Source organism: Mustelus asterias, chromosome 2 (genome assembly GCF_964213995.1).
Source record: "Mustelus asterias chromosome 2, sMusAst1.hap1.1, whole genome shotgun sequence".
Taxonomy (NCBI): domain Eukaryota; kingdom Metazoa; phylum Chordata; class Chondrichthyes; order Carcharhiniformes; family Triakidae; genus Mustelus; species Mustelus asterias.
Window position 1 is genome coordinate 158,391,856 of NC_135802.1, and position 144,179 is coordinate 158,536,034.

Genomic DNA, 144,179 nt, shown 5'->3' on the forward strand with positions numbered 1-144,179 from the left:
CTCAGTTAGTGATGCATTACTCCTTTGGTTAAGCCCCTGTCGTGAACTGAGGGCAGGGAGCCAATTTAAAGTTTATTTATTAGTCACAAATAAGGCTTATATTAACACTGCAATGAAGTTACTGTGAAATTCCCCTAGTCACCACATTCCGGGTACACTGAGGTAGAATTTACCATGGCCAATGCCCCTAACCAGCACGTCTTTCAGACTGTGGGAGGAAACCGGAGCACCCAGAGGAAACCCACGCAGACACAGGGAGAATGTACTGACTCCAAACAGACAATGACCCAAGCCGGGAATTGAACCCGGGTCCCTGACACTGTACATCTTTGGTCGCCCCTCAACCTCTGTCGTTCCAGTGGGAACAAACCAAGTTTCTCCAATGTCTCCTCATAGCTGATGCCCTCCATACCAGGCAACATCCTGGTAAATCTTTTCTGTACCCTCTCCAAAGCCTCCACATCCTTCTGGTAGTGTGGCGACCAGAATTGAACACTATATTCCAAGTTTGGCCTAAGGTTCTAATCATTCCAGAACCTGCAGAAATTTGGAAGATTATCATCAATGCATCCACTATCGCCATAGCAACCTCTTCCAATGTCAAAGGAATCGTCGTTTTGAAGAGTGACCAAGTGTGGGATGGAGATTGGAAAGTATAGATAGTGGCAGCGAGTGCAAACCCTGGAATTACTTCAACTCCAGTTGAATACTGCTACGGTGGGACTAGGGCTTAGGGGTGAACTAAAATCCTAACAACACCTGCTGCATTTCATCTTTCGAAAAATAACATTATGTTAACAAATGAGTCATGGAATCATCTCTTCCCTGGTGGAAAGGCCCCCGCCCATTTCAGTAGATTTGGCGTGTGTTTAAGATGTGTGCAATCTCTGTTGGATTCATGTATGTGATCTGAGGCAGGAGCCAGTTTGTTGTACACACTCAGAAACTTTATTGGGAAGGCACAGTGAGATATTTACAGGTTCAACGCCATCTTACTACCCAGTTCTCCCCGTGTCTGCGTGGGTTTCCTCCGGGTGCTCTGGTTTCCTCCCACAGTCCGAAAGACATGCTGGTTTGGTGCAGTGGCTATGCTAAATTCTCCCTCAGTGTACCCGAACAGGCACTGCAGTGTGGCGACTCGGGGATTTTCACAGTAACTTCATTGCAGTGTTAATGAAAGCCTACTTGTGACATTAATGAATAAATGAAGAATCTCAGGAAAGGTCATTATCGTGAATGCGAGCACCGACTTGCAAAATGTTTGTTCTTGAACACTTGCCTGAACAAATGCACTGTGACCCAACACTTTAACAAAAAAAAGAATGCTGTTTAATCTATACAAGGTGCAGACATACTTCTGGGTTACACAAAACATACAGCTGCATAAGGTCCACTTTATTATACTGTTAGAAGCATTTGCATTGGTTCCAGGATAAATGTCAACTTAAGATACAGAATAATGTAAAAAAATTGGGATTTTCAGTTGATACCAGGAGCAGAAAGCGGGAACATTTTTGCTCAGTTGTTCAAAGTATAAGTTGCTTACAAAAGGAAGATCATGTTGAAGTGTTCTGTCTTTGGTCATTGATAACAGTAAATGTTCCTTTAAAATGTGACACCTTGATGTGTCGTCCTTGCAGCTAATAACTGGATGTTTGGACTTCTCTTTAAATGGTCTCTATGGAGATTGTAATGGCAGAGCCACTTCTGAGGTTCACCACCAGAATCATGGTGCTGTCAACGCATCTGACAAAGGAGAAACTGCCAAATCCCGCAGAGCACAAATCCACTAGCTACTGGGAATGAACACTGCAAAAGAAGAGGTGCAAAACAAAAAGAACTCCTCTGGAAGATGGCATCCAGGACTAACTAAGCGGCCCTTGACTGTAGCACTGGATGCAGTTTTAGTCACTGCGCCCTTAATAATTCAGCAAAGGTGGCTGCACTCAGCCTGGTTTGCACAGCGACCGTGGAGATCTCGGAGCTCAATTGCTGCTTTCTGTCCAATCCAAACTTAGTACAATAGCAGGAGGGAATGCAGATTAAATAATATTGAAAAGAAAATCCACACAAATAATTCTGGAAACATTTTACAAGCCAACAGTTTCCAATGTTACTTTTCACCCTCCCAACCCCTCCTCAAGTACATCTGTTTTATTTGCAAAACAAAGGCATTTGATTAACACTGAGTAATACCAAAAGATGACGCCCTGAGCGTATTTCTCACCAGTTCGTGACACTGGTCTCGTGAGCGATTTCCTTCTTAAAAATATGTCCAGCGAATTGGCAAAGTTTTTCATCCTGTTCTCGAGGGCAGGTGTGGTATTTAAATAGCGACTCAGTGTTGCTGCTCAGTCAATGCTTGCGTGACACCTTCCTTTGTCATTTCTAAGTCATTTGTGTTAACTGCCTGGGCCAACTTCCCGCACTGGAGGCCAGAAAATGGGTTGAACCATCCCAAGGAGAAGTTCCCGTCAAAAGCCGTCTTCATTCCTTCCCATCCCATTTTCTTCTCCCAGGTGGGCGTTTCATTTTTGAGGCGCTCAATGCCCTGGAGAATAATGTCAACGACACAATGTAAGGGTTGCAGTGAAATCAGTTCAGTTGTCAATAATATCCACCACAACATGAGGACAAATGCAAGAATACCAAATTTCAAAGGAAACAACAATTTATACTGCATCTGAGAAGGATGCTGTTTAGATCTCATGCAATATAAATTGTCGCTCCCTTTGAAATTTGGTATTCTTGCATCTGGCCCGATAAGTATGTGTCTCTCTTTTCAGCCATACTCAAGTTCTACACCACTAAGTAAGTATTATTTATGGTAAAATTCCTTCACTAAGTTATTCACCGGGCACGAAGTTTTGGTAAAATCAGGCACATAGAATGGTTACAGCTCAGAAGTTTGGTCTATCCCCACCTCATGCTGGCTCACCCCACTCACTGGCCCTTTCCCTGTCACCCTGCTCATTCTCTCCCAATTTCCTTAAAGCCATGACTGAAGCTGAAGCGTTAGTGCCCTCTCGCAACACTTTGTACCTCCACTTCATAACCTGCATCCACTTTTAGGTCAAAACTGATAAAATGACCAATTTACCACGGAATTCTCCTCCTGGACTGGGATTTCCATAAAATGGGAATGGAACACTGGAATGTACACTTAAGACGAGGTTATTCCTCATTTGATAGCCGTGGGGCACTTCTCCAGTCTACTGAATAAGTGTTCCTTCCTCCAAACAGCTGAGATGTGGACACATCTGTTTTTTTGCAGCATCTGGACCTTAAAAACTGAGAGTCAGGAAGCCACAACCCCCGCAATTCCCTTTGCGATTATTATGTCAAGGATAAGGTGAACAAACCAGCTCCAGAGGACAAGGAACATGCAATTCAGTGATTCAGATGGACATTTCACAAATGTAGGACATATACCTCAAATATCAGTAAAGGTTTTGTGCAGATACCATCGCTATTCCCGTGATAGGCTGCATTGTTAAAAGACAAGAGAAAAAGTCAGAGTTAGTTGAAGAGGGAAAAGCACAGAACAGGTGAAAAACAGACAAAAGTTTTTATTCTGGCTAGACTGAGGCTGTCAAAGTGATGGTTAGATTATGCATCATTAATGGTCAGTGAAAGTGAGACATAAATACATTAGACTGAAAAAGATCTTTCCTCCTCATAGAACCAAAGAATCCCTACAGTGCAGAAGGAGGCCATTTGGTCCATCGAGTCAGCACTGACTCTCCAACAGAGTACACCCCATTCCCTTACCTCGCTAGTCCCCTTAACCTAAACATCTTGGGAGACCAAGGGGCAATTTAGCATGGCCAATCCACTTAACCTGCACATCTCTGGAGGAAACCGGAGCACCCAGAGGAAACCCATGCAGACACGGGGAGAATGTGTTACCATACTCTTTATGTTAAGAATTCGGGAAAATTAAGATAAAAAACAGTCAAAGAAGGGAGTTGATTAGAGCTGGAGAAATGATGAGATGCGTTACCACTTCTATAACATCACTGTTCTCTCCAGTCACATATGTAAAATACTTATTTCCCACTGATAGGCTAATTTGCATTTCATCACTTCTTCAGCCGTCAGCCTCTAAATAACTCCCTGCTTTTGATTTGATTTGATTTATTATTGTCACATGTATTAACACACAGTGAAAAGTATTGTTTCTTGCGTGCTATACATACAAAGCATACCGTTCATAGAGAAGGAATCATAGAAATCATAGAAACCCTACAGTGCAGAAGGAGGCCATTCGGCCCATCGAGTCTGCACCGACCACAATCCCACCCAGGCCCTACCCCCACATATTTACCCGCTAACCCACACATCTCAGAACTCTAAGGGGCAATTTTTAACCTGGCCAATCAACCTAAAGGAAACGAGAGAGTGCAGAACGTAGTGTTACAGTCATAGCTAGGGTGTAGAGAAACATCAACTTAATGCGAGGTAGATCTATTCAAAAGGCAGCAGGGAAGAAGCTGTTCTTGAGTCAGTTGGTACGTGACCTCAGACTTGTATCTTTTTCCTGACGGAAAAAGGTGGAAGAGAGAATGTCCGAGGTGCGTGGGGTCCTTAATTATGCTTCGACTTTTGTTTTTGTAAATCTTAATTATCCCCAATTTTTAATATTTATCAGTGCGGCTAACACTTTACCTAAAGTGGTTTCCTTCACTCTCTGCTCCTGTAGTTATCTTCAATGATTCCCTCACCTCACCTAAAAATCACACAGGAGGCCATTCAGCCCATTGTGCCTATTGCATCTCTTTGAAAGAGCTGTGCAAATCTCAGTCCCCTGCTGTTGCTCCATGGCCCTGCAGATTTCTCATTTTTAACTACGTACATCCAATTCCCCTTTGAAAGTTAGCGCTGAAACTCGCAGTGTGACACAAGCAAATCGTCCTCATCTCCCCTCTAAATATCTCGCCAATTAGCTTCAACTTTCCTTAGAGGCCTTCCATTGGAAACAGTTTCTTACATCTACCCAGTGAAAGCACCTTTGAACTGCGGCATCAAATTCACCCTTAACCTGAAAAGTTTTATAATAATAAATGTCATCTCTTTCAACAGAAATGTGCCGGGGTGGGCCACCCTGAGTGGCAAATGGGACAAGGACACCTTCAGCAAATTGGACAAAGAGTGCAATACTAAGATTTCCATTGAATTATTTTCTCGAATATAAATGATTAAAGTTGTCATCTTTTCTCTGCTCCACCAAGTCTTAGAATCGTACAATCCGTACAGTGCAATGGAGGTCATTCGGCCCATCGAGTCTGCACCAACACCAATCCCACCAAGGCCCTATCCCCGTAACTGCACACATTTACCCCACTAATTCCTCTAACTTACGAATCCCAGCTCACTGAGGGAGAATTTAGCATGGCCAATCAACCTAACCCGCACATCTTTGGACTGTGGGGGGAAACTGGAGCACCCGGAGGAAACCCATGCAGACACGGGGAGAACGTGTAAACTCCACACAGACAGTGACCCCAGCCGGGAATTGAACCCTGGTCCCTGGCGCTGTGAGGCAGCAGTGCTAACCACTGGGCCACCCATGCTACCCAAGGAGTACAAAAGATTTAGTGAACAACTGCTTCAGCCATCCATCGCCAAATCAGGCTGGACCATTTGAAACACTATTGGGTCTTGCTCTTTTCTGCCGAAACTGTTCACCAGTCCAGGATCATCCTCAAATGCGAAGAAAACTCCTGGCTTCTTTTCCCTACTGCAAACCATCTTCCTAAACAAGGCTGTTGCCTTGTGGATCCAGAACTGGCTTGCCTGCAGAAGGCAGAGAGTGGCTGTGGAGGGGTCTTTCTCTGCATGGAGGTCAGTGACCAGTGGAGTGCCCCAGGGATCTGTTCTGGGACCCTTGCTGTTTGTCATTTTCATAAATGACCTGGATGAGGAAGTGGAGGGATGGGTTGGTAAGTTTGCTGACGACACCAAGGTAGGTGGTGTTGTGGATAGTTTGGAGGGATGTCAGAAGTTGCAGCGAGACATAGATAGAATGCAAGACTGGGCGGAGAAGTGGCAGATGGACTTCAACCCGGATAAGTGTGTAGTGATCCATTTTGGCAGATCCAATGGGATGGAGCAGCAGTATAAAATGAAGGGTACCATTCTTAGCAGTGTAGAGGATCAGAAGGACCTTGGGGTCCGGGTCCATAGGACTCTTAAATCGGCCTCGCAGGTGGAGGATGCGGTCAAGAAGGCGTATGGCGTACTAGCCTTCATTAATCGAGGGATTGAGTTTAGGAGTCGGGAGATAATGCTGCAGCTTTATAGGACCCTGGTTAGACCCCACTTGGAGTACTGCGCGCAGTTCTGGTCACCTCATTACAGGAAAGATGTTGAAGCCATTGAAAGGGTGCAGAGGAGATTTACAAGGATGTTGCCTGGATTGGGGGGCATGCCTTATGAGGATAGGTTGAGGGAGCTTGGTCTCTTCTCCCTGGAGAGACGAAGGATGAGAGGTGACCTGATAGAGGTTTACAAGATGTTGAGGGGTCTGGATAGGGTGGACTCTCAGAGGCTATTTCCAAGGGCTGAAATGGTTGCTACGAGAGGACACAGGTTTAAGGTGCTGGGGGGTAGGTACAGGGGGGATGTCAGGGGTAAGTTTTTCACTCAGAGGGTGGTGGGTGAGTGGAATCGGCTGACGTCGGTGGTGGTGGAGGCAAACTCGTTGGGGTCTTTTAAGAGACTTCTGGATGAGTACATGGGATTTAATGGGATTGAGGGCTATAGATAGGCCTAGAGGTGGGGATGTGATCGGCGCAACTTGTGGGCCGAAGGGCCTGTTTGTGCTGTGACTTTCTATGTTCTAAACCCATCTCTTCCCCATCCTTACCTCCAACAACAGAGGGCGAGGAGCTCGCGGACCTCTTTGTTCTTGATACTGACACAATCCGATTGGTTGTCCTGCCACATCCCACTCTCCCTTGCAGGAAGGAGGCTGAAAAAGTCTCCATGAATCTGGTTGGTGTGCCTGTCTCAGGAATATTCCAAGGCACATCCTATGCACAGCTGATAAACTTTTCACCAGGTAATTATCCAACTCTCTTCCATTTGCTGACGCTTGCAACACTATACCTCAGTGTGTAGCACTCTCGCCTTTGAGTCAAATGGTCGTGGGTGTTAGGAAAGGGTTAGCAGACCTTCCAATTAAGTCCTAATTTGATGTCAATTATCAAGTCAAATTGAAAGAAGCCACTGATATATAAAGGGGTCACAGGTGGCACTATTTGTTGGTGGAGAATTGTGTGTGGAGTTGGATTAAAGAAATAAAGGTATTTTATAAAGAAGCAGAACTCCATGTAGGGGAAAGAGCTTCTCAGCATCTTAATGAGTGGCACCGGGTGGCACAGTGGTTAGCACTGCTGCCCCTCAGCACCAGGGTCCCAGGTTCAATTTTGGCCTCGGATCACTGTCTGCATGGAATCTGTACGTTCTCCCCATGTCTGCGTGGGTTTCCTCTGGGTGCTCCGGTTTCCTCCCACAATCCAAAGATGTGCGGGTTAGGTTGATTGTCTATGCTAAATTGACCCTAGTGTCAGGGGGATTAGCAGGGTAATTGCGTAGGGTTACAGGAATAGGGCCTGGGTGGGATTGTGGTCGGTGCAGGTTCGATGGGCTGAATGACCTCCTTCTGTACTGTAGGGAGTCTATGAATTTTATAAGATCACCTTTCATTCTCCTAAACTCCAGAGAATATTGGCACAGTCTATTCTTTCCTCACGGGATTGCCCTCTCCTCCGAGGAGTCGATTGACCTTTGTTACAAATCCTTTCAGGCAAATATATCCTTCCTTAGGTTAAACTGTACACAGAACTCTAGCTGTGGTCTCACCAAAGCCCCATATAATTGTAGCAAGTCTTCTTAACTGCTATACTCCAATCCTCTTGTAATAAATACTAACATTCCATTCATCTTCCTAATTGCATTCCACACTTGCGTCTTAACTTGGAATGGACATAAAAATCCCTTTGAATACCAACTCACCTCTCACCTTTTTAAAAAAAAATTCTGCTTATCCATTCTTACAACCAAAATGTGGGGAATACGAGGAAATTGTTTTTCCCCCAGAGGATGGTGACGGTCTGGAATGCGCTGCCTGGGAGGGTGGTGGAGGCGAGTTGTCTCTCATCCTTTAAAAGTACCTGGATGAGCACTTGGCATGTCATAGAATAGAATCTCTACAGTACAGAAGGAGACCATTCGGCCCATCTGGTCTGTACCAACCACAATCCCACCCATATTCCCATAACCCCTCATATTTTCCCTGCTAACAACCCTGACATTAGGGGCAATTTACCATGGTCAATCAACCCAGCCCAACATCTTTGGTCTGTGGGAGGAAATCGGAGCACCCGGAGGAAACCGACGCAGACATGGGGAGAACGTGCAAACTCCACACAGAGAGTGACCCGAGGCCAGAATTGAACCCGGGTCCCTGGCGCTGTGAGGCAGTAGTGCTAACCACTGCACCACCCTGATTAGGTGGGAGGTCAGGTGTTTCTTGTGTATCGATGCAGACTTGATGGGCTGAAGGGCCTCTTCTGCATTCTGTGATTCTATGAAAATGGATAATTTGAGACTTTCACAACTTGAACTCCATTTGCTCCCTGTGTCCATTAACTTAACGGGACGGTATCCCTTTGCAACCTCTCTGCGTGCTTCTCACAGTTCACTTTCCCGCCTACCATTACATTGCCAGTAAATTTGGACAAGTTACGCATAGGAGCCTAAGCACATTTGGCCTGCTGCTTCTGCCACTACCCTGCTCAGTTAGAGAGAGATAACAGAAGAAAATCTAGTGTATGCGGCCTTCTGGAACATAGCTGTCCATGTATTGACCTGACGTAACACAAAGGAGCCAAATGCTACTTTCATTCCTGTTGTTATTAATCACGAAACACATGAAAAACCTGCTCCTAGATATCATGATCAAATGGTCGATTAGCAAACTGTGTTACAAAATCAAACCTTACTGCCAATTATGAAATTAAGCCTACGCAAGTTGCAAAACCATCTCCATTGGTTGGGAAATTGAATACAATAGTTAGGATGTCATATTGCAGCTTTATCAAACTTTGGTTAGGCACTTAAGAATATTGCGTTCAATTCTGGTCGTTACATTACAGGAAGGATGTGGGGGCTTCAGAGAGGGTGCAGCAGAGTTTTACCAGGACGCTGCCTGGGTTAGAGGGTATGAGCTATAAGGAGAGGCAGGACAAACTAGGGTTATTTTCTCTGGAGTGGCGGAGGCTGAGGGGAGACCTGATAGAAGTCTATAAAACTGAGGCGCACAGATAGGGTTGACAGTCAGAATCTTTTTTCCCCAGAGTTGAAATGTCTAATATTAGGGGGCATGCATTTAAGGCGAGGGGGGGAAAGTTCAAAGGAGATGTGAGGGGCAAGTTTGTTTACTCAGAGTGGTAGGAGACTGGAATGCGCTGTCGGGGATGGTGGTGCAGGCAGATACAATAAGGGCGTTAAAGGAGCTTTTAGATAAGCGCAGGAATATGCAGGGAATAGAGATATGGACCAAGGGCAGGCAGAAGGGATTAATTTAATTTGGTGTCATGTTCAGCACCAGATCATGGTCGGAAGGGCCTGTTCCTGTGCTGTATTGTCCTATGCTCTGTGAGAAGCTCCTTTTGCATCATGTTTAGTATCCAGCGCCTATCTCGCTGTGACATTTCGAATGTCTTTTTAGAAATCCAACCTTGTTCAGTCGTTCAGAAACTGGAATAGCAGCGTACACCACTGGAAGACAAACGATTTTCAAAAGAGCTTAACGTCAACCTACCTGTAGGAGATGCGCTCACGGTGTAGGTTGCAGAGAAATATTTAGCAGGCATTGAGTGGAGAGCAGGGCTAAAGTCCTGCTGCAATCCTGTGTTTTATACTCACACAGCAGGAACAGAGGAAAACAGACAGGAGTTCTTCTTTTAAGATATCCAGGCACAGCCGGAGCCAAAAATAATTCAGCATCGCAGTGAGAACGAAAGCATTTGTTTGAAGCGAACTCTACAGCTTCAGTTTTGTTTGCAAGATTGTACCACAGTGAAATTGGCTTGATGTCTTGCTTCTTACTGCCTGCCCTGAAGCTCTGATGTAGAGTGCTATTTTGGAGCAGGCAGAGAGAGGTGGGCTTGTCACAGAGGAATGTCTGCATAATGTCTAACGTATCATAAGCATTGCAAACATCATAAGATGGGAAGAAATGGATAGGACAATTGGCATTAGAATGGCATTGTGAGAAAGCTAGTCGAGGCAGAGGGGTGGGTGGGTGAATCATGTTAAGGAAGTGTTGTGGCTCCATGGCCAGACAAGTTATATAGTAACTTAAGGAGTACTTAAATCACCAAGGAATAGTAGGCTATAGACCAACTACTGGTAAATGGGATAAGTATAGATTGCTATTTGATGGTCAGCATATACAAGCTGCGCTGAAGGGCCTGTTTCTGTGCTGCATGACTCGAGGACTCCATGACTTTAGGAAGGTCTAATACAGAGAGGAAATATACAGTAAATGGCAGAACCCTCAAGAGAATTGATAGGCAGAGGGATCTGGATGTACAGGTACACAGGTCATTGAAAGTAGCAACGTAGGTGGAGAAGGTAGTCAAGAAGGCATATGGCATGCTTGCCTTCATCGGCCGGGGCATTGAGTTTAAAAATTGGCAAGCCATGTTGCAGCTTTATAGAACCTTAGGGCGGCACGGTAGCACAGTGGTTAGCACTGCTGCTTCACAGCTCCAGGGTCCCGGGTTCAATTCCCGGCTCGGGTCACTGTCTGTGTGGAGTTTGCACATTCTCCTCGTGTCTGCGTGGGTTTCCTCCGGGTGCTCCGGTTTCCTCCCACAGTCCAAAGATGTGCGGGTTAGGTTGATTGGCCAGGTTAAAAAAAAAATTGCCCCTTAGAATCCTAAGATGCGTAAGTGAGAGGGATTAGCGGGTAAATATGTGAGGGTAGGGCCTGGGTGGGATTGTGGTCGGTGCAGACTCGATGGGCCGAATGGCCTCCTTCTGCACTGTAGGGTTTCTATGATTTCTAACCTTAGTTAGGCCGCACTTGGAATTGTGTTCAATTCTAGTCGCCACACTACCAGAAGGATGTGGAGGCTTTGGAGAGGGTACAGAAAGGATTTACCAGGATGTTGCTTGGTATGGAGGGCATTAGCTATGAGGAGAGGTTGGAGAAACTTGGTTTGTTCTCACTGGAACGACAGAGGTTGAGGGGAGACCTGATAGAAGTCTACAAGATTATGAGGGGCATGGACAGAGTGGATAGTCAGAAGCTTTTTCCCAGGGTGGAAGAGTCAATTACTCGGGGGCATAGATTTAAGGTGCGAAGGGCAAGGTTTAAAGGAGATGTACGAGGCAAGTTTTTTTTTTACACAGAGGGTGGTGGGTGCCTGGAACTCGCTGCTGGGGGAGGTAGTGGAAGCAGATACGATAGTGAGTTTTAAGGAGCGTCTTGACAAATGCATAGATAGGACGGGAATGGAGGGATATGGTCCCCAGAAGGGGAGGGGGTTTTAGTTCAGTCAGGCAGCATGGTCGGTGCAGGCTTGGAGGGCCGAAGGGGCCTGTTCCTGTGCTGTAATTTTCTTTGTTCTTTGACTCAGTAACTGGTTGCTTGAGAGCTGCTTCAGAATACACAGTAAAACCTTCAGTTTTAGTTATGCTTTGACAACAGGTTGCATCCTTTACAGAAAGCAATTAATTATATTAAGCTGCATAAAATGCTGGCTAAGGTTCAGTGTTCAGTAGTTTTGCCTCGGAGTCAGGGGTTGTGGGTCCTAGGACCGCTCCAAGACATGGGCACAAAAACCCAGGTTTTTGGGTTAAACTGCGGCACTGAGGGATTGACTTTCAGGTGATAAGTTAAATTCCAGTCCCCACCAGCCCTCTCAGGTGGATAAGATCTCAGTGGTACTATTGCCAGTTAGCCCTGACCGATATTTACCCACATCAATATGACGGTTGTGAAGCTGTACGTTATACCAAAAATGACTTGTGTATTTACTGAATGAAACACCCTTGTTGGATTTTAAATAGACTGAGTGACTTGAAACTGCAGTTTTAGAATGGTTGAACATTCGCATCACTGTACATGACAATTCCAAAGCTATTAAGTGGGGCCAGTCTGTTTGGGAAAACTATATCAGAAACAATTACCCTGAAGTATGAATGATTGACAGAAGCCATGTCATGTGGAGGAGAGGAGCTAAGCTTACAAAAGAAAAACAGGCAGCATCTGCTAGGAGCTGGAGGTTGGTCTCTTTCTTTCTCTGGAGTCTCCAGTCTGGGACCTGCTAGGAGAAATAGGTCTCTCTCTCACCAGTGCGTTCTGGCAGCCCACATCAGCCTATGATGTATGCTAACTGATTCTGAAGGGGAGTTTACGTCTATGAGGAATACTGCTTAAATTGTAATTGAGAGAGATAGGTTAGCAGTTCAGAATTGTGTTTAAGTAGTTCAATTAGTAAAACTTAATTAATTTGTTACATTTAAACTGTATTGTTAAATAAAATGTTTTGATCAAAGCTTCCTAATGCATCAATAGAATCACACCTGGAGTAAAACACCTTATCTGCACACTAATGCCTAAATATAGTTGGGCTCTAGTCTAACTTCATAATATATCTTGGGGCTTCTGGTCTGGTCCCTAACAATCCAAACACTGCACAAACTCTTTGTAAAATGTTTTATTTAATTATTTAATAATAGCACCCAAATCACACACAGTATTCAGATTGTATCTGAAGCAAACGTTTAGACAAACACATATTTCCCAAGTTCCATGTTAAATGTAGTTTCTTCCCCTCCCACCATATAGAGGACACAAGATTATGAGAAATAATGATCTAACTGCGCTTTTTTTTGGCAATGCTGTAATATAACACAAAACTTTAAACCAGTTTGATATTATTTCTACAAAGCAAATTTAATTGGCAGCTTTAATGCAAGATTAAAAGTCTCTGATGAGTTTTGTTAACGTGATTTTAGACAATGCCATACTACCAAGAGCTACACATATATTCCTTTTTCCATATTCCAGCATTGCAGGGGACATCTTTTGAGAACAATTTTAAACATTTTCTTCCTTAAAAACAAACCTAACTGCTCATTTGAGCTCAGTTTGCCCATTCAGGTCATACTTCATCATAACCCATTTCTAGAATTGCTAAACTCCTAAAACAACTAATGTTTTGGGTCTTGAGTCTTTAAGAGCTAGAATTCACACATTTAAAAACTCAAGTGTCTGTTACATACAAATCTTCCTGCATTTAGACAGAAAGAGAAGATTGAATTTCCCAAAAACCCCATTGATACACAAAGACAATAGTGATGACACCTACAGAGCTATTCTTTTTAATTCCTGACCAGTTTTAAAACAAAAACACTTCACAATATCACCCCCCACCCCCAAATTAGCATTTTCTACCTCTCTTCGAAATGTGTACTTATGCTGGGGTACAGCTCCACAACAATCCAACAATGACAGGGGCTATATCGCAACAAACAAAAGTGATGTGAATTCAGAATAATTTTCCTCTTTCCTATCCCGGGGAGTTCCGGAGACCACTTTGGCTGAGACTGACTAACTTACCACAGATTTATTTTATGTCACAAGCAGGCTTACATTAACACTGCAATGAAGGTACTGTGAAAATCCCCCAGTCACCACACTCCGGTGCCTGTCCGGGTACACCGAGGGAGAATTTAGCATGGCCAATGAATCTAATCAGCGCGTCTTTCGGACTGTGGGACGGAACCGGAGCACCCGGAGGAAACGCAGACACAGGGAGAACGTGCAGACTCTGCGCCGACAGTGACCCAAGCTGGGAATCGAAGCTCGGTCCCTGGCACTGACAGGCAGCAGTGCTAACCACTGTGCTACCCCAGGTCTTGAGTTAGGACTAGTCTTCACCAGTCTGGTGCAATGCATTTAGACACAGCTATCGGAAAGTTCTATATATCTTTTGAATTTGCAAGGTTGCGGCCATCACAGTTTTACCCGTGCATAATGTCCACAAACTGAATAAATGCATTAACTTTCAACCCAATTAAAAATAAAAACTCTGGGGGACGTGAATAATGAAACAATCTGTCATTGAAAGAGAAGCCTCTTAACAAAAGAATGTTTGATCTGGTCCCAAGATCAGCCTGCCTGGAATTAAACCCTCATTAATTTCTGTGTACCAGGAACCACCAGGTTGTGAACATGGTAACATTGCCACGGGATGGCTATAAAGGATTGCAGTTGGCAGGGTCCATCCAGAAGCAAGGTAAACACCGTTTCCCAAGATTCAATTTTAGAAACGATTTCACCAATCCCAATTCATCTAACTAGACACCGGGCTTGTCAGAGTCATGTTTGCGGACAGATGTGACAAGAGACAAGGTTTTAGTGACATGAACTCTTCACAAACATTGTGGACATTGGGTCAATTGAAATTACCAAGAGAGAGGTCGATAAGTTTTTGTTGGATAAAGGAGTTTGGGAAAGAGATGGGCAAATTGGATACGATACGAGATACAGATCTGTCATGACCTTCCTGAATGGCGGGAACAGGCTGGAGGGCTGAATGGCTACTCGCGTTCCACATTAAGGGAGGTAAACACAAGACAGCTCGGAAAAAACAACACCGAAAAAGTATGCAAAATGCTTTAAAAAGGTCAAATGAGAGGTAGCGGAAAAGATTAAAAAAATAAGTCATGCTTTTAATGTAGTTCCTGCACATCTACAAAAATCCATTTTGCTTGTGCTGTTTGGAAGACTGAATTTACCTGCTGAAAATTGTAAACAGAAGAGTAAATTTGTACAGGCCTGAACAGCATCCAGCAATAAGTAGTCTTTATCATTACGGAGAGCATGCTAACAGCTAAAGTTCTGAACGCATTCACTCACTCAAGTTATGTTGTCTTAACATGGTCAAGAGGAGGAAAATGGAGATAGGGCAGACGGAAGGAGTATAAAAATTAACACCCAATAAAAATTAGTAATATTAAAAGACACAAAAGAAATGCATTAATGTTGGCAACCCATTAATGGTGTGTTTGGCGCTTCACAAACATGGATGGCCATGTAAATAAGAAGTTCCTTACATGATTAATCCACATCAGCAAATGTATATGCTTATAGGACATGATGCAGAGTCAATTTAAGTGGGGGAAGAGCAACTCCAAACAGCATGTACCAATATCAGTGGGTACAGCCTTGCATCAAAGCCTCTTTATACAACTTTAATTAATGATCTTCGTTTTACAGGCTTTGCCGACTTAACTGTCCTTTTAAAAGGCCAAGTGATTTCCCTTTTAATATGGAGCGTCTGTTTCTTTGGTATAATGTGGATCACCCTGGAAGCCCAAGGTTGGGAGGGCAAATCTAGGAGGGCACACCACTCTCCAACTATGGATTGAGTGAACCAGAATGCAAAAGAGTATCACGGGCGCAAAAACACAGAAAAGAAGAACAGGAAGTCAAGCTCTTGAAGGCTATGGGGTAGTGGGCAGTAAAATATAAGCAAGCAAGGTTTCATCTTGATCTGTGGTCAGCATCTTAGCAGTACCCCATAGTACTCAATAATTACTGTAATGACACCAATTTAATAAAGGCATCAGCTTATACTTTAGTAATTGTTACAGAATATCAAGGTATAAATCAATAAAGGCAAATCAAGAAAACAAGTCTTGGAAAGAGAATTAATCCAGCCCCTATTATGAATCTTGAAGCTTCAGAAGGATGCCCGATCCTTAACAGTACTTTCAGTTGCTTGATTTTCTTCAATTTCCTTTATTTTAATTTTACAGCTACATCTGCAGTCTTTAGAAGCCTGCTTATATCATACAATATCCCAGTATAGCAGTGTAGAGGAGAAAGAAATTCGGCATTTTACAGTCCTTTTATTTTGCGGAACAGGAATAAAGGCTGGAATAAAGTTGAACAATGGAGTGCATCTTTTCATCATCCATGCTTTTTAAAAAAAAAAGACCAGGTGGATCAGGAAGGACACCATCTTGTGAATAACTTATAGAGCAAGTTACGACTGGTATTTGTAAAAGTAGTTGCTATTAAGTAACCAGTTTGGATTGGATTGCTGGCCTAGGATAACTCAGACCACATACTGGTACGGGTCTACCTTCCCTTGATCTGGAGTTGCGAATGGGCTTAGCCATTCTATTGAAAATGGATGACCGAACACAGCTTTCATATTCATCCATTTTGTTTTTTTAGCCCATCTTCTCTCTTCCTTTTTCAACTGCTCTATTCCCTGGAAACAGAAATAGAACAGCTTAAAATCATGTAGGTAAGATTGGGCGAAGGAGGACTTTCTTCTACCCACTACAAACAGAACACCAGAACATACATCAAATCAGCAAGAGTCACTGATATTTCAATTTAACATCCAAACGATATTTTCAATTAATTAAAACCCAAATAGCTGTAGTTGACGGTATAATTTTCAACACTCCCCCGACCCCCACCCCGCTTGTTTGCCGGCATTGCTCTTTTCCATTGCCTTCTCTCGAGGGGGAAAGCCGGCCGCCTGTCCCCCCAGGCGGCAGCCAACCCTCCTTCAGAAACCGGAAAGAGCAATGCAGGCAGATTTCAAATGCCCCCACCATTCAGAGGGAATATCTCTCCAGGTGGCTGGTTTGAGGTTTAGCCACTTACTGGACAAAGGGGAAAACAATAAGGCAAACCCCTCCCCAACCCCCCTTAATTTTTGACAGTAACACAGTACAGCTGGGCACTGAGATGCTATGCCATCAATCCAAGTGTTGACCACATTTTTAAGTGCACGTCTTTAGTAGAAATGGTGGATGAAATGTAGGAGGAAAAAAACCAAGTCGGTATAACCAGCAAGTATCACAGAAAGGTGGCATTTACAGCACTATATAGAAAACTACAGAGCAATGGGCTCCTGTATTTTAGCAATAAACTGGGACAGCACAGCGAGTGCATGAAGCACAAAAATTTGGCAAAATAACCCTGGAACATCAAATAGCCAACTGATGCACACTGCACTGGTTGAGTGCCTTTAACAAAGGAAACCATCCCTAAGGGACTCCAGAGGAGCATAACAAGGCAAATATTGGTGCCAAGCCAACGTATGAAGCCAAGTGGCTAAAAGCTTGGTAAAGGTGACTTCTAAAGGAGGAGAAGAGCAGAGAGGGTGGAGACTCATTGATTCAGGCCTAGGCAGACAAAGGCATGGCTGCCAATGGTGGGGCAGCAAAGAGAGTGCTGTAGCAGACTAGGGCTGGATGATGCTATAAGAAACAGAAAGGGACAAGGCCACACACAGATCTGAACACAGGGATGATAACTTTTAAAACTGAGGCATTGGTGGACCAGGAGCAATCACTGGTCAGTGAGCACGGGGGTGATATTGAACACAACAGGAAAGAAGTTGGCTGCAGAACGGGGCATTAGTTTGCAAGCAGAGGGGGTTCAGTGGTGTTTGTTTTTTAGGAAGGGGAGTATCGACAGCAGATTTGAAAAGGAGACAGACATTATCTGGAGAGAGGGAGAGGTTTACAATATCAGTTAGAGTGGTGGCCAGAAATCTAGTGGGAAAAGGGTAAAGTGGACGCAATAGGGTGTCACAATGGTTAGCACTGCTGCCTCACAGCTCCAGGGACCAGAGTTCGATTCCCGGCTTGGGTCACTGTCCGTGCGGGGTCTGCATATTCTCCCCGTGTCGGCTTGGGTTTCCTCCGGATGCTCCAATTTCCTCCCACAGTCTGAAAGACATGCTGGTTAGGTACATTGGCCATGCTAAATTCTCCCTCAGTGTACCCAAACAGGCGCTGGAGTAGCTTTATTGCACTGTTAATGCAAGCCTACTTGTGACACTAATAAATAAACTTTTTTAAAAACTTTAAAAACTTAAACTTAAAGTGAGAAGGGAGTGGGTTTCATGGGTATGAACAGCTCAAAGGGTGCACGACATGGGGTGGGACCTTAGCAAGGTGGATGAACATAGAAAACGTGGGGCAAAGCAGAAGGTCACTTGACCCATCTTGCTTAAGCCAACTGAAAAGGAAGCATTCCACTTAATCTTACTTTTCAGGCCCTTGGACTGTAGCTCTGTAGGTTACTGCAGACCAAGTCTGTATCCAAGCATTTTATTCAAATGCAATGTGGGATTTTGCCTCTACCACATTTTCAGGAAGTGAATTCCAAGACCGCACTATCCTCTGGGTAAAAACAATTTCTCCTCAACCATCCCCTCGAATCCTTCTACCGATTACTTTAAATCTACGCCCCCTGGTTATTGGCTTCTCTGTGAAAGGAATGGGTCCTTACTATTGACTCTCAGTAGGCCTCTCAATTAAATCATTAGCAGGAAGGGATGGCAGAAGGGACTGCTGGAAAGATGGTCTAATCTCAACAAAAAAGTCCCTGAACTTCTCCATTGGTTGGCCATGAGGGTGTAAAGGTAGGGGTGAGTTAAAGGAGGTAACTGCAGCACAAGCGAGTCAGAGAGATAGAGAGAGAGATGGGATAGGACCTTTTTAAAAATTCATTTGTGGGACATGGGCGTCGCTGGCTGGCCAGCATTTATTGTCCGTTCCTAGTTGCCCGAGGGCAGTTGAGAGTCAACTACATTGCTGTGGCTCTGGAGTCACATGTAGGCCAGACCGGGTAAGGACGCAGATTTCCTTCCCTAAAGGACATTAGTGAACATTCGGTCTGGGGCGGGTGATAGAGAATGCAAATTTGAACAGGTACGCTGAGGGGTGGAAATAGGGAAGGTGTTTCAAACAGTCACTGCAACTTATAAATTCACTGACTGATGCCATTTGAAATGCTGAATAAAACTAATACCTTACTGGAAGCTTATAAACTCTCCCTCAAACTCTCATGTTGTGAGAAAAAACCGGCCCAAGTTCTGAGGAGATGTCAGTATTATAGAGGAAGTCAAAACAAAAATAACAAATGATAGCGCGATGTCAGCATCGGAAGCAAACCAGCAAGGTGGAAATAACTGGTAACCATTAAACAATCATCTCACACACAAATGTGCACAGTGAAATTCATCAAAAAAACTCCACCTCACCTTCCAAAAAAAAGGGGCCACTTGTCTAAATGGTGACTCTCAGTGGAGTTCGAGAACCAAGGGAGTGGGGGTTTACAAACTGGTTTGACTAAACTATCGTCGTTATCCATTTACTTCCTTCATTGTCCACTCCATTCATCTCCCTAGAGGAGCTGCACATTAATGACATATCTTCCAGCAAGACATGGGACCATGTGGTCCAGAGATATTTCAGTGGTCAACACTGTCATAAAATTATAGAGATTTACTGCATGAAAACAGGCCCTTCGGCCCAACTTGTCCATGCCGCCCAGTTTGTACCACTAAGCTCGTCCCAATTGCCCATATTTGGCCCATATCCCCCTATACCAATCTTACCCATGTAACTGTCCAAATGCTTTTCAAAAGACAAAGTTGTACCCGCCTCTACTACTACTTCTGGCAGCTCGTTCCAGACACTCACCACCCTGTGTGTGAAAGAATTGCCCCTCTGGACCCTTTTGTATCTCTCCCCTCTCACCTTAAACCTATGCCTTTTAGTTTTAGACTCCCCTACCTTTGGGAAAAGATGTTGACTATCTACCGTATCTATTTCCCTCATTATTTTATAGACCTCTATAAGATCACCCCTCAGCCTCCTCCGCTCCAGGGATAAAAGTCCCAGTCTATTCAGTCTCTTCTTACGACTCAAACCATCAAGTCCCAGTAGCATCCAAGTAAATCTTTTCTGCACTCTTTCTAGTTTAATAATATCCTTTCTATAATAGAGTAACCAGAACTGTACACAGTATTCCAAGTGTGGCCTTACCAATGTCTTGTACAACTTCAACTAGACATCCCAACTCCTGTATCCAATGTTCTGACCAATGAGACCAAGCATGCTGAATGCCTTCTGCACCACTCTGTCCACCTGTGACTCCACGTTCAAGGAGTTATGGACCTGTACCCCTCGATCTCTTTGTTCTGTAACTCTCCCCAACGTTCTACCATTAACTGAGTAAGTCCTGTCCTGGTTCAACCTACCAAAATGCATCATCTCGTATTTAAACTCCATCTGCCATTCATCAGCCCACTGGCCCAATTGATCAGGATCCCGTTACAATCCTCGATTACCTTATTCAGTGTCCACTATGCCACTAATCTTGGTGGCATCTGCAAACTTACTAACCGTACCTCCTAAATTCCCATCCAAATCATTAATGTAATTACTGCTGCAAGTTAGGTTGGAAGGAGAGGCATTTTCAGCTAGGCGCCTGTCTGTTCCTTCATCACATCCTAGCATGTACTTGCTAGCAGCTCTAGTGTCTAGGACCAATTCAAAGACAAACTAACTGGTATGACAACTAATTCCCAGGCATCAACATAATTCCCAAAACAAATGACATTCTCCTGCTTGCACTGCGGGGCTATCTGCCCTTTTTGTCGAGTGTGAAATATGCTGTCCAAAGGAAACATTTTAAAAGAGATGTGTTTTTTATTGCTATGGTTCCAACATGATGACTGAGCCTTTATCTTCAGAAGTATAAGCTGGAATCATACGTGAACATACTGGACAGGAAGAGAGCAGCTGGTCGATCTCACCTGCCCTGTACACGGGCAAGATGCCTTACACATTCTGATTCACTTCCTGTCTAACAGAAGTCATGTAATCTCCTGGGAGGGGAAAAAAAATCCCACGTTGATAAAAGAAGCCACAGCTAATTAGGGGAAAAAATCTGGCAATTGCCTCCCCCTTTCTCTTCCAGTGATCCATTACTAGGAAGTTGCTAAAACTCCATTAACCTAAATTAATTGGATAATCTTGAGATTAAACTGGTGATTATATTTTAACAGATATAACAGTTTAGAATTCTTATAATGGAATATAATCCAAATTTAACATTTTTTACAAATGCCACTGGGTTGTGCAGTGGGTTAGATTCAAACCCATCTGCAACCTGGATTCAAACCCAGGTCATATTGATGGGATCAAAGAACCCTGTGTCTGTTGAATATTGAGGAGTCTGAAACAAGACTGGAAATGAATTTACAGCAGAAAACTCCCCTTATTTCAGCATGAATTGATAATGCTTCTCAGATAGGCCCTGTCGGGGGTGAAGTGGAAAGCACATTTAAAACTATAGCGTGGGTGCTCCTCAGAAGTTTGGGATCAAGCACATTGTTGGGGCAGAATGAATGGCTGTGCTTTGTGCTATCTGGGAATTCTTGTAATGCAAAGCACACCCCTCTGCTGGACGAACACAATGTCCCCATTTTTAGACAAATTTAATGATGCAATCTTTCACCCACCTCAGTGTGGTTTTGGAGTGTGTCCTTATCCATGACACTGATTATAAAAACAGTTGGGATTTTAACATTCATTTCAAGCAAAACAATTGGTAAGATATTACCTGACCAATCACTTTCTTGCAAGTCAGTTGTGAGCCAATGAATTTAGGTAGGCCATTACAACTAGTATTTAAGCAGTTTGATAGTGAGGTCACCTGTAGCCCTGAAGATACAAGCAGCATTTTCCCTGAAAGCTTGACCATTATGCTGGGAGCACAACATTAAGAGAAAACCTGTCTAACATTTACTTCTAAACCTGTCTAGTATTCACTCATGGCAGCATCTGTAAGGAGAGAAAAGATATGATGATTTGAGTCCAGATGACCCTTTGTTAAAGCTTTGACAAAGGGCCATCTGGACTCGAAACGTCAGCTCTTTTCTCTCCTTACAGATGCTGCCAGACCTGCTGAGATTTTCCAGCATTTTCTCTTTTGCTTTACAGATTCCAGCATCCACAGTAATTTGCTTTTATCGAGTATTCACTAGTGCTTTTGTTGAACACAAACACTCGTCATGTAGAACTACACAAAACAACTAAAGGTGACATTCAACTGTAATTCTAATCTAATCCTATAATAATTTTACAATGTATAAACAGGATCTCGTGCCAGGGTGGCACGGTAGCACAGCGGTTAGCACTGCTGCTTCACAGTGGTTAGCACTGCTGCTTCACAGTGGTTAGCACTGCTGCTTCACAGCTCCAGGGACTTGGATTCGATTCCCGGCTTGGGTCACTGTGTGGAGTTTGCACTTTCTCCTCGTGTCTGCATGGGTTTCCTCCGGGTGCTCCGGTTTCCTCCCACAGTCCAAAGATGTGCGGGTCAGGTTGATTGGCCATGCTAAAATTGCCCCTTAGTATCCTGGGATGCGTAGGTTAGAGGGATTAGTGGGTAAATATGTAGGGATGTGGAGGTAGGGCCTGGGTGGGATTGTGGTCAGCGCAGACTCGATGGGCCGAATGGCCTCTTTCTGTGCTGTAGGGATTCTAAGAAGTTTTGGCAGTCTATTAATCTACCTGGAATTGTCAATAAGTAACGGGAGTAGGACTGGTGGTGTGTCACAGTACACACTCGGAGTCAGTGTTGCTGAGGCAACAGGCATGACAGTCTGCAGCTGTGGGTAGTGACGCTGGAGGCTCCAATATCTTTCCATCACACAGTTGACCAAGAATCTCTCCCGCTCTTACTGTCTGCCACTGGTGTGTGTTGGAAGGGTTTACAAGTTGATAATGCAAACTCCATGGCCACATTATGAACACACCTTCCCTTGCTATCAAGTCATGAGGTGAAACTCAAACCCTGACTTTCTGGCTCAGAGTAAGGAACGCTACCCACTGCGCCACAAGACCTCCTGACAATTAACAGTACACAGCACCAATGTTACCTTTGAGTTGTTGGTGTGTGTGGCTGTGCAGATTCTGAAATGAGCCACACAGGGAATAAACACATCTCGTACCACCAATATTACTCAACTTGTGCATAGCAAGGAGGAACTAGAAGGAATACTGCAAGGCACTAAGCATCAAGTCGGTTTTAATGCTTAGCTTCTATTGTGATTAGTGTAGTTAGATTAGATTAGTGTATTCTATTGTTTTAGTGTAGTTTCCTTATCAATTTAATAAAATCCAGGAAGATTCTCCCCCAATTGTTTAATGAGCAAATACAGCTCATGATACGGTCCTAAGCCACATACAAAGTAGAAGGATATTGTTTTATCACCTGAAGTTGTGACCTCAGGTACGGTTCGAGTGGAAAGTGAAGGTTTGGGTTGGAGTGGGGAAGGAAAGAGAGAGAAAGGAGTATTAGCGAAGGATATAACCCCTGGTTGTTTTCTAGTGATTCATGCCATAAAAAGGTCATATTCAGCTGAAAGGCTGTTTTCTCAGAACATGGAAGGGCATCACAACGCCCCATAATTGGCAAGCTGGAAAGCTTATACGGCACAATTTGAAGAGGAGCAGGGGTGTACTCGCAGTGTATAGGCTAAAATAATCTCCCAAAATCACCACCATCAAAACAAATGAACTGATCTTTGATGTTTGTGGGGCCTTGCTGTGATGGCCAAGATAGCAGTAAATGCTATGAATCGCTCTGAGATAACCAAAGGAGATAAAAGGCATTAGATAAACACAAGTTTGTTCCTTCCTTCCCACATTATCAGCTCACACGCGAGCAGTGACTTTCCTCCAGGCCTCTGGAAATGCTGCTCTATAACTCACTCGAAGGAGTACCTTCAAACTAGGCGAAGTGGAAACTTTCTGCTGAGCTAATATTGCTAATCAGCCCACAGCCAACTGCATAACATAGAAAATAGGAGTAGGCCATTTGGCCCTTCGAGCCTGCTCCATCATTCAATATCATGGCTGATCCGCTATCTCAACAATACTCTCCCTACACCCCCTGACACCGAGTCTGGAAATTTATCAATTTCTTTCTTAAAGACATTCAGTAACTTGACCACCCTCTGAGTGAAAAAGTTTCCCCTCAACTCAGTCCTGAATGGCCTACCCAATATCCTGAGACTGTGACTCCTTGTTCAAGACTCCCCGAGACAGAGAAAACAGCATCCCTGTATCCAGTCTGTCCAGCCCCGTCAGCATTTTATGTATTTCAATGATATAGCTGCATAACTCACAGTTCATTTGTTTTTGGGGGTATGTTGGTGGGATGTGTATATGTGATGAATGTTCTTGAAAAGGACATTAAAAGATAGGTATGGGGTGAAAAGGTTAAGTACTCACCGTTTCATCTGAGCAGATTGAATGTACTTGGGTGCCAAACATCACAGCAGTGAAAATAAGGAAGAGAAGACCCTCAAAGCACAGGAGAATGAGTAATATCACGGTGGATGGTGGTGAGAATGAACTGCATTCTAGGAAAGCAAAGGACAAAAACTAGTATCAAACATAAATGCATCGCATCGATTCAGCAGTAATTCACAGGCCTGCTTGAACAAAATTAAATAGCTATTATATATGACACTACATCTATCAAAGCTCCAGAGATTCAGGGGAAAAAGGTTAATTTCTGTTTGAACAGGCAAAATGCAACACTACTTCGCACAAGGACACAGTCATTCAACTCAGAGTGCAGGCATTCCTCATCTTGTTTGCCATTATAATATCAATCTTTAAATCTTCTTTGCCTAGTTGCAAATGCCATACAGTTAGACGTAACAAATTGTCACAATAGTTTGTGTCCTACCTATTAGGTTTTCCACTAAAATGACCCTTGGTGGATATCCTGACACTCGAAGTTAGATTCCAGTTAAAAATAAACTAAATTAAGGATTCTGTATTTTTACTTACTTGTCCACTCCTCTTCAAAGCAGTACAGAAAGTGGAAGCAAACCATGATAAGGGCATGTAGTGATATCAGAGCTATATACATCTGAAACATAGAACAATACTTTATTTAGTAACTTAGTTAAATGTGAATTAAAATTTAGATGTCAATGCGATGCAAGTTGTCAACAATGCACATGGGCTGAGAGAGCAGAGTTTAATGGATTTGTATATTGTGTTTCTTTTATATTTTGAGATGTATTTTATTTTGCAAGTTATTTTAGCTAGGAATTCAAAGTGCGGCACATGTATGGCACAGTATTTCAACTTGTATATTTCTCCGGGCAGGAAGTGTCGGAAAGAACGTAGCTCTGGCTTCAAGTTGATTCCTAACCTATGATTCACTGAAGCAAGAGTTTTCAGGAATGCAACCACACCTTGAAGTGAGGAGTCACTGCAAAGGCACAAGTCCACAGAACAAAACTAAACATCTCAAGTAATGCCACAAAACAATGTTAATGACAGGTAACAAAATGAAATGAAATAATTTTAGTGCAAAAGAATTTGATATTGAAAGAGAAATATTCAATAGTCTGTAACACAAGGGCGGCACAGTGGTTAGCATGGCTGCCTCACGGCACCAGGGACCCGGGTTCGATTCCTGGCTTGGGTCACCGTCCGTGCGGAGTCTGCACGTTCTCCCCATGTCTGCGTGGGTTTCCTCCGGGTGCTCCGGCTTCCTCCTACAGTCCGAAAGACGTGCTGGTTAGGTGCATGGGCCATGCTAAATTCTCCCTCAGTGTAGCCGAACAGGCACTGGAGTGTGGCGACTCGGGGATTTTCACAGTAACTTCATTGCAGTGTCAATGTAAACTTACTTGTGACAACAAATAATAAAGAGAGAGCGATTGTTTATAGAATTTGAATATTGCTGACAAAAGGATGGGCCAAAGCTTTTTGTCCTGCACTCATCAGAATAAGCTTCCCTAAGTTTTTGTTTAGTTGAAAAGGGCACAAAGTGTTAACTCCCTTCCTGAGAAAGCAGTGGCCTCTTTTAAGGAATATTTTTAAGGCAGAGATGGATAGATCCTTGGAAAGCAAGGTGGTGACAGGTTATCGCGGGTAGGCGGGATGCAGATTTAAGTTACGATCAGATCAACCATGATCTTATTAAATGGCTCAGGGGGCCGAATGGCCTATTTCTGCTCCTTGTTTGTATGACACGTTCCTTCTGTTGACAGAGGACTGGGTCGTGACTGTGAACATATGTCGTTTCTAGCATGCGGATGTGAGCAACACTTACTGTAAACAACACAAAGTACTTCTGGTTATTTTCTCCCACACAGTTGTTAACCCAGGGACAGTGGTGATCCATCTTCCGAATACATCTCTTGCAAACACTGGAAGGTAATTTTGAATATTTGAAAAGAACACCAGCCATTTAACCAGAAATTCTTACAACTCCTCAATAACTAACGTCTCATTTCATTATTCAGGGATCCTGAACAATAAAAGTCAGTTTTTAAAATTAATTTTAAACACTAGTGTATTCCGCCCCTAACCAAATACATTTTTTTTAGCTCTCTTCACCACATTATAAATGGTGTTAAGGTCAATCTTCCAGATGATGTACCAATTTATTGTTGGATTCTCCTCATTATTTTACCTAGGTGTTCAGCTGGTGTTGACCAGAGTGTCTCCAGGTTGGTAGCCACTAATCAAAACTGTTGTATCTTAAACCACTGGGATGGCTTACTGGTAGGAGGGAGAATTCTAAAGTAATAAATTGTTGTTTTGAGGGGCTGGGGAAGAAAAATCTAAGTTTCGATGTGCACTCAGGTACAACTAAATTTTGCATCCTCTCCAATTATCCAGACTACTTTTACTTTGGAAGACCTCACTGACATGTGGTCCGGATAGCTCAGTTGGCTAGATTTCTGATGCATTCTTCAGAGTAATGCCAACAGTATGGGTTTGGGCAGAGGTAGACTGGGACTTGTCTTCTGGCTCTGACCCAGAGTGTGAAAGGGAATGGCAAATCACCACTGACGACAGAAACGGCTGCCAACAAAAGAGTTCAGGATGAAGCATCAGTAGACAATGAGCCAAGAATCTACTTTCAGGCAGAGTACACAAGAATGAATGAATTAATCTAACATGGTCACTCCCTTCTCCGTTATTACATTTGATACAATAACGTGGACAATATTCAAACCTCTATTTCCAAATTCTTTGCACTGATAATAACATTTCTACCAAGTCAAGCATATAAAAAAATGAATTAACTTAGAAATCGAGCCAAATGGAAATAAGGATAAAAGATTTTCCTGAGTGCTACCACTTACAAAAAGACCAGCAATACTTATTGCTATGCTAATAAAACCACATGTGGCATGGCTTCAACAAGTTATTTTGTACGGAGCAAATGCTCTCTACCCTTATCCGACATCTTAAAAATATTGGTAATTTTCACGAGGTTAAAAAAATCTGTCCCTAGTATCTTTTGTTGCATGAATTAAACAAAAAGAAACACAATTTTATCATTGCTGTGTAATAAAATCTTATGAAATTTGTTCCTCTGAAGCACTGACCTGAAACTGACTTTAGCAATCTTACTCTACCCATTTCAAAACGTTAAACATGCATAGAGTTTTTTACTTGAACGAACATTTTAGAAGAATAACAATTGCTTGGAGTTCAGCATTTTCCTGTTTCCAGATTAAGGAGTGTCCAATATATTGTTCATTATCATGCAAAAAGGAAAATAACCCTGTGCAATATGGTGACTGACCCACAATGAGATTTTTGTTATTTAAGCGCTGTGACTGAAGTTCATAGCATTAACGAGTGGCCTATTTCCTGGCTGCCTACAATGGAATTGCAAAACTACTCAAACAGAAAAACAGAGGTCCAAGCGTTCTAAATAATTACAAAAAGAGGGAGAACAAACTCTTCCTTAGGGTGGCACAGTGGTTAGCACTGCTGCCTCACAGCTCTAAGGACCTGGGTTCGATTCCTGGCTGTTTGCACATTCTCCCCATGTCTGCGTGGGTTTCCTCCGGGTGCTCCGGTTTCCTCCCACAGTCCAAAGGTGTGGGTTAGGTTGATTGACCAACCATGCTAAATTGCCTCTTAATGTCCTGGGATGCGTAGGTTAGAGGGATTAGTGGGGTAAATATGTGGGGTTAGGGGAATAGGGCCTGGGTGGGGTTGTTGTCAGTGCAGATTTGATGGGCTGAATGGCCTCCTTCTGCACTGTAGGGATTCTATGAAACCAAAATTACTTGAACTTGCGGTAGCTTATGTCAAGCCTGAGGACTTCTAAAGCTGCATCTAAAGTCGTGCGCGCGCACCAGGTACATCAAATAAAGGTGAATTTTCTGAGCCTTTTTGTTCACTCTCAACCCGAGCAGAATATGTTGGACGGATAGGTTAGCGGCCTACAGAGAGTCTCGGCCACTAAAATGGGTAACTTTAAACCAAGGATTTCTGCTCAAAGGGACTTTTTTTTCTGCAACTGCTCTGTTTGCATACAAAAATGTAATCCTGAAAGGGGATTTAGAGGAGATTCAGTTTCGTACCAGTTCTGGTGTTGTTACCTGCAATGATGTGCTCTCTCTGGCTTGATGCTGCAGCACTTGGGGCATTTGTACACGACTTGACCTGGTTTCAACTGTAAACTTTCAATGAACTCTTTAGTGGCATTCCCTTTTGGTACTGCGCCCTGCCAAACCGAGAGTAAAACAACAACAGGTGAGAACAAGCAAACTGGTATCTGGCTGTATTTCAACTCTGAACTTTAGTTATTCTCTGTACAGTAACGAATAACACTGCAAGTGCTACACAGCGCAACGAAAATGCAGTGGGTTAATAAAACTCTGTGACTGAAAACAGATTAAAACCACTTACAAAATGAGCATATCTCTACACAAACAAATCTAGGACATCATTTTGTTCCTCAACTGGAAAATTATTGTTCAGAAGAGTAGCACGTCGCCTTCATAAAACTATATTAAGCTTCAAATTCCACAAGGCCGATGATGTATAAGCCATAGTTGAGGATCATCCTTTGAATGCATGGGCTGGTGAGTGAAAAGTTAGGACAAGGGGGAATATTCTGAACTGCCTTCCTCAGATTTAAAGTGGATAATCTCACACTTCATAACATTAAACTCTACTGGCTTTGGTTTCGTCCCCTCACCCATTTGGTCTACAGCCTTTGTAACTTGCGGCTCCCACCACACAACTTCCCATCCTTTCTAATTTAATGTCATCTGCAAGATTGGATTTTTAACTCTTCATTCTCTCACCAAAGTCATTGATATATTGCTTAGCGGGGTTTCGCCAAGTGTTTTTGACCTAAGCAGTCAATGAAAATGCATCATACCCAGGATTACTGAACTCTACGATAATGACAGCCTGCATCTACATGCATGTCACACAAGTACTGGGCAACATCTATCTACAACACAAGTCTCTGCATCTCTCCTTGATGTATCAATGGCAATACCACCCCTGAATCCACACCATCAATATCTTGAAGGCGACCATCGATCAGAAACTGGATCAACCACATAAACACTGTCAGAGAGACTAGATAACTCAAGTCCCCAGAGCTTCAAGTCAGGAGTGTAATAGAGTAGTCCACTTGCTTGGGTGAACACAGCTGCAACAACACTCCAGAAACCCGACACCAGCCAGGATAAAGAAACCCATTTGACAGGCACTGCATCCATCACTTTAAACATTCATCCTCTCCACATTGCACCGTAGCTGCAATTTGTACCATATACAAGTTGCACTGCAGCAACTCCCCAAAAACTCTGACGGCATGTCCCAACAACAACTTTTATTGCCTAAAAGGGGAAAAGCAGCAGCCCCATGGAACTAAGCACAGAGCAAATAATTGACAAAAGCAGCAAAAATATGAAAAAAAAAGCTTTTCACGCAGCGAGTGTTAAGATCTGGAATGTACTGCCTGACTGCAGCTGTTGGAGGCAGGTTCAACATTCAATGGGAATGAGACCATTGTCTGGAAAGGAAGAATATGCAAGGCTATGGGGAGAAGGGCACTAAGTGAATCGCTCATTTGGAGAGCCGAATAGTTACTCTGGCGCCGTCACAATTCTATGAACAGTCACCAGCTGCAAGTTTCCCTCCAAATCACATACATCCTGTCTTGGAAATATATCTCCGGTCCTTCACTCACTGGGGGAAAAATCCTGGAACAACTCCCCAACAGCACTGAGTGTTCCAACACCACATGGACCACACCAGCAGTTCAAGAAAATGGCTCACCTTCTCGAGGGTAATTCTGGAGGGGCAGTAATTGCTGGCCTTGCTACATCCCATCAGTGAACAAATAAAAAATTCAAGAAGGTTTCAGGTACAATTTCTGGTCGGGTGTTAAGTTGGTATGCATTATTGAACAGCAATTAAGTTATTGGAAAGCACACGTGGACCCAAGGTGACAAGAGGATTAGGTTCAGCTACGCTGTATTACTGCCTGTATAGCTCAGGGGATAAGGTGAAGAACAGTCACCTTGACAGCTGATAACCACCAAGAATGTGGCCCTGCATAAAACATTGTTGACAAGAAAGGAAAATGAATGGCAGAGCAGAAAGTGGAGGGGGTTGGTCAGATATTGCTCACAAAAAATAAAACGGTCTTAAAAGAGTTCGAGGGCATTGTGACCTAGCATGGATAGAAATTTTAAAAAGTGTATTATGTAGCTTTTAAAAACACTCCGATTTATACCCAGTAACTTTAAGTAAACTAGCAGAGGTGGCCTCCTTTGCTCAAAAACTCCAGAAAGCAATTGCTTTCTTGTGTGGTGTCTGGTTTAATGCAAATGTTGAACATAAAGCCTGCTTGCTATGAATGCTGTGACCTTTCTTACAAAACGGATAGAACAGCTAAATGTCACAACGTCAGTATCCTACATTCAGACTTCCAAAAACAATATCCTGCTGGCCTAGATACTGCAGCTACACTCTGCTTGAATAATAATCTCTCAGATACAAACCCTGTGCACTGCAATATTCAGTAGCTCCATAAGAGCCATTAATTATTATTTAACTGAGTTCCAATATTCCAAATGTTTTTTTTTAAACACAAAGTCTTGAGTTTATCCGGTTATCAGATTGTTGGAATGCCATGGCCTGATAAACTATGAGTGGTCAAAGGGAAATGAGATGATTCTCCTGCAACAGTTGGATTACGTGCAAGACTCAAGCAGCACTGCAAGATGGAGATACAACAGACTCCAGCACAAGTAATTCTGGTCATTCTTAAGCTTTGCCTCTTCCAGACCCTGCTACTATCTTTACCTCAGGTTTTTAACTGCTGGGCTCTCACTTATCACAGAATCATAGAATCCTACAGTGCAGAAGGAGGCCATTCAGCCCATCGAGTCTGCACCGGCCACAATCCCACCCAGGCCCGATCCCCATCACTCCATGCATTTACCCTAGCTAGTCCCCTGACACTGAGGGGCAATTTAGCATGGCCAATCCACCTAGCCTGCACATTTTTGGACTCTGTGGGAGGAAACCAGAGCACCCGGAGGAAACCCACGCAGACACGAGGAGAATGTGCAAACTCCACACAGACAGTGACCCAAGCCAGGAATTGAACCCGGGTCCCTGGCACTGTGAGGCCACAGTGCTAACCACTGTGCCACCACACCTAACTTTATTGAAAGCTGCACCGGCACAGCAACAGCAAATGTGCTGTTTAAAATAAGCATGGATACGATCCAATGATCCTTCAGATCCTCTTATGACCTACTTTGAAAATGAATGCTTTCTAACATCCTTAATCAATCAGCTTGGTCTGGGTCTAAAAGCAATTTCCATAACCCTCAAGATTATCCAATTTGAATTTATTCCCTTTCCAAACATTTTTCAGCCTTAAATAGCCTACACTTCCCAAATTTATCACATTGAGCCAATTTTGTTCCATATTAATCAGAGATACATTTACCATGTTGCTAGCTGCATCTGCAAGTTTATGCTATTGCATGATACATTGTTATTTATAACTTATAAACTTGCATATTATACTTGCATATCTGCTATAATTATAATCATCCTTGTCCACTCCAAACACCCAAACACAAGACCACAAGTAGGGGCACAGACTTGGATAACAATCGACAACCACTTAGAATTAAGTAACTGCCGTATGAGGGACACAAATTTCTTCATATCACATCCACCGGTGGTAGAATGCCATTTATGTGAAATTACTGAAGTGGCAACGTGGTGTTCTTAAATTATCTGCAAATGACTCGCATTAAACATGGAACTCACGATCAAAGCTACCCTTAGGGGATGGGGGTTAACCCCTGGAATTGTTGATAATTTCTCAGGGACTGTAAAGACAGATGTGCTGGAAGGAGAACAACATTGTGATGGTGCATTACACCGGTCAGCATCAATAATTGCGGACGGTGCGTGTGTGCGGAGAGAGAGAGAAAGTTTGGCAATGGCATTGGGGGCCCGGGAGAAGGGTTGCTCTACTTTTGAATGGTAGCTGGGAAGAGGGAAAGTTGCCATTAGGAAAGGATACAGAATTTTGAAACCAGCAAGAAACAAGATTTCCTGCTATTTTGGCGCACAAACAAACAAACATAAATAAAGTGAATCAACAGCATAAAAATGTTGCCCAGACTCTACTCAACTCCCAGGAGATCCTTTAAAAACCTTTCTTCTTAGCTGTTTCTTAATAATCACACGGCCAACTGACAGCATTCTTTCACTCGATAAATCCCCAATGTTATGCACACCATACACAAGTAGCCATTTACAGATCGAATACAATTCCTTTCTATCAACCAAAGAAGCACTATCACTTCCACAGGAGCTGAGCATTCCCTGGTATGAGGTTGTAATAGGCAAGTGACCACACATTTCCACAGCACCTTTAACAATGAGTACATGCAAGCCACTTAGCCAAACAGAATGGGGGTAAAGGAAGAAATATAAGCCAGGTCCACTGGCGACACAGCATTCAAAAATCGGTACAGATCACAGGTTAGCATTGAGAAGTAGGAACAATCGCTAGTTTTCCTCCAACTTAACCCGGTGATCCTGTGGCCCAACTGCAACACCCTCATCTCTGCTCCATTCGGGATTAGCTAACTTGGAGATTATGAAAGGAACTGGAGACTTCCCTACACAGCTCAGCTGAGACTCACGAGCCCCTGGAGAAGATGTCCTATCACCCAAGTTACAGTAGTACAGAACCGCAATAGAAATAAAGATTGCCAATTTGCTTTCTCTGTGACACATCTTTCATAGTCCAATTTAGCTGGACATTGCACCGTGCTGCACTTTATCATCCCTACAGTTGGAATACATCTTTTTAATTTCTAGTTACCAGGGGCGGCACAATAAATAAAATTCACGTCACACAGATGACTTATCCCTCAGTCAAATGGAAAAAAACCTGCTAATTTAAAGGGACATTTTGGCTTTAGTCAGTCTAAAATGTATAACAGATGCATTCCTTAATTAAAGAAAAAAATCAATAGTTGAATTTCATACGCATGTAATTAATAGGCACTGTAATCTTCAGAGGGACACAGTTTCTCAGATAAGATAAACACAAACCGAGCAGCAATTATACCACAAATTTCTAACCAGCTAAGATTATAATCTTGCATCTTATGAAAGAATGAAATATTTCTAGAAATTGAGGCTTCTTATTTCTGACACTGTTCTCACCACAAATCCCCTTACCACTGATTCCATCCTCCACTCACCTGCACCCACAGCACCCTATTCAACTCCAAGATCAACATTCAGCTCCATCCCCATCACAAAGACTTTGAACTCCCTGTCTCAGCCCATCTGCTGTCAAAACCCTCGTCCATGCCCTCATCCACAGGCTCGACTGCTCCAACACTAATTCCTCCAGTCTCCAGAAACTGCAGCTCATCCAGTCTGCTGCCTGTCTCCTAACTCACACCAAGGATCAATCATCACCTCTCAGTTTGTTGACCTACATTGAGGCTGCCGCTCCGGCAACATCTCCAGCTTAAAACTTCCATCCTTATGCTTAATTCCTTTTGTGACCCTGTACCTTCCCACCTCTCAAACATTCTTCAGCCTAAATATCTTTACAAATACACTTTGCTCCTCTGGTTTCGGCCTCAAGTGCATGTCATCCATCACATTTAGCACTCAGTACAATTCCCACCGTATACCACTCTACCTTTTCACCTCATCTCCCCCTCTTAAGTTCCCACCCCACCTAATACCTCCTGGCTTGGCTCAGCATCCATCTTAGTCTGATTGCATGTCTACAAGATATCTTGGGGGGGCATTTTTATACACTAAAGGTATAATTGAATTTAACCTGGTTACGGAAAGGCATAAAAAAAACAATCAATGGATGATCAGAGGACTGACATCAGTGAGGTGAAAAGGGATACAGCCCAGGTGGATTGCAAACTAACACCACTAAGTAAACCAGTAAAGGAGAATAGGGGGCCTTCAAGATAGCTCAAGTACAGAGAAACAAAGTAGCTAGGTTGAAGTTTCACTTAGGCCTTAGCTGGAGTATTGTGTCCAATTCTAGACTCTACTTCAGATTGTCAATGCCTTTGTGAAAGGTGCAGAGGTGATGAATTAGAATGGTATGAGGGATGAAAGACTTCAGTTATGTGGAAGAATGGTGACTGCTCTCCTTAACACAGAGAAGATTCAATGGGAAGTTTACGAGAAGAATTCAAAATGATGAAACGCAAAATGATTAGATAATGGGAAACTATTCCCACTAGGGTCAAGAACCAGAGGACACAGAGGTAAAGAGATTGGTCAAAGGTCCAGAGGGGACGGCGGGAGGGCGATTTTGTTTTTATGCAGCAAGTTATGATCTGGGATATGCTGCTTGAAAGGATAGTGGAAGCCAATCCAACTCTCTCAAAAGAGAATGGAAGGCTATTTGCTAAAAAAAAATGCAGGGCAGGGGGAACTAATTCGATAACTCTTGCACAGGGCTGACATTGATATAATGGGCTGAATGGTCTCCTCCTCTGCTGTGCGATTCTGTCACCATGTAAGAGGTATGTTTGATTGCCATGTCAGGCACTTAGTTAAGAGGTTTCTCTATATATTTTCTTCTCTCTCTTGTTGAAGGCACCAGCTATTGCTGCCATACTCTTTCTAGATCTACAGACAGTCCCTTGCCCAAGTGGACACGCACACAGGAAGTACAGCAACCTACTTGATAACGGATCATATCACGGATGTATAATGGAGTCAGAGTCAGGTCACCCAAAATGCATTTCCAAGCAGCCATCTTGTACAGAGATCAGGATTGGCCGCCGGAACTAGCAGACTTTCCTCCCCTCTTCTTTCAAGGATGCGAAGTTAAACGTAGTGAACCATGGCCCAAAATAGCTAACAGCACAGACTAGAAATTGTGCCTGTGGATTCGCAGTCTGTACATTTTAGCACCGCACTATGTGGAATTTAACTAAAAAGCCAGAAGCAGTTAGTTCAGGTTTGCTGTTCAATTTAATCAGCTGACTTCCCACGTACTCTTAAATGGTCTGGAGTCAAACCGACATCAGTCAGAGATTAACAAGGCACTGGATATACGCAATTATTTTCTTGACATTAAATGAAGGTAATTAAATGAGTGACTTACAGGATCTGTCAGCATTGCTCTAGAGTGAGAAGCCAAAGCAAGGAAAGCTAGTGTGTTGAAGATAATCCCATTAATGATACTGTACACCAAGTCTTTTGCTGGGACGAGCATTACAAAAATAACCACAAACTCTGCGTAGAAAATCAGCATCCAGGTTACAATGGCGCAGGCCAAACCACAGCCATCTTTGATGAACCAGATCCTATCCATGGAGTTGTCACTGGAAGGTGGCAGACACTGGTCAGCTCGCAGGTATTCAGCACGCCGCTCAATATCCCTGTTTCGACTAGACGATAACATGATCCAATTTGCAGTCCATAATTAAACCTGTACAAGCAGAAAAGAAGAAAACTCCTTCAATCTTTTTTTGCCACAGCTTTTAAAGACATGCAACTCAAAAAAGAAAATTCACACTAGATCCTAATACGATCTTGATTATATCTTTAGTGCAAACATCAATGGTTGCCAAACTGCGCTGAGTAAATGTCACCCTTTGTTCTAAAATTTTTTAAAGAGGAACACCGTGCAAAACCCAATTTCAGATAGGATGCACGTTCAGTTACCCAATAGGTACACTGTAACTGTCAGTTCTCCATCAGAAAGATTAACTGCAGCAATAAAATTAATTCACCTTGGAGGAGGGACGTTGATTAGGTGGATTGGCTCGAGAAGCTGAGATGGTTCTCCCTTGAGCAGAAAAGGACTGTTGGGAATGTAACAGAGGCCATGAGGGGATTTGATATTAAATAAGGAAAAAGTGTTTCCAGGGGCAGCAGGGTCAGTAACTGGTTAAAAAAAAATAGCGGATAGAGGGAGTGTTTTTTTCATAACAAGCTGCTATGAACTGGAATGTACTGCCTCGAAGGGTGGGACAAGCAGAATCAACAATAACTTAACCACACAGATTTTTGAAAAGGAGAAATGTGCAGAGCTACGAGGGGACTGGGATTAATGGAATTGTTCCTTCAAAGCCAACACAGACACAATGGGCTGAATGGCCTTTTTCTGTGCTGTATAATTGTGATCAAGGGAACTGAAGTTCTCCAAACTGACCACTGCCATTACGTCATGGTTCGAGATCAAAGTGGAGTTTCTATTTTTGTTCCTCAGACCATGCATTACTCTTTAATTAAAGAACATGAAATGATGATAAAGAATCGTTAGACTTATCAGAGTTCAAAAAATAACAATTGTGCTAATGCTTGAAAATAGAGTATTTCACTCTACGCTAAATGAAGTTTCCCTTCTTACTACAGGATATTTTACTTTTCTGAATTAACCAGTCCTTTTTTCCCCAAAGTATTGCTTCTCTCAGTTTCAAAACTTGAACTGATTAAAAACAGTTTGTCCAAGGCAGAACACAAGCTCAATAATTACACTTAAACACTATCTACAGTTTGCCACCAAGCTGTCAAACAAAGGCCAAGGAAACATACAGCAGATGTTAGTTTGTGAGCACAATGTAAAAATCTTTTTCTGCATGTTTTTCGTAACCATGTTAAAAGCAGCACCGTTCCTTGTTCAGTTTACAGTTACCTTTTCCAAGAAAAAATATTCCATCCACACAAAGAGAACTTCATTTAGTCCGCACTTTCCCTCAAATATCAGCTGGTGGCTGAATGCACGCAGAATTCCAAGCATAAAATGCAAACTCCTAACAGGACTGTTGAAACTTCAAACATCAATGTTGCTCCTCAAAATATCTCACATGCTTTGTGGGCGGGGGATGGATGGGGTGTTAAAAATATACCAACACGGTGGTTTCAAATCTTTACTTGTTTGGTAAGGATGGCTCAATCCAAGATTACCAAATTGTTAGTCATACATGTTCAATCACCCAAGAGAATATTTAAAGGTGAAACATTAAAACGGAAATTGTGACATATCACTAATTTACAGGTAAGTGTTTTACGGAGGCCTGCATAAACCATTATGAAAGCCAGCTGTCTGACAAAGGTGGTGAAAATGCAGAGAACAGATGGAACTCAACAATGTGAACCATATATGCTGCAATATAAAATATCAGCACTGGTTCCAACTGTGCGAAGCAATATGGGGTGACCAGGTTAAATGCTTGACATCAACAGACAGATTTTGCTGGGTCATGATAGAGGGGGACAAGTACATCTATTGTGTGTTCATACACAATGGGGAGATCGCTAGTAATCCAGCTACCCAGGCTAATGCTCTGGGGACTTGGATTCAAATCCCACCATGGCAGCTGGTGCAATTGAAAGTTAGTCTCAGTAACCGTGACCGTTTGATTGCAAGAAAAACAATGCCCTTTAGGGAAGGAAATCTGCCATTCTTACCTGTCTGGCTGACATGACTCAAAACCCACAGTAAACTGTTTGACTATTAGCTACACTGAAATGGCCTATGAAGCCAATAAGTTCAAGGGATGGGCAACAAATGCTGACCTAGCCCACATCCAATGAAAGAATAAAAACATCACTGCATTGGAAGTTGCCAGACCAGTTTTTCCTTCAGATTTCAATTCATCAATCAAAATGAGGCATGCAAGCTGTCTAACTACATCAAAACAATTTACTTGCTCCAATCTTTTCTAAGGCAAATATACAAGTACAATCATTAGGTTGCATCACAACGGTACGCTAATTTATGATAGATTTTGGGAGGAAGTTGTTCCTCCAGTGTAAGTTTTAAAAGCAGGAAACCGAAGTTACACCTCCCCCTCAGATTGCAATCCGTATGACTTTTAACATGAAAGTAAAAAAACAAAATCCAATTGTTAGATTTAGCAATCCAAAAGTTAAATTAACTGCTACTGGGATAACACAGTATTCACATAATCATAGAATCCCAACAGTGCAAGAGGCCATTCAGCCCATCGAGTCTGCACGGACTCTCCAACAGAGCAGGCCCATCCCCGTAACCCCCCCCAACCTACACGTCTTTGGACACCAAGGGAAATTTAGCATGGTCAATCCACCTAACCTGCACACCTTTGGACAGTGGGAGGAAACTGGGGCACCTGGAGGAAACCCATGCAGACATGCGGAGAATGTGCAGACTCCACACAGACAGTGACCCGAGGCCGTAATTGAACCCGGGTCCTTGGCGATGAGACAGCAGTGCTAACCACTGTGCCACCCCCTCACAATGCAGTTCATCAGTTAATGAGCACTTTCACAATATTGGCATACAACTTGACAAAGATTATCAAAATTTAAATTCCTTAAAACAAACAAGTAACAGTGTTATTAAATTCCTCAACAACCTCATAGTAACAGTGGAAGATTGGGAGAGAGAGCCTGAGAGAGAGCACAGTGCTGCATTTACCATTTTAAAAAAAACAAACTCCTATAAATTGACCTCAAAATTTGTGAATCAAATATTAAAGTTGTACAAGAAATGTTTGGGATGTGCAACATGCAAAAAAAAAGCTTTAATCATATCCCATTGCAAACATCCAATTAGAAAGGCTTTACAAATGACTTCCAAACACACTACTTCAAAGAGGAAATATACAGGAGAAATCAGGAACTGACTTCTACCCAATCCTAATAATAGTTTAAACACTCTAAGACACCAGCTGCAGCAACTGTTACCATGGTTTTGCCAGTGCTTTATGACAGTTCCAGATTTTTTTTTCCAGGTTATTGGCTAAACTATATGGGCGGCACGGTAGCACAGTGGTTAGCACTGCTGCTTCACAGCTCCAGCGTCCCAGGTTCGATTCCCGGCTCGGGTCACTGTCTGTGTGGAGTTTGCACATTCTCCTCGTGTCTGCGTGGGTTTCCTCCGGGTGCTCCGGTTTCCTCCCACAGTCCAAAGATGTGCGGGTTAGGTTGATTGGCCAGGTTAAAAATTGCCCCTTAGTGTCCTGGGATGCGTAGGTTAGAGGGATTAGTGGGTAAAATATGTGGGGTGGAATTGTGGTCGGTGCAGACTCGATGGGCCGAATGGCCTCCTTCTGCACTGTAGGGTTTCTATGATTTCTATAGTCACTTTGCTTTCCCCATCAGATTGTTTATCTTAACGGCCTTCTAATGCAAAGAACAAAGAAAAGTACAGCACAGCAACAGGCCCTTCGGCCCTCCAAGCCTGTACCAAATATGATGTCCTAACTAAAATTTTTAAAAACCTTCTGCCCTTACTCAGACGTGTACCCATCCAGATGCCTCTTAAATGTTGCTAATGTGTCTGCTTCCACCACCTCCTCTGGCAGCTCGTTCTAGGCACCCACCACTCTCCGTGAGAAAAACATTGTGCCTGCTTCCACCACCTCCTCTGGCAGCTCGTTCTAGGCACCCACCACTCTCCGTGAGAAAAACATTGTGCCTGCTTCCACCACCTCCTCTGGCAGCTCGTTTCAGGCACCCACCACTCTCTGTATGAAAAACGTCCCCTGCACATCTGCCTTAAACTTTCCCCCTCTCACCTTGAATCTGCACCCCCGTGTAATTGACACTTCCACCCTGGGAAAAAGCCTTTGACTATCCACCCCGTCTATGCCTCTCATTAGTAAAATTAAACACCTTAAATGCACTTAAGTTCACGTTTAAATGTCACATTTTGTGTCCATCTTGGACTAGAGTGTAATTGAATGAAAAGCAAAAACATTAACACAAAAACAAAATACTGTGGATGCTGGAAATGTGAAATAAAAACAAAAAGTGCGAGAATTACTCAGCAGGTCAGGCAGCGTCTGTAGAAAGACAAACACAAGTTAATAATGAAGGGTCACCGCCCTGTAGCATTAATATTATTCCTCTCCACAGATACTGTCTGACCTGCTGAGGGATTTTGCTGTCAAAGGGAGAACCCCCCCTCCCATCAAAGGGGGCAACCCCCCCTCGACCCTGCTGTCAAAGGGGGCAACCCCCCCATCCACCCTGCTGTCAAAGGGGGCAACCCCCCCATCCACCCTACTGTCAAAGGGGGCAACCCCCCCATCCACCCTGCTGTCAAAGGGGGCAACCCCCCCATCCACCCTGCTGTCAAAGGGGGCAACCCCCCCCCGCCATCCACCCTGCTGTCAAAGGGGGCAACCCCCCCCGCCATCCACCCTGCTGTCAAAGGGGGCAACCCCCCCTGCCATCCACCCTGCTGTCAAAGGGGGCAACCCCCCCTGCCATCCACCCTGCTGTCAAAGGGGGCAACCCCCCCACCATCCACCCTGCTGTCAAAGGGGGAAACCCCCCCCATCCACCCTGCTGTCAAAAGGAATATTACTTTGAGAACAATGTTATCTCCATTATGTTTTTTGTCAAATTATAACACAACTTCAACGTTCTTTACTTTAACATTCAGACTGGGGCCATTTTAAACTTGAGCAGTAGAATCTGCCCAGTGTATTGAAATAATATATAATATACACTACAATATTTATGGTTCATTCCAGGAAGTTATCTCCAACAGCAGAATACAAAACCAGCAAACAACAATAAAACAGGTTGTGGAAAGCTCCACTCAGTAAAGTTGAATGAAACTCGGTTAGTCCGAGATGTTTGAGGGTTTTGAATGAGCTCCTTGGCGACACTGAAGAGGAGCGAGGACACTCACCAGTTAAACCTTTGCTTCTTTTCGGCCCTATCCCATCCTATCCCATTCAGAACAAGGGCAACGTGAAGCCGGGATCCCTCAGGCTGGCACAGCGGAGCCGCCACCGCTCCTCAGGCGGCTCGGAGCCTCAGGCTGCATGAAGGCCGAGGCCCGCCCTGCCCTCGGGTGGGGGGGGGGGGGGGGAGATGGGCAGCAGACCCCGGGCCCGGGAAGACACCCGCACCGCCTCTCGCTATACCTTCCCCCCCTCTCCTCCCCTAGATTGCCTCGGGGAGCCGGGCAGCTGGAGCGGGAACCAAAGTCGCCGCGGCGCCGCCCGTTACCCTGGACACTGTGAGAAGGGGCACCGGAAGCGGAAATGGAGGGTGGGACCGGAACTGACGCACACTTCCGGTCCCCTCACGTCAGAAACGATCGCCAACAACAACAAAAACAGCTGTTCATGCGGGCGGCATTACAATTCATTTTCAGCACATTCGCTGACCATCCAGGCGACTGGCGGTCGCAGAACCGGACGCTGATTTAAAATCTTCCCCGCTGGGAAGAATGACGGTTGGCCGACGCGTGAGGTCAGGCGCGGGCGGCAGGGGTCTGCGCATGCAGACGGAGAGACGGTGACGTCACGGGCACGTCGTAGGGAGATGACGTCACGGGCGGGTCGCGGGGTGATGACATATTTGGGAACATGGCCACCGTGGTGCTGAGCGAGGCGGAGAAAGTCTATGTGATGCACGGGGTGCAGGTAGGAGCTGGGGCGCCTCACCCCCAACCCTCACTCAGTAAAGCTGCCGCATTCAACAACTCCCCATCCCACACCACCTTCCCATTACAATGGGCAGAAGGTGTAACACCTTCACCTCACTGTCTGATGCCCCAAACACACCTCACAGGTTACGCAGCATTTCACTGGCACCTCCTTCAATTTGGCCCACTGTATTCGCCGCTCCCAATGCGGTCTCCTCTGCATAGTGGAGACTAAACGCCAACTGGATGGAACACCTTTGCTCGGTCCGCAAACCCCTGTGTCTCTACTTTCTCAGGAAATTTGGCATGTCATCTATGACTCTCATCAACTTTTACAGATGCACTGTAGAAAGCATTCTTCCTGGTTGTGTCACAGCTTGGTATGGCTCCTGCTCTGACTAAGACTGCAAGGAACTACTAAAGGTTGCGAATGTAGCCCAATCCATCACGCAACCAACTTCCTATCCATTGACTCTGTCTACACTTCCCGCTGCCTCAGCAAAGCAGCCAGCACAATCAAGGACCCCACACACCCCGGACATTCTCTCTTCCACCTTCTTCCGTCGGGAAAAAGATACAAAAGTCTGAGGTCAGGTACCAACCGACTCAAGAACAGCTTCTTCCCTGCAGCTGTCAGACTTTTGAATGGACTTGCCTTGCATTAAGTTGATCTTTCTCTACACCCTAGCTATGACTGTAAAAGTATTGTTTCTTGCGTGCTATACATTCTCTTGTTTCTTTCTCCATGAACGGTATGCTTTGTATAGTATGTAAGGAACAATGCTTTTCACTATATGCTAATACATGTGACAATAATAAATCAAATCAAAAAACCTGACTCCAACCTTCCCGTTGCTTTCCATTTTAACTCAGCACTTTGCTCCCATGTCTGCCCTTGGCCTGCTGCAATGCTCCATTGAAGCCCAACACAAACTGGAGGAGCAGCACCTCATCTTCTGATTTGACATGTTACAGCCCTCAAGACGCAACATTGAGTTGAACTTTAGATTGTGACCTTTCTCCTCCATCTCAAACACTTTTAAAAATACATCCCACATATGCCCACACCTCTGTCTTTTTTTTTAAAGTTGCTGCACCTTGTTGGAATCTCTCACAGCTGCAGTTTAATATTCAACAAATTCTTCCTCTCTTTAGTCCTCATGAAGAGCCAAATTGACACAACATTAACTCTGCTTTCTCTCCCTACAGATGCTGTCAGACTGGCTGGGTTTTTTCAGCATCCTGTGTTCTTATTTCAAATTCCACCATCTGCAGTATTTTGTTTATATTATTGTATTTGTAAAGTACTTGTCATACAATAAAATATCCCAGAGTGTTATTGGTATGTTGGCTGGTAGTTAGTAATTAGGCTGGTCCATGGAGGACCACATAGACATCCCTTTCCGTTTGAGGGACAATTGGTTATACAGCCTGAGTGGCACTACTCCACATCAATTTTGGGGCAGGGTGAGGAAGCAGATTTTACTTTAAAGTTTACTTCAGTTGGGAGGAGAATTGAAGCCACCCTGTTGGCATCCTGAACCAATTGATCTAACCAGCCCCCAAGCATTGTTATGTTATCTCAACAAGATTTGTGATCTTTAGATTGATTTGTTATTGTCACATGTATTATATACAGTGAAAAGTATTGTTTCTTGCACGCTATATAGACAAAGCATACTGTTCATAGAGAAGGAGAGGGTGCAGAATGTAGTGTTACAGTCATAGCTAGGGTGTAGAGAAAGATCAACTTAATGCAAGGTAGGTCCATTCAAAAGTCTGATGGCAGCAGGGAAGAAGCTGTTCTTGTGTCGGTTGGTACATGACCTCAGACTTTTGTATCTTTTTCCCAACGGAGGAAAGTGGAAGAGAGAATGTCCATGGTGCGTGGGGTCCTTAATTATGCTGGCCGAGGCAGTGGGAAGTGTAGACAGAGTCAATGGATGGGAGGCTGGTTTGCGTGATGGATTGGGCTACATTCACAACATTTTGTAGTTTCTTGCAGTCTTGGGCAGAGCAGGAGCCATACCAAGCTGTGATACAACCAGAAAGAATGCTTTCTATGGTGCATCTGTAAAGGTTGGTGAGAGTCGTAGCTGACATGCCAAATTTCCTTAGTCTTCTGAGAAAGCAGAGGCGTTGGTGGGCTTTCTTAACTATAGTTTCAGCATGGGGGGGACAAGGACGGGTTGTTGGTGATCTGGACACCTAAAGACTTGAAGCTCTTGACTATTTCTACTTCGGCTGTCCCCATTGATGTATGATGTGGAGATGCCGGCGTTGGACTGGGGTAAGCACAGTAAGAAGTTTCACAACTCTAGGTTAAAGTCCAACAGGTTTATTTGATAGCACAAGCTTTCGGAGTGTTGCTCCTCGAGTCTCACTCACTTGAAGAAGGAGCGACACTCCGAAAGCTTGTGCTACCAAATAAACCTGTTGGACTTTAACATGGTGTTGTGAGACTTCTTACTTCCATTGATGTAGACAGGGGCATGTTCTCCTTTAAGCTTCCAGAAGTCAATGACTATATCCTTCGATTTGTTGACATTGAGGGAGAGATTAACATCATCGCACCAGTTCACCAGATTCTCCATCTCATTCCTGTACTCTGTCTCGTCATTGTTTGAGATCTGACCTAATATGGTAATGTCATCAGCAAACTTGAAAATCGAGTTGGAGAGGAATTTGGCCACACAGTCATAGGTGCAAAGGAGTATAGCAGGGGGCTGAGGACACAGCCTTGTGTGGCACTGGTGTTGATGATGATCGTGGAGGAGGTGTTGCCTGTACTTATTGATTGCCGTCTGTGGGTTAGGAAGTTCAGGATCCAGTTGCAGAGGGAGGAGCTGAGCCCTCGGCCACGGAGTTTGGAGATGAGTTTCGTAGGAATAATGGTGTTGAAGGCTGAGCTGTAGTCAATAATAGGAGTCTGGCATAGGTGTCCTTGTTATCTAGGTGTTCCAGGGTTGAGTGCAAGGCCAGGGAGATGGCGTCTGCTGTGGCCCTGTTGCAGTGGTAGGCAAACTGTAGTGGATCCAGGTCGTCCGAGTGGCTGAAATTGATCTGTGCCTTGACTAACCTTTCGAGGCACTTCATAATGTTGGATGTCAGAACCACCGGACTATAGTCATTAAGGCATGCTGCCTGGCTTTTCTTCGGTACCGTGATAATGGTCATCTTCTTGAAGCAGATAGGGACCTCAGATTGTTGTAAAGAGAGATTGAAAATGTCTGTGAATACCCCCGCCAGCTGGTCCGTGCAGGATTTGAGTGCTCGTCCGGGTACCCCATCCGGGCCAGTCGCTTTCCATCGGTTGACCTTTGAGAAAAGCTGCTCTGACATTTGCGATGGTGATCTCGGATACAGGTTCGTCCGAGGCTTCTGGGGTGGAGGGTGTGCTCTCACTGACCTCTTGCTCAAGGCGTAGAATGCAATGAGCCCATCGGGGAGAGGTGCATTGGTGCCGGCGATTTTAGTGTTTTTGAGTACATGTATTAATTTCTATGTTTCTACGATGCCACATTGCACACACTTGCAGAGTAGTCTGTGTACCAAACACTATCATTCTGGAGCGATGTGCATAATTTCACACAATGTAAGCTTAAACATTTGTCAAAATGTTGCAGTTCTGGGTACCACAAGATGTAAGTTATCAAAACAAGAATGTGACGCTAGCATATAAGGACAAGTGGTCAAAAAGTGAGGTTTTATGAAGTGTCTTAAAAGAGCAGAGAGAGGTGGAAGGATTTAGGGAGGGAATTTCAGAGTTGGAATTGCAGGTCTTCGAAGATGTCAGCCAATGTTGGAACAATTAAACCTGCAGAATTAGCTTTGTCTTCTCTGCAGATGCTGAGTGCTTCTAGCACTTTTTTTCTCTTCCAATCTTCCACTCTCAAATCTCGCTTGTAATGGTCTCTTGCTTCTGAGAAAAGCTACTGGGCCATTAAGTTGTTGTGTTGTTACAGTTGATGAGTTTTAACCTTTTTGCTAATGATTATGTTAAGCTGTTGTTTTAGTATTTTTGTCCAGGTGTGAGTACTGCCTTGTAGCCTATTCATTGGTAAATAGAAAGCATTCTTTCTGGCTGTATCACAGCTTGGTATGGGCTCCTGCTCTGCCCAAGACCGCAAGGAACTGCAAAAGTTTGTGAACGTAGCCCAATCCATCACGCAAACCAGCCTCCCATCCATTGACTCTGTCTACACTTCCTGTTGCCTCAGCAAAGCAGCCAGCATAATTAAGGACCCCACGCACCCCAGACATTCTCTCTTCCTCCACCTTCCGTCGGGAAAAAGATACAAAAGTCTGAGGTCACGTACCAACCGACTCAAGAACAGCTTCTTCCCTGCTGCTGTCAGACCTTTGAATGGATTTAACTTGCACTGAGTTGATCTTTCTCTACATCCTAGCTATGATTGTAACACTACATTCTGCACTCTCCTTTCCTTCTCTATGAACGGTATGCTTTGTCTGAATAGCGCGCAAGAAGCAATACTTTTCACTGTATGTTAATACATGTGACAATAATAAATCAAAAATAATTTAGTTTTTCGTCCAATTGTCGACTTGAGCTCCAGCAACTCTGACAAGTAATTTCAGCTAATTAATTGGTGTAAAGATAAAACTAAGCTTGTGGCATTGCTGAATAGTTACACCTATCTGTCTATTTGGCACATAGTTACGGAAATATTGTTCCGTTTGTATGTGTAATATGCATGTGTTTTTCAGTTGGGAATTGATGCTGTGAGTGACTTTTTCCAATTTCCGTTCAGGATGATTTGCGGATTGATGGTCGTGGCTGTGAAGATTATAGACATATCGAAATAGAAACAGACGTGGTGTCGAACACAAGTGGATCTGCCAGAGTGAAAATTGTAAGGACTTTTATTCTAAATCTTTTGGAAAGTTTATCACAATATTTTATTTGCCTTTCCAGCAAAATTGCCTCTGGAATGTATATAGTGATTTCACAGATTCCTTACAATGCAGAAGGACGCCATTCGGCCCATCTGCACCAACCTACCCAAGCCCTATCCCCGTAATCCCTATTTACCCTTGCTAGTCCCCCTGGCACTAAGGGACAATTTAACATGGCCAATCCACCTAACCTGCACACCTTTGGACTGTGGGAGGAAACTGGAGCACCCGGAGGAAGCCCACACAGACACGGGGAGAATGTGCAAACTCCACACAGACAGTGACCCGAGGCCGGAATTGAACCCGGGTCCCTGGCGCTGTGAGGCAGCAGTGCTAACTGCTGTGCCACCTTGCCGCCCCAAATAAATCTGTCCGTGCTTCCCAATAGATTTTATTTAAAGGGGTTCATTTGGGGCGTGTATTTAAAGGCTGCTTACCTATAAATTCAGTGATACAATCTTGTGTGCACAGAAAATCCAAAAACAATTTTAGGGAATTCTGTGCCAACTGTGGAAGGTGATCCGGGCAGCATTGGCACCTTGACTTTTGGAATTGACACCAGTATTTATGTTCATCCTGGATCAGTAATCTGAAAGTAATGTCTGACTCCTAGTAGGTGGCTTCCCTCAATTTATATAGTCTCTTGACTCTTAATAGTCATCATAGATCCCATAGCCTGCCCACCCAGCTTCAACCTCACCACGCCAACGCTGGACACTCCTCAACCATCTCCGCACTGGCCACGGCCTTTGTGCAGCAAATTGGCACAAGTGGGACCTTGCAGAGAACCCGGACTGCAGCTCTGGTGTCCCCCACAATCAATGACTCACATCATTGAAGACTGCCACCTGATAAAATTCAGCGGGAGACTCGGAGAGCTTCGTTTAACCATGGCAGAAGCTCATGTCTGACTTGGTGATTACTGGGCATGCTTTAAAAAAAAAAACTCTTAACAGTAAAAGACAAGAATCTGACTGTTGGCTTGTTCAGAGGCAGCGGCTGGAGAAATCCAAGCCAGAGATACATTTCTAACAAAGAAGGCAAATGGTATGTTGGCCTTCATTGCGAGGGTTTCGAGTACAGGAGCAGGGATGTGTTGTTGCAATTATACAGGGTCTTGGTGAGGCCACACTTAGAATATTGTGTGCAGTCTTGGTCTTCTTTTCTGTGGAACAATGTTCTTGCTCTCTCTCGAGTGCAGCGAAGGTTTACCAGGCTGGGGATGGTGGGACTGATGTATGAGGAGAGGTTGACCAGGTTAGGATTGTTTTCGCTGGAGTTCAGACGAATGAGGGGGGATCGCATAGAGACTTATAAAATTCTAACAGGACTAGACAGGGTAGATGCAGGCGCTGGTGGCGGAGTCCAGAACCAGGGTCACAGTCTGAGGATTCGGGGTAGACCATTTAGGACGGAGATGAGGAGATATTTCTTCACCCAAAAAGTGGTGAGCCTGTGGACATATTCTCTGGTGATACAGACCAGTCTGTTATGTGGAGCATAGCCCTGTGCTGGTCTGAGTAAATGTCCCACTTTCAATTGCATTCCCAAGGCGCCTCATCAACTTAATTTGCAAGAACTCTGCCTCGCATGTCCGTGGCCTGGCTGTGTACTAAATGCAAGTTTGTTTCCCAAAAATGAATGTTGTAAAATCATTGATTTAAACATAATTGTTACTTCTTACGAGTAAGAATGAAGAAGACAAAAGTCTGAGGTCCTGTACCAACCGACTCAAGAACAGCTTCTTCCCTGCTGCCATCAGATTTTTGAATGGACCAACCTTATATTAAGTTGATCTTCCACTACACCCTATATGACTATAGCACTATATTCTGCACCCCCTCCTTTTCTTCTCCCCTATCTACTCCATGAAGAGTAAGTTTTGTCTGTATAGTGCACAAGTGGACAACACTGCTGCTTCACAGCGCCAGGGACCCGGGTTCAATTCCCGACTTGGGTCACTGTGCAGAGTCTGCCATTCTCCCTGTGTCTGTGTGAGTTTCCTCCAAGTGCACCAGTTTCCTCTCTCAGTCCAAAAGACGTGCTGGCTCGGTGCACTGACCGTGCTAAATTCTCCCTCAGTGTTCCCCAACAGGGGCTGGCGTGTGGCGACTAGGGGATTTTCACAGTAACTTCATTGCAGTGTGAATGTAAGCCTGCTTGTGACATTAATAAATAAACTTTAAGAAACAATACTTTTCACTGTATTCCAATACATGTGACAAATCAAATGAACAGAGAGAGAGACACATTGGTTGCCACCAGCCACAGAAAAAAACACCACAAACTCCAAGGTCTGTAGTTATTTAAAAAAAGTGAGTTTGGACTCTTACCAAGGCAATAATCTATTTTCAGAAATATGCTGTAATAAAGATCTGCTTTGAATGTTTGAGTTAAAGTGTTTACAGTGTAGGGTGCTGTTTATACACAGTGCAGGTTTAATTTGTGTTCTGGGTAAAGCAACTAACCTTGCATGAGAATGATTCGACTTTTCATTTCACCAAATATTGACGAAACTTTGGAGGTCTGCTGATGAGCACGTTTGGGAATTAAAGGCATGTCAACACTATATAAATAGATAAGTGTATTGTTTATTCAGTATCATACAGGAGATTGTTGAAACCGATTCTTTAAAAAAAAATTCCAAGAAGTTCCCTCTGTGCCAAATGCACATTTTGCGAGGTTGGAACGGGTCCAGTGTTGCTAGGCTGCTGCTGAAGGTACCGACCTTAGTCTATGACCAGCATTCAGCTCACATCCTGTGTTTAACTGGTCAGGGCTGCTCTAAGCTTTGAGGCAAGTACAGTTTTCTTCTAAAACAGAGCCAGGAGTGAGACATAGAATGATGCAATACAGAATGAGGTCTTTCAGCACATCATGTAGATGCTAGGGTAGGGTAAATGCATGGAGTTATGGGGATAGGGCCTGGGTGGGATTGTGGTCGGTGCAGACTCGATGGGCCGAATGGCCTCCTGCGCTGTAAGATTCTATGATTCTATGTCTGTGTCAGACCAAGAATCCACTTTAAGTTTGCTTTTGTTTATGTAAAAGTTAGTCATAGAGTTATAGAGGTTTACAACATGGAAACAGGCCCTTCGGCCCAACTTGTCCATGCTGCCCTTTTTTTAAAAACCCCTAAGCTAATCCCAATTGCCCACATTTGGCCCATATCCCTCTATACCCATCGTACCCATGCAACTGTCTAAATGCTTTTTAAAAGACAAAATTGTACCCACCTCTACTACTACCTCTGGCAGTTTGTTCCAGACACTCACCATCCTCTGTGTGAAAAAAGTGCCCCTCTGGACCCTTTTGTATCTCTCCCCTCTCATCTTCAACCTATGCCCTCTAGTTTTAGACTCCCCTACCTTTGGGAAAAGATATTGACTATCTAGCTGATCTGTGCCCCTCATTAATTTATAGACCTCTATAAGGTCACCCCTCAGCCTCCTGCGCTGCAGAGAAAATAGTCCCAGTCTATTCAGCCTCTCCTTCTAACTCAAACCATCAAGTCCATGTAGCATCCGAGTAAATCTTTTCTGCACTCTTTCTAGTTTAATAATATCCTTTCTATAATAGGGTGACCAGAATTGCACACAGTATTCCAAGTGTGGCCTTGCCAATGTCTTGTACAACTTCAACAAGACGTCCCAACTCCTGTATTCAATGTTCTGACCAATGAAACCAAGCATGCCGAATGCCTTCTTCACCACTCTGTCCACCTGTGACTCCACTTTCAAGGAGCTATGAACCTGTACCCCGAGATCTCTTTGTTCTGTAACTCTCCCCAACGCCCTACCATTAACTGAGTAAGTCCTGCCCTGGTTCAATCTCCCAAAATGCATCACCTCGCATTTGTCTAAATTAAACTGCATCTGCCATTCGTCAGCCCACTGGCCCAATTGATCAAGAGCCCGTTGCAATTGGAGATAACTTTCTTCACTATCCACTTTGCCACCAATCTTGGTGTCATCTGCAAACTTACTAACCATGCCTCCTATATTCTCATCCAAATCATTAATATAAATGACAAATAACAGTGGACCCAGCACTGATCCCTGAGGCACACCGCTGGTCACAGGCCTCCAGTTTGAAAAACAACTCTCTACAACGAAGCCAATTTTGTATCCATTTAGATACCTCACCCTGGATCCCATGAGATTTAACTTTATGCAACAACCTACCATGCGGTACCTTGTCAAAGGTATGTTATGGGGAGAAAGTCTAAACTCTCAGTGTGGTGTCCCAGGTCCAAACCCTCAATGTGTTATGGGGAGAAGTTACTACAGTTCAAAGCATAATTCATTAGGCAAAACCCCTTTTATCACAGCAGTAGGAAAGATCCATTTGTAAATGTGAACCCTATTGGTAGATGGTAGGCAGGAGTAACCTGTAAAGACCGACAGCTTGTTAAATTAAACCAATTTCATGTCTTTCCATGGTGCCCGAATGGATTTGAATGAAATAAAAGCCTACAATAAGGCAGGAACTGGTTAAAAGGGTGAGGCAGCAAACATGCAGTAGGTCCCAGCACCATCAAGCATGTTTCAGACTATTAGAAAATGAATGCTTGCTTTTGGATAAAAGTGAGTGTAAAGTGTCTGAGTGTGTTGCTTTCAGGGGGTCCTTGAAACAGACCTGTAGCATTCAGAATCTGAGGCGTAAAAGGATTTAGCACTCGTAGATTGAGACGAGCTGGAGGTTCGCAATCTCATGGTGGAAATAAATAATTCATTTTGACAACTTGAAGTTTATCTTGGGGTAAAAGAGGACACCGTGTTTATACATGTCTGGGCCAGCTTGGACAAGTAGTCAGAGAAACCTGATCTCCAGGACCAGGCTGGAGTTTATTTGTAGAAGGAGCTGACCAGTGTGCTTGGATGGCAGCTAAACAGTAAGGACTACATGCTGGTTCTTAGCAAAGCGTCACCACCAGAGAGGTCATTGCACCAGATGCACTGAAACAAAGTTTAAAGTTTATTTTTTAGTATCATGAGTAGGCTTACATTAACACTGCAATGAAGTTACTATGAAAATCCCCTCGTTGCCACATTCCGGCGCCTGTTCGGGTACACAGAGGGAGGATTTAGCATGGCCAATGCTAAACCTGCACATCTTTCGGACTGTGGGAGGAAACCGGAGCACCCGGAGGAAACCCACGCAGACACAGGGAGAACGTGCAGACTCCGCACAGACAGTGACCCGAGCCGGGAATCGAACCCGAGTCCCTGATGCTGTGAGGCAGCAGTGCCGCCCCAGATAGAAGTATCAGATGCGATGCTCCTTCACTCTCCTGATGATAATGATGCCTGTAGCCACAAGGTGAACAACAAAATTGACCGGTTTGGGTCGCTAGGGGGTTTTCACAGTGACTTCATTGTAGTGTTAATGTAAGCCTACTTATGACACTAATAAATAAACTTTAAGATTAAGCAATAGGCATGTTAAACACGTTGGTTAATTGTTAAGAGGGTGCGAATGGTGATACTGCTTCTTAATATACCACCAGAGTTGATGTATTGGAGAAGTACTTAAGCTGTTTGTGTATTTTCACAGGGTCACACAGATATTCTGGTGGGTGTTAAAGCGGAAATGGGCACTCCCAAACTGGAAAGACCAAATGAAGGCTTCTTGGAATTCTTTGTAGACTGGTAAGATGTGTGCCAAGTAAAAGTTTGAAAGGGACAAAGCAGGGTTGGTGCTAGTGCTCAAGGCAAGCACCATAATGATCCATTTCATTTGTATTTAAAATCGTGAGGGCTCGGGACAGAGTGAATAGGGAGAAACTGGTCCCACTCACGAAAGGAGAGGACGCAGATTTAAAGTAATTGGATGGCACGGTGGCACAATGGTTAGCGCTGCTGCCTCACAGTGCCAGGGACCTGGGTTCGATTCCTGGCTTGGGTCACTGTCTGTGCAGAGTCTGCACATTCTCCCCGTGTCTGCGTGGGTTTCCTCCGGGTGCTCCGGTTTCCTCCCACAATCTGCAAGACATGCTGGTTAGGGTGCATTGGCCGTGCTAAATTCTCCCTCAGTGTACCCGAACAGGCGCCGGAACGTGGCGACTGGGGAATTTTCACAATAGCGTCATTGCAGTGTTAATTTAAGCCTACTTGTGACACGAATAAATCAACTTTAAACTTTTTAAAGTAATTGGCAGGGGAAGCAAAAGCGACCTGAGGATAAATCTTTTCAATCAGCGAGTGGTTAAGGTCTAGAATGCACTGCCTGAGTGTGGTGGAGGCAGGTTCGATTGAAGAGGAAGAATGTGCAGGATTATGGGGAGAAGGCAAGAGAATGACGTTAATTAATTATTCTTTTGAAGAGCTCGTGCAGGCACGATGGGCTGAATGGCCTCCTTCTGTACTATAACAATTCTGTGATTCTGTAAAGAGCTGTCTGAAAAGATGTGAGAATCAGGTGAGGGGGAAAAGCACCCTTATCCACAAAGAAGAACAAAGAACAATACAGCACAGGAACAGGCCCTTCGGCCCTCCAAGCCCGCGCCGCTCCCTGGTCCAAACTAGACCATTCTTTTGTATCCCTCCATTCCCATTCCGTTCATGTGGCTATCTAGATAAGTCTTAAACGTTCCCAGTGTGTCCGCCTCCACCACCTTGCCTGGCAGCGCATTCCAGGCCCCCAGCACCCTCTGTGTAAAATATGTCCTTCTGATATCTGTGTTAAACCTCCCCCCTTCACCTTGAACCTATGACCCCTCGTGAACGTCACCACCGACCTGGGGAAAAGCTTCCCACCGTTCACCCTATCTATGCCTTTCATAATTTTATACACCTCTATTAAGTCTCCCCTCATCCTCCGTCTTTCCAAATACAATTCTTTGTTACCACTCGACTTGTCCCTCTGCATATGCTCCTGGCTGGCCTCCCATCTTGCACCATACGTAAACTTGAGGCCATCCAAACTCAGCTGCCAATATCCTAACTCGTTCTAAATCCCGTTCCCCTATCGTCCCTCTGCTCATTGACCTGTATTGGTTCCATGCTGAGCATCAGCTTGATTTTTTAAATCCTCAAGCTTGCTTTCAAATTCATCTGTGACCTCACCTTTCCCTCAGCTCTTCCATAGAGTCATAGAGGTTTACAGCATGGAAACAGGCCCTTCGGCCCAACTTGTCCATGCTGCCCATTTTTTAACCACGAAGCGAGTCCCAGTTGCCCGCGTTTGGCCCATATCCCTTTATACCCATCTTACCCATGTAACTGTCCAAATGCTTTTTAAAGGACAAAATTGTACCTGCCTCTACTACTGCCTCTGGCAACTTGTTCCAGACACTCACCACCCTCTGTGTGAAAAAATTGCCCCTCTGGACCCTTTTGTATCTCTCCCCTCTCACCTTAAACCTGTGCCCTCTAGCTTTAGACTTCCTTACCTTTGGGAAAAGATGTTGACTGTCTAGCTGATCTGTGCCCCTCATTATTTATAAATCTCTATAAGATCACCCCATAACCTCCTACGCTCCAGGGAAAAATGTCCCAGTCTATCCAGCCTCTCCTTATAACTCAAACCATCAAGTCCCGGTAGCATCCTAGTAACTGCACTCTTTCTAATTTAATAATATCCCTTGGTTTCATTGGTCAGAACATTGAATACAGGAGTTGGGACGTCTTGTTGAAGTTGTACAAGACATTGGTAAGGTCACACTTGGAATACTGTGTGCAGTTCTGGTCCTCCAGCTCCACAGTTAACTGCAGTGCTCCATATCGGACCTCTCGAGCACCCTGGAATTTTATTGCTCCGCCCATTAGCAGCTGTGCCTTCAATTGCCGAGGTCCTAATCTCTGCAATTTCCTCTCTCTGCTCTCCACCTCACCCCCTCTCTCCTTTTAAGATGCTTTTCTACCTCTTTAACCAAGCTTTTGGCCTTCAGCCCCAACGTGTTCTTATGTAAACGCAAAATACTGCAGATGCTGGAATCTGAAACAAAAACAGAACGCTGGAAAATCTCAGTGTATGTTCTTATGTGAATCATAGAAATCATAGAAACCCAGAAATACAGAAAGAAGCCATTCGGCCCATCGAGTCTGCACCGACCACCATCCCACCCAGGCCCTACCCCCATATCCCTACATATTTTACCCGCTAATCCCTCTAATCTACGCATCCCAGGACACTAAGGGGCAATTTTAGCATGGCCAATCAACCTAACCCGCACATCTTTGGACTGTGGGAGGAAACCGGAGCACCCGGAGGAAACCCACGCAGACACGAGGAGAATGTGCAAACTCCACAGAGACAGTGACCCAAGCCGGGAATCGAGCCCAGGTCCCTGGAGCTGTGAAGCAGCAGTGCTAACCACTGTGCTACTGTGCCGCCCTCAAAATCGGTCTCAAATGTTCCTGTGAAGGACCTTTTTATTATCTCAATGGCAGTGTATAAATACAAGTTGCTGCATGAAGGATTAAAGGGTTTGGAAGAATTAAACAGTGCAGTGAGCATGCATGTTTTTGAATTGTAATTCCATGAATATACCACTGGAGGGTGATAGTAGAGCACTCTCCAAAATGGGTTTGTTTCGCTGCCAAGTGAGACTCGAATGAAAACTGGGATCAGATGAAGTTGTTCTCACTCCTTTTTTTTAAATTAGAAAGTTGACCTATAAAACAAATTGCAATATTTTCCTAGCCTCTGCACGCGGCGTTGGTGAGTTGTTTTAAATGTGTCTTTGCTTATTAGCTCTGCCAATGCAACCCCCGAGTTTGAAGGTCGTGGAGGGGAAGACCTTGGTACAGAAATCGCCAACACCCTGTACAGAGTGTTTGATAACAGCAGTAGCTTGCAGCTGAAGACACTGTGTATTACTCCCAGGGAGCACTGCTGGATCCTCTACGTAGATGTACTGGTAGGTTTTTTTTCCCCAGAAAGCAAAAAGATGTGTTTGTTTAAATAAAGGAAAATCAAAAAGGAATGGAGTTATAGAGGTTTACAGCATGGAAACAGGCCCTTCGGCCCAACTTGTCCATGCCACCCATATTTTACCACTGAGCTAATCCCAATTGTCCACATTTGGCCCATATCCCTCTATACCCATCTTACCCATGTAACTTTCTAAATGCTTTTTAAAAGACAAAATTGTACCTGCCTCTACTACTACCTCTGGCAGCTCGTTCCAGACACACCGCCCTCTGTGTGAAAAAATTACCCCTCTGAACGCTTTTGTATCTCTCCCCTCTCATCTTAAACCTATGCCCTCTAGTTTTAGACTCCCCTACCTTTGGAAAAAGATATTGATTATCTAGCTGATCTGTGCCCCTCATTATTTTATAGACCTCTATAAGATCACCCCTAAGCCTCCGATGCTCCATGGAAAATAGTCCCAGTCTATCCAGCCTCTCCTTATAACTCAAACCATCAAGTCCCAATAGCATCCTAGTAAATCTTTTCTGCACACTTTCTAGTTTAATAATATCCCTTCTATAATAGGGTGACCAGAACTGTACACAGTATTCCAAGTGTGGCCTTACCAATGTCTTGTACAACTTCAACAAGACATCCCAACTCCTGTATTCAATGTTCTGACCAATGAAACCAAGCATGCCGAATGCCTTCTTCACCACCCTGTCTACCTGTGACTCCACTTTCAAGGAGCTATGAAACCAACCTTAGGTGACTGTCTGTCTGTGTGGAGTGTGCACGTTCTCCCCGTGTCTGCATGGGTTTCCTCCGGGTGCTCCGGTTTCCTCCCACAGTCCAAAGATGTGCGGGTTTGGTGGATTGGCCATGTTAAATTTCCCCATAGTGTCCGGGGAACTAGCAAGGTAAATACATGGGGTTATGGGGATAGGGCCTGGGTGGGATTGTTGTCCGTGCAGGTTTGATGGGCCAAATGGCCTCCTTCTGCACTGTAGGGATTCTATGATTCATTCGTCTCTGATATTGGATTAGTTTCTTTTTAACATTAGAAATGGTCTGTTTTAACAAGATGACAAGAGGCATAGAGATATACAGCACGGAAACAGGCCCTTCGGCCTAGCTTGTTCATGCCGACCAAGTTTCCTAAACTGAACTAGTCCCATTTGACTGCATTAGGTCCATATCCCTCTAAAGATTTCCTATCATGTACCTGTCCAAATGCCTTTTAAATGTTGTAATCGTACCAGCCTCTACCACCTCCTCTGGAGCTCATTCCATATACGCACCACCCTCTGTGTGGAAAAGTTGCCCCTCAGTGTACTTTTAAATCTTACTGAAAGGGCACCGCGATTCGACTCTCTGAGGACTAGCCTGTATCCTGCTTCATGTAATAAGATTGCAGGAATATCCAGAAGTGTGTAAAACAGCTGCTCCTGAATGTGTACACAGGCCTGCCCCAAAACAGCTGAAAAAGTTAGTGCAACACATTGCCAGACTTGAGAAAACACAATGGGTTCAGCAGGAAAACTGAAGGAGAACCAGAGAGATTAGCTCACGTTCCTGACTCCCTGGGTAAACCTGTGTGTTCCCATGGTAACTGTTTCTATTAAAAGATGATTCCCGTAATCCAAGCTAACGATTTTACAGGGAAAAAAATACACTTCCGTTTCAAAGAACCAGGAACAGCCAGCCAGAGATTTGATACTGCATGTATACACAGCCCAACAAGCATACGCCAATGTTATAACCATCAAGCTGTCACATCCAACCACCAGAATTCATTTCCTGAAGTAATATTTGAATGAAAGAACGACGCAAAGCCGGCAAATTTTGCAATCGTTGAAATATGTGAATTATTATACCGGGCAAAGACCCAGCATCAACATACTGAGGGTTACCATGGACACCTTAACTGCACCACCCATTCAAATGCTGTGGTTACAAGAGCAAGCTGGGAATTCTGCAGCTAATAACTCATCTCCTGACTCCCCAAATCCAGTCCACTATATCAGGCACAAGTTGGCATTTAGTGAGCATTCATGTTGATCCAGTTTTACTCATTGACAGCTGCAGTTGTGACGTGTGCTGTTTTCCTCACCTTTTATTTTGCCCTGCTTTCTGGTTCATCTGTGGAATACGTTAACTCTTTGCAACGTTGTTCATGGATTTCCTCAGTCGCGGTGGCACAATGGTTGGCACTGCTGCCTCACAGCGCCAGGGACCCGGGTTCGAATCCCGGCTTTGGGTGACTGTCTGTATGGAGTCTGCACGTTCTCCCCGTGTCTGCGTAGGTTTCCTCCGGGTGCTCCGGTTTCCTCCCACAGTCTGGAAGACGTGCAGGTTAGGTCCATTGGCCATGCTAAATTCTCCCTCAGTGTTCGCGAATAGGCACCGGAATGTGGCGACTCGGGGATTTTCACAGTAACTTCATTGCAGTGTTAATGTAAGCCTACTTGTGACACTAATAAATAAAGTTTAAAAGCTTGAAACTTTAAAAGCTTGAAACTTTAAAAGCTTGAAACTTTAAAAGCTTGAAACTTTAAAAGCTTGAAACTTTAAAAGCTTGAAACTTTAAAAGCTTGAAACTTTAAAAGCTTGAAACTTTAAAAGCTTGAAACTTTAAAAGCTTGAAACTTTAAAAGCTTGAAACTTTAAAAGCTTGAAACTTTAAAAGCTTGAAACTTTAAAAGCTTGAAACTTTAAAAGCTTGAAACTTTAAAAGCTTGAAACTTTAAAAGCTTGAAACTTTAAAAGCTTGAAACTTTAAAAGCTTGAAACTTTAAAAGCTTGAAACTTTAAAAGCTTGAAACTTTAAAAGCTTGAAACTTTAAAAGCTTGAAACTTTAAAAGCTTGAAACTTTAAAAGCTTGAAACTTTAAAAGCTTGAAACTTTAAAAACTTGAAACTTTAAAAACTTGAAACTTTAAAGGAGAAATTGCCAACATCCTAATTAAGATTTCTTTCTGTACCCGTTGCTCAGTCTATATAACCTGATGATGTGTGTTGCATGGCTTTCCCAGAGTCACGTATTAAAAAGGAAGAGACTGTAACATACAACTGTTAACTTTAATCTGTCTGTTTTTCAGTTGTTAGAGTGTGGTGGAAATCTTTTTGATGCAATCTCCATTGCAGTTAAAGCAGCACTTCACAATACCAGGTAAGAAATTGGTTTCATGGACTTGCGTCTTGGGGAAGTTGCCAAGAACAACTTGCTATTTTGTGTGTGCTGGAGTAACGTTCCGCACTTTGGGCTCACAGTTAACACTTGCAGCAAAACTCACTTTGTTCATTATATTTTCGGAATGTAAGAATCGTGTTAAGAATGATTATATTCGTGTAATTTGAATATTCAACAAGGGCACCGTACCAAGCTGGGTTTTTTAATTCTTCCATGAGATAACTGGTGCCCATCCCTAATTGCCCTTGAATGGCTTAAAAGGCCATTTCACAGGGAAGATAAAAGTCATTGCTGTGGATTGGGAATCACACGTAGACCGGATTTCCTTCCCGATGGGGAATGAGTGAATAATCAATGTTAGTCTCGGGGTCACCATTACTGAGACTAACTTTCAATTTCAGATTTTATTAATTGAATTTAAATTCCACCAGCTGCCGTGGTGGGATCTGAACCCTGGCCTCTGGGTTGCTAGTTCAGTGACATTACCACTACGCTACCATCTCTTCCCCCCCCCCCCTGTCTGTGAGTTAATGGTGTCTGAATTTGGCATGTTAAATTTTATTGCGTTAACCAGTCGGGGTTATATTCGCACTTGCCACTAGCGACCCCATTAGGATCAGCACAAACGATTGCGTGAATTAGCTAAAAGCAAAATACTGCGGGTGCTGGAACAAAACAGAAAATGCTGGAAAATCTCAGCAGGTCTGACAGCATCCGTGGGGAGAGAATAAAGCCAACGTTTCGAGTCTGGATGACCCTTCATCAGAACTAAGAGCAAAGAGAATCAGCAGAGATTTATTCCATGAGGGTGGGGTGGTGTGGAATGGCCTTCTGTATCCTCATTTACATTCCCTTTGTCCCATTCCATACCCCCCACCCTCATTGTATAAATCTCTGCTGATGCTCTTTGCTTTGACGAAGGGTCATCCAGACTCGAAACGTTGGCTCTATTCTCTCCCCACAGATGCTGTCAGACCTGCTGAGATTTTCCAGCATTTTCTGTTTGAGTGAATTAGTTAACTTGTTTGCCAAATCGTCATGAAAAACCTCAAAACACGAAGCCAAAGATTGGTTGCTTACCCCACGCTTCACCTTATTCTCTCCGACTAACCTCGTGTGTGTTTAATGGGGTTTCCCTGACACAGCCACTCTCATGAACTGGCAGCATTTAAGTTGGCAACCCTTCAATTTTAAGGGTTCATTGACAAAATAAGAGGTTGCGAAGCAATTCGGGTATATCACAGTAATTCACCATCAACTGCTTGCTGATTATAAATTTACAATGTCTGATATTGATAAGGATCTGTAAGATTAATTTAGGATCTGATTCCATGGATAGCTGATAAGCTAAACAGCATTTCCAAACAGGCAGCCCATTGGATAAAAGCAAAATACTGCGGATGCTGCAATCTGAACAAAAACAGAAAATGCTGGAAAATCTCGGCAAGTCTGACAGCATCTGTGGGGAGGGAATAGAGCCAAAGTTTCGAGTCTGGATGACCCGTTGTCGGAGCGCTGGCTCTATTCGTTGGCTCTATTCTCTCTCTCCACAGATGCTGTCAGACCTGCTGAGATTTTACAGCATTTTCTGTTTTTGTTTCAGATTCCAGCATCCGCAGTATTTTGCTTTGATCTTATCCTGAGACTGGGAAAGCCCGTCGAATAACTTGACGTCGGTGCGCTCGTAGTTAGCAATATTTCCAGACCTCTGCAATGTTGTGCTAATGAGCTGGCATGGATGCACTGTCGCCTTGTCTTTGGCTGGAAGGTTTGTGTTATCCTGCTGAAACGTCAGAGAGACGTGGGCGGCACGGTGGCACAGTGGTTAGCACTGCTGTCTCACAGCGCCAGGGACCCAGGTTCGATTTCAGCCTCGGGTCAGTGTCTGTGAGGAGTTTGCACGTTCTCCCCGTGTCTGCGTAGGTTTCCCAAGGATGCTCAGGCTTCCTCCCACAGTCCAAAGATGTGCGGGTTAGGTGGATTGGCCACGCTAAATTGACCCTTCGTGTCAGGGGGATTAGCAGGGTAAATATGTGGGGTTGCGGGAGTGGGGTCTGGGTGGGATTGTTGTCGGTGCAGACTCGATGGGCCGAATGGCCTCCTCCTGCACTGTAGGGATTCTATAATCGGATGAGCCTCCACACACACATCCACTCTCCCTTCCTGCTGGATGCTTGGCTTCTCGTCAGATTCACCTTCCACGCTGTTGACTCTATCTGAACTCTCACCTGCTTTGATCTCGGGCGCACATGTACCTCTTGGTGATAAGTGTGTACCTGGTTACCATGGCTGTACAATTCTAACTTTTTTTGTCAGAGCTGGGATTGACGATTTGACGGAGACTTGCGCACATTTACTAAAAGAATAACTCCGATAGCTTAATGGCCCAGACTGAAAGCTGATTGTTTTATGCAAAGAGGAGATACAGTGTGACCACTTTCGCTTCATTTTCTGCATCTTTTCAAGAATCCCCAAGGTCCGGGTGCTTGAAGATGATGAAGGTTCCAAGGAAATTGAGCTCTCGGATGATCCGTATGACTGCATTCGTCTCGATGTGGAAAATGTACCTTGCATCATCACTTTAAGCAAAGTGAGATATCTTGCACAAACTCTATAAGTGAAAACATACGACCCCTAGCTGTTTGCATGCATATAGAGGATTTTGTTTAACATGATAATTATCTTCATGCTGAAGTTTATGTACAGAATCCTATGGTGCAGAAGGAGGCCATTCGGCCCATCGAGTCTGCACCATCCCACCCAAGCCCTATTCCTGTAACCCCACATATTTACCCTAGCCAATCCCCCTGACACTAGGGTCAATTTACCATGGCCAATCCACCTAACCTGCACATCTTTGGACTGTGGGGAGGAAACCGGAGCACCCGGAGGAAACCCACGCAGACATGGGGAGAATGTGCAAACTCCACAAACACAGTGACCCGAGGCCGGAATTGAACCCAGATTCCTGGCGATGGGAGGCAGCAGTGCTAACCACTGTGCCGTCCCAAATATGAATTGAAACAGTATCAAAAATGACCTTTATGGGGCCACTTGACAAAAACTGACACTCTTAAACATATGTTTTATAAATGTTTTTGTCCCAAGGACTGCAGTAGGTTTTGTTTCTACAAAAGTAGGTGACTTAGAGTCATCGAGGTATACAGCGCAGAAACAGGCCCTACGGCCCGTTTCGTCCATACCGACCAGGTTTCCTAAACTGAACTAAAGATGTGCAGGTTAGGTTGATTGGCCATACTAAGTTGTCCCTTAGTGTCAGGGGGATTAGCAGAGTAAATATGTTGGGGTTGTGGGGATAGGGCCTGGGTGGGATTGTGGTTGGGGCAGACTTGATGGGTCGAATGGCCTCCTCCTGCATTGTAGGGATTCTAACTAGTCCCATTTGTCTGCGTTTGGTCCATATCCCTCTAAACCTTTCCCATCCATGTACCTGTCCAAATGTCTTTCAAATGTTGTAATTGTACCCGCCTCTACCACCTCCTCTGGAAGATGTTTTATTAACCTTCAGTTGTGATCTTTGCTGGGTTACAATGGGGCATTTTTCTGGTTTATATCCAATTCATTCCAATCAAAGTCCAATTCAAAGTCTCAGCAAGTGAGACTTTCCAGATCCAAGCTGACAAGACAGGCTGACCGCTTCCTGTCTTGGGCTTGATCTACATGATCCAAGCTGATTGGAGCGGGCATTGCACCTTCTCCAATGTTTGATCTCATTTGTATCTTAGCCAAAAGGCCAAGATGCCACTTAAAAGAAAATTGCTTCAAATGAAGCCTCAGTGTAACCTCATGACTTCAACCAAGTGCAGGACAACAAAACTACACTTGATCGTAGCCAAAAGTTTACAATGGGGCTTTAATGTGTAATGCGTGTTTATTGCAGACGCTTGGGTTTTGAATCTTTTGCTGTAGTTTCTTGTCAATGTGCCCTTTTAAGAATATGCTGATGCATTAACGCAGTTTGCTTTGAATGATTTTGGGAGAGGGAGTCTTAAGTCAGCTTGTTCTGGATGTGAGTGGTCTTTTTGTTTACCTGCACCGAATGTAAAGGTTGCAGCAATGTGGATGAACTGCCACCCGTTTAACCCCTTGTCCTGCCATTCAATTAGAATCACATACGCTGCACTGCTAACTTGTTCTGTCATTTTATAATTTGCCCTTTCATACAGCAAATCGTGATCAGGTTTGAGCGGCTTTGGCTGAGTTCAGTGTGTAGTGTGGGCGTGAGGGAGAATGACACACCTCTGTGAAGGAAGGTGACAAAAGTCTGCCTACGCATTAGTATCAGGAGGTGCCAGTCACATTTAAGCCACTAGATGTCGCCACCACACTTGGAACCCAACTTGACAGTTTACTAACACTGGTTCACTTAGCAACACCTAATGACCAAAATATACATTCCTGTGCCAACGTTTAATTTTCAGTGCAGAATAAATTTAGAAATATTGTTTAAGATCTAAAATTCCCCTGTCAAAATAGGGCTGCATCAAAATGGCTTTGCTCTGTTTGGAAATTTGTTTGCTTGCATTACCGTATTTATATTTTAAAAGAATTTTGGTTATTTTATAAAAGAGCTTTCACTTGGTTTGATACAGAGCAAACACATGTCGAGAGAGTTATCTATAGTGACTCAGATCTGTGTATTAAAGTGAGAAGTACTACATAGTAATACAAAGTATTTACAGCATAGAAACAGTTAGCACTGCTGCCTCACAGCACCAGGGACCCGGTTCAGTTCCCGGCTTTGGGTCACTGTCTGTGTAGAGTTTGCCCATCCTCCCCATGTCTGCGTGGGTTTCCTCTGGGTGCTCAAGTTTCCTCCCACACTCCAAAAAATGTGCAGGTTAGATGGATTGGCCATGCTAAATTGCCCCTTAGTGTCCCGAGATGTGTAGGTTAGGGGATTAGCAGGGTAAATATGTAGGGTTACAGGGATAAGGCAGGGGAAATGGGCCTGGGTCAGATGCTCTTTTGGAGAGTCGGCGCAGCCTCGATGGGCCAAATGGCCTCCTTCCGCACTGTAAGAATTCAGTGGGAAGGCCCAGGCTTCTCAAATGTTAGAGCACGAAAGTTAAAGTTTAAAGTTTATTTATTAATGTCACAAGTAGGATTACATTAACACTGCAATGAAGTTGCTGTGAAAATCCCCTAGTTGCCACACTGTGGCGTCTGTTCGGGTACACTGAGGGCGAATTTAGCGTGGCCAATGCACCTAACCAGCACGCCATTTGGACTGTGGGAGGAAACCGGAGCATCCGGAGGAAACCCACGCAGACACCGGGAGAATGTGCAGACTCCGCACGGACAGTGACCCAAGCTGGGAATCGAACCCGGGTCCCTGGCGCTGAGGCAGCAGTGCTAACCACTGTGCCGGCCCCAAAATAGGAACAGGAATAGACCATGTGGCCTCTCAAGTTTCCTTTGCCATTTGATAAGAGCGTGATTGGATCAATTCCACTTTCTCACCTTATCCCTTATCTCACTGCCCAAGAATCTATTCTCTTGAATATACTCAATAATGTAACGTCCACAACCCTCAGCGGAAGAGAATTTCCAAGATTCACAACCCTCTGAGTGAAGACATTTCTCCTGATCCAAGCCTGAAATGGCTGAGATTATCCTGAGACTGGGATAGCGAGTTTTAGATTCTCCAGTCCCTCAGTAAATGTATGACTGATGTTGCTTGTCTCCCGCAGATCGGTCACAGGCATGTGGTCGATGCCACTTCACAGGAGGAAGTTTGCCGTATGGCCAGCCTGTTAGTTTCTGTCACCAGCAAAGGGACCATCACTTGCTTCAGGAAAGTTGGAGGAGGCAGTTTGGATCCAGCAAGTATCTTTGAAATGTTAGAGGTATGAATCGATGCTTTAACGGAATGATTGGGCAGCCGTGTTCTCATTCAGCTCAATCGTTTCGTGGTGATGTTTCGTGTTTCCGCGATCTCTCGATGCAGTTAACCAAACACTGCCAGTGAAATTCCCAATATACAACTCGATTATAGTCCACTACTTGAATTTGGTTTGCGCGTAAGAAAAGTTTATTTACTAGTCACAAGTAAGACTTACGTTAACACTGCAATGAAGTTACTGTGAAATTCCCCTAGTCGCCACATTCCCACGCCTGTTCGGGTCAGTCTCCCTAACCAACACGTCTTTCAGGATGTGGGAGGAAACCGGAGCACCCGGAGGAAACACACTCAGACATGGAGAGAACGTGCAAACTCCACACAGATAGTGACCCAAGCCAGGAATTGAACCCGGGTCCCTGCCGCTGTGAAGCAGCAGTGCTAACCACTGTGCTACCGTGCCGCCCCTGAATGGATAAAAAGAATGGATGAAATCACCCCTGTCGTCTCTGCTACATCGTCCACCATTCCCCAACTGAAGGACTGATCAGTCTACCACCACATCTGTTCTAACTGGATGCGCAGTGGCACGCGAGTGTGGTGTAGGTGGATGTGTGGATGTACATGATTCCTATCCTGTGTGAAAGTCACTCCCTCCCAATCATAGAATCCCTACAGTGCAGAAGGAGGCCATTCGGCCCATCAAGTCTGCACCAACACACAATCCCACCCAGGTCCATTCCCCATAACCCCATGCATTTATCCTAGCTAGTCCCCTTTCATTTTGTAATTCCTTGGAGAGTATAAGTTTGCTAAATCCCAGCTATGGATGTGTGTGCAGCACCATCCAACCTATCAGATTACACACTTGCTTTTACAAGTAGAATGAAATCTACAGCTCCAGACATTGTCATGAAACAATCGCCATCAGATAAGCGCTTGTAACACCTGGGTGCTGCATCGGTGCCTGGGACGAACGTAATTTTCTCTGCTATTGCTGCCTCTCCTCAAGGGAGCCTCAGTGCTGTTAGAGGGCGGCATGGTAGCACAGTGGTTAGCACTGTTGCCTCACAGCGTCAGGGACCCGGGTTTGATTCCGGCCTCAGGTCTGTCTGCGTGGAATCTGCACATTTTCCTCATGTCTTTGTGGGTTTTCTCCAGGTGCTCCGGTTTCCTCCCACACTAGATGTCTAGGTTAGGTGGATTGGCCATGCTAAATTGACCCTAGTGTCCCAAGAGCGGAGTAAATACTTGGGGTGATGGGAATGACGCATGGATGGGATGCTCTGTCAGAGAGTCGGTGCAGACTCGATGGGCCGAATAGTCTCCTGCACTGTAGGGATTCTATGATCTCTCCCAGTGTGAATGTTTCAGGCTCCCAAACGAATGAGATGTTGCTTACCCGTTTCATGTTAACATGTCTCAAATCTGAATTTAAAACGGCATAATTTTGTGGGCGGCACAGGGGTTAGCACTGCTGCCTCACAGCACCAGGGATCCGGGTTCAATTCCGGCCTCGGGTCACTGTCTGTGTGGGTTTCCTCCCACAGTCCAGAGATGTGCGAGTTAGGTGGATTGGCCATGATAAATTGCCCTTTAGTGCCAGCGGGTCTAGCTTGGGTAAATACGTGGGGTTATGGGGATAGGGCCTGGGTGGGATCGTGTTCGGTGCAGACTCGATGGGCCGAATGGCCTCCTTCTGCACTGTAGGATTCTATGATTTGTTACCAATGCACAGTCCAGTTAGCAATGCTGGGTAACCCTTTCCCCCTGTTATTGAATGACTGTGATTGCATCAGTGGTGATGGCAAACAGGAAGGTATTACTCTGTTGCCTCTGTATACATCACTGGTGGTTCTAATGGCGAAGCTGCCATTCCAGTTGACAGCTGAAGGCTGCTTGTTCACTGTTTTGTACCGTGTAGCATTTTGTTCTGACTTGAATACTGAATTTGCCAGCTCTTGTTCCCAGACAAAAGCAACATTCTTTTCACTGTCTCTCTGATTTGGACACGCATTTCTGGAGGCTAATGTAATTTGGTTTCCTGCATAATTTGCAAATCAATATTGCACTGCAGAACAATATTTCCACCCATGAACTGTAACACTTGCACAGTTTAAAAAGATACCCATTGTCAGCGTCGCAGCTTCTCAGCTCCTTGAGCGGGGCTGCCTGCGGGTTTGAGCGCTGGAAGCAAGCGCATGCATTTATTGTCAAGCTGTTCTCAATAAAAGCAAATGGGAAATGAGGTTCGCAGATTTGCTTAAAGCTGCTCCGTTAAGCTGCTGTGGTCTGAGCTCCATCCCCCAATGCAGACACGCCGAACTGGTACAAACAAAACATTATTGTGCACTAGTTGTATCGTGTTTTAGTTACGTGTACGGACATACTGCCAGAGAAAGTTCAGGCTGTTTGTGGACAGGAACTTGATGTTTGTGGTGGGTGGTGGAATGGAGCTCACGGAAGGAGCGGGGGCTGTAAGAGGAACCCATCAATGCGAGAGAGTTTGAGGGACTTTGGGCCATTCACCGTCCAGAGTAGAGTCTTCCTTGCTATTTCTCCAATGAATCATAAAATCCCAACAGTGCAGAAGGAGGCCATTTAGCCCATCGAGTCTGCACCGACCACAATCCCACCCAGGCCCTAGCCCCATAACCCCACATATTTACCCGGCTAATCCCCCTGAAACTAAGGTCAATTCAGCATGGCCAATGCACCTAACCCGCACATCTTTGGACTGTGGGAGGAAACTGGAGCACCCGGAGGAAACCCACGCAGACACGGGGAGAACGTGCAAACTCCACACAGGCAGTCACCCCAGGTTGGAATTGAACCCGGGTCCCTGGCGCCGTGAGACAGCAGTTCTAACCACTGTGCTGCCCAATGATGTGGCCTGATGCGGTAGTTCAGAATCACAGAATGGTTACTGCACAAAAAGGAGGCCATTCAGCCCATCCAGTCTGTGCCTCATCTCTGCGAGAGAGGTTATTTTGTTCCAATCGTTTTCACCTGTCCAGGCCCTGTTTTTATTGTAATAAAACTCACTCGCACTATTCCTGTTTTCACTGTAAATTACTCTGGTGTTGCAATCGCTGTCAGCTTCCAGGCCCAGTCACGTTTCAGGAATTCTTTTACTGTTTTTGCACAAAATATTTGAAAAGAGGAATTCTCCAGCCATTGACTGGCCTTCTGTCTCACCACCACCGCTTCGTAAGATAGGAGATCTTTTATTACAGACTCGCTCAGTCTGAGTGTCTGGGTGTTGCAGTGTCTGGGAGTAACAGCACCTACTTTCAGAGAATGATGCACTACAGAGTTGATTTACTGTGCTCTGGAATTCCACCCCATGATGTTCATGGACGGAGGGAAGAAATCTTAGTGAAGAATTGTTTGTGGGTGCCTCTCAATCGAGTATCTTTTGTTGAAGCTCAGGGGGATTAAGGAAAAGAGAGGGAGTCCCTGCCCTCGCAAGAGAGCGCTGCAGGCAAGGAATACCTGACTCACGGATGTTTAGCTTGGGAATCACATTTTTGTTTGATGTCCATCCGTATGCAGTGAAATCTCAATCTGGAAAATGAATGGTAGGGGGAAGATGGCAAAGGGAGTGAAAACGCTGGGAAGGTCATTTAATTCAAGTGTTTCTTTGGGGCGGCATGGTGCCTCACAACGCCAGGGACGCGGGTTCGATTCCCGGCTTGGGTCACTGTCTGTGTGGAGTTTGCACATTCTCCCCATATCTGCGTGGGTTTCCTCCAGATGCTCTGGTTTCCTCCCACAGTCCAAAGATGTGCAGATTAGGTGAATTGGCCATGCTAAGTTCTCCCTTCCGAACAGGCGCCAGAGTGTGGCGACTAGGGGATTTTCACAGTAACTTCATTGCAGTGTTATTGTAAACCTACTTGTGACTAATAAATAAACTTTAACTTTGGAGTTGTTGAGTATCACTTGTTATATTTATAGATCAGGAAATTTCTTACCTGTCCACCTTCTCCATCTTTGAAAATGGTCAAAGCAATAAAAGAATTCCTTTGGAGTTCCTTCATGTTCCTATCAGTCAGAATTTTAGTTGTGTTTAATACACAATTAAGGGAGCGGGTTTCCACACAGGTCTGGGTGATAGGAGCCTCCAGAGCAAATTTGGAAGATTGTTCCTTAGTCACAACATTTTTTTGGATTCCAGAATGAAGCTGACCTTTCTCTCTCTCTCTCTCTCAGACAGGAAACAGAGTTGGCAAAGTTTTGCATAAATCATTACAAACCACCTTGGAGAAAGAAGAAAGTTTAGGGAAAAAACGCCAAAAAGTTGGATTTCTTGGTTGACTTTTTGCACTGTAGATGCTTTTACTAATAAAGATTTATTTAAAATGCTGGTTTATGTGGTTGGTGAGAATTTGCAGTATTTAACCTGGGAAGTTTCAATACTTTCCCTGTAATAAATTACAGGTAAAAGCAAAATATTGTGTCCATTTCATGCAGTAATTTGGAAACAAACTGTACTCCGCGCCCCCCCCCCCCCCATTAATGAAAAGTCTCATTAAGCGCACTTGCCTCTAACATAAATACATCTGCTTATGAAATAGGTCAGGCTCACATCAGCGTGACTTTACATCCCACACTTATCCTTGTGGACTGCTGTGCCAGATTCTGCATCGGAAGGCTAATTTTGGGATTTGGAGTCACTCCCACTCAAATATCCCTAAGCTCTTAAATCACGGGATTCTTCTGTAACAGATATTTGTTGGCTTGGTCATTGCCAACTTCTTAAACTGTGCCCTTGGGTGAAAGGATATTCTTCCAATTCAAGATGCCTCTCAATCCATTCTCTTCTCCCTGACTAATTGATCTTTCTGCCCTCTGTCATAGCATCGAATGAGGACATTGTTTGAGTAATGAAGGTTACATCTGATGGCAGTGTAGAGTGAGCCGTCTTAATCATGGTCTGTTGTACTGTTCAATATGCATAATTTCATTGCCCTAATTATGTTTACCATATCCATTGTCCCAAGGCAGGAAGAATAGAAAAACTTTTTTAAAATTCATTTGTGGGACATTGGGGTGGCACGGTGACACAGTGGTTAGCACTGCTGCCTCACAGTGTCAAGGACTTGGGTTCGATTCCCGGCTTGGGTCACTGTCTGTGTGGCGTTTGCGCATTCTTCCCATTTCTGCGTGGGTTTCCTCTGGGTGCTCTGGTTTCCTCCCACACTCCAAATATGTGCATGTTAAGTGGATTGACCATGTTAAATTGCCCCTTAGTGTCAGGGGGACTAGCTAGGGTAAATGTATGGGGTTATGGGAAAAAGGCCTGTGTGGGATTGTGGTCGGTGCAGACTCAATGGACCAAATGGCCTCCTGCACTGTCGGGATTCTATGAATCTATGGCATGGGTGCGTTGGCTGGCCAGCATTTATTGCTCATTTCTAGTTGCCCAAGGGCTCTGGTATCATGTAGGCCAGACCGGCTAAGGATGGCAGATTTCCTTCCCTAAAGGACATTAATGAACCAGATAGGTTTTTCCCGACGTTATTGAAATGGAGAGATTGCATAACTCCGAGGTACAGAGGGATCTGGGTGTCCTGAGACACGAACCACAAAATGTTAGCATGCAAGTGACTAGGAAGGCAACTGGAATGTTGTTGACTATTGCAAGAAATTTAAATATAAAAGTTGGGAAGTTTTGCTACTGTTGTACAGGATATTGGTGCAACCACATCTAGAATAGTGTGTACATTTTGGTCTCGTTTCAGGAAGGACATAATTGCATTAGGAGCAGTTGGGGCATGATTCACTTGTCTGATTCCAGGGATGAACGGACTGTCTTATGAGGAAAGGGGTCCCCCATTTCAGGCCAAGATGGAAAATATTTTCTCTCGGACAGTTATTAGTCTGTAGAACTCTTAGAGAACAATGGAAGCGGGGTCATTGAATATTTTTAAGGCAGATGGGTAGATAGATTCTTGACTAACAAGGGTGTCAGAGGGTTTCAGGGATAGGCAGGGAAGTAACATTGAGGCTACAGTCAGAATAGCCATGTTCTTATTGAATGACAGCAGCCTTGAGGGGCTGAATGGCCCATTCCTGCTCCTAATATGTACTTATATTTGTATGTCTGAAAAACGTTCACAGAAGGTATTCTTTCAGTTTGAGTGTCACCAGGCACACTTATCACCTTACTATCCAAAAGATATCTTTATTATCCAATATCTAATTAAGCAGGGTCAGTAACATGGGACCCGTTAATTTATTGGCTGCGTTGCCTCATGTGCCACGGTGTACATTTTGTAAGATACAGCCTATTTGTAAACCAATTAACTGGCTTTATTGGACTTAAAATACATGAATAAATAGAATATCGATTATTCAGTTCCCTACCAGAACTTTAAAAAGGCAACAAAAGCATCATTCAGCAACTGCTAAAAGCACAAACTGTTATAATTCAGGTCAAAAACTCCAAAGTGTTTTATGAAGTCCGCCTGGATCAAAACTTTTGCAATTTGAATTTGGCTAGGGTGAGCATGAGATGTTTCACTTCAGGTATGATTCAAGTGACCCACAAGGGAGCTTTTATCAAACAAAGTTTATTTAAGAATACAGATAACATATAGCAATAACTTTTACCAATTATAAACAAGAAAAATGAAACACTCATATTGTATAAACATTAACAACGATATGAAATGTTCCAATACAACAAACCTCCTTAACAACATACTCCTGGGTGAGATGTTCTTTCGGAGAGTCGGTGTGGATTTGATGGGCCAAATGGCCTCTTCCTGCACTATGGGGATTCCATGGTACGTTGCTGTGCATTGTGAACAAAGGAAAGTACAGCAAGGAAATGGCCCTTCGGCCCTCCAAGCCCGTGCCGACCATGATGCCCTAACTAAACTAAAAGAAACCTGCCCTTTTTGGTTGTTTTTTTCCATCCCTTTTTGCAAGTAAGGCATGCCCTGAGGGGGAAAAAAAGAGGGAAGACCCTATTCCTGTACCCATCCAGATGCCTCTTAAATGTTGCTAATGTGCCTGCTTCCACCACCTCCTCAGTGCGTGCCAGGCACCCACCACTCTGCGTGAAAAACTTTCCCCCGCACATCTCCCTTAAAATTTCCCCCCCTCACCTCGAACCTGTGCCTCCTTGTAATTGGCACTTCCACCCTGGGGGAAAAGCCTCTGACTATCCACCCTGTCTATGACTCTCATAATTTTGTAGACGTCGATCAGGTCACCCCTCAGCCTCTGTCTGTGAAAACACTGGGAAGGAAGATATGCAACTGCTCGGGTTAATACCCACAACGGGGGCCTAACAATTGGTTGGTTTTTTTCCATCACTTTATTGCAAATAATGAATGCCCTGGGGGTGGGGGGTGGGGGGGGGAAGAGAAGAAAAATGAAGCTGAAAAGGAAATGCAATATTTGTTGTCGCTGTTTCTAGGGCTGCAGATGTTGGAACGCTGAGTGGAACTTTTAAGGATAGTTGCCATATCCATAAAGTAAGCTGGATTCAATTCCCCCCTTCATTCCTATCCATTGATAGCCTCTGAAGAATAAGCGTTCTAATCTGTATCCGTAATGTTTTGTTTAATGTGTTATTAAATGCATATGGGATCTATTATAGTCTGCGCGATGGGTGTAGGAAAATATTGCCCAATACGTTCCCGACAGCCAGCCAGCTGAAACTTCTGCTTACATAAGACCTTAGACCAACAAATAGGTGTTATGATTAATGGAGTGATTTTTACATGGGGATGGCTAAACGGCAGCAAGCGATATTAACTCTGACCGTAGCGAGATTGCAAATCTAGCCACATTACGATTCACGCTGTTTATCTCCCAATTTTCAAACAGCTAAGGATGGTTTTGGAAAAGTTTTAGACAGCCTTAGCAACCTTGCAAGTCTGATTGACATGGAATATCACTCGAAGCAACCAGACCAATATCGAATGGCATAGAGGAAGCCGTAGGGTACAAGGCAACCACACATTCTGCCATATTGAATTATGTTTGTCATCTATCCACCCACTGTGGAAGAATATCTTCCTGAATTCTGGGAACATTTTTCACATTATCTGCTCTACCCTTCAATTTGGTATCATCCACAAATTTCAACCTCGTTTTCCCAATTCCCAAGGGGAGGTAGTGTCATAGTGGCATTATCGCTGGACTAGTAATCCACCCAGGGTCATGCTCTGGGGACCAGGGTTCAAATCCCACCACGACAGATGGTGAAATTTGAATTCAATACTAAATATGGAATTAAAAGTCTAATGATGACCATGAAACCATTGTCAATCGTTGTAAAACCCATCCGGTTCACTAATGTCCTTTAAGGGAAGGAAATCTGCTGTCCTTACCTGGTCTGGCCTACATGTGACTCCAGACCTGCAGTAATGTGGTTGACTCTTAACTACCCTCAGGGATGGGCAATAAATGTTGGCCCAGCCAGCGCCGCCCACATTCCATGAATGAATGTAAAAAAAGTCCAATCTACAGTGATCCCAGCATGTTCGCAGGATTCCACGTTCTACATGAAAACTTGACTCCTACCTTCTGCCTTTTACTTTGCAGCGATCTTTGGCTACATGACCCCCAGATTGCACAAATGCTGACCTTTGCCCTGAGACTCTCGTGTGGCACCTTGTTGGAAGCTTACAGAAAGTCCAGGGGTGACTAACAATGGGAATCACTGGCGGGGCATCTGTCCCCCGGTTGTTGTCGTACATAGCACAAAGGAAGGTGGTTGTGGTTGTTGGAGGTCAATCATCTCAAGTCCCAGGGTATTGCTACAGAAGTTCCTCGGGGTAGTGTCCTCGGCCATCTTCAGCTGCTTCATCAATAACCTTCCTTCCACCTTAAAGTCAGATGTGGGGAGCCCATGACACTATTTCAAAGGGCAGTCACCCCTAGTGCCCTGGCCAATACTCACCCCTCAGTCAACATCATCAAAATAAGATGAAGCAGCCATTATCACTTGGTTGTTTGTTGGAGCTTGGTGTGCACAAAATGGCGCCTGGATTACCTACATTACAAGAGTGACTACTCTTCAGAACCACTTTGTTAGTTGCAAAGTGTTTTGGGTTCCCCTGAGGTCACGAACGGTGTGCGATGAGAAGGGAAAGGAGCCTTGTCAGCACGAAATGCAGGAGCCAATTTTGTGCACAGCAAGATCCCACCAGCAAACAAGTGATAATGGCAGGTTAATTTTTTTTTAGTGCTGTTGATTGAAGGACACCAGGGGTAATTGCCCTTTGAAACAGTGTCATGGGCTCCCCACATCTGAGCTTAAAGTGGAAGGAAGCAGCTGAAACATAGAAACATAAAAAATAGGAGTAGGACATTCGGCCCTTCGAGCCTGCACCACTATCCAATATCATCATGGCTGATCATGCACTTTCAGTATCCCACTTCCTCTTTCTGTCCATACCCCTTGATCCCTTTAGCCGCAAGGGCCGCTTCCAGCTCCCTCTTGAACATATCTAACCAACTGGCCCCAACAGCTTTCTGTGGCAGAGAATTTCACAGGTTCACAAGTCTCTGAGTGAAGAAGTTCTTCCTCACCGCAGATGGTTAGTTCGAGGACACAAACAGCAATGTGATCCTGGCTGGGTTTTTTTGTGTTGATGGAGGGGTGAATATTGGCCAGGACACTTCACCGCTTTTCAACGTAGTGTCATGCATTCTCCAGAGCAGGCACACGTGTGCCTTGGTTTCATATCTGAAAGACAGCACCTCTGACAGTGCAGCACCCCCTCAGCACTGCACTATGGTGATTTTTACGCTTCAGCCTTGGTGTGTGTGGGATTTGAACCTCGTGACTCAGAGGCGGGAATGCTACCAACTGAGCCATAATTGTGGTGGAACAGGTAGATGAAGGTGGGTGCCTTCCCTTTAGGAAGTCAGGGGCCCTCTGAGAGACTCATCCCCACCACCTAGTGGCAATTTCAAAGTAGCAGCAACCTGAGTGGAGAACACTTGATCCATTCTCTCCAGCCAAGTGAAAGGCCTCTACTGACCCGCTGAAGAAAAGAGAGAAGAGAAATTAGAGTTTTACAAAATTCAGGGGTTAAAACATAATTGGTGGTGGTGGGTGCAGAGAGACGCAAACTACTCGGTCAAACCTGCCTTTTAAAATGCGAATGTCGAAGTGTCTAACTGCATAGTCCCACACAACTGCAACCTTATTTTGGTTCCCACTCAGGATGGGGTACAAGGTTACACAATAGTTACAGGGTATAGTATCACACGGACCAAGGTGATGGTGTAAGGAGCAGGAAGCTGCAGGTAAAGCTTCCTCTCTGTAAGAACTCGAGACGATTCGATGTGACAAGTAACAAACTAAAGGATTTATTGACCGAGGAGAACAACTAAGGGTTTTACAGCACAACTGCACAGATCCACTCACACAAAATACAAAAAGATACAAAAGTCTGAGGTCACGTACCAACCGACTCAAGAACAGCTTCTTCCCTGCTGCTATCTGACTCTTGAATGGACCTACCTTATATTAAGCTGATCTTTCTCCTCACCCTATCTATAACTGCTGCTATCTGACTCTTGAATGGACCTACCTTATATTAAGCTGATCTTTCTCCTCACCCTATCTATAACTGCAACACTATATTCTACACCTTCTCCTTTCCTTCTCTCCTACGTACTCTATGAACAGTATGTTTTGTCTGTATAGCGTACAAGAATCATAGAATTCCTGCAGTGCAGGAGGCCATTCGGCCCATTTGAGCCTGCACTGACAACAATCCCAACCAGGCCCTATCCCCGTAACCCCACGTATTTACCCTGATAATCCCCCCTGACACTGCATCCTGATACATGTGACAATAATAAATCTACTCCCATCAATGTCCTGACTCCAGTGGAAGCCTTCCAGCTTCAGGGGATGTGCGCCCTTTCTCCTGATTCGCCCAGGTTTGCAGCTCGCATTCCATTGGTTCCAGCCTGGTCACGTGGCCATCCCTAATTGTCCTTGTTCGGAGGGCAGTTCAGAGTCAACCACATTGCTGTGGATCTGGAGTCACATAAAGGCCTGACCAAGTAAGGATGGTAGATTTCCTTCCCTTAAGGACATTAGTGAACCAGATGGATTTTCCCGACAATCAACAATGCTTTCATGGTCATCAGTAGATTGCTAATTTCAGGTATTTTTTACTGAATTCAAATTCCACCATTTGCCGTGGCGGGATTCGAACCCTCTGCCAATGAAAACAGTTTCCTCTTATTTACTCTACCAAACCTTTCAACCTCCATCAGATCTTCCCCTTAATCTTCTCTGTTCTAAGGAGAACTAACCCAGCCTTGTCTCTTTTCCCCACGTAACGGAAGTCCCCCATTTGTGGTACCATTCTAATAAATTCCTGCTGCATTGACATACTCCCTAAAGGATGGTCTTTTTGGAGCGAGGGCACTTCATGTCCTGAGCAGTTACTGAGTTCCTTATATAAAAGCAAAATACTGCGGATGCTGGAATCTGAAACAAAAACAAAAAAATGCTGGAAATTCTCAGCAGGTTTGACAGCCTCTGTGGAGAGAGAATAGACATGATGTGGAGATGCCGGCGTTGGACTGGGGTAAACACAGTAAGAAGTTTAACAACACCAGGTTAAAGTCCAACAGGTTTATTTGGTAGCAAAAGCCACACAAGCTTTCGGAGCTGCAAGCCCCTTCTTCAGGTGAGTGGGAATTCTGTTCACAAACAGAGCATATAAAGACACAAACTCAATTTACATGAATAATGGTTGGAATGCGAATACTTACAACTAATCAAGTCTTTAAGAAACAAAACAATGTGAGTGGAGAGAGCATCAAGACAGGCTAAAAAGATGTGTATTGTCTCCAGACAAGACAGCCAGTGAAACTCTGTGGGGGTTACAAATAGTGTGCCATGAATCCAATATCCCGGTTGAGGCCGTCCTCGTGTGTGCGGAACATGGTGAACAATCACTGAAACAACTCTATGATGACATCAACAAGTTCCATCCCACCATCAGACTCACCATAGACTACTCTCCGGAATCGATTGCATTCTTGGACACACGCATCTCCATTAAGGACGGTCACCTCAGCACCTCACTATACCGCAAGCCCACGGATAACCTCACGATGCTCCACTTCTCCAGCTTCCACCCTAAACACGTTAAAGAAGCCATCCCCTACGGACAAGCCCTCCGTATACACAGGATCTGCTCGGATGAGGAGGATCGCAACAGACACCTCCAGACGCTGAAAGATGCCCTCATAAGAACAGGATATGGCGCTCGACTCATTGATCAACAGTTCCAACGCGCCACAGCGATAAACCGCACCGACCTCCTCAGAAGACAAACACAGGACACAGTGGACAGAGTACCCTTCGTTGTCCAGTACTTCCCCGGAGCGGAGAAGCTACGGCATCTCCTCCGGAGCCTTCAACATGTCATTGATGAAGACGAACATCTCGCCAAGGCCATCCCCACACCCCCACTTCTTGCCTTCAAACAACCGCACAACCTCAAACAGACTATTGTCCGCAGCAAACTACCCAGCCTTCAGGAGAACAGTGACCACGACACCACACAACCCTGCCACAGCAACCTCTGCAAGACGTGCCGGATCATCGACACAGATGCCATCATCTCACGTGAGAACACCATCCACCAGGTACACGGTACACACTCTTGCAACTCGGCCAACGTTGTCTACCTGATACGCTGCAAGAAAGGATGTCCCGAGGCATGGTACATTGGGGAAACTATGCAGACGCTGCGACAACGGATGAATGAACACCGCTCGACAATCACCAGGCAAGACTGTTCTCTTTCTGTTGGGGAGCACTTCAGCGGTCACGGGCATTCGGCCTCTGATATTCGGGTAAGCGTTCTCCAAGGCGGCCTTCGCGACACACGACGGCGCAGAGTCGCGGAGCAGAAACTGATAGCCAAGTTCCGCACACACGAGGACGGCCTCAACCGGGATATTGGGTTCATGGCACACTATTTGTAACCCCCACAGAGTTTCACTGGCTGTCTTGTCTGGAGACAATACACATCTTTTTAGCCTGTCTTGATGCTCTCTCCACTCACATTGTTTTGTTTCTTAAAGACTTGATTAGTTGTAAGTATTCGCATTCCAACCATTATTCATGTAAATTGAGTTTGTGTCTTTATATGCCCTGTTTGTGAACAGAATTCCCACTCACCTGAAGAAGGGGCTTGCAGCTCCGAAAGCTTGTGTGGCTTTTGCTACCAAATAAACCTGTTGGACTTTAACCTGGTGTTGTTAAACTTCTTACTGAGAGAGAATAGAGCCGACGTTTCGAGTCTGGATGAAGCTCTGACAAACGGTTATCCAGCTCTGTTGGCTCTGTTCTCTCTCCACAGAGGCTGTCAAACCTGCTGAGATTTTCCAGCATTTTCTGTTTTTGTGACTGAGTTTCCCATCTCAGTTGGGCAATTGAAAGAACGATTTGCACTTATATAGCGCTTTTCACGACCACCCAATATCTTAGAATCCCTACAGTGCAGAAGGAGTCCATTCGGCCCATCGAGTCTGCACCGACCACCATCCCACCCAGGCCCTATTCCGGTAACCCCACATATTTACTCTGCTAATCCCCCTGACACTAAGAGGCAATTTAGCATGGCCAATCAACCTAACCCACACATCTTTGGACTGTGCAAGGAAACCGGAGCACCCGGAAGAAACCCATGCAGACATGGGGAGAACATGCAAATTCCACACGGACAATGACCCGGGGCTGGAATCGAACCCGGGTCCCTGGCGCTGTGAGGTAGCAGCGCTAACCACTGTGCCACCGTGAGGTGGAGTCACTGTTGTAACGTAGGATTCTCGGCAGCTGATCTGCGCCCAGCAAGCTCCCATTATGTGATCATCACCAGGTAACCAGCTTGTTGTTGTTGTTAATTGAGGGGTGAATAGTAGGAAGGATCGCCCCTTTAAAGGGACCGCGCTACCACACTGGCAAACAGTGGAGCTATTCTTAAGCAGAATGTTTTTTTCCACAAAAAATGGAAATGCCTGGTCAGCAGAGGATGGACATTGCGGTCATGTGAGGACAGACTGAGGTAATCAGAAACTCGATGTTCTTGCTTTGCTCCTCACTTTCTGTTGCTGAAGGGCTGCCACATCTTGAGCTGGCTGGAGACCAGTGTAACTAAAGACACACAGCTGCTGAAACAACAGGTGGATACTTTTCTCGAACATTCTGAAGCTCACTGCTTGCACTCCATAGCTGGGATATCACGGAGTCACACAAATCCATCCAATCTGCTAACCAGGCTGACAATAACATTCCAAACATTTGACACTTTTATCGGTGCAACTATTTTGGGGAAAGGTGCTGGGTGCGAGGAAGTATAATAACGGGCGGCCACGGTGGCACAGCGGGTTAGCACTGCGGCCTCACAGCGCCAGGGACCCAGGTTCAATTCCGGCCTTGGGTCACTGTCCGTGAGGAATTTACACATTCTCCCCGTGTCTGCGTGGGTTTCCTCCGGGTGCTCCGGTTTCCTCCCACAGTTCAAAGATGTGTGGGTTAGGCCGATTGGCCATGATAAATTGACCCTTAGTGGTAAGGGTTTAGCAGGGGGTTACGGAGATGGGGCCTGGGTGGGATTGTGGTCGGTGCAGACTCAATGGGCCAAATGGCCTCCTTCCCCACTGTAGGGACTCTATGATTCTATGAAAATATGTGAAACTCCAGCCATTGCAGTAGATGGTTTCAATAAGTATGATTCAATAAGTGCTTGAATCTACAAGGGGTTGGCTCCACCCTGAGTATCCCCACAACAGGTCATTGGAAAAAACCCCTAGCTTGGAATAAAACCGGGAAAATAGTGCAAATGGTCAGCGGTTAAATCAGCATCTGTGGAGAGAGGAACAGAGTTAACGTTTAAGGTTCAGGTTATTTCATCAGTATTAACTTGCAAGGATATGGGGAGAAGGCAGGGGAGTGGGATGAAACTGGGCCTATCTTTCAAAGGGCCAGCATACAGAAAGAATGGGCCAAATGGCCTCTTCCTGTGTGGTCAAATTCTGTTAGAGATGCACAGCTTTTATAAGTTTGATTCCTGGTTTGTGCTAACCCTACTGACCTCAGTAATTAAACTCCGTGCCTTTGAGCAAGGTGGGAGGTTACTAAACTCCCGACTGCTGTCCAGGGGTCCTGACCCTTGCTGGGGTGCGCGCTGTGGATTTTGGGTCTGGGCAAGAGCAGCCTTAACTGATGCCAAAGGTCTGCTCTCATTGACACATTCATAAGGATTGAGGATTGTAGGATTCTGAATGCATTTGATAGGGACGCTGGAGAGGCAATCTTCCCACTGATGGGGGGCTCTAAGACAAGAGGATCTCAGGTTAAAATCAGAACCAGACTTTGCAGGAGAGAGGTCAGGAAACCCTTCTCCATGCAAAGGTTGGTTAGAAGTGCGGACATTTGACCCCCAGAAAGTAGTCCAAAGATGTGCGGGTTAGCCATGCTAAATTGACCCTTCGTGTCCCAGGCTGTGTAGGTTAGGGGGATTAGTGGGGTAAATACTTGGGGTTACGGGGAACAGGTCTGGATGGGGTTTCCACTTAGTGTCATGGTGATTATGTGGGGTTACAAGGATAGGGCTTGGGTGGGATTGTTGTCGGTGCAGACTCGATGAGCTGAATGGCCCCCTCCTGCACTGCAGGGATTCTATGAACAGTGGATGCTGGAGACCATATCTGGACATAGTGGGCGGGAATCTCGAGAGGGGACTCTGAGTTCCCCCGCCAGTGGGAAAATGGGAATGTTTACCGCTGGTGTTAGCAGCGCCTCCCGCCTGAGTGATGTAAATCTTCGCATTGCCGGAAAGTCGCTGGCCAGACTGGCTGTTCAGAGATCAGAGCAGGTTCGAAATATCAACTGGCCTTCCCTTACTCCTAAGCCCTCTGTTCCTAGATCAGCTCTGACCTCACTGCAAGCTGGCAGAATAGGTTTGAGGGGCTGAATGGCCTACTCTTCCTATATGTTCCTGTAATGAAAAGAGTTGTACTTATATCGTGTTTTGTCACTCCACCCTGCCTGATTGTCTACAATAACTCCAGGAGTCGGCTGTCAGGGAACAGTGCTTTATTTCGCAAAGTAAAGTGAGGCAAAAACCACAAGCCTGTGGTGAACACAAACAGGTCTCAATCGGGACAGTGGAATGATGGACCCACTCAGGGGCCTGCTCTATACAGGGCTCAGTATACAACCTCCACCTGGTGAGTTAATTACCAATCAACAGGGAGGTCGTAGTCAATGAATCCTACAGGGAGGTCAATCAGTGATTCCCCATTCAAGTCCTGGTGGTTATCACGTTGCCTTATTTCTCAGTTGTGCCCCTCCAGGAATAAGGCTTTCAGAATAAATACATGCCCACCACCACCTGCCCCTCTTTGATCTTGTTGTCTTTTGAGGGATTCTATCCCCCTCAGATCCCATTCAATGGCAGGGCCATCGCTAATCGAAGTGGAAATGGTTGAGAGCTTCTTTCTAGGCGTCTACATCAACAACCAGTCCTGGTCTCCCCATGCCGATGCTATAGTTAAGAAAGCCCATCAACGCCTCTACTCTCTCAGGAGGCGAAGGAAATTTGGCATTTCCATTATGACTCTCACCAACATTTGCAGATACGCCATAGAAAGCATCCTTTCTGGTTGTATCATAGCTTGGTATGGCTCCTGCTCTGCCCAAGACCGCAAGAAACTACAAAAGGTAATGAACAAAGCCCAGCCCATCACAGCCTCCCATCCATTGAATCTGTCTACACTTCCCGTTGCCTCGGAAAAGCAGCCAGCATAATTAAGGACCCCATGCACCCCAGACATTCTCTCTTCCACCTTCTTCTGTCGGGAAAAAGATACAAAAGTCTGAGGTCATGTACCAACTGACTCAAGAACAGCTTCTTCCCTGCTGCTGTCAGACTTTTGAGTGGACTTACCTTGCATTAAGTTGATCTTTACCATGGCTGTAGCTATGACTGTAACACTACATTCTGCACCCTCTCCTTTCCTGTTCTATATACGGTATGCTTTGTCAGTATTGTGTGGAAGAGGGTATAACTGGGGTGCATGGGGTCCTAGATTATGCTGGCTGCTTTGCCGAGGCAGCGGGAAGTGTAGACAGACTCAGTGGATGGGAGGCTGGTTTGAATGATGGACTGGGCTTTGCTCACGACCCTTTGTAGTTTCTTGCGGTTTTTTCATGATATACCTGTACATGTGACAATAATAAACCAAATCAACTCAAAGTTAATCACTTCTTTGCCCTGATGAGCCTCCATTTTATTCTAGGTTTTGTTTTAAATTTTAGACTTGCAACTTCTGTTGTTTTGCAAATTGGATTCAATAGATTTGACTCTTTGTCCTCGATTGCCTGCCTTCCACCCCACCCACTACCCTGATTTTAATCTCTGTATCTCCTGCTTCCTTTCCTTTGGTTAAATTAAACCAAACATCAGCATTCCCGGTGGAACATCAGCTTTTGATTCACCCAGATGTGTGTTTGGATTGGACAGGATCATTGGCAAGTTGCTCGTGGTGGGGTCCAAACCAGTGGTTTGTTTTTAATTTAAAGATGATTATGGATGGATGAGAACTGATGCATGTCGTGTCTTACATGGGTGGAGTTGTGCCTTGGGAAGGGTGTTTGGCAGCCAGCACTGTGAACTGGAGATCTGGAATCGTTTCTCCTTGGATGGGTTAACTGGCCATCAGGTTTTGATTATTTTTTTTCACAGTTTCTGGGATAAATCAGGGCAGCGCAGCTCCTAACCCTTCCACTCTCCTCCAACACCATGCAGCCGAGAGGAGCCTTCCTTGTGCTCTTCGTTCTGTGTCTCTTGCAGGAGACCCGTGAGCAGTCACCCAACGCCAAGCCGAGGAAGAATGCAGCCCCAAAGAAAGGTACGCCGGGGATCTGGTCCTTTTTGCTCGGGGCACGTGTGGGTTTCCTCGATTGCCCAGTGCCGGTTACAGTTACTGACCCACCTGGAGGTCGACAGAGCCAGTCCCTGGGTCTGAGCTGACCTCCCTGAGGTAGTAACAAGGGAGGCATCAGCTGACCTCAGCATCCTCTGGCTGTGAGGGCGCAGTGATGGAATCGCGATGCCCACCAGAATCATAGAATTATAGAATCCCTGCAGTGCAGAAGTGGCCATTCAGCCCATCAAGTCTGCACTGACTCTCTGATAGAGTATCTTAACCAGGCTCTCTCCCCTGCCCTGTCTCTCTCTCTATCTCTCTCTCCTGTCCTGTAACCCCACACATTTCCCATGGCCAATCCACATAACCTACATATCTAGGGACACTAATTTCGCATGGCCAATCCACCTAACCTGCACAACTTTGAACTGTGTGAGGAAACCCACACAGACACGGGGAGGAGGTGCAGACTCCGCACAGACAGTGACCCAAGGTCGGAATTGAATCCAGGTCCGTCACTTTGAGGCAGCAGCGCTAACCTCTGTGCCACTGTGCCTCTCTACTAGCATTCACTGCAGGGATGGAATTGCGATGCCCACTAGAATCAAATAGCTGCTAGCATTCATTGCCGGGACTCTCAGCAAGCGAGATGTGTAAGCTTCAGTCGGGGTCTGGAAGAAGGCGTGGGGGGGTGGGGTGGGGTGGTGGGGGGGGGAGGGTGTGGAGGGGGGTCAGTGTTGGTGTGGGGCAGCGTGATGCACCATTCTCACGACAGGAGGGAGAGTGGGGAAATCAATGTTGGATTTAAAAGAATTAAACTTGAAGATGCATTGTCAAAGCACTGTGTGATAAAAGTTCACAGCTCCACCTTAAATCAGGAATTCATGTTCTAAAGTTTATTTATTAGTCACAAGTAAGGCTTACATTTAACACTGTGAAATTCCCCTAGTCGCCACAGTCCAGCACCTGTTCGGGTCAATGCACCCCAACCAGCACATTTTTTGGACTGTGGGGGGAAAACCAGAGCACCCGGAGGAAACCCACGCAGACACGGGGAGAACGTGCAGGCTCCACACAGACAGTGACCCAAGCTGGGAATCGAACCCGGGTCCTCTGGTACTGTGAGGCAGCAGTGCTAACCACTGTGCTAACCACTGTGCCACCGTGCCGCCCCAATTCATCCCCTGTGCTCAACGTTCTCTTGTCTCTCTATACATCACAGGCAATTGCATTCATTTGATCGGTACACTGCTAGCGTGTGAATTGTGTACTGGCTGTGGTTGTGATCTGCATTATTAATCACGCTTGTTCTCAGTTACAAATTAATATAATCGCCATGAAATATATTGAATACTTTATTGACGACAAGTGAATCTGAAGCAGAAAAGAATCATAGAATCCCCACAGTGCAGAAGGAGGCCATTTGGCCCATCGAGCCTGCACCGACAACAATCCCACCCAGGCCCTATCTCCATAACCCCACCTATTTGTATCAATGTTGTTGTGCCGAAAGAAACTAGATCCATTTTGTAAGTCCTCAATGAGCAGGAATAGCAGAAACTAATTGATTTGTGTTGGGGAGTAGCTTTTTCAGGTCTTGTCTGCCCTCCAGCATCATTTTCTTTTTAAACTTGTGCGCTGGGACACAGAAACACGTCTTACCTTTAACGCAACCCGCGTTTAAAACTCTGTGACTTTGTGCATTGGTTTTCACTCGAAACCCGCGCGAACAACCGGAATCTCTTGGCCATAACGTTTCTCTCCAAAGAATACGGAGCGGAATAAGTGGATGTCACGGCTGGAAAAAGATATGTTGTTGAAGCTTTCCATCTTGCACTCATCCGGACAAATGCAAGAATGCCAAATTTCAAAGGGGGAAATGCTGCCCTCTTTGAAATTTGGTACTCTTGCATTTGTCCTGATGAGTGCAAGATTAAAAACTTTGACTGCGCGTCCCTTTCGTTCTAGCAATAGTCAAGATCTGTATCAGTATTAATGATGTTTTGTGGGTGAACATTTCCTTGACTCTATGGCTGATTAAAACATAGAAACATAGAAACTAGAAGCAAGAGTAGGCCATTCGGCCCTTCGAGCCTGCTCCGCCATTCATTTTGATCAACGCTGATCATGAAATTCATGAATTGTCATCAATTTCAGGAAACGTAAAGGAGAACATGCCTCCGTCTACAACAATGGGGACGAAGTAGAAAGGGTCGAGAGCTTCAAGTTTTTAGGTGTCCAGATCACCATCAACCTGTCCTGGTACCCCCCATGCTGACACTATAGTTAAGAAAGCCCACCAACGCCTCTACTTTCTCAGAAGACTAAGGAAATTTGGCATGTCAGCTATGACTCTCACCAACTTTTACAGATGCACCACAGAAAGCATTCTTCCTGGTTGTATCACAGCTTGGTCTGGCTTCTGTTCTGCCCAAGACCGCAAGGAACTACGAAAGGTCATAAATGTAGCCCAATCCATCATGCAAACCAGCCTCCCATCCATTGACTCTGTCTACACTTCCCACTGCCTCAGCAAAGCAGCCAGCATAATTAAGGACCCCACGCACCCCGGACATTCTCTCTTCCACCTTCTTCCTTCGGGAAAAAGATACATAAGTCTGAGGTCATGTACCAATCGACTCAAGAACAGCTTCTTCCCTGCTGCTATCAGACTTTTGAATGGACTTAGTTTGCATTAAGTTGATCTTTCTCTACACCCTAGCTATGATTGTAACACCACATTCTTCACTCTCTCCTTTCCTCCTCTATGAATGGTATGCTTTGTCTGTATAGCGCGCAAGAAACAATAGCTTTCACTGTATGTTAATACATGTGACAATAATAAATCAAATCAAATCAAAGAAATTCAATATCCTGACCCCGTTTTACCCCCATATCCCTTAATCCTTTTATCCCCAGGAGTTATATCTAATTTCTTCTTGAAATCACACAACATTTTGGGTCATAACTTTGAGGTTGATTTTATTCATGCCAAGTGTTTTGTGTCCTGACCATTCACTTCATGTTCTTCATCTTTGTTCAGCGTTGGTGACGTTAAGCATGATTCAAGACATCAAGGCGCAGATTTCTCAAATCCAGGCAGACCTGACCGTACTGAAGGAACATCAGGCCCTGCAGACAGGTAGTACGGGGTGGGGATGGAATATAAAAGTCGGGAAGCCCTGCTAGGGCCTGCTAGCCCTGTGCAGGGCAATGGTGAGGCCACACCTTGAGTACTGGGTGCAGTTTCAGTCTCCTTTCTTAAGAAAGAATATCCTTGCATTGGGGAGTTGGATTGTTGGGGTGGGATTTGGGGGGTTGGCAGGGGAGTCAGAGGATAGGGAGGGGTTGATGTTGGAGGGTCAGGGTTCTCAAAGGGTTGCAGGGGGGAGTCAAAGTGTTGTGGTTCCAGGAAAGGTCAGGGGTTGGAGGATCGAGAGGGGATGGGGGGGGAAGGGTGTGGGGGGGTCATTGGGCACTTGGGGGGGGGGGGGGGGAGGTTATAGTCACCCAGGAGATAGATATGGCTTTTTTTCCTGTCATGGTGAGAAGTAATAAAACTAAATGCAATAATTCTCATGACTTGTGAGATGGCAACAGGGATGTAATGGGTGAGCCGTTGTAAAATCTCAACCGGTTGATGGCAGTCCTTCAGGGAAAGGGAGCTGCCACCTAATGTTGGTCTCACATGGCAGGGTTGACTTTCAATGACCTTACGGCAACTGGCGGCATGGTGGCACGATGGTTAGCACTGCTGCCTCACAGCTCCAGGGACCCGGGTTCGATTCCCAGCTTGGAATGTTTGCATGTTCTCCCTGTATCTGCGTGGGTTTCCTCCGGGTGCTCCGGTTTCCTCCCACAGTTCAAAGATGTGCATTGGCGATGCTAAATTGCCCCTTAGTGTCCCGGGATGCGTAGGTTAGAGGGATTAGCGGGGTAAATATATGGGGTAACGGGGATAGGGCCTGGGTGAGATTGTGGTCAGTGCAGACTTGATGGGCCGGATGGCCTCATTCTGCACTGTATTGATTCTAGACATGGTGCAATATATAGTGGTTTGTGGGTCACAAACAAAATAATTCCTCCATCCAATGTAACTGGAGCCACGTTGAGTGTTGAGAAATGTGTCACTGCGATGTCATTAATTCATTCCAACCCTTCCTGCTCCCCGTCCAGTCTGCCTACGAGGGGTGAAAGTCCACAGGAAGTGCTTCCTGAAGATGCCCGAGCAGAAGAGCTTCCACGAGGCGGCCGAGGACTGCATCCTGCACGGGGGCACCCTCAGCACGCCACTCAGCCATGACGAGAATGACGCCCTGTACGACTACGCCAGGGCGACCCTGGGAGACGACCACAACATCTGGGTGGGCATGACCGACCTCACGGTGGAGGGGGACTGGGTGGACATGACCGGCAAGGGTGCCAACTACACCAACTGGGAGACGTACACGAGCAAGCAGCCGGATGGTGGCACAAGGGCCAACTGTGTGGCGCTGTCGGGATCGACCATTGGCAAGTGGCTTGATGAGTCGTGTAGACTTCAGAAGAGTTACTTTTGTCAATTTACTATTCCTTAAGTGTTTCAGTCTTTCTCCTCAAGCGTAGCCTGATTGGTTTAGTTTTGCTACTAATGCTTAATGGGCTAATGTTTCAGAGAAGATATCTTGCGAGTGGTGCAGTTTATCATTGGACAGATTGACTATTTTCAGCTCCCTCACTTTGTAGCCATGCTGGATCTTCCATCTAGTAGGGTTTCCATTTTGGAGATGTTAGAGAGGGGTGAGGAGCTTGATCCACCAGTGCTGTACGCGCACACAGCTGCCCGCAAGCTGTCTGGATGCAGGTCCGACGGAACCCCCTTCCCCCCGTCGCTTGTCTCTCCCCGGAGAAGGAGGTCCACCCGGTGCCTCACCACGCAATATCACCAAGCCACTAACAAGCTAAAAATGGCTCATAAACACGTGGCTGCTCCTTAGATGGTTTTACTATCCCGAAACAGGCTGTGATAATCCCCCACGAGGAGCGTGGGGGAATCATCAATTGATCTGTCCATGGGGCTTGTTCACTACGGGTTCCCCTGGTAACAGGCAGTGGCCTGTCCAATCAGAACTCATTACTGGAGCATTTTATGAGGCAGGAGGTCAGGACCTGAGCAGGGTAGGGGGCGGGAGTGGGGAGGGGGGGGGGGGGGGTGGCAGTGGGGGCCTGTGTCAGCATGCTTCGACACTCCAGCACATGTGTGTGGAATATTGATTAACTCAGGAGCTTGTGGTTTGCTTGGCTTTGTGGCTATGTTCAGTTTCTTTGCAATGCACGATTGTAAACACACTTCCCTAACTATTCGTCTGGCCAGAAATAAAAGTGATTCATACAAAAATGAAGAGTTGCTTTATTTTATTCCTTCCCCAGTTTTCTTCCGTTGCAAGAAGCCTTCCAAACACCCTTGCCAGAGCCCGTAACTAATCAGCAAAATGGCCCACTTTATCATCCACTCGTAGAAACTGGGACAGACGTCACGACCAATGCAAACCCTGCAGGTGGAGGTGCACTCCCCGCCCCCCCCACCCCCATCCCTGCCCCCCAAACCCCCCTGTCCCTGCCCCCCCACCCCCCACCCCCCAACCTCCCGCCCCCATTCCCCCATCTCCCCACTCCTACCCATCTCTACCCCCTCCCCTGCCCCCTCCACCCCTGCCCCCCAAACCCTCCCACCCACCATCCCCCACCCCTAACCTCCCCCACACTCCACCCCACCCTCTCTCACCCCCCCAACCCCCCAATCCCCCACCCCTAACCTCCTCCACCCCCCAACCCCTCCGCCCCCATTCCCCCACCCCCCAACCCCCTCCAGCCCCCCCAAACGCCCCACTGCCCTCCCCACCCCCCAACCCCCTCCAGCCCCCCCATCCACCCTGCCCCTGTCCCCAATCTCCCAGTCCCATCCCCCCTACCCTCCCCCATCCCCCAACCCCCTCCAGCCCCCCTATTCCCCCCATCCCCCCAACCCCCTCTCCCACTCTCCCCCCCACCCCCACCAACCCAACTCCCCCCAACACCCCCCCCGTCCCCGTCCCCCCCGTCCCCCGTCCCCCACTCTCCCCCAGGTCTTCTAGTTCCTGCACCTCATTTATGATTGCGGAATGTGCTTCACACTGTCTCTCTCCTCAGTCTTCCGATCAAAATGTGTCACATCATACTTCTTCATGTTAAACTGCACCCGCCTGCTTATGTGTACCAGCCCAGGTGCACTGAAATCTGTTAGCTATCTTTTTCACTATTTACTACATTTCTGAATTTTGCATCAGCTGCAAACTATGAAATTAGTTCTGCACACCCAGCTATTCATGTTGAAGATTAGATATTGGTTTGAGGGAGTGGGGCCATTTTCCTTATTAGGTATTCCCCATCAACATCTGATACACGACATTTCAATTCTCCACCTTACACCCGCTGACCTCTCTGCGACCGACCACCGCATTCCACTGCAGCTCAATGCGAGCTTAAAGAACAGCACCTCACTGTTCGACTGGGCCTTCTAGACTCAAGATTGAATCCGACCATTTTAAATCATGACCTCTATTCCTTTATTGTTTCGTGCTTCTTCGCAGGTTTGGTTTTTTTTATCTCATTTCCCCGCTTGTTCCTTTCACTTTGCATCGGATGTCAGCTGTCCTGCCATCCAAATCTCCTCCGGCCACACCTTTAGTGGTTCCGTTCATCATTGCCTGTGGCTTTGCAACATAAAACCTTTTGCCATTTGATCTCTCTTGCCGTCCACCCTATCACAGACTTCTATTCTTCTTCCCACACTCCTCTCTTCCACTTGTTTATAGTCGGTTATATTTCCCACTTACCCCGGCTCAGGTGAAACATTGGGCAGGATTCTCCAGCCTCCCAGCCGCATGGTTCTTGGTGACAGGAGGTGGCGCGCTTGTGACGGGATTCTCTAGAGATGTCACTGTCAATGGGATTTCCCAATGAAGGCACCCCACGTTGCTAGGAAACCCGTGTGCTGGGATAGGCTGTTGGCAGGACAAGAAAATCCCGCTGGCGTGAATGGCCAGAGAATTCCAGCCAAAAACTCTGTCTCCACAGAAGCCTCCAGGCCTGGTTTTATTTCAGGTTTCAATCATCTGCACCATTTTGCCTTTGTACCGTACCCCAAGGCCGGTTAAGTGGTTGAGAGAGGGAATCAAGTTCCCTCTACACTGCCCCATTTACAAAGAACAAAGAACAAAGAAAATTACAGCACAGGAACAGGCCCTTCAGCCCTCCAAGCCTGAACTGACCATGCTGCCCGACTGAACTAAAACCCCCTATCCTTGCGGGGACCATATCCCTCTATCCCCATCCTTTTCATGTATTTATCCATACGCCCCTTAAAACTCACTATCGTACCTGCTTCCACTATCTCCCCCTTCCAGGTACCCACCACCCTCTGTGTAAAAAACTTGCCTCGTACATCTCCTTTAAACCTTGCCCCTCGCACCTTAAACCTATGCCCCCCAGTAATTGACTCTTCCACCCTAGGAAAAAGCTTCTGACTATCCATTCTGTCCATGCCCCTCATAATCTTGTAGACTTCTATCAGGTCACCCCTCAACCTCCGTCGCTCCAGTGAGAACAAACCAAGTTTCTCCCACCTCTCCTCATAGCTAATGCCCTCCATACCAGGCAACATAGAATCATAGAATCCCCACAGTGCAGAAGGAGGCCATTCGGCCCATCGAGTCTGCACCGACAACAATCCCACCCAGGCCCTATTCCCACTTATTCACCCTGCTAATCCCCCCGACACTAGGGTCAATTTAACATGGCCAATCAACCTAACCCGCACATCTTTGGACTGTGGGAGGAAATCGGAGCACCCAGAGGAAACCCACGCAGACACGGGGAGAACGTGCAGACTCCAAACAGACAGTGATCCGAGGCCGGAATTGAACCCGGGTCCCTGGCGCTGTGAGGCAGCAGTGCTAACCACTGTGCCACCGTGCTGCCCAAGTTGGTAAATCTTTTCTGTACCCTCTCCAAAGCCTCCACATCCTTCTGGTAGTGTGGTATTTGAATGTTTAACTTCAACATCAGAAAACTGGGACATTTCACATCCAAAACTCGAGGTCCCATAGTGAGCAATGAAAGAAAAGGTCAGAGCAGTGAGCTGTGGCATCCCATTAAGCTCCATACAGCTCGCAGTGCACTGTTAGCGTGGGGGTTATGGGTTCGCAGGCAGCTTAAGGTGAATCAGATTCAGTTACTATGCACCTGCCGAAATGGAATGGTACAATATCAAATAAAATGGACACACATCTTCTCCCCTCCAATGAATAGTTGTTTGGTAGTACGGAATTGAACATTGCTGAAAAAGAGAGATGCCGTTGAAGTTTTTCTTCCTGCACTCAAGAGGGTATCTGGCAAGAATTTTCCAACAGTGACATAACAAGAATATTCGCCCTGGCAATGGGGAGTCCACTTACCAACCAATCAGCACTCTCCTCTCCTGCAGTATAAATTGCTGTTCACTTTTACAGTTGAAAATTCTTTTGAGCTGTCCTGATGAGTGCAAGATGAAAAACTTTGATAGGATGTCTCTTTCTTCAGAATACCACCTGCCCCTCCTCCCAATGAACTTCAGTTCTTCCAGAAATCAGCTTGCCCTTAAATGATCCAACATCAAGTTGATAGAATCTTACACCACAGAGGGGGACCATCCAGTTCATTATGTCAATGCCACCTCCTGGAGAGAGCAGTCTAATTTGGCATCGGGACCTACTGAGCTCAGTCAAGCAGCTAAATTTAAGTGTTGATTAATCGAATTAATTGTTCAATGCAACCATTGAAAAGGAGTGTCTTTGTTGCCTTGCTCAGGAAGGCAGTGGGTTAATATTTTGCATGAAAACATGCAGATGAATGCCTTCTCTGCCTTGTGCCCCCCTCATACCTTCGGACTAATGCAAAGCAATTCTGGGAAGAAATAAAACAAACCTATTCAGCAGGTTTGGCAGCCTCTGTGGATAAAGAAACACATTTATAATTTTATTACTGTCACAAGTAGGCTTACATTAACACTACAATGACGTGAAAATCCCCTAGTCAAGAGTTAATGGCCGGGATTTTGTGCCTACGTTTGCTGCGGGCACAAAAGGGCGCATGATCCCGCGAGAGCGAAAAAATGAGGATCTCGCCATCGACGAGATCCAACCAATCAGCACTCTCCTCTCCTGCAGTATAAATTGTTCACTTTTACTGTTGAAAGTTCTTTTGAGCTGTCCTGATGAGTGCAAGATAAAAAACTTTGATGGGATGTCTCGTTCTTTGCAAAATACCCCCAGGCTCGATTAACCTGATCGATGGGAGTCCAGTCGGGTGCTGCCACATCAATTTTGGGGTGTATACCAAACAGCCATGCCTGTGGGTGCTGGAGGCACATAGGTCACATTTCCCCCTCCCAAATAAGGGGTTAAAGCACAACTTTGTCTAGTAAAGAAGTATGTTTGACCAGAGAGTGCCCATTGTCTTCAGGATGGCCTATTGCCTGTCTATTCCTGATGTCTAAGGCTGCAGCCCAATTGTCTCAGTCTTTACACACACCTGGCCATCCTATCCCATCATGCTTTTCAACCACCATCTTTGGTGGCCTGTTTGGCATTCCCCCGTGTGTCGGTGGGGGAGGGGGGAGGGGGGTGGGGGGAGGCGCCCTGCTTTCTTTAAACTAGAGATCAGGCCATCCTTATACATGACACTTCTGGCTTTTCAAATTAATTTTCAAATTCAGTGAGAATTGAGCAATGTGGAGTGGGGGGGGGGGGGGGTGGGGGGCGGGGGGGGGGGGGTGCGGTGGAGTGGGGGAAGGGGGTGGAAGACTATATGAGGTGTTGCTCCAATACTTTCCTCATGTGTCCTTAATGCAAACACAAGTTCTCTTCCTGAAGGATCCGCCCTCTGTCTGTAAGGTGGGAGAAAAAAGCTCCAGAGAAAAAAGTCTCAGTCTATCCAGCCTCTCCTTATAACTCAAACCATCAAGTCCCGGTAGCATCCTAGTAAATCTTTTCTGCACTCTTTCTAGTTTAATAATATCTTTTTTATAATAGGGTGACCAGAACTGTACACAGTATTCCAAGTGTGGCCTTACCAATGTCTTGTACAACTTCAACAAGATGTCCCAACTCCTGTATTCAATGTTCTGACCAATGAAACCAAGCATGCTGAATGCCTTCTTCACCACTCTGTCCACCTGTGACTCCACTTTCAAGGAGCTATGAGCTTGTACCCCTAGATCCCTTTGTTCTGTAACTCTCCCCAATGCCCTACCTTTAACTAAGTAAGTCTTGCCCTGGTTCAATCTACCAAAATGCATCACCTCACATTTACCTAAATTAAATTCCATCTGCCATTCATCAGCCCACTGGCCCAATTGATCAAGATCCCATTGCAATCCGAGATAACCTTCTTCACTGTCCACTATGCCACCAATCTTGGTGTCATCTGCAAACTTACTAACCATGCCCCCTATATTCTCATCCAAATCATTAATATAAATGACACATAACAGTGGACCCAGCACTGATCCCTGAGGCACACCGCTGGTCACTGGCCTCCAGTTTGAAAAAACAATCCTCTACAACCACCCTCTGGCTTCTGTCATCAAGCCAATTTTGTATCTATTTAGCTACCTCACCCTGGATCCCGTGAGATTTAATCTTATGCAACAACCTACCATGTGGTACCTTGTCAAAGGCCTTGCTAAAGTCCATGTAGACAACATCAACTGCACTGTCCTCATCTACCTTCTTGGTTACCCCTTTAAAAAATTCAATCAAATTTGAGACATATGATTTTCCACTCACAAAGCCATGCTGACTGTTCCTAATCAGTCCTTGCATCTCTAAATGCCTGTAGATCCTGACTCTCAAAATACATTCTAACAACTTACCCACCACAGATGTGAGGTTCACTGGCCTGTACTTCTCAGGCTTTTCCCTGCAGCCCTTTTTAAACAAAGGCACAACATTTGCCACCCTCCAATCTTCAGGCACCTCACCTGTGACAATCGATGATTCAAATATCTCTTTCAGGGACCCGCAATTTCCTCCCTAGCCTCCCACAATGTCCTGGGATACACTTCATCAGGTCCTGGGGATTGATGCGCTTTAAGACTTCCAGCACCTCTTTCTCTGTAATATGTACACTCCTCAAGACATCACTATTTATTTCCCCAAGTTCCCCAACATCAATGCTTTTCTCAACAGTAAATACTGATGAGAAATATTCATTTAAGATCTCACCCATCTCTTGTGGATTCGCACATAGATGACCTTGTTGATCCCTACTCTCTCCCTTGTTACTCTTTTGCCCTTTATGTATTTGTAGAAGCTCTTTGGATTCTCCTTTGCCTTATCTGCCAAAACAATCTCGTGTCCCCTTTCTGCCCTCCTGATTTCTCTCTTAACTCTACTCCTACACCCCTACATTCTTCAAGGGATTCACTTGATCCCAGCTGCCGATGCATGCCTCCTTCTTCTTCTTGACCAGGGCCTCCATTTCCCAAGTCATCCAGGGTTCCCTACTTCTGCCAGCCTTGCCCTTCACTCTAAGAGGAATGTGTTTACCCTGAACCCTGGTTAACACACTTTTGAAAGCCTCCCACTTACCAGACGTCTCTTTGCCTTCCCACACACTCCCCCAATTAACTTTTGAAAGCTCCTGCCTAATACCATCAAAATTGGCCTTGTCCCAATTTAGAATTTTAATTTTTGGGTCAGACCTATCATTCTCCATAGCTATCTTAAAACTAATAGAATTATGGTCACTGGTCCCAAAGTGATCCCTCACTAACACTTCTGTCGCCTGCCGTTCCTTATTTCCCAAGAGGAGGTCAAGTTTTGCCCCCTCTCTGGTTGGGCCATCCACATACTGAATGAGAAACTCCTCCTGAATGCACTCAACAAATTTCCCTAAAAAGAGGGCACTCAACAAATTTCTTTCCATCCAACCCTTTAATACTATGACTGACCCAGTCAATGTTGGGAAAATTAAAATCCCCTACGATTACTAGAAAAATGGTTTTAAAACAATGAAGCTTCCTGTCCAGAGTAACTGGAAGGTCCTGGTGACTCACTGAGTTCTCAAACTTCTCCATTCACTGTGCTGACTCAGTGGCAAGTCACCATTTTTGGCCCACGTTTAAGGTGTACAAGGAGCACAGAAGGCAGGTGGACCTGAGTCACAGGACAGACAATGCAGATTGATCTCATCTTTTTGAATGCTGAATCATAGAACCATAGAATCCTACAGTGCAGAAGGAGGCCATTTGGCTCATCGAGTCTGCACCGACCACAATTCCACCCAAGCCCTATCCCCATAACCTCATGCATTTACCCTAGCTAGTCCCCCTGATACTAAGGGGGAATTTAACACGGCCAACCTGCCTAACCTGCACATCTTTGGACTGTGGGAGGAAACCAGAGCACCCGGAGGAAACCCACGCAGACACGGGGAGAACGTGCAGACTCCACGCAGGCAGTGACCCAAGCCGGGAATTGAACCCGGGTCCCTGACGCTGTGAGGCAGCAGTGCTAACCACTGTGCCACCCTGCCGCCCACATGACGTGTGTGTCCCGATCCTCTGCCCATTCTAGATACTCTGGAAATCTCAAGTGCTGAAAAGATGAGTATGTTCATCGGAGACCTATTTCTGTTGCAATTTCTAAACACAAAATGCCCTCTTAATTTTACGTTGCCAATACGTTGGACTCAGAACTTAGTGACTTGAGCGTGATATCTGGGCAAACATTTCAGTGCAGCGGTGAGGGAGGTGCTGTTCTGTCAGAGGTGCCGTCCTTGGTGTGAGACATTAAGCCGACTGCTCTCTCGTGTGGCACTACCTGAAGAACAGAGGAGTACTCCACAGTGTCTTGGCCAATACTTATTCTTCAACCAGCACCTTGAAGTAGCTTATGTTTTTCATGGGATGTGGGCATCACTGGCTCGGCCCGCATTTATTGTCCATCCATAATTGCCCTTAGGGAGGTTTTGTGGCGCCGTGGGTAGTCTCCCTGTCTCTGAACCAGAAGATCTGGGATCAATTCCCACCCCAGGACTTGATGGCCAAGAAAGGTGAATTCAAAACGTGACAAAACAGGTGGAGTGTCAATCTACAAAATCCTCCCTGGCGGTTAGAGCAGGAGAGATTGCTGGTTGATCAGGTGTGATGTGGAGTGGTGCTTCTCATGCTATAAGTCCCTGATGACAGAGTAGCAACCGGTTCATAAATTCATAAGAAATAGGAGCAGAATTAGGCTATTTGGCCCATTGAGTCCACTCCACCATTCGACCATGGCTGCTATGCTCTTCATCCCCATTTTCCTGCCTTCTCCCCATAACCCTTCAACCCATTACCAATTAAAAATCTGTCTAACTCCTCCTTAAATTTACTCACTGTCCCAGCATCCACTGCACTTTGGGGCAGCGAATTCCACAGATTCACAACCTTTTGGGAGAAGGAGTTTCTCCTCAACTCTGTTTTAAATTTGCTGCCCCTTATCCTAAGACTATGACGTCTTGTCCTAGAATGCCCCACAAGAGGAAGCATCCGCTTAATGTCTACTTTGTCCATATGTTTTATCATCTTGTACACCTCAATTTGATCTCCCCCCCACATTCTTCTAAATTCCAGAGGGTATCGGCCTAAACTGTTCAATCTCTCTTCATACGACAAACGCCTCATCTCTGGAATCAACCTAGTGAACCTCCTCTGAACTGCCTCCAATGCCACTACATGTTTCCTCAAATAAACCAGGAACATAAACCGCACTATGGGAACAGATGAAATTCTGCCTTGGGCACCCAAGTGTGGCAAGAGAAACAACAACCACCCAATTGCCCCTTAAGGTGGTGATGAGCCGCCTTTTTGAACTGCTGCAGTCCATGTGGTGTAGGTACACCCACGGTGCTGTTAGGGAGGGAGTAATTATGGTTATGTCACTTACCTTTCACCAATCTGACAAAAGGTCACTGCCCTGAACCATTAACTCTTCCTTCTTCACCCACAGATGCTGCCTGACTTGTGAGAGCATTTCTAGCATTTTGGGGTTTCTTGCTCAGGCTGTCCATTGCATTCGTTTCCAAAGCATTGGGAACCGTTCAAAGAATAGAATAGAATAGAATAGAAACCCTACAGTGCAGAAGGAGGCCATTCGGCCCATCGAGTCTGCACCGACCACAATCCCACCCAGGCCCTATCCCCACATATTTACCTGCTAATCCCTCTAACCTACGCATCTCAGGACTCTAAGGGGCAATTTTTAACCTGGCCAATCAACCTAACCCGCACATCTTTGGACTGTGGAAGTCCAAGACTTTGGAAGTGGCTCAAATGGTTGCAAAACACACTGGGGGCATGTTGAGGCCATGAAAGGTCTTGTCATAGAATCCTAAGTACAGAAAGAGGCCATTTGGCCCATCGAGTCTGCACCGACCACAATCCCACCCAGGCCCCATCCCCATAACCCCATGCATTTATCCTAGCTAGTCTCCCTGACACTAATGGGCAATTTAGCATGGCCAATCCACCTAACTTGCACATCTTTGGAGTGTGGGAGGAAACCGGAGCACCCGGAGGAAACCCACACAAACACGGGGAGAATGTGAAAACTCCACACAGACAGTGACCCGAGGCCAGAATCGAACCAGGGTCCCTGGCGCTGTGAGGCAGCAGTGCTAACCACTGTGCCACCCATTGTCATCATGCAACTTGAGTCGTGAGCCCACTCCTCTTCAGCCTTCCCCTCACGGTACATGGTTCATGAAGGCCAAGGGGACAAGGCAAAGTCAAAGGATTCTGGCTCCCGAGAGAGGATTTAGATAGGGGATTTTCACAGTAACTTCATTGCAGTGTTAATGTAAGCCTACTTGCGACACTAATAAATAAACTAAATTAAGAAACAAATCCAGGATGAATAAAAAAATCTTTATTAAAATGTTTCGAACAACAACTGCAATTTGAAAATTTCAAATATTTGCGATTTCAGATTTTTCGTACAAAAAACATGACCGTAGTGAACCACATTTGACAATTCGCTGACTCACTAATTCAAGCATATTTACACATTCAGCCTTGGAACAAGTGCTTTGTACCATAAATAAATTACACATTGCCCCAAGTTCACTTAAATCCACAACATCTATTTACACGCATTTGATTAAAATGGGGATTTGGCTGCACGGATCAGGTCCTGGGGAGGCTCCAGGCAGCACAGCGTAAAACAGCTCCAACAATCGCTGGCAGCTCCGGGGCTGAGGAATATTAGTTGTATCCGGAGGAGCGCAGCGAAAGCCAAACATCCCGGGCGGGATTTTCCAGCCGCGGTCACCCCAAGACCGGAAAATCCCGCCCGAGGTCAACGGAACTTTGCACAGGCAATGTCCGGCCAACTATGATTCCCATGGGACGGGAAAATTCTTTCCCCCAAACATACACCATCTGACTATCGATGTTTATATGGCACTCATTTGAAATGCTCGCTGTGCTAGATTTTATCAGAGACACTGGCTGGAATGTTACCGTCCCGCCTGCCACAGGAATCGGAGTGGGTGAGGGGTGGACAACAGGAAGGTCCGTTGACCTCAGATGGGATTTTACGGTTTTGGGACGAGCGAAGCGGTAAAATCTCGCCCATTATCCGGTTTCACTGAGCCAGCAGACCGAGGTGTTCCAATTGTGTTCAGGGCTCCTGCCCTGTATTGAACTCAGAGCTGGAAATGTTTGCCTGGTTTTGCTTTCCCATTTCGGGATGTTTGTGGCAGGGATTCTTGTAACAAATTGCAACCCTTGCAAAGACATTCTGTGCCAAGGACGGTACAGCCTTACGTAGATGCTCACAAGTGTCCTGGTGGGCTACCATTAAATATAGTTCTACCTAAACAAGTACTTGGGGAACGGAGTGTGGTACTGGGCACCCAATACACAAAACACAGAAATCAGTAACACAATAGTAACGTTCCATTTTTCTATCAGTAGTGCCAACAGGTACAGGATATAGGCACATGATAGACTGATTCACAGAACAGCAAGTTCAATACATTCAACAAATTAATTACATGCTCCACGATACACACGTCACCTTGGGTGAAAGGAGTCCATTTAATTTTGTAAAAGCTTTTCAAACAAGTCCAGGTAAATTTTGGAACCAAAAGAATTTAAAAAGTAGTCAGTTTTTATTCTAACCTGTCTCCTGTACAGCTCCACCATTGGGCCAGTCATCAACTGAGCTCCATGAGAACTGGGAGCGGCTGTAAACTGGTAATAAACCACAGAGCATAATAGACCACCGGCATCCCTTTCAGAGAGAGAGAGCAAGAGACAATTGGTTGTAGGTAGCTTGAAGGGAAGGGGGAGGGTACTCTGTCAGCACTGGCACAGGAAGTAGGCCTGCATGAACTACATGTAAAGTATGAACAGAGTGCTAAAGTTTAGTGGTTCGGCAGGCACTGCTTTATCTTGGATTATTTCTGGAATGTGGCGTTAGGGCTGGATTTTTCATCTTGGACACTGAGGAGAATGGAACAAGACAGAGAAGTGCCGAACTCTGGAATGCTGTGCTACTTTCAGCTGATGTGATTGGCAATGGTTGTTGTGACCAAGGATACCATGGAATCCCAGAATTCCGACCGTGCAGATGGAGGCCATTCGGCCCATTGAACCTACCCCAACAACAATCCCACTCAGGCCCGATCCCTGTAAGCCCATGTATTTACCCTCGCTAGTCCCTCTGACACTAAAGGACAATTTAGCATGGCCATTCCACCTAATCCCCACATCTTTCGGACGGTGGGAGGAAACCGGAGCACCCAGAGGAAACCCACACAGACACGGGGAGGACGTGCAAACTCCGCACAGACAGACAGTGACCCAAGTCGGGAATCGAACACGGGTCCCTGGTGCTGAGAGGCAGCGGTGCTAACCACTGTGTCACCGTGCCGTCCTCATGGTGGGGTGTGTGTGTGTGTGGCTGGGGTATAAAAGGAGATGAGCTTTATAGGTTTAAAATTGTTCTTTCTTTATTTCTAAGCTAAAAAAGACCATTATCAGTCTTGAATGTAGACGAACGGACCCAGGAAACTAGAAAGAGGTGAGGTTCTGGCTGATTGTCAGCGCTTGTGGAACTGAACCCCGACACAGGAAGAGGCAAAGCTGCTGAGTACAAAATATTGGCCAAAGATTTCCCGTGTCACCTGTCACGGGAATCGGAGCGGGCGAGGCAGAAAATTCGGCCGACCATGTAAAGGTCCATTGAGTTCGGGTGGGAACTTCCAGTCTTGGGGCGCGCGTGGCTGGAAAATCCTTCCCATATGTCAAAACAAATGAGCCCCAAAATGTTGCTACATTCAGAGGGTTAAAACCAGGGAGGCACAGCCCATTAAAAATGGAATTAATTTGCTAGGACACAGTAGATGTTATGCACACACACACACACACACAATTTGTAAAAGCAGACAGATTTGCTACGAGCTGGAACTTTTTTCACCATTCCCGAGGAAAGTACTTATCTCTCCATTGCTCTTCTCCACATCTTGCTTCTTTACCGAAAATGTGTACAGGTCGTTGGTCACCATAGGCATTGCCTCTGGACTGGCATTCTTGGAGGTGACGCTGCGGGGAGGGGGGAGGACAGGTGGCGCGTTTCCCATCGGACCATTGAAAGACCGATACACGTCCACCTCCGGGATGGACAGCGCTCCCGACCTACTGAAGTAATCGGCATAAACGCGGTCCTCGTCGATCACAGCGTAAATGTGCGAGTCATTGTCCTGCCTCCCCTTCGCAAACTTCCGCCTTCGAGCCAACATGCGGCTGTTCACACTGGGATTGTAGATGGCGAGGCTAGGCTGGCGTTGCTGCCTTTTCCTGTGTGGGGTTAAATTAATAAAAGCTTTACATTTGAGAAGCCTCCAGTCACCTCAACACACACGCTAAGAATTGAAAGCCTAACCAATTGGATTTGTACAGAGATGCAAGTCTACGCAGCCAGCTTTGCAATTGAATGCCCGATCAATATTGGAGGCAACAGTTTTGCCTTGGGAGAAATTATGGCACCAAAAAGAAGAGGCGGAGGATGGGAGATGGAAATGTGGGAATTCTGAACCTTGACTTTAACCTGTCTATCTCTGGGTTTTACTGAGATAAGGACATGGCAGCCAATCCATCTCCAGGAGATAGGTTGAGAATTTAAATATATTAATTGATTTGATTTATTATTGTCAAATGTATTAGTATAGAGTGAAAAGTATTGTTTCTTGTGCGCTATACAGACAAAGCATACCATTCATAGAGAAGGAAAGGAGAGAGTGCAGAATGTAGTGCTACAGTCATAGCTAGGGTGTAGAGAAAGATCAATTTAATATAAGGTAGGTCCATTCAAAAGTCTGATGGCAGCAGGGAAGAAACTGTCCTTGAGTCGGGTTGGTACGTGTCCTCAGGCTTTTGTATCCTTTTCCCGACGGAAGAAGGTGGACGAGAGAATGTCCGGGGTGCGTGGGGTCCCTAATTATGCTGGCTGCTTTTCCGAGGCAACGGGGAGTGTAGACAGAGTCAATGGATGGGGAGATCCGGTTTAACCTGCTTTCTAGTTTTTACACGAATGGCCCAACTTTGCAGGAAACCCGGCAGCTGAAGGGAGGTGAGGACAGCTTACATACCTTTACAGCACTGCTTGTGAGCCAGGAGAAGCGGGAGTAGTGCTTTCTCCCAGCACTCCCCAGCTCTCAGGGCAATCAGACACTCCCCCACCCTGCCTTCCCTCATTCTACAAAAACCCCAATGGATGTGGAGCACAACCTGAAAGGTCAGAAGCCCCCTCCTTAGCCAACCCCCCCACCCTGGATCAGTCCTGTTGACTGCATCAGAGGGCTTCCTGTTCAACTGGACATCAAGCCCGACAATCTGGTTGACTATTGGACAGGGAAACCTTTCAGGGATTGTGGGAAGACATGGCCTTTCCTGTCTGAAATTTTGTGCCCCTTCCAATAGTAGTCCCCCACCCACAAAGAAAAACCTTGGCAACCTGCAGTCTTAACGTTTTGTCAATCTCTCAGATCAAGAATCTCATGAATACTGTTTTGGTGTCAACTAAATTTAATACTTTATTCTAGAAAAAGAACACATACATGTAAAATATAAAGGCAGCATACCGCAGAGGCTGGAATCTGAAACAAAAACAGAAAATGCTGGAAAATCTCAGCAAGTCTGACAGCGTCTGTGGAGAGAGAATAGAGATAACATTTCAAGTCAGAATGAAGGCTCATCCTTACTCGAAACGTTGGTTCTATTCTCTCTCCTGTCAGACTTGCTGAGATTTTCCAGCATTTTCTGTTTTTGTATTTGAAATACAGGGCGGGGTTTTATGGCCTCGTTCGGACGAGACTGTAAATTCCTGCCCGAGGTCAACGGAGATTTCCACTGTTGGACCCGCGCCCGATTCTATGGCGGGCGGGGTGGTAGTGTTCCGGACATACAGTCAGCTAGGCAGTAGAAAGGGTCGACAGAACAGGATAAGATAATGCTCCTTGAATCTTTGTGAAATATAAAACCGATAATCTAACCAAAGTGTGAAAAGCCATCAACCAAATATTTAATGCACCTCACAACGACTTTGGAAAGATTCTCAAAACTCATCAAATATTTATTGTAACTGTGCTAGTAATTTGAACAATGGGCAATATTTCTGTCACTCTCTCATAGCCTTCCTTCATTTAGTAGCCTCGGGCAGAAAACTAAATGAAAATAAAATGCTGCCAGAGCACTAGAAATATGCCTCGTTGACACTGGAAGCATTATTGTGATGGTAAATCAATGTTCACTGTCTGTTATAGACGCCAAAAATCAACAACGGGGTAAAGGTTTAAAGCAACTGCAATTCCAGGAGTTGGCGGAGAGACCATGTCAACTGAGAGACCAAAAAAAGATGAGGGAGTCATCCAATTTTGTACACAGCAACAGCCGACCTTATGGTGTGCTGGGTGATCCAGTTCAACAGGACCAGTGACTCAACTAACAGACCTTTTCACGCATTAACTGAGAGCAATTACACTGGGACAATAGGAAGAACAAGAGATATCGCTAACAACAGATGCCAAATTGAAAGGATTATCCCAACAATCAAGCAGATGGCAGAATTCAGTCAACAGTTAAGCCTTTGTGACACGTCATTCGCATAAAGAACCGCTGCGACAAGACTTGATTATTAATAATGAACTAGTCACTCCACTGCTGAATTACAGGCACTAAGGGCTGGATTTTAACTGCCCCCGCTGGGCGTGCTTTCGGCGGGAAGTGCATGTGCAATGTGGTGAGTGTCCAGCCCACCACCCATCCGAGCTCACACCCAGGTGGGTGGGTGGGTTCTGAAATCAGCTGCCCACCCACTGTAAGTAAATAAATAATTAACTGAGCAGGCGATGGCCTAGTGGTATTATTGCTAGACTATTAATACAGAAACTCAGCTAATGTTCTGGAGACCTGGAATCCCACCACAGCAGATGGTGGAATTTCATAGAATCATACAGTGCAGAAGGAGGCCATTCGGCCCATCAAGTCTGCATTGACCACAGTCTCACCCAGACCCTATCCCCATAACCTTATGCATTTTCCCTAGGTACTCCCCCTGACACTAAGGAACAATTTAGAATGTCAATCTACCTAATCCGCACATCTTTGGACTGTGGGAGGAAACCGGAGCACCCGGAGGAAACCCATGCAGACACAGGGAGACACAGACAGTGACCCATGCTGGGAATCGAACCCAGGTCCCTGGCACTGTAAGGCAGCAGTGCTAACCACTGTGCCGCCCTAAATTTGAATTCAATGAAAAAAAATCTGGAATTAAGAATCTACTGATGACCATGAAACAACTGTCGATTGTTTGAAAAATGTATCTGGTTCACTAATTACCTTTCGGAAAGGAAATCTGCCGTCCTTACCTGGTCTGGCCTACATGTGACTCCAGAGCCACAGCAATGTGGTTGACTCTCAACTGCCCTCTGAACAAGGGCAACTAGGGATGGGCAATAAATGCTGCCCAGCCAGCGACACCCATGTCCCACGAATGAATAAAAGTCAATCCACTGCTGAACTACAGACACTAATAGCTGGGTTTTAATTGCCCCGGCTGGGCGTGGTTTTGGCAGGAAGTGCATGTACAATGTGACGCCCAGCCCACCACCCTCCCGAGCTCACACCCACAACACAGTAGGTGGGTGGGTTTCAAAATCAGCTGCCCACCACCCACTAAGTAAATAAATAATTAAAGGGGCGGCACAGTGGTTAGCACCGCTGCCTCATAGCACCAGGGACCCAGGTTCGATTCCCGGCTTGGGTCACTATCTGTGTGGAGTCTGCACATTCTCCTCGTGTCTGCGTGGGTTTCCTCCGAGTGCTCCGGTTTCCTACCACAGTCCAAAGATGTGCGGGTTAGGTGGATTGGTCATGCTAAAATTGCCCCTTAGTGTCAAGGGGACAAGCTAGGGTAAATGCATGCGGTTATGGGGATAGGGCCTGGGTGGGATTGTGGTCGGTGCAGACTCGATGGGCTGAATGGCCTCCTTCTGCACTGCAGAGATTCTATGGATTCTATGTTTAACGGTCAACTGAGCTTGTTAACAAGCCAATTGATCCGAATAATATTCTTCCGTGTCATGATACGCTTGGCATGGGCAGGAGTGAGTTGCCCATTTTAAAAAAAACATTTTTTAAAAGAGTGGGAAGGAAGAGGGGGTACTATCTTTGGGGGCAGATAATAATCCCTCCCTTGCGCCTGCTCTTCGAAACCTATCACCCCTCCTCAACACCCCTCCTCCCGAAGTTGGTCAAACCCTCTCTGCCCAACAGCCTGGACTTACCTCACTCTGGGATCCATTGGGTTTTCTTCCTGGGGTTAGTTGCAGTTCCAGCAGTGTCCACTACATGGGTCTTGGTGCTGCTGGATCTTATTTTGCCAATCGCTCATATGCGATACAGAACATTAAGGTGCAGCCTATGTAATCCATTGTAGTCTTTTTAAATCTACATGTTCTGATTGGGAGGTCAGTCAGGGAGGGACATTCTTCAAGCACAGCATTCAATTAGAGATCAGAAGGAAACAAAGACCTTTTTATGGAAAAAAGGTAAACGCTCCATGTGTGATAGAACAGCTCCAAAAGAGTTTACTGTCCACTAGCAGATCTCCTGTGGCATTGCTCATTAGACAGGTGATACAATGATTGAAGAGGGTAGGAGTTTTACACCATACGTTATTCCACCAAAGTCCCCAAATCTACTCAAGAAGCAAAGACAAAGCCTGACCTTTCCGTGAGTATTTGTTCAGGGAAATTTGCAAATCGTATGTACAGCACTCATCAGCTGTGTGTTCAGGTGAGGGACACCCAACAAAAAATTGTTTTTATAGAATGGTTATAGATCTGAAAGAGGCCATTCAGCCCAGCGAGCCTGTGCTGGCCCCCTGCAAGAGGAATGTAGCTCATTCCGCTCTGCCAACCTTTCCCTGTAGCCGCGCAGTTGCCTTGTCTCCACGTACTTACCCAACCCTCCTTTTCAAGACCATAATTTCAGACAGCACATTCCAGATTCCAACCACTCACTCAAGTTAAAAACATTTTCCCTCATGCCATCTTTGCCAATCATTCACAATCTCTGCTGCTTGACCCTTCTGCCATTGGGATCTCTTTCCCGCCACTGTCCACAGACATTTTAACAAACTCTATCGAATCTCTTCATCTTCTCTGAGATCAGTTCCTCCAAACTGTTCCGGGCCCTCAGCCCTGGAGCCATTGGGAACCTTTCCTACACTCTGTAAATACCAATACAAAACTTTAGGAAGAATTTGAAGGTTTTAGACAAAGTGTGGCCGCTCTATTTTGCTGACAACCTGTCAATTCATTACTAACAGATTGCCCGTGGGTGTAGCTCGCCATGAGGTGGGTTTTTTCCTGTGTTTTTTTTTATTCATTCATGGGACATGGGAGTCGCTGGCTGGGCCATCATTTATTGCCCATCCTTAGTTGCCCGAGGGCAGTTGAGAGTCAACCACATTGCTGTGGCTCTGGAGTCACGTGTAGGCCAGACCGGGTAAGGACGGCAGATTTCCTTCCCTAAAGGACATTAGTGAACCAGGTGGGTTTTTCTGACAAACGGCAATGGTTTCATAGAATCATAGAATCCTATAGTGCAGAAAGAGACCATTCGGCCCATCGAGTCTGCACCAACCAGAATCCCACCCATGGTCATCAGTAGATTCCTAATTCCAGATATTTTTTATTGAATTTAAATTCCACCATCTGCAGTGATGGGATTCGAACCTGGGTTCCCAGAACATTAGCTGAGTTTCTGGATTAACAGTCTAGTGATAATACACTAGGCCATTGCCTCCCAAGGACATTACCCCATTGTAAATTACAATGTATTATTCTGATGCCAAGTTGAAGCCTTGTCCAAGGCCATGACATGCGAATGCTGTTAAATAAAACACTGGATGGGGATTAGGTTTAGGTATTCTACAGTTGTATCTCTGAACTTTCTTTATATATTGTAAGGCTGTTACCTCTGGCTGGAGGGTCCAGATCTATAGGACACAGACTCAGGGTAATAATGAGCAGAAATTACTTTACACAGAGGGTTGTGAATTTTTGGAATTCTTTATCCCAAAGCGCCGGGAATGCTCAGTCCTGGAATACCTTCAAGACAGAGATCATTGGATCTTCGGGAATTATGTGAATATTGGGAGTGATTGAAAAAAACAATATTATGGGATTTGGGCATCATTGGCTAGGTCAGCATTTATTAGCCATCCTTAAGTGCCCTTGAGAAGGTGGTGGTGACGGTGAGCTGCCTCCATGAACCGCTGCAGTCCGCGTGGCACAGTACACCCACATTGCCCATTAGGGACAGAGTTCCAGAATTTTGACCTGGCGACACTAAAAGAACAGACTTGCCAAGGCAGGATGGTGTGTGACTTGAGAGTGGGGAATGGGGTGAGATAGAAGACCAGCACTGATCGTATTGAGTGACAGAGCAGGCTCAAGGGGCTGAATGGCCTACTCCTGCTCCTATCCCTTAATTAAAATTTTAACTGGTAAAGCCAGTTGAATTGGTGTCAATTGCGGTCTTTTCAATTATTGGAAGACATAAAAAATATTAAATGAAGAGGAAATGCAACCTTTATGTAGAGACTAAGGGTGGGATTTTCTGCCTGGCTCCCTGCCCCCTCCCCCCGGCCAGGTGGCACACCATTATCCGGCAGCAGGATATTCCGGTCCTGCTGCTGTCAATGGCTTTTCCCTTTGCTCGAATCTTCCACTGCCATCGGCGGGACTGGAAAACCCTACTGACCAAAAGGGTTGGAAAATTGCATGATTGGTATTGATTTCCCCGGTGAGTTGCATAGCAACTGAAGAGAAAGTACACGGCGAGTTTGCAATGGGGGCAGTTGAAACTATGAAGCGGGTCTGATTATTGGAAGATTTGACAGTGTTCAGTTGGATACTCTGTCTGCAAGCACCTCCGGCTCTTTGGAATTCCTGGCACACCTTCTGAAGCTGCTTCTGAAGGCAAGCCAAAATACAGAGATTGCAACATCCACCATATTCAATCGAAATAAATGCAACTGTCTGGGATCTTTCAGGTGCTGTTTTTTTGGAACTTCTTGTGATCTGGAATGAACTGTTTGAAAAAGGGTAGTGGAAACTCTAACTTTTGAATTGGAATTGGATAAGCATTTGAAAAAAAAAAGGAAGATTTACAGGGGCTATGGGGAAAAAAGGGGTGGGAGCGTGAGATAGCACTACTAAAGATGGCTTGAATGACCTCCTCCGGTGTAGTGTGATTAGAGTATAATACCAACCCCACCCCCCACACCCCCCAAATTGTTACTCCAGCAGAGTCATAGGGGTATATAGCACAGAAAAAGTCCCTTCAGTCCATTGCGTATGCGCCGGTCAAAGATAAACCACCCAACTATTCTAATTCCATTTTCCAGCACTTGGCCTTGTATGCCTTGGCATTGCAAGAGCACATCTAAATGCTTCTTAAATGCTCTGAGGGTCTCTGCCTCCAACACCCTTTCAGGCAGTGAATTCCAGACTCCCGCCACTCTCTGGGTGAAAAAATCTTTCCTCACATCTCCTATAAATCTCCTGCCCTTTACCTTAAATCTCTGCCCCCTGGTTATTGATCCTTCCACCAAGGGGAAAAGTTTCTTCCTATCTACGCCACTCATAATTTTATACATCTCAATCATGGCCCCCCCCTCAGTCTCCTCTGGTCCAAGGAAAACAACCCCAGTCTATCCACTGTCTCTTCATAATTAAAAAAACTCTCTAGCCCAGGCAACATCCTGGCAAATCTCCCCTGCACCCTTTCCAGTGCTATCATATCCCCCCTAAAATGTGGATTCCAGAACTACACACAATACTCCAGCTGCGGCCTAACCAACATTTTATACAGTTCCAGTGAAACCTTCCTGCTCTTAAACTCTATGCCTTGGCCAATAAAGACAAGTATACCGTAGACCTTCTTAACCACTTTATCTACCTATCCTAGTGTAGCCTCAAATGGTAATATAACAGTATTCCAGAATTGGTTTGCTGTTAGAAAGTTCACATACAATTATTTTTGAAATGGCCTCTTATCAAAGATCTGCAACTGGATTGTAGCAATTTGGTCCATTCACTTGGATAAATTTTCATTCATTCTTCCAAAGGCTTTTTAAACTGCCATTTTCCAAAGATTATTAAATGTTAAAGATAAGTTAAAACTTCAGCAACTGGAGTGATGTCACATGTAGGCTCACATTACAGTCCAAAGATGTGCGGGTTAGGTTGATTGGCCATGCTAAAATTGCCCCTTAGTGTCCTGAGATGCATAGGTTAGAGGGATTAGTGGGTAAATATGTAGGGATATGGGGGTAGGGCCTGGGTGGGATTGTGGTCGGTGCAGACTCGATGGGCCAAATGGCCTCTTTCTGCACTGTAGGGATTCTATGATTTCTATGATTTCTGTGCATGAGAAGGCAAAATAACTCAAGTTGGGGAACAGAAGTTGTTCACACTAAGAAAGAGAGACCTGGGCAGCAACAAACAAACCCAAGATTATACACAGAATAATTAATGGAGTGATTACATACAGGGTAAGGCGCACTGAAGTCACCACAGTACCAGATGACCATAGACTGACTGCTGGTGACTTAACCCAAGGGTCACCACACCTCAGGCGAGACTGAGAAGGCGGGGTCTTCATGAATAAGCTCAGGCGGTACGGGAATTGAACCCACACTGTTGGCATCGCTTTGCATCGCTAACCAGCCGTCCTGCCCACTGAGTTAAACTGACCCCCAAAGTGGAGTGAATAGCAAACTTACAGATGACAATAGGCACCGAGGAGTGGTAACGCAGACAACAAAACTCCAAGTCAACAAGTAGAAACAGTGATCAAATCAGGTGGGATGTGTCTGGCCAATTTATAGCTATCTAAATCATAGAAACCCTACAGTGCAGAAGAAGACCACTCGGCCCATTGGGTCCGCACCGACAACAATCCCACCCAGACCCTATCCCCGAAACCCCACATATTTACCCTGCTAATCCCTCTAACATGCACATCCCAGGACACTAAAGGGGCAATTTCGCATGGCCAATCAACCTAACCTGCACATCTGTGGATGTGGGAGGAATCAGAGCACGCAGACACGGGGAGAACGTGCAAACTCCACACAGGCAGTGACCCAAGCCGGGAATCGAACCCAGGTCCGTGGAGCTGTGAGGCAGCAGCGCGAACCACTCTGCCACCGTGCTGCCCATCAGGGCCTAGAATTCACTTCAACACAAGTAATCGTACAGGGACCTTATTAAAACTTCATATCATTAATTTTACCAGCTTCTTATGCTTGTCTTCTTCCCAGCAGCTGGCGATGAGCCCAGATGTGTGCACGCCCAAACATGTGACAAAATTCTAGTGACTGAACATTAGGCAAGGCACCTTGTCAAAAAGAGAATTTCTCATGTATTGTGGGCCCATTTGTAAAGCTGTGATTTATACACATACTGCAAATACAGAAGCATTTTAAAATGAGGATTTTGCTTTGTAATATTATAAAGGATGTCTCTCTGTTACGATTCCAAGCGAAGTTAATTATAAGGTCACAAATACTATAGACTGGTTTTAGAGACCATTCTAATCCCAGCCATACCTCAAGTATTTTCAAACAGGAGAAATTGGATACCTTTAAAGTTTATTTCTTAGTGTCACACGTAGGCTTACATTAACACTGCAATGAAGTTACTGTGAAAATCCTCTAGTCGCCTCACTCTGGCGCCTGTTCGGGTACACTGAGGGAGAATTTAGTTTGGCCAATGCATCCTAACCAGCATGTCTTTCGGACTGTGGAAGGAAACCGGAGCACCCGGAGGAAACCCACGCAGACACGGGGAGAATGTGCAAACTCAGCACAGCCAGTGACCCAATCCAGGAATAGAGCCTGGGTCCTTGGCGCTGTAAGGTAGCAGTGCTAACCACTGTGCCACCTTGCCACCCCATTTTGGACATAATTTGGACAGCTGGAGTATCTGAAACCATTGATCCTTGACGATCAAAAGAGGAAGTCCCAGGTTCAAGGTCTGGGTGTCCACTCATTCTGTTTAGCAGGTGATCTTCAAGAAGTCTCTAAGTGGTTTGGCTCATTGATGGTCACAAAGCTATGAAGTCATAGAATCATAGAATCCCTACAGTGCAGAAAGAGGCCATTCAGCCCATCGAGTCTGCACCAACCACAATCCCACCCAGGCCCTATTCCCCACATATTTACCCTGCTAATCCCCCTGACACTAGGAGCAATTTAACATGGCCAATCAACCTAACCCGCACATCTTTGGACTGTGGGAGAATTTAGCATGTATTTACAGCACAAGAACAGGCCATTCGGCCCCACAAACTCCATGCTGCTGTTTACGCTACACAAAGATATCCTCCCAATCCTTCTTAATCTAGCTCCAATCAGCATACATTTCTGTTCCTTTCTCCCTCGTTCGCTTAACCTTGCTTTTCTTTAAAATGCCTCAATGAGATTCTCCACCACCGATCCCTGTGATGGCGAGTTCCATATTCTCACCACTCTCTGGGTAAATAAATACCTTCTGAACTCCCGACTGAAGTCATTAGTGACTATCCTGCACTTGACCCTGTGACCCTGGCTCAGGCCTAATTCACAAACTGGTTTTGTCCGGCTCTGCTCTCCTGTCAACCTATCGCTGTGCAGCTTCCAGGCAGTTGCCAAGAAACTGGAGACTGGCCCTCTCAACCCAGTTGAGGAAGACACCCACGGGATGAAGAATCTCCGGGAAGAAGAGGGAGGAGGAGGAGCAGGGAAGGTACGTACCGTCGTCTAACACAGCAGACTGTGACAGCAATGATGAGCAGAGCGAGTCCACCAGCAACAGCTGCAGCGATAATTATAGTGTCCATCACATCTGTTTTATTGAAGAAAAAGCAAATGGAATCACTCTTTAACTCACATACTGGAAGAATGCATCGTTACCACCTCCATTTCTATGTCCCGAGCCTTACAAACTGATCAGTTGGGGCTGACTGCGGTAAAGTATCACCCAGCAGTAGATTCAAGCATGAGGAGGCCATTCAGCCCCTCAAGCCTGTTCTGTCATTGAATGATATCAAGGCCGTTGTGTATCCTAACTCCAAACACCTACTTTGGCTCCACATTCGTTCGTACCCTGCACTGTCCAACACTGAACAGCACACAGCCTCCAGTAGCTTAACAGCAGCTTACAAAACAGCTGCCAAATCATAAATCACTCTACAACGGCACAATGGTTAGCATTGCTGCCTCACAGTGTCAGGGTCCCAGGTTCAATTCCGGCCTCGGGTCACCATCTGTGTGGAGTTCGCACATTCTCCCCGTGTCTGCGTGGCTTTCCTCCGGGTGCTCCGGTTTCCTCCCATAGTCCAAAAGACGTGCAGGTTAGGTTGATTGGCCATGCTAAATTGACCCTAGTGTCAGGGGGATTAGCAGGGTAAATGGATAAGGGAATAGGGCCTGGGTGGGATTGTGGTTGGTACAGACTCGATGGGCCGAATGGCCTCCTTCTGTACAGTAAGGATTCTATGGACTGATAAAGTGTTTAAGGTCTGTGACCAAGACTGGAGCCCCAAAAGCAACTTAATGAGCTTTTTATTGTAAAGAGTTTCAGGATTTTTATTGCCGTTTGAGATCACGTTTGGTAATTAAGTTTCTTGTCTGTGGGGTCCCAGAATGACACACATCAATATATACTCCAATGGGATAGTGGGATTGGAGGGCAGGGGGGGGAACATCCAATATTAAATCAGGAATATTAATGAGGGAAAAATAAAGTCAACGAAGAGTACAATTTTTGCAATTACGGGGTTAATTTTTTTCTGAAGGGGTATTGGTGTAAAATATGTTTCCTGGGGAAGTCTGTGGGCATGTCCCTGAATGAACTTTGATCTCTGACGCTATTGTGAGTGTGTTAAATTGTAATGTTGTGCAATTCCTCCACACATTACAACAGCGACCAACCCTTGAAAAGGTTGTCACCGGTTGCAGAACACATCTTGGGACTTGTGAGGTCATGGACAGAATTACCATAGATCAAAGAAAAGCAAAGAACAAAGAAAAGTACAACACAGAAACAGTCCCTTCGGCCCTCCAAGCCTGTGCCGATCACAATGCCAGCCTAAACTAAAACCGTATGCACTTATGAAGTCGGTATCCTTCCATTCCCATCCTACTCATGCATTTGTCGAGATGCCGTATGAATGCTGCTATCGTACCCGCTCCCACCACCTTCCCGGGCAGCGCGTTCCAGACATTCACCACCCTCTGTGTGAAAAACGTGCCTCACACATCTCCTCTAAACTTCTCCCCACGCACCTTAAATCTATGTCCCCTAGTACTTGACTTTTCTACCCTAGGAAAGAGCATCTGACGATCCACTCTGTCCATGCCACTTATAATCTTGTAAACCTCTATCAGGTCATCCCTCAACCTCCATCGTTCCAGTTAGAACAAACTGAGTTTATCCAACTTCTCCTCAAAGCTAATACCCTCCAGACCAGGCAACATCCTGGTAAACCTCTTCTGTGCCCTCTCCAAAGCATCCACATCCTTCTGGTAGTGTGGCAACCAGAATTGTACACAATATTCCGAATGAGGCCTAACTAAGGTTCTGTACAACTGCAGCATGACCTGCTGATTTTTATACTCAATGCCCCGACCAATGAAGGTAAGCATGCCGTATGCTTTCTTGACTGTCTTATCCACCTGCGTTGCCACTTTCAGTGATCGGTGAACATGAAGAACAAAGAACAAAGAAAATTACAGCACAGGAACAGGCCCTTCAGCCCTCCAAGCCTGCACCGACCATGCTGCCTGACTGAGCTAAAACCCCCTATGCTTCCGGGGACCATATCCCTCTATTCCCATCTCATTCATGTACTTGTCAAGACGCCCCTTAAAAGTCACTACCGTATTCGCTTCCACTACCTCCTCCGGCAACGAGTTCCAGGCGCCCACTACACTGTGTAAAAAATCTGCCTCGCACATCTCTTAAAACTTGCCCTTGCACCTTAAACCTATGTCCCCTAGTAATTGACTCTTCCACCCTGGGAAAAAAGCTTCTGACTATCCACGCCTCTCAATCTGATAGACATGTACGCCCAGATCTCTCTGCCTGTCAATACCCTCAAGGGTTCTACGGTTTACTGTATAATTCCTACATGCATTGGACCTTCCAAAATGCATTACCTCGTAGAATCCCGACAGTGCAGCAGGAAGCAGTTCGGCCCCTAGGGTCTGCACCGACTCTCCGAAAGAGCATCTTACCCAGCCCTATCTCTGTAACCCAATGTAATTACCTCGCTAATCTCCCTAACCTACACATCTTCGGACACTAAGGGGCAATTTAGCATGGCCAATCAACCTAACCTGCACATCTTTGGACAGTGGGAGGAAACCGGAGCACCCGGAGGAAACCCACGCAGACACGGAGAGAATGTGCAAATTCCACAGAGTCAGTGACCCGAGCCGGGAATCGAACCCGGGTCCCTGGCGCTGTGAGGCAGCAGTGCTAACCACTGTGCCACTGTGCTGCCCCATTTTATCATCATCTTCGCGGTGTCATCCTTTGTCAGCTCCTTTCAGTCTCTGGCACTAAGTTTCTAAATACCATGTCCCGCAATTCAAACTCATTCATGCACCTTTACCGCTTTCTCTGGGCATTGGTGTATGCACCAAAACTTACATTCTATAATTATCCAATTAACCTCATCACATTTGGAATCAAAAATGCCGGGGGAGTTTACATACAGTGTTACAAACACTGGGCCACATTCACTGGCTATGGATCTTCAGGATAAAATGGGAAATAGTTAAACAATTTTGGAGCTGCGTTTGTTTCACTCCGATGGAACAAATACACGATGCTTCTTATAGGGCGGCATGGTGGCACAGTGGTTAACACTGCTGCCTCACAGCGCCAGGGACCCGGGTTCGATTCCCAGCCTGGGTCACTGTCTCTGTGGGGACTGCACTTTCTCCCCATGTCTGCGTGGGTTTCCTCCGGGTGCTCCAGTTTCCTCCCACAGACTGAAAGACGTACTGGTTAGGGTGCATTCACCCGAACAAGATGCCGGTGTGTGACGACTAGGGGAATTTCACAGTAACTTCATTGCAGTGTTAATGTGAGCCTTACTTGTAACTAACAAATAAACTTTAAATATCCGTGATTTATTGAAATTGTGTGAATGTGTAAACTGGAATGCGGATAGTTGTTGTGGACACATACATGCACACACACACACACATACATACACACGCACGCTCCTTAGGGGGTGTATTTGTTCTCTCTTGTATAGATGGCTTTGCATCCTGGTGTGGGGTTCTCCAGCGTGCTGGCTGGTGATTCTTTCACAGGATGAGAGTGCCACTGACTGGCAAGGCCGGCACTTGTTGCCCATCCTGGATTGCCCTTGAACTGACGAAGGGCAGGCCAAGTAAGGACGGCAGATTTCCTTTTCCATCTGCCACTCTTCCCTGAAGAACATGAGTAAACCAGATGGGTTTTTAACGGCAATCCAATGATAGTTTCATGGTCACCATCACGGAGGCCAGCTTTGTATTCCAGATTTATTAACCAAATTTACTGGCGTGGTGGGGATTTGAACCCATGTTCCCCAAGCATCGGGTTTAGCCCCTGGATTACTACTCCAGTGATATGTGCACTACGCCACCATCTCTCTTATATCTCCAAAGTTGGCATTCATCAACTTCACTGTTGCACAGTCACTGGTGTGTTACAGTATTCATTTTTTAAAAAAGTTTATTTATTAGTGTCATAAGTAGGCTTACATTAACACTGCAATGAAATAACTGCGAAAATCCCTGAGTCACCGCACTCCGGCGCCTGTTCGGGTACACCAAGGGCAATTTAGCACTGCCAATGCACCTAACCAGCACGTCTTTCAGACTGGGAGGAAACCGGAGCACCCAGAGGAAACCCATGCAGACACGGGGAGAACGTGTAAACTCCGCACAGGCAGTGACCCAAGCCGGGAATCGAACCCGGGTCCCTGGTGCTGTGAGGCAGCAGTGCTGACCCACTGTAAACCTGCGTGGTTCTATTCGGATCCAAGTAAATGGTTACTCCTGAATGTTTTGCATCAGGACATTGTGTGTGGGCAGGTTTATCAGAATCCGTCTGGTTTACACTTTGAACAAGAGGTAAAAAGAAACATTTCATTGCAATTTCAGATTTGATCAAACGATTTCACTGAAAACATTGCAATAGTATATCACAATGTCTTTTCACAGGCTTACTGATTAGGTGTAGGAAAAAAACATAAAACACACCAGATTTAACAGAAGTGCTACTTTGATGAGATTATCTGAGAGTCAATGCACTGCTCTGCACCTGTTTTTGAATGTTGCAAAGTTATAACTTTAGAATCATAAAATCCCTACAGTGCAGAAGGAGGCCATTCGGCCCAATGAGCCTGCATCGACAACAATCCCACTCAGGCCCTATCCCTATAACCCCATGCATTTACCCTGCTAGTCTCCCTGACACTCAGGGGCAATTTAGCATGGCCAATCCACCTAATCCGGGGGTCACAGTCTGAGGATTCGGGGTAGACCATTTAGGACGGAGGTGAGGAGACATTTCTTCACCCAAAGAGTGGTGAGTCTGTGGAATACATTATCACAGGAAGCAGTTGATGCCAAAACATTGACTGTATTCAAGAGGCGGCTGGATATAGCACTTGGGGCGAATGGGATCAAAGGTAATGGGGAAAAAGCAGGATTAGGCTACTGAGTTGGATGATCAGCCATGATCGTGATGAATGACGGAGCAGGCTTGAAGGGCCGAATGGCCTCCTTGTATCTTGTATGCTTCTATGTTAAAGCAAGCTCCAGTTGACGATAGTGGATGGAGAGTTGCGATAGTGAGTTTTAAGGGGCGTCTGGACAAATACATGAATAGGATTGGAATAGAGGGATATGGTTCCCGGAAGGGTAGGGGGTTTTAGTTCAGTCGGGCAGCATGGTCGTTGCAAGCTTGGAGGGCCGAAGGGCCTGTTCCTGTGCAGTAATTTTCTTTATTCTTGACGCACAATTTGGCTGACTGTTTCTTACCTTCATATTCTGACACTTGTACTTGAAACCAGAGGTTCAGTTGTCCACTTGAAGAATAGCAGTTAGTCACGTTCAGCCAGAAGGTGTGAGTCAGGGGGTCGAGCAATTCCAGCAGCCCGTCTGTTTCACTGTAGGTCCAACTCTTGGCTTCCTCCCATTGCTCTATGATGCGAATGATCACGTGCCTATGTCCGCACTTTGGAACGGAATGTTTCAACAAAGTCAGTTCAGCCTCATGGCCTGGGGGAACGGAGATATTCCACGATGCCACTAAATCATTCGGCATTCCGGGTCCCCAGTTAGGAGTCAGGAGAGACAGTGGGGAGTCAACTTCTGGGATAATGTTCATAATATAGTCATCTACCGAGAGAAGACAAAGAGAAACAAGTGAATTTAAATGGAGAGAGGGCGATGGATAGCGGAATCTGATCATTCCATTTGTAAAATACAGGAACAGGCATCACCATTACTCCTGACACAAGATGTCGTCGCAAAACACATTATAAAACAAGGGGGAAAAGGCTCTTAAAACACAGCAGGAAAGAACAAGGGGGAGACAGATCTGGAAAGGAAGGCACTGCCTGAGTGACTAAATTCACAATCCAATTGTGGCCAATTACCTGCCATTCTGGGTAGGCCAATATCAAAATGCCATAAATTCAAAAACATTCTGAGGATGTTGCCAGGACAGGAAAACTGCAGCAATAAGGAAAGAGCGGATAGTCTGGGGTTGTTCTCCCGGGAACAGAGGAGGCTGAGGGGAGATTTGATTGAGATGGACATAATTACTCCAAGGATGTGCGCGTTGGGTTGATTGGCCGTGCTGGATTGACCCTAGTGTCAGGGGGATTAGCAGGGTAAATATGTGGGGTTGCGGGAATGGGGGCCTGGGTGGAATTGTGGTCAGTGCAGACTCAAATGGGCCGAATGGCCTCCTTCTGCACTGTAGGGATTCTATAATTCTAATTGTGAGGGGCCTGGGTAGGGTGGATGGGAAGGACCGGGGCAGCACGGTGGTTAGCACTGATGCCTCATAGCGCCAGGGACCCAGGTTCGATTCCCGGCTTGGGTCACTGTCTGTGTGGAGTTTGCACATTCTCCCCGTGTCTGTGTGGGTTTCCTCCGGGTGCTCCGGTTTCCTCCCACAGTCCAAAGATGTGTGGGTTCGGTTGATTGGTCATGCTAAATTGACCCCAGTGTCAGAGGGATTAGTAGGGTAAATATATGGGGTGATGGGAGTACAGCCTGGGTGGGATTGTGATCGGTGCAGACTCGATGGGCCGAATGGCCTCCTTCTGCACTGTAGGGATTCTATGACCTATTTGCTCTAGTAGAGAGGTCAGTGACTAGGGGGCATAGATTTAAAAAATGATTGGCAGAAATATTAGAACAAAGAACACCATAGCACAGGAACAGGCCCACTAAGGCAGTCCCGATATGTGGTTTCTATCCCGAGGGTTGTGGGGTCAGGAACCCACTCACTGAAAGGGCAGTGGAGGCAGAGACCCTCAACTCATTGACAAGGTGTCTGGATTTGCTCCTCAGTGCTAAGGCCCAAATGCCGGGAAGTGGCAAGGGGCTGTGTGGCTCGCTCTTCTGCTGGCATCGACCCGATGGGCCAAGTGGCCTCTTTTGGTGCTGTAAACCTCTATGATTGGCAAAAGGTCTGGAGAGAAGAGGGGGAGGAATGTTTTCACTCGGAGTTGTTGGAATTTGGAATGTTTGACCGGAAAAGGTGGTGGTAGTTGACTTCAGGAATAATGCTTTGGACGCGTGGCTGAGGATCAGGAATATCCAGGATTATGGGTGGGTGGCAGGGAAGAGCATGATTGTTTTTGCTTTTTCAACGAGCCAGTTCAATGGCCTCACTTAGCGTAGTAATTTTCTATGATTTGCTCTAGACTAAAGCTACTCAATATCATTACAGATCACACTTGGTTGTGTGAAATTACTGCATTAGGATCTAACAGCTGGGACACAGCAATTTGTACTTCTTCCTCCATTAACATTGCAATGTTTCCTCAGAAAGCAGAGAGGTTGAAGACTCGGTCAAAGAGAAACAAATCTTTTATTTGTTCCAATTCTCTTCTTGCACCTGGTGGCAGACTTTTTATCTGTTTCCATAGTTAGTAATTCCTGGAATATAGAACCATAGAACCCCTACAGTGCAGAAAGAGGCCATTTGGCCCATCGAGCCTGCACCAACTCTCTGAAAGAGCATCCCACTCTGGTGTTCACCTCCGCCTATCCCCATAACCCCACGCATTTACAAGATTATTCCACCTAATCTATAAATCTTTGGAGAGAGGCAATTTAGCATGGCCAATCCCCCCTAACCTGCACATCTTTGGAGTGTGGGAGGAAACCGGAGCACCCGGAGGAAACCCACGCAGACACGGGGAGAACGTGCAAACTCTGCACATAACCGACTCAAGGACAGCTTCTTCCCTGCTGCCATCAGACATTTGAATGGACCTACCTCGCATTAAGTTGATCTTTCTCTACACTTAGCTGTGACTGTAACAAAACATTCTGCACTCTCTGGTTTTCTTCTCTACGAACGGTATGCTTTGTCTGTATAGCGCGCAAGAAACAATATTTTTTACTGTGTACTAATACATGTGACGATAATAAATCGAATCGAAATTAAAATCACCCGAGGCCGGAATTGAACCTGGGTCCCTGGCGCTGTGAGGCAGCAATGCTAACCACTCTGCCACCGTGCTGGTAAAATTGGTTCTTTTTTTTGGGCTGTTAAGTGTAAAAGTTAGATGTGAATGTCAGGCAGGACTCAGTGGGGAGCCTCCACGGCAGACGGCTGTGAGCTGAAATTCCTGAAATGGGCACATCATCTAGGCTGATGCTCCAGTGCAGTACTGAGGGAATGCTGCACTGTCACAGGTGCCACATTTCAGATGAGATGATAACCCCTCTGCCTTCTTCAAAAGGCACACAAGGTTCCATGATCAATATTTGCCCATTAGCCAAAAAAATAGGTTATTTGATCATTATCTCATCACTGTTTGTGGGAGCTTGCTGTGCATAAAGTTGGCTGCTGCTAATTACCACAACGGCTTGACCTCAGGAGTCCCTGCATTGGCTGTAAAAGCACTTTGGGGCATCATTTCTTAAACAATACTTGACTAAAAAAAACCTACAGTGGGATTGGTAAATTCCCGAGTGAGGAGTGGGGAAAACTGAGAGCAGAGGTACACAACCAATGTTTGGAGAATCTAAATCATGGGGTCAGTCTCAGAATAAGATAAAAATTAAGCACTTAAACAGGTGTAGATAACATGGGCTGAATGGCCTCCTTCTGTTCCACAAGTTAAAAAGAACAGGACTCTGAGGGGCAACTTTTCCACACAGAGGGTGGTGTGGGTATGGAATGAGCTGGCAGAGGAGAGGGTAGAGGTGGGTACAATTACAACATTTAAAAGACATTTGGACAGGTACATGGATAGGAAAGGTTTAGAGGGATGTGGGCCAAACGCAGTCAAATGGGACACTGACGATGGGTCATCCAGACTCGAAATGTTGGCTCTATTCTCTCCCTCCACAGATGCTGCCAGACCAGCTGAGATTTTCCAGCATTTTCTGTTTTAGATTCCAGCGGTATTTTGCTTTTAGCTTAGCAGACAAATGGGACTAGTTCAGTATAGGAAACCTGGTCAGCATGGATGAGTTGGGCCGAAGGGCCTGTTTCAATGCTGTTTTTCTCTACGACTCCAAGTTTTCTATGCTTTGATATTATTGGTTGGCGAATCGCAGGTCACCATTGAACACATGACATTTCCTGTTAGCATTGCGATAATCTCATGGCAAATATCAGAATTACTTGGATAAAATTGCTGCATTCATGTGGAACAGCTGGGGAAGAGATTCAGCTTATTAATCTGCTTTTATCCTCTATTAACATTGCAGCTTTGCCCTCAGAAACAGTTTTCTAATATAAATGACACCAATGTATCGAGGGCACTACAAACCAGTGTGGCCAATGGCTCCATTTACAACAATAACTTACATTTATACAGCGCCTTTATCACAATAGAGTGCTCCAAATCGCTTCGCAGGAGCCTTGTAAAGTCAAATTAGATACTGAGCCACGTAATAAGGCAGATGACCAAAGGCTTGGACAAAGAGGTCTTAAAGAGCACTTTAAATGAAGCAAGAAAGTAGAGGGACAGAGAGGTTCCAGGAGGGAATTCTAGTCTTAGGGATCCAGCCCCAGACATCGTTGCTAATGGTGAAGGGATTAAAAACTTGGGGCGCTCAGGGAGAGCCAGAGATGGAGCGGCGCAGATATCGCGATAGGTTGTGGGAGGAGATTACAGGCAACAGGAAGTGGTGGTGGGGGGGGGGGGGGGGGGGGGCGGCGAGCCCATGGCTATGGGCCAAGTGCTGGCAAATGGCATTAGGTGGGAGGACAGGTGTTTCTCGTGTGTCGGTGCAGACTCGAGGGGCTGAAGGGCCTCTTCTGCACTGTATGATTCTAGGAGCCAATGGAGGCCAGGGAGGATGGGGATGATGGATGGTTGGGGCTCGGTGCCAGCAAGGACATGCAATGAGCAGCAGAGCAATGGGAAGCCAATGGCCCAGTGGTGTTATCACTAGAATATTAATTCAGAAGCTCAGCTAATGTTCTGGGGATCTGAGTTCGAATCCCGCCACGGCAGATGGTGGAATTTGAATTCAATAAAAAATATCTGGAATTAAGAATCTACTGATGACCATGAAACCATTGTCGATTGTCGGAAAAACCCATCTGGTTCACTAATGTCCTTTAGGAAAGGAAATCTGCCGTCCTTACCTGGTCTGGCCTACATGTGACTCCAGAGCCACAGCAATGTGGTTGACTCTTAACTGCCTGCGGGCATCTAGGGGATGGGCAATAAGTGCTGGCCCAGCCAGTGATGCCCCATGAATGAATATAAAGAGTTTTGGTTGACCTCAGATTTGCAGAGGGTTGGAGGGGGGAAGTCGGCCAGTCGAGAGGTTACAAAGACAGGGGCGAGGGTTCCAGCTGTGGATGATCTGAGGCAGGGGCAAAGTTGGGAAAATATTAGCATATCACTCCAGGGATAAGACAATTGATGCCCGTCTTTGGCACACCTGTCTGAAACCTTTGTACCATGACCAGCAAGAAACAAAATGCCCAAATTGCCAACTTGAAATGCTTTGGTGATTGCCCAGGCAGTGATCACAAACTCTGCATAAAACCCATCAGCTCTCTTCAATTCTAAATGGAATATTGCAACATCCACATCTTTCAGAGAATGACTGGCAAAGAATATCAGAGCTACTTGGAGCCATCCAAGTGATCAGAAATCGGGTTGATAGATAAACATCATGGACAGAAATTGGTGCCTATTTTCTGGGTTGGAAATGTGGACAGAAAGGACAGATTGTGACTGGGTTGGGTGAGGTTGTGGGGGAAATGTCTCTGCCATATTGCATGCATGGTGTTGCGACGCAGAGGTTAATCCCTGTTACCTCGTTTTGTAATCTGGTTCAAGTGTTTGGGAAGGTGTTAACTGTTTTACATTAATCTTTAGAGGTTCACTAATATAAAGACCTGACACTCATTTTAAGTGAATAATTAACAAGTTGTACCAACCAGGAACTTTAACTAAACCAGTAACATTTTAATTAAAGGATGGTTCGACTGAAATGCTGTTCAAATAAAGACAAGGACCATTCAGTACTACGACAGTAATAACAGACTCAACTTCACAACAATCGTTATTCCCTGCGTTACAGCGTCACCCTATCGGTAAAAGCTGCATTGTAGGCACTCGAGGCATTAGCCACTTTGAATATGTTAATGAGGTATTTGTCTAACCCGGTTTCCCAATATACGTCACCCTCACTCAGTGGTTTGGTTCTTGAAGTGGCCAATTTAGATTTCACAGAAAAAGCATCAGAAAAACAATAAGGAAAAAATAGACTTACATTTATATAGCACCTTTCACAACCACCTAGACCTGCCAAAGCACTTTATAGCTGGTGAAATACTTTTGCAATTGTAGCCACTGTTACAATGTCAGAAACACAGCAGCCAATTTGTGCACAGCAAGCTCCCACAAACAGCAATGTAGTGACGACCTGGTGGTCTATTTTGTGATGTTAGTTGAGGGATAAATAAAGGCCAGGCCACTAATAACTTCCACGCTCTTCTAGTGATGAGAGAGATCTTTTACATCCACGAGAGGGGACAGACAGGACCTTAATATAATGTTCCATCTCCCGACAGTGCTGCACTCCCGACAGTGCTTTCAGAAAGCTTTAGGGGTGAGGTCAATGTGCAAAACTAAAGCATATGGGATTGGGGATAATATTTGGGCATTGATTGAGAATCGATGATCAGACAGGAAACAAGAGTTGGCATCAACGGGTCTTTTTCGAAGTGGTAGACAGTGACTAATGGGATACTGCAGGGACCAGTGCTTGGACCCCAGCTATTCACAACATACATCAATGATTTGGAGGAGGGAACCAAATGTAACATTTCCAGGTTTGCTGATGACATAAAACTTGATGGGAATGAGAGTGATGAGGGGGATATCAAGAGGCTTCAAGGTGATTTAGACAAGTTGAGCGAGTGGGCAAATACGTAGCAGATGCAGTACAATGTAGATAAATGTGAAGTTATCTACTTTGGAAAGAGAAACAGAATAGCAGAGTATTATTTAAGTGGTGATAGATTGGGAAATGTTGATGCACAAAAGGAACCTGGGTGTCCCTTTGTACATCACTGCCTTCTTGAACTGCTGCAGTCTATGTGGTGTAGGTACACCCACAGTGCTGGTAGAGAGGGACTTCCAGGATTTTGACCCAACAACAGTGAAGGAACAGCCAACATATCTCCAAGTTAGGATGGTGAGTGACTTGGAGGGGAACTTCCAGGTGGTGGTGTTCCCAGGTATCTAATGCCGTTGTCCTTCTAGATGGTAGAGGTCACGGGGTTGAAAGGTGCCTACTTTTCAACAGTGACTGCATTTCAATAAAGTCGTTGTGAAAGCTCTACATAAATGCAAGTCTTTCTTTAACTAGTTACCTGTAAGACGTGGAATGAAAGATAGGCTGATATCCAGTTCACTGACATTCCACCCTGTAGAAGTCGTCAGTTCCAGTAAGACATGGTCAGCTGTCTGGATCTGTTCCATCGCTCCACCAGGACAAAACTGGCCAACATTAGACCTGGCCCCAGCCTGGTTGAAAGTGCTCATGTTGTACATCAAGCCACCTTCGCAGGCCTCGCCCGGGACCAGTTGTCGGAGCTTCAATCGCTGGGAGACCAACTCGATGGTCAGATTTTTCGGTTGTTTGAGTATCCACTTGAAAGTTTGCTGAGGAACTGGCAGCTTTGAAAGTACGTCTGGCAAGGCCAGGACCACATTGCTGACATGACAATCTTCTGAATCTTTACAGGCTTTGAGAGAAAGAAAGAAGGAAAAATTAAGAACTTTTTGACCAAAATGATAGAATGGTTACAGCGCAAGAGGCCATTCAGCACATCTATGTCCATACTAGCTCCCTGCAAGTGCAGAGTCCCATTTGCCAACCTTTTCCCCACAGCCTCAAGTTTTTCTCTTTAGATATGTCAATTTAATTCTCTTTTGAAAGCCATGATTGAACCTGCCCCTGTCACACACCTGGGCAGTGCCAGGTGCTAACCACCTACTGGGTAAAAATGATCTTCCTCACGTTGCCATTAGTGCCTTTGCCAATCACCTTAAATTGGTACCCCACCCCCTGCCACCACCCGAATCTCAAACTTTGTGACAATGGGAACAATTTCTCCTGATTTAAACTGTCCGGTTCCCTCATGCTAAATAAACTTTAACCATAAACTAACAGCACTGTGGTTGCACCTACATTATATGGACTGCAGCAGTTCAAGAAGGTGACTCACCACCACCTTCTCAAGTGTAGTTAGGGTTGGGGAATAAATGCTGGTCTGGCCAATGGCACCCTCATCCAATGAATGAATAAAAAGAAGCTATTAGCATAAATCACCATGGTGAGCTGGTACTCCTAAACCCACAAGATCCCAATTTGCATCCATTTAACTATGCACATCTGGCAGTCCCCCACATGACGTTGTCCATTCACAACGATATGAATCAGGACAGGTCCCCCGCGCCAGGATAGCCCGTCGCTGCTCTTGCCCCCACCACTGGTGTGGAAAACTGGAGGCCAACTGGAAAATCCCATTTGGCCACCTTTAGTTGGAGACAGCATGACTCTTAAAGACCCAAATCATCACATTGGTTGCCGTACCATCTCCTGAACCCAACTCCTCTAAAATGGCGGCCACCAGGAAAGTCTCACGCCAGCCAGCACTGAAATCTCAGGCATTCCCCTCCCCCACTCCCGCTGCCTAGAGGAGCCAGAAATCTTGAGCCAAATCTTGGCCATGGCTTCCAAACTTCAAGCTCATTCTAATAATTTCCGCAATAAACTCCTCAAAGAACACAAGATCGAAGATAGCATATTTTCCAACTGGCCTCGTGAGTTAGAAAAAGATGGAATACTCACAGATATTCTTGGTGGTTACGATGCTGATGTCTTCTGTTGTATTGCACCCAAAGTGGAAGTAGATACTCTGGTGGTCTCCAGGCTCCAGCCGCAACTCGGAGCTACACTTGGAGCTCCAGAGGGGATATGTGCAGATACAGGATGGAAATGAGGAATCTCCACCAGCCTCCCGCAACTGCTTAATTTCCACTGAAAAACCATCCTCCTCTCCTAGCTGAAATTCAAATCTCTCTGCAGGAACGAAAACACAAATGAAAAGATTCCAGCAGACCATAAGACATAGGAGCAGAATTAGGCCACTCGGCCCATCGAGTCTGCTCCGCCATTCAATCATGGCTGATATTTTTCTCATCCCCATTCTCCTGCCTTTTCCCCATAACCCCTCATCCCCTTATTAATCAAGAACCTATCCATCTCTGTCTTAAAGACACTCAATGACCTGGCCTCCACAGCCTTCTGCGGCAAAGAGTTCCACAAATTCACCACTCTCTGGCTGAAGAAATTCCTCCTCATCTCTGTTTTAAAGGATCGTCTCTTTAGTCTGAGGTTGTGCCCTCTGGTTCTAGTTTTTCCTACCAGTGGAAGCATCCTCTCCTCGTCCACTCTATCCAGGCCTCGCAGTATCCTGTAAGTTTCAATAAGATCCCCCCTCATCCTTCTAAATGAGTACAGACCTAGAGTTCTCAACTGTTCCTCATATGACAAGCTCTTCATTCCAGGGATCATTCTTGTCAACCTCCAGCAGAGCTCCAGAGTCTGTTAGTTCTTTTTAAAAAAAAAATAATTGAGTGCGGGGTGTAACACCAATGCACACCGCTTGGGAATTTGATCCCAAGGTTGTTTTGGGTGACTTATGACTGATCCACAGAAATCTCTGACATGGTTCAAGAGAAGTCCATTGGATTTGTAACATAACTACAACAACTTGTATTTATACACCACCTTTAAAAGGGAATAAAACATCCCAAGGTGTTTCACAGGAGTTTGATGAAACAAAATTTGTCACCTAGCCACGTAAGGAGGTATTAATCAGGTTAATTTCTGGGATGGCAGGACTGTCATATGAGGAGAGACTAAATTGGTTAGGATTATATTCACTGGAGTTTAGAAGAGTGAGAGGGGATCTCATTGAAACTTATAAAATTCTAACAAGGTTAGACAGAGTAGATTCAGAAAGAATGTTCCCGATGGCGGGGGAGTCCAGAACTAGGGGTCTGAGTTTGAGGATAAGGATCTTATAGGACTGAGGTGAATTTATTTATTATTGTCACAAGTAGGCTTACATTAACACTGCAATGAAGTTACTGCGAAAATCCCCTAGTTGCTACATTCAGGCACCTGTTCGGGTAGACCGAGGGAGAATTTAGCACAGCCAATGCACCTACTCAGCACGTCATTTGGACTGTGGGAGGAAACCGGAGCACCCGGGGGAAACCCACGCAGACAAAGGGAGAACATGCAAACTCTGCACAGACAGTGGCCCAAGCTGGGAATTGAACCCTGGTCCCAGGCACTGTGAGGCAGCAGTGCGAACCACTGTGCCATCCCAGGAGGAGGCATTTCTTCACCCAGAGAGTGGTGAATGTGTGAAATTCACTATTACAGAAAGTAGTTGAGGCCAAAATGTTGTGTTATTCCAAGAAGAAATGAGATATAGTTCTTGGGGCTAAAGGGATATGGGGGGGTGGGGAAGGGGGGGCGGGATCAGGAGATTGATTTTTATGATTAGAATGAATGGTGGAGCAGGCTCAAAAAGGGCCGAATGGCTACTGCTGCTTCTGGTTTCTATGTTTCTATGACCAATGGCTTGGTCAAAGAGACACATCTTCAGGAGCATCTTTAAAGGGAGTGAAATCAGACAGAGATCGAGCGGCGGAGACACTTAGGGAAGGGATTCCAGAACCTGGGACCTTGGCAGCTGAAGGCACAGCTACCAATTATGGAGCGGGAACAGTGGGCCAGAATCCTGCAGCTATCATGTGGGGCTGGAGGGGATTCCAGAGATATAGGAGGGGGCGAGGCCATAGAGGGATTTGAAAACTAAGGATGAAAATTATGAAACCCAGACGTCGCTTGCAGGGGCCAATGTACACCAGGGAACACCGAGGCGGCAGGAGAAACAGGATTTGGTGCAAGTTTTTGGATGATCACAGGTACACAGAAGGTGGAACACAGGAGATCAGTTACGAGTGCATTAAAACAGTCACAGAATCATAGAAACCCTACAGTACAGAAAGAGGCCATTCGGCCCATCGAGTCTGCACCGACCACAATCCCACCCAGGCCCTACCCCCATATCCCAACATATTTTACCCGCTAATCTACACATCCCAGGACACTAAGGGGCAATTTTAGCATGGCCAATCAACCTAACCCGCACATCTTTGGACTGTGGGAGGAAACCGGAGCACCCGGAGGAAACCCACGCAGACACAAGGAGAATGTGCAAACTCCACACAGACAGTGACCCAAGCCGGGAATCGAACCCAGGACCCTGGAGCTGTGAAGCAGCAGTGCTAACCACTGTGCTACCGTGCCGCCCAGTCTGCAGGTAACAAAGACACAAATAACAGCACACGTCATTCCCATCTCAAATTCACCTAACTTTTAACATTTTAATTGCCTGAACAGGGGTCTAAATAAAATATAAGATCAGCAGCTGCCAAATATGCTCCAAAACAGCATTAGGCGCAACTTAAATAAAAAGAGCGAAATGTTGTGGCCTGTCACAGTTTTGGGGGGAGGGGGTGTGGTGAACCATCGTTGGTTCCCACTGTGGGATTGTTCTAATGTTGTTGTTGGGCTAGGGTGGGATTGATACACCTGTGGTTGTTACTGTTGTGGCACATCCCAGTCGGGCTCCGCCTCCTGGGAGAGGTATAAGACCCCCTGCTCGGGCGGGACCTCTTCAGTCTGGGATAGTGTGTTAAAGTTCTGTTAGTTCCATTGTTAGTTAATAAAAGCCTTCTTTTACCGAAGCTTCGTGCCTCGTGTCCAATTGATGCGCATCAGCGGGGACAGGGCCATTAAATATGGGAAGCTTCCATTGACTTCAGCGGACTGGAATATCTGGCCGGTGTAACAGTTCACCCATTGAGATGCTCAGTCTGCTTTTAATGGTTGTGTAGTTATGTCCGAGTTGCTCTTTTGCTTTGCTTCAAATAACCACAGTCGCTAATGTTCTCACATTAATATCAATGCTGTTTGAGTCTGAATGACACAGGCCCCAAATCCAGAACCAGTCCCGAATCAAAAACAGAAAGTGCTGAAAAATCTCAGCAGGTCTGACAGCATCTTGGGGACAGAATAAAGGCACTGTTGAGAGTCTGGATGACCCTTCGTCAGAGCGGGTCTACACTATACAGGACAAAGTAGCCCTGTTTGGTTAGCACCCCTTCCACAAACATTCACTCCCCACACCACCACTGTCAGGGCTGAATCTCGTCCTATTTACTTTGTCTTCAGCTCTGACGAAGTGTCATCTAGGCCGGAGTTCTACCGGCAGGCCCACCCAGATTCCGTGTGCGGGCGAGGCTCAAAAGACGGCATTCTACGTTGGCCTTGGGCGGGATCGTACGAACCTCGGGCGGACATGCCGGTAAAATTCCGCCTCCAGACTCGAAACGTTGGCTCTGTTCTCTCTCGATGTGGAGATGCCGGCGTTGGACTGGGGTACTCTATTCTCTCTCCACAGGTGCTGCCAGACCTGCTGAGATTTTCCAGCATTCTCTGTTTTTGAAGTAATGTGTTCCCAGAATGACTGTGCACAATTCTCTCTGGCCTTACTGGGTCAGTGGGAATCGGCATGAGGACAATGTGCACATGAATCACAGCCACCCATGATCTCTCTGGAATTCCATTCACCCAGGATGTGGAATAGAATACTCTCTCAATGTATTCCACACCCCAACCACTCACTGCTTCAGAATCTTTTCTTTCCCCCGACCATATCGTCTCTGGTTCCTTGGCCAGTCATGCTAACTTGGTGACCTGTGACCCTGCTGTCAATGGGAACAGTGCAACATTCCCCCTGGAGTTACAGCAGAGCTTCAGCTGAACACGTCAAGGAAACTCAGATTCTGATCTTTCAGCTGCGAATATCGTGAATCTTCAAACTGCAATCCTACTATCTTCCAACTTAGAGAGAGAGCTTTGACAGAGAGACACTGCACCACATTCGATCCAATAAAAAGTGAGGTGATCCATCTCGGACCCCAGCAATATTATGTCCGGGTATTAAGGAGGTCGAACTTTATACACGCGAATGCTAAAACCCTCGACAGGAGCCACTGAACGCAGAAGAATTTCCACTAAGCAAGAACAGTGTAACAGATTATAAATTACACTGGTTGCCTCATGCATATTCATAGAATCCCTACAATTCAGAAGGAGGCCATTCAGCCCATCGAGCCTGCACCGACAACAATCCCACCCAGGCCCCATCCCTGTGACCCCACATATTTACCTTGCTAATCCCCCTGACACTAAGGGGCAATTTAGCATGGCCAATCCACCTAACCAGCACATCTTTGGACTGTGGGAGGAAACCGGAGCACCCGGAGGAAATCCACACAGACACGGGGAGAACGTGGAAATTCCACACAGACAGTGACCCAAGCCGGGAATTGAACCCGGGTCCCTGGCCCCTTGAGACAGCAGTGCTAACCACTGTGCCACCATCTTTAACTGTTGCTGGTGGTGGGATGTTATTGTTCACTCAGTTCCTATGAAAGCAAGCTCTTTTCTATGCATGTTGCAGCCTGGAGCTAGGAGTAGTATGAAAACATGAGTAGAGGCTCCAATGTTCATTCCATCACATGGCATGGATAGAGAATTGGCTGACTGGCAGAAGGCAGAGAGTGGGGATAAAGGGGTCTTTTTCGGGATGGCAGCAGGTGACTAGTGGTGTGCCTCAGGGGTCGGTGCTGGGACCACAACTTTTCACAATGTACATTAACAATTTGGAGGAAGGAACTGAAGGCACTGTTGCTAAGTTTGCAGATGATACAAAGATACATAGAGGGACAGGTAGTATTGAGGAAGCAGGGGGGCTGCAGAAGGACTTGGACAGGTTTGGAGAGTGGGCAAAGAAGTGGCAGATGGAATACAATGTGGAAATGTGTGAGGTTATGCACTTTAGAAGAAGGAATGGAGGCATAGACTATTTTCTAAAAATGGGAAAATGCTTAGGAAATCAGGACTTGGGGAGTTCTTGTTCAAGATCCTCTTAGGGTTAACGTGCAGGTTCAGTCGGCAGTTAGGAAGGCAAATGCAATATTAGCATTCATAGAATCATAGAAACCCTACAGTGCAGAAGGAGGCCATTCGGCCCATCGAGTCTGCACCGACCACAATCCCACCCAGGCCCTACCCCCACATGTTTACTTGCTAATCCCTCTAACCTACGCATCCCAGGACTCTAAGGGGCAATTTTTAACCTGGCCAATCAACCTAACCCGCACATCTTTGGACTGCGGGAGGAAACCAGAGCACCCGGAGTAAACCCACACAGACACGAGGAGAATGTGCAAACTCCACACAGACAGTGACCCGAGCCGGGAATCGAACCCGGGACCCTGGAGCTGTGAAGCAGCAGTGCTAACCACTGTGCTACCGTGCCGCCCCATGTCGAAAGAGCTAGAATACAAGAGCAGGGATGTACTTCTGAGGCTGTAGAAGGCTCTGGTCAGACCCCATTTGGAGTATTGTGAGCAGTTTTGGGCCCCATATCAAAGGAAGGGTGTGCTGGTCTTGGATAGGTCCAAAAGAGGTTCACAAGAATGATCCCTGGAATGAATAGTTTGTCATATGAGGAACGGTTGAGGACTCTGGGTCTGTACTCGTTGAAGTTTAGAAGGATGAGGGGGGATCTTATTGAAACTTACAGGATACTGCGAGGCCTGGATAGAGTGGATGTTTCCACCAGTAAGAAAAACTAGAACCAGAGGGCACAACCTCAGGCTAAAGGGACAATCCTTTAAAGCAGAGATGAGGAGGAATTTCTTCAGCCAGAGAGTGGTGAATCTGTGGAAGTCTTTGCCGCACTGTGGAGGCCAGGTCATTGAGTGTCTTTAAAACCGAGATAGATAGGTTCTTGATTAATAAGGGGATCAGGGACTATGGGGAAAAGGCAGGAGAATGGGGATGAGAAAAATATCAGCCATGATTGAATGGGGATGGGGCCTGGGTGGGATTGTTGTCGGTTTAGCAGACCTAATGGGCCAAGTGGCTTAATTCTGCTCCTATTGCTTATGGTCTTATGGCTTGACCAGGAATCTCTTCCACTCTCACCACCAGCCACTGGCGTGCGTTTGGAAGGATTTTGCAGGTCGGTACTCAGCCTCTTTGGCCGCGTTATGAACACACCTTCCTTGGCCATCAAGTCCTTGGGTGGGACTCGAATCTGGGGCTTCTGGCTCAGAGGCAGGGACGCTATCCACTGCACCACAAGACAGCCACCTTTAAAAAGGTATCATTACCTTTAATTATCCACGCCCAAGGGTTAATTTCAAACATAACCACAAATTATCAGTATGGAGTAAAGCTCACTTCAGTCAAATTGCAGCCAGCCAGTTCTGTAACGCATTAAAGACTTATTTCATCCTTGGTCAATAGTTATAGTTAAATGATCAAGTGCTGTGCTGGGATCAACAGAATCAGGTCATTAAATTCAACATTGTGGGTGCTGGGGCTTCAAAGCTTTTCTAATTATCTTTCCCAGATTTTCCTGTTGGGTAACCATGACGATAGACTTTGGAAAAACCAGCAGGATGACAAATTGAAATGATTTATGTAGCTGTTTTGATTTGTGACAGTGGGAAGATCTCACCCTTTTCTCCTGTGCAGGGTTACACTGGAGTGGGAGGGGGGCATGTAACCTCTCAAACCTGTTACCCATTCAATGAGATGATGATTAATCTATGGGAGCCTCAGATCTTCATGTATTAGCGACTTAAAAATCGGGATACAAAGCCACATATCCAAATTTGCTGCCAGCACAAAGGTGGATGCCATTGGGACCCAATTTCAAAATAAGGGGGAAGCTACTTTGGGCCGAGATGAGGAGAATTTTCTTTACACAGCTGTGTAAGTTCAGTCATTGCGTTTGTTTAAAGCAGAGATTGATAGATTCTAAATACCAATGGCAAAAGGAAATGGGGCTATTGTGGGAAAGAGGCATTGGAGTGGATAATCAGCCACGATTGTATTGAACAGCGGAGCAGGCTCGATGGGCTGAATGGCCTACTCCTGCTCTTATGTTCCTATTGTAAGCAGTGAAGAGAGTAGGGTAACATTACCATATCAAAGAACCACGGAATCCCCACAGTGCAGAAAGAGGCCACCTGGCCCATCAAGTTTGCACTGACTCTCCGAAAGAGTGTCTTACCCAGGCCCACAGACCCACCCTATCTGCATAATCCTGCGTATTTACCCTGCTAAGCCCCCTAACCTATATGTCTTTGGACACTAAGGGGCATCTTAGCATGGTCAATCCACCTAACCCGCACATCTTTGGACTGGGGGAGGAAACTGGAGCACCCGGAGGAAACCTACGCAGACAGTGACCCGAGGCTGGAAACGAACCTGGGTCCCTGGTGCTGTGAGATAGCAGTGCTAATCACCGTGCTTCCATGTCCATTTGGTACAATTTTCACTGGTCAATCCCAGTTTTAAAATTAATAAATCGATCTAACATCAATTGCCATTTGCGGAAGAGAGTTCTGAACCTCCACCATCCCTTTCTGTGCAGAAATGTTTCTTAATTTCACTCCTGAAAGGATTAATTCTAGTTTTTTTAGACAATGCCCTCTAATCCTATACTCTTCAGTTTGCAGAAATAGGCTCTCTCCATCTGTTTCTCTTAATGCCTTGAAATCTTTGGTCAAATCATCCCTTAATCTTCTAAATTCCGGGCCATACGATCCTAATTTGTGAAATCTCTCCTCTAAATTAATCCGTGAACCAGCTGGGGTTTTACAGCCATTGATGATAGTTTCATGGTCACCATTACTGAGATGAGCTTTCAATTCCACCCTTTACTGATCAAATTTAAATCCTGCCGTGGTGGGATTTGAAAGCTTGCCCTCAGAGCTTTATCCTGGTTCTCTGGATTACTGGCCCAGAGAATCCTTGGAATCATAGAGTCATAGAGGCTTACAGTATGGAAACAGGCCCTTCGGCCCAACTTGTCCATGCCACCCTAAGCTATTCCCAATTGCCCGCATTTGGCCCATATCCCTCTAACTGTCTAAATGCTTTTTAAAAGACAAAATTGAACCCGCCTCTACTACTCCCTCTGGCAGCTCGTTCCAGACACTCACCAGCCTCGGTGTGAAAAAATTGCCTCTCTGGACACTTTTGTATCTCTCCCAGGTATCATTTAAACAAATCTAAGCTCCATTCTCTCCAAGGCCAATCCATCCTTCCTAAAGTGTGGTGTCCCAAGGTGTATATGGAACCCCTAAATTATTGCATCTGGTCTCTCCCCTTTAGAAAATCCCCTATCTGGTCCTTTCTAGGTCCAAAGTGGATGAACTCCACTTTGCCAATGCTGAAATCCATTTTCCAAAGCTCTGTCCATTCATCTACTCTCTCAATATCTCTCTGTACCGTTACCATTCTATCTGCACTGCTTACAGCAGGAACAGGTGCAGGCCATTCAGCCCATCGAGCCTGCTCTCATTATGGCTGATCATCCAACTCAGTGCCTTTTCCCCCCCCCATATCCCGTCACACCATTGCTATTTAGAAATCTATCAATCTCTGCTTTAAACATATGCAATACTGAGCTTCCACAGCCCTCTGGGGTAGAAAATTCCATTTGCGGCATGGTAGCACAGTGGTTAGCACTGCTGCCTCACAGCGCCAGGGATCTGGGTTCGATTCCGGCCTCTGTCTGCATGGAGTTTCCACGTCCTCCCCGTGTCTGCGTGGGTTTCCTCCAGGTTCTCCGGTTCCCTCCCTCAATCCAAAGATGTGCAGGGTAGATAGAAACATAGAAACATAGAAGCCCTACAGTGCAGAAGGAGGCCATTCGGTCCATCGAGTCTGCACGGACCACAATCCCACCCAGGCCCTACCCCCACATATTTTACCCACTAATCCCTCTAACCTACGCATCCCAGGACTCTAAGGGACAATTTTTAACCTGGCCAATCAACCTAACCCGCACATCTTTGGACTGTGGGAGGAAACCGGAGCACCCGGAGGAAACCCACGCAGACACGAGGAGAATGTGCAAACTCCACACAGACAGTGACCCGAGCCGGGAATCGAACCTGGGACCCTGGAGCTGTGAAGCAGCAGTGCTAACCACTGTGCTACTGTGCTGCTAGATGGATTGACCATGCTAAATTGCCCCTTAGTGTCCAAAGGTGGGTATATTGGGGAGATTAGCGGGGCAAATGCACAGGAATAGGGTGAGCGGTTTGGGTAGGATATTCTTTCAGAGAGTTGCTGCAGACCTGATGGGCAAAATGGCTTCCCCTTTATTTTGAAATTGGATCCCAATGGCTGCTACCTTTGCATTGACAGGAAATTTGGATATGTGACTTTCTATCCCATCATTTAAGTTGCAAACAGATGCGGTGAATATCTGAGGCTCCAACAGGGATCTTTGCAGGACACCACGTGTCACATTGTGCCAGTTAAAGTACTAGCCCATTATCCCAACCCTCTGCTTAGTGAGGGGCCACAGTACAACTGGGCAAACGTACTTCAACACAGTAATCTTGAGCAGTGGGGTGAATTTGATACATTTGCTGTTCACAATTCTTTGGCTTTGTTCGCGTATCCGAGGTTGGGAAAGGAATTGTAGACTTGTATAAACTGACTAAAACTGGAATGTGATGCTGGAGTTATAAGTGGGTCTGGGCAGTGATCTGTTCATGTAGAATGCAATGTTGCATCAAAACCAGTCAAGAGTGAACACGTACAGAGCAGATAGTCATGTTGCTCATTGTGGTCATGCTTGACTGTTCTTACTTGCCATCTGACGTTGTGTCAGACCTAAAGGGGTGCTTTTTCTTGCTGCTTTGAGTGGATTAGTGAAGGAAATTGCTTCCAGACAGGAAACCTGCAAGGACCATCTCTGGCACCCGAATATTTTGCATGAATTCCCAAGCTTCCTTGCGCTACTCGAAGGATCCCAATGATGAGCATATTTATTTATTAGTGTCACAAGTAGGCTTACATTAACACTGCAATGAAGTTACTGTGAAAATGCCCTAGTCGTCACACTCTGGCGCCTGTTTGGGTACACTGTGGGAAGGATCTAGTAAGAAGTTTAACAACACCAGGTTAAAGTCCAACAGGTTTATTTGGTAGCAAAAGCCACACAAGCTTTCGGAGCTCCAAGCCCCTTCTTCAGGTGAGTGGCTTTTGCTACCAAATAAACCTGTTGGACTTTAACCTGGTGTTGTTAAACTTCTTGCTGTGTTTACCCCAGTCCAACGCCGGCATCTCCACGGAAGGATCTAGCACAGCCAATGCGCCCTAACCAGCACGTCTTTTGCACTGTGGGAGGAAACCGGAGCATCCAGAGGAAACCCACGCAGACATGGCGGGAAACGTGCAGACTCCGCACAGATAGTGACCCAAGACTGGTTCCTGGCGCTGTGAGGCAGCAATGCTAACCACCATGCCATGGTGCCGAATTCCCAAGAAATCCCAACTGACACACAAGGAGGAGCTGGTAAAAGAGGGAGGGATGTTGGACAGGCTCAATAAAAAATTGGCAGGGTTCTTAAGATGTAGCCTGTCTGCCAAATGCAGACACCAGGTTTCGAAGAGCTATTCATTGCCAGTAATGAGTCACCTCTTGATCAGCAATGCTCAGTGGAGGCTGCCTGGCATGGTGCATGAACAGCACGTCATTACATTAAACTGAGCCCAGGAAACCTCCTCTCCACTGAACGCGTGCTATTGATTCTAGCCGATTGCCTGCTGAGGTGAAGAGAATAGATTGTGTGGCGATGTTCTTTGAACTGTGCACATTAATTCAGTTATCTCACTTCTGTAGCTCCAGCCATTCTTTCTGTTCTCCCACCCCCTCACCCTCCCCCATATCACTATCAGCGTCTGTCAATTCGATCGGGAAGAAAGGCAGAGGAGTGCTGCAAAATGCAAATCAGAATTTCCTACGTCTCATGTTTAGTCACAAGAGAAAAGCCCCGTCTCAAAGTGGACATCGAGTCTCAAGTTTCCCAACACATTACCGCGCCTTGCCCATGTTTCCAAGCCACATCCCGAACCCACTCCCAGTCTGGCCCGATCCACACACTAATCCCGACAACAGAATCGGCTCCAGGTGCTATGTAAGCATGGATCTGTGCAATTACGGACACCAATTGGATGAGCAGCCAGGAAGAAAGCATGCAGAGAAACATCACCAAGAATTAATTCCTGTTGCTGTGGAAACTGAGCAAAATTCTACCAAAACGCACACTTGGAAAGTCTGAACGGGCAGTGTTAATTGTATCTGACAGTGCCAAGGACTCATTTGTCACGCAGATATATCCTCAATTAAGCTGTTCAGCAGTTGCCCACGAAAGGGAGTGCTGGGAAGCAGGTAGATGCAAACTAGCTCCTCGCCCAGAGACAAAAACAACTCATCGGACCAGCAAGCTACAGGCGCCAACTGCAAAGAGTCACAGGAGAATCAGCCCTTGGAGGGATATGTCAGGGTGAGGGGTAGTTGGGGGGCTAAAGCAGGACGTGGGGCGGATGGAGGTGAAAGAATAAAAAAGTGTAGGAGAAAGATTATAAAGTAACAGAAGGAAAAAACTGCATTTTCATAGCATCTTTCATGACCTTTGGACATCCAAAGTGGCAATGAGGTACTATTGGTGTGTAGTCAATCATTGGTGCAATGCAGGAAAGATCAATCGTTGCACAGCAAGATCCCACAAACAATAATTTGACAATGACCTGATAACTTTAGTGATGTTGGTTGCTGGGATGAATATTGGTCAGGACACCAGGGGGCACCGTCTCGCTCCAATTTGGAAATCTGCCACAAGATTTCACATCCAACCGAAAGAGCAGTTGGGGTCTTGGTTTAATTTTTTAAAAATGTATTCATCCAAAGGATGCGGGCGTGGCTGGCTTGGCCAACAATTGTTGTCCATCTCTCATTGGCCTCGAGAAGATGGTGGCGATCTGCCTTATTGAACCGCTGCTGTCCACAAGGTATAGGTACAACCACAGAGCTGTTAGGGAAGGAATTCGATCCAGCGACAGTGAAGGAACGGTGATCTATTTCCAAGTCAGGATGGTGTTCCCATGTATCTGCTGCCCTTGTCCTTCTAGATGGTAGCGGTCATGGGTTTGGAAGGTGCTGCTTAAGGAATCTTGGTGAGTTCCTGCAGTGCATCTTGTAGGTGGTATACACTGCTGTCACTGTGCGTCAGTGGCTCTGTCTACACTTCCCCCTGCCTCAGAAAAGCAGCCAGCATAATTAAGGACCCCACGCACCCTGGACATTCCCTCTTCCACCTTCTTCCATCAGTAAAAAGATACAAAAATCTGAGGACACGTTCCAACCGACTCAAGAACAGCTTTTTCCCTGCTGCCATCAGACTTTTGAATGTACCTACCTCGCACTAAGCTGATCTTTCGCTACACCCTAGCTATGACTGTAACTCTACATTCTGCACCCTCTCCTTTCCTTCTCCCCTATGTACTCTATGAACAGTATGCTTTGTCTGTATAGCGCACAAGAAACAATACTTTTCACTGTATACTAATACGTGTGACAATAAATCAAATCAAATCAGTGGTTGAGGGAGTGAATGTTTGTGGATTGGGTGCCAATCAAGCGGGGCTGCTTTGTCCTGGATGGTGTCAAGCTTCTCGAGTGCTGCTGCACCCATCCAGGCAAGTGGAGAGTATTCCATCACACTCCTGACTTGTGCCTCGTAGATGGTGGACAGGCCTTGGGGAGTCAGAAGTGGGGGCTACCAGGAGTTTGTAAAGCAAGATCACTTTCCATGTGAGCTAGCTAGTGGGGAGAGGTATTTATCCTCAGGATAGTTGCATATAGGTTGTATAAAAATGTTGGTAATAGGGCCTGGGTGGGATTGTGGTTGGCGCAGACTCGATGGGCCGAATAACCTCCTTCTGTACTGTAGGGATTCAATGATTATTTGAATAGAAACAATGTGCAGGGGTACAGGAAAAAAGCAGGGGAATGTCCCTATGTCATGATGCTAATTTGGAAAGCCACTGTCGACACAACAGGCTAACAGGTTTCCCAGCCTCTAACCTGCTCTTGCTGCCACAGTATTTAAGCGGCTAGTCCATTAATAGTTTGTGGTGAACCATAGTTGGTTACCACTATGAGTACTGAACCATAGATGGTCAGCACTATGGGTGTTTGTAGATATGTTACTGTTGTCACTGTTGGGGTTAGGGTTGGGCTGTTCTACCTGTTGATATTGTTCTGTGGTACACTCCAGTTGGCTCCGCCTACCTGGAGAAGTATAAAGGTCACTGCACTGCCTGGTGACCTTTTAGTCTGGGATTGTATTGTATATAGTGTGCTCCATTCTTGTTAGTAATAAAAGCCTTTATTTCCCGGGTACAATCTAGCCTCCCGAGTGATTTAATCGCGCATCACAGTTCATCTGGAAAATGGCACCTCTGACAGTGGAGCGATCCCTCGGCATCATACTGGAGTGTCTCTGCAGTGGGATAGTGGGATTTGCCCAATGTTTCGATAGGAGGGGAGACTTGGGTGTTTCGGATTTGTAATGATGGAGGGGGGGTGGTGGAAACAGACTGAATATTAACCTTTGAAAGGGAATTGGATAAACACTGTAGGTGGTAAAGAATTGGAGAAGTGGAGTGGGGCTAAATGGATTGCTCTTTGAAAGTGTCTCACTGTCCTGATGGGCTGAATGGACAGCTTTGATTTCTTCATGGGATGTGAGTGTCATTGGCTAGGCCAACATTTAGCCCCAATTGCCTTTGAGGAGGTGCTGGTGAGCTGCCTTCTTAAACTGCTGCAATCCAAGTGGTGTAGGTACACCCACAGTGCTGTTCGGGAGGGAGTTCCAGCAATTCAGAAGTTAAGTGCTGCCCATTGAGTGGCGATGGAGACGGGGTCATAAAAACCAAGCAAAAATGAATCCTGCGCCGTTAAGTACCCGACCCTCAGTGCTGCAGCCTGAAGGAGTAACGTCATTATAAAGAATAGAGAAACGCCTACCTCCATAGTGGAAAAGTTCAACTTTGAACCTCAAGGTCAAGCCCTCGGGACTGGCTTTGTCCATGTCACAGTTCTGTAACGTCAGCCCGAAATCCGCTTCATATTTCTTTGTCGTCCTCTCACGCATCGGTGGCCCGTTGTACAGTTCCAGTGTCCTTTTCACGCACTGGGGGAGGGTGATGTTCTCTATGGTGACGTTGGCATGGTAGCTCACGGGGACAGAAAAGTTCCAGCACATCAGCTCATCATTCGGAAACCCACTGGGCCAGTTTGCTGCCATGAAGTAGACGGGGGAATCCGGCTGCAGCATCACGTCCACCACGCTGAAGCCTAGGATTAGACACAAAATGGCAGCCACATCTCAGCACCAGGAACTCCAGTATCCTTAAGAACAGAAACGTGATCAATCGGTCCATCAGAACTGGCTTCCTCCCACCCCCCAAAAGATTAATCCTAACAATCCATCCCCATTTTCCTCAAACCCCTTCATAACCGTGATAATTTAAAATACATCAGCTCAGATTTTACCTCTTCCATCGACAGCACTCTTTAATTTTCTTCACATTTTCATTTAATTGCTTAATGCCGACATAGGTCTTTGCTAATCGCCTCCATATCTTCCTGAACAATATCCTTCCTGAACATTGATTGTGGAAACTCCTTCCCCACTGCCCCAGATCAAGTTGGAAGAATTGTAGCTACATTATCACAGAATTGTGATGGTGCAGGAGGCCATTCGGCCCATTGTGTCTGCACTGGCTCTCCAAATCAGCATCATAACTTAGTGCCATTTCTCCTGCTTTTTCCCTCTTTACCCCTGCACATTGTTTCTATTCATTAGAATCATAGAATCCCTAAAGTGCAGAAGGAGGCCATTCGGCCCATCGAGTCTGCACCGACCGCAATCCCACCCAGGCCCTATTTCCGTAACCTCACATATTTACCTGTTAATCCACTAAGACACTAAGGGGCAATTTAACATGGCCAATCAACCTAACCCGTACATCTTTGGAGTGTGGGAAGAAATCAGAGCACCCGGAGGAAACCCATGCAGACATGAGGAGAACGTGCAAACTCCACATACACAACAGTCACTCGAGGCCGGAATTGAACCCAGGTCCCTGGTGCTGTGAGGCAGTAGTGCTAACCACTGAGCCGCCGTGCCACCCAGCAATCACTTTAATGAAAACCTGCTGAACTTTATCCAGGACGTGTTTGTCCTTCCGAAGGTCATGATGTGGAGATGCCGGCGTTGGACTGGGGTGGGCACAGTAAGAAGTCTCACAACACCAGGTTAAAGTCCACAGGTTTATTTGGAATCACGAGCTTTCAGAGCGCTGCCCCTTCCTCAGGCAAGTGAAGGAGCCGAGCTCCGAAAGCTCGTGATTCCAAATAAACCTGTTGGACTTTAACCTGGTGTCATGAGGCTTCTTACTGTGCCCTTGAGGTCAAAAGACCAAAGCTACGCACACAACTCTAGCTGTGCCCTCAGCAGTGGACTGCATCATTGTAACTGTAACATTAAGGCCCAAATCCCATGTTATAAAAGCTACTGTACCATGTGCTTTCCTTTTGCTGTGCTTGCATGTTAACTTTCTGTGGTTCGTGTACAAGGCCTCCCTCTAAATACAAACATTTCCCAGTCTGTTATCATTCAAAAACTAAAATAATTGGGCGGGATTTTCCACCTCCCTGCAGTGGCTAAGATGGCTTGCCATTGGCTGGTGGTGGGATCTTCCAGTCCTGTCGCTCTCAAATGGGGTTTCCCCTTGTTCACACACTTCGGGGAAGCTCTGGCAGTGGGTCACCGTCGGAGAGACTGGAAGATCCCACTGGCGGGAATGGCCAGAAAATCCCACCCATTATTTTCCATTCTTCTAATCAAAGTGGATAACTTCTGACGAAGGGTCATCCAGCCTTGAAACGTTTGCTCTATTCTCTCACCACAGATACTGTCAGACCTGCTGAGATTTTCCAGCATTTTCTGTTTTTGTTTCAGATTCCAGCATCTGCAGTAATTTGCTTTGATCTTGGATAACTTCATGCTTTCCCATATTGTATTCTATGTATCATATTCTTTCCTATTTACCCGGCTGCATATAGCTCCCTACAGATTCCTGACACACCCAAACTTGCTTTCGCAGTTTAGAGGAGCTCTTGGAGGAAAGTCAACGTTGACTCCATTGAAAAGGAACATGTAGAACCTGCACCCATTTTACCTGCTAAGCTTGAAGTCAAAATGCTGAAGATGCTGGTGAGGCCACGCCTGGGGTACTGTGTACAGTACAGTTTTGGTCTCCTTACTTGAGAAATTATATACTGGCATTGGAGGGGGTGCAGAGGAGATTCACTAGGTTGATTCCAGAGTTGAGAGGGTTGCCTCAAGAGGAGAGAGTGAGTAGACTGGGGCTATACTCATTGGAATTCAGAAGAATGAGGGGGGGATCTTATAGAAAAATACAAGATTATAAAGGGAATAGATAAGATAGAAACAGGGAGGTTGTTTCCACTGGCAGGTGAAACTAGAATTAGGGGGCATGGCCTCAAAATAAGGGGCAACAGATTTAGAACTGAGTTGAGGAGAAACTTCTTCACCCAAAGGGTTGTGAATCTGTGGAATTCCCTGCCCAGTGAAGCAGTTGAGGCTACCTCATTGAATGTTTTTAAGGCAAGGATAGATAAATTTTTGAACAGTAAAGGAATTAAGGGTTATGATGAGCGGGCGGGTAAGTGGAGCCAAGTCCACGAAAAGATCAGCCATGATCTTATTGAATGGTGGAGCAGGCTCGAGGGGCCAGATGGCCTACTCCTGCTCCTAGTTCTTATGTTCTTAAAATAATCACCCAATTCTCTCAAACATATCATAAACACCCTCTGGCGTGAACCAAGAGACAGAAAACTAACTACCAAGGACATTAAAGATGTTTTCTTTTGTTATTAACTGAGCTATTCTTGGAGATTAAATAAACAAAGCACATACTTCCAATAGGAGGCACAAAGGTCATCGCAAATCCTGGATCCTCAATCCTCTCATTCCAGGGGACACGAAGCTCTATCCGAGTTCTGCCTTGGACCTTCAGGTTAGAGATGGTGCCGTTCTTACAAAAGTTGCCAACGAGGACAGCACTGGTAGCCTCAAGACGTAAGTGGCCGATGATGGTGTATGTAAAAGAATCTGGACAGGCGTCCGAGTCTATCTGCCCCACGTGACTGTCAACAAAATTCATGCTCACACCAACTTCGTAGGGCACGTTGATGTTCCAGATATACGTCCGGTTGAGTTTCGGTAACTCGGGCAGACGTAGAGCAACCTCAGGGTCACTTTCTTCACCTGTGGGAGAAACAAAAGAGCTTGGGGTGAAATCTTTACCTTTCAATTTACTGAATTGTGGCCTCTCTTATGTGGGAGATGAGATAGTGGCTTCTGACCAGCTTCGAGTGGCGCCTTCAGCTGGAACTTTCAGGCACACGAACATTGGCTAAGAACAGCAGGGGGGACGCTACTGGCCAGCGACAGCAGGAGGGATGCTATTGGCTAGAAACAGCAGGAGGGACGCTATTGGCCAGAAACAGCAGGAGGGACGCTATTGGCCATGGACAGCAGGAGCTACCCTAATGGCCAAGGACAGCAGGAGCGATGCTATTGGCCAAGGACAGCAGGAGGGATGCTATTGGCCAAGCATAGCAGGAGGGATGCTATTGGCCAAGGAAAGCAGGAAGGATGCTCCGACACTCGCATCAACAGTCACCAAGCTACCAGCACGAAGAACAGCCAGGCCATTGAATCGGAAACCTTTTTGGTTGAGAGACCCCTTTTCAAACGGATTAGCAAACACGCACCCCCTCCATACTGGCTGAGGTTATTCATAAAGGCCTCACCTTCTCAACCTTGCCCCTCGCCTGTGGGGTGGTGATCCACAGGTTAAGTCACCACCAGTCAGCTCTCCCCCTCAAAGGGGAGAGCAACCTATGGTCATCTGGGACTATGGAGACTTTACCCCCACCATCTAAACTGCAATACAATACGACACTCAGCATATCAGTAAATCCTGGACAAATGTGCCTTCAGGGGCCCGTCAGTTCAATGTGGCATTAAATATTTTAAAATCTCCCCTTCCTTGAACTCAGCTGGTCTCCACCATTCACTTTGATGATCTTTATCCTGTTCTTAGTATTTCTCCAGTCCCGACCCATCCTTCCATCCCCTACCCATCTGCCCCTGTCCACAATACCCCCTGTCCCTCCCCATCGTCCCCCCATGTCCATCGCCCAACCACCAGACAGAAATCCTCCACAATAGTCCATACAGCGGATGATAAAGGATCTGTTTCTCACCAACTTCATTTTGGACTTCCACAAGAAAGTAACGTTCTGGCTCATCGCATTTGAAGTCAATGTCGAAGGAATCTTCTGGATTGAGGGTGTAGTTCCTGTAACAGTCTCCTTCAGCGTTACACATTTCACATTCGGAAGCCTCCAGGCTCTCGGCGGCTTGCTTAATGCTTATAATGATATTTGGGTTTGCAGAGACTGAAATCATTTCAGAGCCTGTTCAGGAAGCAAATCAAACACAAAAACATTTGTAAAAATAATAGAACCCCTACAGTACAGAGGTCATTTGGCCCATCGAGTCTACACCGACTCGGTCAGAGCATCCTAACTAGGCCCTATCCCTGTAACTTCACATATTTACCCAGCCAATCCACCTAATCTACACATCATTGGACTGTGGGAGGAAACCGGAGCACCCGGAGGAAATCCACGCAGACACGGGGAGGACGTGCAGACTCCGCACAGTCACCCAAGGCCAGAATCAAACCCAGGTCCCTGGGAGGCAGCAGTGCTGACCACTATGTCACCGTGTCGCCATTCAACCCAATATTTTTTATAAAACGTTATGAGATACTTCATATATGTTTTTGCTAAATTTCCAGTTTTAAATGGGAAGATTTCCTCTGCACATGAAGCAAAATAAATACAGGAAACCGTTAAAAATCAAATTTGTTAACAATTTCACGAAGTGATCCATTTAAGAGTCAACTACATTGCTGTGGCTCTGGAGTCACATGTAGGCCAGACCTGGTAAGGACGGCAGATTTCCTTCCCCAAAGGACATTAGTGAATCAGATGGGTTTTTATTACAATCAGAAATGGTTTCATGGCGTAATGACTTCAATCAGGCCATTGAGGTTGGCCTATTGGAATATAAACTCCCTGATTAAAGAGTCAATTGATGGGCCAATCAGGGAGTCTTTTCCTTGTATTTAACCAGGAGTGTCACTTCCTCTGGCACTCCCGGAGGTAGACTGCTGACTGAGAACACT

The 144,179-nt window shown here is 45.7% G+C and overlaps 4 protein-coding genes across 6 annotated transcripts in view; 2 read left to right on the plus strand and 2 right to left on the minus strand.

Moving 5' to 3' along the window:
- Positions 1 to 1,309: 1,309 nt before the first annotated feature.
- On the minus strand, positions 1,310 to 41,278 carry zdhhc3a (zDHHC palmitoyltransferase 3a). Of its 3 annotated transcripts, XM_078199537.1 has the most exons (8): positions 40,883 to 41,227; positions 35,354 to 35,680; positions 28,293 to 28,417; positions 25,997 to 26,093; positions 24,718 to 24,799; positions 24,151 to 24,281; positions 3,433 to 3,485; positions 1,310 to 2,551 (listed from the first exon to the last, which is right to left on the minus strand). In XM_078199537.1, the coding sequence occupies exons 2-7, from the start codon at positions 35,651 to 35,653 to the stop codon at positions 3,441 to 3,443; spliced, it is 780 nt and encodes a 259-aa protein (XP_078055663.1). In that variant the 5' UTR covers positions 35,654 to 35,680; positions 40,883 to 41,227; the 3' UTR covers positions 1,310 to 2,551; positions 3,433 to 3,440. The 3 variants fall into 3 exon arrangements, with proteins under 3 accessions (XP_078055663.1, XP_078055643.1, XP_078055652.1); XM_078199517.1 differs by lacking the exon at positions 3,433 to 3,485; XM_078199526.1 differs by lacking the exons at positions 1,310 to 2,551; positions 3,433 to 3,485 and adding an exon at positions 12,723 to 16,307 and having other exon boundaries at positions 40,883 to 41,278.
- exosc7 (exosome component 7) lies at positions 41,275 to 68,828 on the plus strand. The gene is made up of 8 exons (XM_078199553.1): positions 41,275 to 41,624; positions 46,399 to 46,500; positions 52,100 to 52,194; positions 55,241 to 55,406; positions 58,504 to 58,574; positions 61,062 to 61,185; positions 64,310 to 64,465; positions 68,674 to 68,828. The coding sequence occupies exons 1-8, from the start codon at positions 41,568 to 41,570 to the stop codon at positions 68,776 to 68,778; spliced, it is 876 nt and encodes a 291-aa protein (XP_078055679.1). The 5' UTR covers positions 41,275 to 41,567; the 3' UTR covers positions 68,779 to 68,828.
- Positions 68,829 to 82,053: 13,225 nt separating this feature from the next.
- Positions 82,054 to 87,770, plus strand: LOC144480257 (tetranectin-like). The gene is made up of 3 exons (XM_078199567.1): positions 82,054 to 82,380; positions 85,442 to 85,540; positions 86,575 to 87,770. Exons 1-3 carry the CDS (start codon positions 82,272 to 82,274, stop codon positions 86,973 to 86,975), a joined length of 609 nt encoding a protein of 202 aa, XP_078055693.1. The 5' UTR covers positions 82,054 to 82,271; the 3' UTR covers positions 86,976 to 87,770.
- Positions 87,771 to 97,349: 9,579 nt separating this feature from the next.
- Positions 97,350 to 144,179, minus strand: part of LOC144480323 (CUB domain-containing protein 1-like) — a 65,608-nt gene continuing 18,778 nt past the window's right edge. The window contains exons 2-9 of the mRNA XM_078199685.1: positions 143,191 to 143,403; positions 141,836 to 142,186; positions 138,856 to 139,185; positions 124,647 to 124,877; positions 123,163 to 123,537; positions 116,106 to 116,465; positions 110,814 to 110,904; positions 97,350 to 100,300 (exon numbers count right to left, since the gene is read on the minus strand). Of these exons, the coding sequence (XP_078055811.1) occupies positions 99,898 to 100,300; positions 110,814 to 110,904; positions 116,106 to 116,465; positions 123,163 to 123,537; positions 124,647 to 124,877; positions 138,856 to 139,185; positions 141,836 to 142,186; positions 143,191 to 143,403 (2,354 nt within the window). The 3' untranslated portion in view covers positions 97,350 to 99,897. The remainder of the gene's footprint in view (positions 100,301 to 110,813; positions 110,905 to 116,105; positions 116,466 to 123,162; positions 123,538 to 124,646; positions 124,878 to 138,855; positions 139,186 to 141,835; positions 142,187 to 143,190; positions 143,404 to 144,179) is intronic.

Bases quoted from the DNA above. Each gene is read 5' to 3' on its own strand.
- zdhhc3a (XM_078199517.1), bottom strand. From the start codon at position 35,653: ATGTTATCGTCTAGTCGAAACAGGGATATTGAGCGGCGTGCTGAATAC. The intron at 28,418-35,353 runs GTAAGTCACTCA...TCGGTTTGGCAG, and splicing joins GAGCAATGCTGACAGATCCT to GGCGCAGTACCAAAAGGGAA. The intron at 2,552-24,150 runs GTGAGTACTTAA...ATTATTCTCCAG, and splicing joins CAATCTGCTCAGATGAAACG to GGCATTGAGCGCCTCAAAAA.
- exosc7 (XM_078199553.1), top strand. From the start codon at position 41,568: ATGGCCACCGTGGTGCTGAGCGAGGCGGAGAAAGTCTATGTGATGCAC. The intron at 58,575-61,061 runs GTAAGAAATTGG...CATCTTTTCAAG, and splicing joins GCAGCACTTCACAATACCAG to AATCCCCAAGGTCCGGGTGC. The intron at 61,186-64,309 runs GTGAGATATCTT...TGTCTCCCGCAG, and splicing joins GCATCATCACTTTAAGCAAA to ATCGGTCACAGGCATGTGGT.
- LOC144480257 (XM_078199567.1), top strand. From the start codon at position 82,272: ATGCAGCCGAGAGGAGCCTTCCTTGTGCTCTTCGTTCTGTGTCTCTTG. The intron at 82,381-85,441 runs GTACGCCGGGGA...ATCTTTGTTCAG, and splicing joins GAATGCAGCCCCAAAGAAAG to CGTTGGTGACGTTAAGCATG. The intron at 85,541-86,574 runs GTAGTACGGGGT...CTCCCCGTCCAG, and splicing joins ACATCAGGCCCTGCAGACAG to TCTGCCTACGAGGGGTGAAA.